Below are 144,179 nucleotides of genomic sequence, written 5' to 3' on the forward strand. Positions count from 1 at the left end.
AGCTCAATGGAGCAACCATTGAAGTTGTTAGCAAAACTTTGCTTATGATATTTGCTGCCAGCAAAATAATATGATGTGTGGACGTAGGTTTTCTATCGTATCATGACTGACAGCTGTCAATTATTCTGATGCTTAATTTTAAATCTATCATAAACATAAAAAAATTTCTACTGCAAGTGCGAAGGGATCTTAAAAAAGTCAACCGAATGAAAGATGTCAAATTCAGGGGCAACCAGATCGAAATCGAAGGAAAAGTCTTTTCTGTGGTGGATGGTGATGAAGTGGAAAAGATGCAAAGATACTTCTACAAAAAAGTACTGGGTCTGCCAAGTGTGACGCCTAACTATGTCTAGAACCTTGAATGCCAGTTAAAACCTGTCTTTGAGTACACGATGAGATGACACATGTACTATGTGGGAAGAGTTGTCAGTGCTTGCGCCAATACCAGGTTCTCAAAATTTTTAGCCAAGCTGATAATTAAAAAGAAGATTTTCTGGTTTAGGATTTGGGAAAACAGCCTCAAGAAGATGTAGAACAGTTGGATAAGATCGTGACCAACAAAACTCTGTTCAAGCTGGTTGTGGATGGCATAGTAGTTAAAATAATCGAGCGTGAGCACTTATAGTCTCTGCAAAGAGCACAACAAACAAGAACACACAGCTTATACCATTTGCTTGATTATACTGCAGGTGAAGTTCACGTCTCGGATGACTGAGATGTTTCCAAAATTCTTATTATTCATTATTCTTATTCTTACTTACTACTTACTTACTAAACCTATAAACTTAATAAATGGGAAACAAAAACAAATTTGAGCATTTTTTATAAATACTTCTATCCATATGCCTTGATGCCTTGGAAAAAAATAAAAACGACTGAAGTATTTTTTTAAGCATTCTAGTAAACACCCTATATTAAGATTCCTTTTCTAAGCTATCCACCGCTAAAGCTTGTAAATAAATTCTTGTTATTTTTATTAAACGAAAAAGTGGGTGGGAAAATGTATTTGAATGCTACTGTTTAACTATTAAATAGCAAGAGACACCTGCTTCCTTGATACAGCAACCATCAGAGCCATGTCCAACCCGTTCAACCCCTTTTTTGAGTGTCGTGTAAACTGTCAACGAATAAAAAAGAATTGAATAGGGGAGGTTGGTACAACAATAACATGCAATTTTATTTAATAACCCTGTGGTAAATACCATTTAGCTCTGTTAATCTAGCGATTTACCAAGGGAAAGAGAGATAGACGGAGTATAAGAGAAAATCCTTTAGAACTGGACAACAAAAAAGGACTATTACTATATACGCACCTACACAATACACTGGAGGACTTCAGGCTAAACTATTTGCTCTTTTAGTTGTAAATAGAAAATCGTGTAGGTAAGGTTAATGTTGGCAAGTTAAATTGTGTGAAAACTTAAGGACTTAATTAAAACCAACAACAACAATTTCTAACTATAACTTAAAGGAGTCCAAGCAACTATCACACTTAGACGAGAATAAAAAGAAATAACTTTTGAAATGAAAGAGCCAATACATATACAAGGAACAATGCTAAGTCGTGTTAAGCTGCGAAAGATTTTAAAAGACCACAAATCCGGAAACGAGAGATTAGATGAAATACTGGCAAAGAAATCAAATTTCCTGGATGTGGATAAAAAGGATCAACAACAGGAACTAATTACGATGGACTTTAGTAAAACGGATACATTTCATCGTGCTGTTGCACCAAGTTAAGTGAATTATTTGAAAAGATACAGTTTTAAGTTATTTAATTTATTTTTCTTTTCATTTTCAAATATGCAGTTCTAGTATTTGCTCAATGTTTTTCTATAATGCCAGTTATTGGTGTAAGGCATGCAAGTCCAAAATATCTCAGATTTACAACGAAAAGTCCACAATTTTTCTGGACGCTGTTGTTTATTTTTGCTGGATTAGTTTTGGCATGTGGAATGATGAGGAAAATAATTCGACTTGGAATTGATGCTAAAAATATTGGTAAGCCTAAGAAACTTTAGAGTGTATTTTTTGTGTAAGCCAAACCGTGTTGCAAATTGTTGCTAGAGGTTTGTTTGACATCACGGGCTTTGTTTTATTTTATATCTCCGTCAAATGCGTGTTTAAGTGGTGTTTACATTTGACTCTTTAGTAGTCAATCATTTTGACGTCTCATCATTGTTTCTCGTTCCCATTTGATGTTTGAAAGAGGCAAATATGTGAAACATAAGTAATAAGAAGTCAAAATGAGTTTCATTGTGTAGAATGTCAGAAATTATTGATTTCGCGATGACAGCTGTCATATAAATGGGGAACATGATCCGCCATGTTTTCAATTATGACAGATGACAGATGCTATCAGGTGTTTCATTTAATTAATTTGTTGTTTCTTATATTTAAATAATAAAAACTTAACGTAGTAATAAACGTATTTGTTGGGTTTTTTTTTTCAAACTATCACACATATCAACAATTTCAATGTTAATACCGTGATCACATCATGTGATTTGAATTGATTGACGTAAAAACGGATGAAAGTAACCCATTTAATACATTTTATTTGACCGATTATTGATCGCATTCTGTTTTTCGTTGCAGTTGGATTGGTATTTTTTCTCTGCTGTATGAGCGCGAATATACTTTTTCTTTCATTGTCAACACGTTGGTCAAAACTAGTTCAATATTGGGCTGAAGTTGAGTTGACATTTCTAAAGAAACCCTACTTCACGTCGAAGAGAAATCTTGCAAAACGTATCCGTACTGCAGCAATTCTTATTATTCTTCTATCAGCACGTGAGTTAACCAAATTAATGTCTTAATTCTAATTAAAATTAATCAACACACATAATATTGACAGTGGAACATATATTTTTCAACTTATCAAACATCTACAGCTACAATAAACAAATGAGAATTTGCAATATGACACGTCAAATATCATTTGGACATTACATTACGAATAGCTACGATTATGTGTTCATCATGGTTCCCTATAATACCGTGATAGGTGTCATTACACTGGTAAATAATTGAAAATGACACCAAAATTCCTTCTCTCTCTGAACATACCCCTACTTCAAACTTCAACTTTAACAGATAATTAATGCCGCTCTCACATTCATCTGGAACTACATGGATCTATTCATTATGATGGTCAGCCAAGGGATGGCTTATAGGTTCGAGCAAATCACTGTTCGGATAAAGAGGTTAGATGGTGAGGTGAGTTTATGTCCGTTCTGATATCGACTAATTACAAGCAATAGGAAAAGTTTTTGATTAATTTGATACTATATTTTCATTTCATCTTATCTTTTGTTGGTTTATAAACTTTTTTGTATGTGTATTGTTGCGATGCAAAGGAAGTTCCGGAATATGTTTATTCAGAAATTCGTGAGCATTATGTTAAGCTCTGTGAACTACTGGAGTATATTGATGAGAATTTGTCAGGGATAATTCTGTTGTCATGCATGAATAACTTGTATTTTGTTTGTTCACAGTTGCTGAATATTTTCAAGTGAGTATATGGTTTTTTAACTAGATTGTTTGTATTTGTTTTTAAGAACCACACTTTTAACGTCGTTTAATAAACGGTGATTTTTTAAGAGCTTGAGAACTTTTTTTTTAAAAAAAAACGCATAAAATTTGCAAAATCTCATCGATTCTTTATTTGAAACGTTAGATTGGTCCATGACATTTACTTTTTGAAGATAATTTCATTTAAATGTTGACCGCGGCTGCGTCTTAGGTGGTCCATTCGGAAAGTCCAATTTTGGGTAACTTTTTCGAGCATTTCGGCCGGAATAGCCCAAATTTCTTCGGAAATGTTGTCTTCCAAAGCTGGAATAGTTGCTGGATTATTTGTGTAGACTTTAGACTTGACGTAGCCCCACAAAAAATAGTCTAAAGGCGTCAAATCGCATGATCTTGGTGGCCAACTTACCGGTCCATTCCTTGAGATGAATTGTTCTCCGAAGTTTTCCCTCAAAATGGCCAAAGAATTGCGAGCTGTGTGGCATGTAGCGCCATCTTGTTGAAACCACATGTCAACCAAGTTCAGTTCTTCCATTTTTGGCAACAAAAAGTTTGTTAGCATTGAACGATAGCGATCGCCATTCACCATAACGTTGCGTCCAACAGCATCTTTGAAAAAATACGGTCCAATGATTCCACCAGCATACAAACCACACCAAACAGTGCATTTTTCGGGATGCATGGGCAGTTCTTGAACGGCTTCTGGTTGCTCTTCACTCCAAATGCGGCAATTTTGCTCATTTACGTAGCCATTCAACCAGAAATGAGCCTCGATTATGTAGACCATAAATCGGACGTAAAGCGCGAAAAACACATTTCGAACCGAACACTGATTTTAATAATAAAAATCAATGATTTTCAAGCGTTGCTCGTTAGTAAGTCTATTCATGATGAAATGTCAAAGCATACTGAGCATCTTTCTCTTTGACACCATGTCTGAAATCCCGCGTGATCTGTCAAATACTAATGCATGAAAATCCTAACCTCAAAAAAATCACCCTTTATAAGGCCTGAGTTCGTATTATGACCCAGGTTTGTGCACTTTAATGTAGTCCCATAGAAGAGATGTTTAATCACTCAAGGTGGCTAACTAACAGCTGTCAATAACTCGATACTTCATCCGGTATGTTACCTTTTTGTTGACGACATATGTCATCATGTGTTCTCCTTTTTTTTTAATAAGTGAGAGCGATACATTATTATAAAACGTCAAAATGAGAGTGATTAAGGCGCCAGTTATAGTTATAATTGGTTTTCATCATTGAAAACAAACATTGGAGTTTTTTTTGACAAGTCGTTTATTGCAATCATTGAAAATTTCTGTCATTGAAAAAAATGTCCTGATTGAAATCAACCAAACAAATTTTACTGACAGAAATCTGCCATTTGAACTGTGTGAAATTGGAACACAAATCAGTGGAACGATTCGTTTCACTTTCGAACATAAAAGTATCAGCTGTTCAGGAAAATGAAAAAAAATAGAAAAATACGTTTTTAGAGAAAAATAAATTCTCAATAAAAACTCTGTTCGATTTCCGATCGATCAGTATAAAATTATCATTTATAAGCAAATGGAAACACCGTCAAATATCGATTCAAATTTTTTTTCCGGAGCGATTTCAATGACAGCTATAACTGGCGCCTAAAAGAGTAAAATGGTGTTAACATTTGACGTTTTTCCTTTTCAGTTTAGAGCTGAGCACTGAGCAGTGTCTGAGCTAACAGAGTAGAGTAGAGTAGAGTAGAGTTCTGAGCAGATTATGTTCAGAGTTCTCGGATTTAATTATGAAACAACTTGAGCACTAAACTGTCATGATTTGAAATGTCGTCTGTTTGAAGGCGTTCAAAATTTTCTTTAATAAAATTAATTAAAAAAACAGTCAAAGAGTTGGTCCATTTGAAGCCTGAAATAAATTTGATTTATAAAAATGATATATGCAATTAGTTTTTTTTCTAAATTATCTTTCTTTCTGCACTAAATTGACCAGCCTCTGCCGCCATTTTTATTGTTTTGACAATGATTTTTTTTAATTTCCCGGCTTTCAAATATCAAATTGTTTGTGTTCAGCATTTTACTCCGTTTACTCAGCTATTTTATTCTGAGCTAACAGAGAGCGATCTCAACATGTTCAGAACTAAAAAAGAAACACGATTTTGAAGCTCTGAACGATCAGAGTTCAATAAGAAACACAATTATTTTTTTGACAGTTCGAGCTCTGCTCTGAACTAAAAAAGAAAAACGCCAATTGTTTGATATGGACATTTCGGTCGATGTGGTTAAGGGTAGTCTCACACTTAAATCTCAAATCTCAAATTTAAACTCTTTCATTTACCAGGAAGATAAATATTATTTTTTCATGATTTTATAATTTTATTTATTTTCACGAATTCAAGCAAATTACGATGGCCCATAAACTACATTTACTTTTGGTATTCCCTGCTTTACCTTATATGTCGAACAGCGTTTGTTTTTTTATCAGCTGCTTCAATTAACGATGAATCCAAAGCTCCAGTTGGATCTTTACGAAAAGTTTCAAGGAAAAATTGGTGCATTGAGGTCTGTTATAGTTTTATAGTTAAACATCCTATTCAATATTTAATATCAGGTTGAAAGATTGATATTTCAAATGACAACCCAAACAGTTGCTTTATCGGGCAAAAAATTCTACTACCTTACAAGAAGACTTCTCTTTGGGGTGAGTTTTTCAAATACTTATTATAAATAGAAAAAAAAAACAACCTACAATACTTTTTTAAGATGGCTGGGACAATCGTGACCTATGAATTAGTGTTATTGCAATTTGACGAACCAAATCGCTCAAAAGGTTTACCTGAATTATGCCTGTGAAAAAATTCTACATCCTGTCACAAAATTGCATGCAGAAGGACATTGAGTAGGTTACTATTTATACGAATAGAATTTTTTTCAACAACTTTAGAACAAAAAATTTAAAATTATAGAAACATGCAAATATGTGATTAAGATTAATAAACATATTTTAAATAAACATCAAGTATAATATTGTTTGCATTTTTAATTCCACAACAAAATTCCGCTACAAAAAGCTAAGCACGAAAATATTGACATATTGAAAACATAACATTTTAGTTGTGGTTGTAGTTTATTGTTAAAAATGTCAAGTTCAATTGGTGAGTTAAATTATTAAAGCAGAATCTGAATTTATTTAAGTGATTTTTTTTAAAACAAAGTCCTTAGAAAATCATCACAAAGAAAAGGAACACATTTTCATGATGTCGTTGGATACCGTAAATATAAAAATATATATCTTCATATGGACCGATTGTTTATAGATAAACTTTTCTTGCAACCTCTTCCCCTCCCCCCTTACATCACTATTCCAAAAAAAAAGTATTTAGGTTCTCTCAAATGTTCGGTGTTTTTCCTGTTTCCAACATAACCTGCCGGGATGTCTACCAAATTCACTATCGATGGCTGAGTATACCAACATTTATCGCAGCCATGTTTTGCCTCCTAAATGGTTTGGAATTTATAGCAGTCATTTATATGGTACTTAAGGTTGGTGTCAACTTTTACACTATAGGTAAGTTTGAAATAAACTCAGGACAGTATCTATGTAAAGTATGTATGTATAATTTTTTGATAAGGAAAAAGTTTTTGCCATAGGGTTACCTGCACCTCTACTCTATAAACAATAAAGTTCTTTCACCTCATTAACTTATATTTCAGGTACTTTGGCTTTCTTTTGCGTTTGTTATCTTGAACAATTGTTGCTGTGGCGCCTTGCAACCAAATGGCCACAAATCATCCAACTTTGGCATCGAACCGAAGAAATCTTCTTTTATCATCCATACCGACTTTGTGGAACATTTAACATGAATCTTACAATTAAGCTTCTAAGTGGAATTTTGCTTTTGAATACATTTCGTAAGTTCAAGAGCAATAATAATAATTAAAAACAAAAAAATTAAATTATTTTTAAACACTCATACTGCCATCATAAAAAATGGTCACCCTTTGAAGGACACAATTTCGTGTTCAAGAGGGTTGTTTGTTGGTTAACTTTTTGGGAATATGAGAAAAAAAAATTGGAGTAGAAAATATTGGAATGAAAAGCACAATTTAAACATTTTATCTTCATCGTTATATCCTTTTCCTCATCATCTTCATCCCATTTAAAACGGGTCATGGTTTGGTAGGCTATTTTCACATTGTACCTTTAAGCCTTAAGTGTTGCTCAAGAACCCTTGAACAATTTAACGAACTATGAAAGAAGTATTATGTAGTTTGGCACGAATTGACATTTAAATTATTTATAAATGAAGTTTTTTTCTTTATAAATATATTTGAATGTTTGTATAAATAAAGATGAGGGTTTAAAATTTTTAAGCTGAAACGAAATCGAAACTGATTTGTGTGTTTTTTGACCTAAATACTTTAATGACCCAAAACCCGGGGAAGTATATTTATTCATTCGATTTAGTTTTTCATTTCGGAAAAAAAATTGACAATATTTTGCTTTGGAATTAAAATTCTGAGGAAGTTTAATCAGTGATTTTTCTAATTGTCAAAAGAAAAATCCATAGCCAATAATTTAACAATTACCAGTCTTATAGTAACAATCTAGAACTGCTGAGGGACTGGATTTTTATAATTTTTATAATCATTTGTCAAACTTAACCAAAACACTATTGCGGTGTTTCAACATGTCTTCTATCCTATACCTACACTCTATGAAGGTTAAGTTCCGAGTTTATTGGGTTTGTTGATTCTTGAGTAAGACTTAAAAGAATATCCGAAAAAAAATCGAAAAATCAATGAGTATATCTAAAGAAAAAAAGTTTACTTTAAGTACTTACTTACTTACTTAAGGTGGCGCTACAGTCCGGGTGGACCTGGACTTCAACCAACATGCGTCTCCAGCCAGCTCGGTCCCTAGCTAGCTGTCTCCAGTTTCGCACGCCAAGTTGGTTGAGGTCCTCTCCCACCTGGGTGCGCCATTTGAGTCGCGGTCTTCCTCTACTGCACCGTCCCTCGGGATTGGATTCGAAGACCTTCAGGGCTGGAGCGTTGATATCCATCCGCTCTACTTGACCTAGCCATCTAAACCGTTGGACTTTAATTCTGCTAACAAGGTCATATCGCTGTACAGCCCGTACAGTTCGTCGTTATATCATCTCCTCCATTCTCCATCTATGCGTACGGGACCAAAAATTGCACGAAGAATTTTTCTCTCGAAGCATCCTAAGACGGTCTCATCTTTCTTTGACACGATCCAGGCCTCAGCGCCATAAATGAGAACCGGGATGATGAGTGTCTTATAGATGGCGATCTTAGATGCTGGAGAGAGGACTTTACTTCTCAATTGACTTCTAAGTCCAAAGAAGCAGGGATTTGCAAGAGTTATTCTTCGTTTGATTTCAGTGGTGGTGTCGTTGTCTGTGTTCATAGCGGTGCCTAGGTAGACAAAGTCCTTAACTACATCAAAGTTATAGCTGTCCATGGTGACGTTTTGTCCAAGGCGTCGTTGTTCAATGTCCTTTTTTGATGACAGCATATACTTGGTCTTGTCCTCATTAACCACCAAACCCATCTTCTTCGCTTCCGTCGCAATGCTCAAAAACGCTTCACTGACATCACGCTTTGATCTTCCAATTATGTCAATATCATCTGCGTATCCGAGTAATTGGATGAACCTATGGAAGATTGTGCCTCTAGTGTTGACGGTTAATCGAGTTTTGCACAATTCGTTCCTTTTTTTCTTTTCCCCTTGTCTTAAACCTTTTTTGGCATCAAATTCACAAACGGATGAGTTTTACAGGGATGCCAAAACTAGACAATTGCTCCGTAGACCTCTTCCATATGGATGCGGCTTTAAAATCGATAAAGAGATGGAAGGTATCGATTTGAAGCTCCTGGGTTTTTTTTCAAGATCTGCCGTAGTGTGAATATTTGGTAAATAGATGACTTTCCTGGTCTGAAGCCATACTGATAAGGACCTATCAGGTTGTTTACGAACGGCTTCAGACGTTCACATAATATGGTAGAAGGTTCTTATATGCAATGTTAAGGAGACTGATGCCTCTGTAGTTGGCGCAATTTAGAGGGTCTCCTTTTTATGTATCGGGCCAACTATGCTGAGATTCCACTCATCGGGCATGCTTCCTTCCGACCATATTTTCTCGCTCTCTACCAAGTCATTGCCTGCTGCTTTAAATAGTTTGGCAGCCGTCAGCTCCAGTTGCTTTGTTTGACTTCAGTTTAGATAAAGCTATCTTCACTTCGTCGAGATCGGGTGGCCGAAATTGTTGATCTGCGTCGTCTAAGTTGAGTGGTTCTACCTCCCTTACAGCGGAATTCGGTTCTTCATCGCCGTTATATAATTTGGAGAGGTGGCCTTTCCATATTTTCAACATGGACTGCGGTTCTACTACGATGTTTCCGTGGTCGTCTTTACAGGCTTGGGTTCGTGGGTGGTACCCTTGGGAATTTTTGTTTACCTTTTGGTAAAATTTACGATCCTTATTCCTGCTGTGACATCCTCCTATCTCCTCGATCGCGCGCTTCTCGTGATCTCTTTTTTTTTCATCTAAGAAGCCGGTGTTCCTCTCTTCTCTTCTGCTCGTAGAGCTCTCGAGCAGCTGCGGTTGTTCTGTGCAGCGCCGTTTTGTATGTCTCTTATTTCGCTGCATGCACTTGCTGGCTGTGTTACCAGAACGTCTCGCCCCGCAGCGAAATTGATCAGCCTGAGTCCGTTGTCGGAGGTGGTGTCCTGCAGGCTGTATCTCCCGATTGAGTCACTGTCTTCTCTTCCTAGCTTGGCGTTAAAATCTCCTAAGATAGTTTTAATGTCATAGCCAGGGCACTGCTCATAAGTCTTGTTCAAGAGCTCGAAGAATATGTCTTTGGTGTCTTCATCTTTCTGTTGGGTCATATTAGGCTTATGTTGGCGAATTTAGCCTTTATGCGGATTGTCGTGATGCGCTCGCTCACACTGTTGAAACTCAAGACTTTTTACCTGAGTCTAGTTCCAACAACAAATCCACACCCAAATAGACACTGTATTTGTTCTCGGTAGCAGTCGCTGTAGCATACATCGTATTCTTTTAGGCCTTAGGGCCTCAGCTAATTGTTCGGCTGCACGTGGTCTTTTAAGGGACCTAACATTCCACGTACAGATCCGAAGTTCGGTGTCCTTATTTCGTTTGCGTGGGTTGTCAAGTGAATAGGTCCGTATCCGAGGCTTGTTGGTGCTTCGCAACTAAAGGTATTTTTTACGTGGCCAGGAAGTCACTCCGATGGCACAACCCCTAACCTGGAGGGCCAGATCCTTGGTATAACTCCAAGGAAGGGGAGCCGGATAAACCACTCCTTACAGGCCTGGGCTCCGAATATGTCAAAGAAGCCCTTAAAGGTGTTCACTAAGTAGTTCAACCTTACCGGAACTGTAGACGCCACCGTTGATTTTATCTCGAGAATTCATCCGCTGCCGCCTGGATAAGGAGAGATGCCTTAGTGGAAACACCCCTCCCCCCTCTCTCGTTTGCTGTCCCCAACAACTTTCCACTGGGGTTGGAACCCAATCTTCAGTTGAGGTACTAGGCATTCCATGTTCAACGCGGAGAGGTGAGAGTAGGAGTTGATAGACAGAGGTGGGTTTTGAGAAAAACCTGTGGACGCTTGTGTCCTCTTGAATGCACATGTCTACCATTTGAACATTATTTTAAGTATTTGATTTTTTGTTCGACAACACCCGGTCTTAACTTTTAACAAGGCCTATAAAATACTGAAGTATGTATACTGGTACTTAGTTGAATCCTAACTTAAATCACATAGTACTTGATTTTTTTTTCTAGTTTTAAAATAATTCCTTTATACTTGTACTTGCAAATGATCAGTACCAGCACCGGGACGTGAATTTGTTCATTTAAATTACTCAAGTACGTCAAACTGATTTTAAATTTAATAAAAGTAATTAAGGTACAAAGGGATTTGAGAGTACTTGAAGATTAAAATGAATTTTTAACTTCTCTTTTACTTGGAAATAAATTCAATTCCTCAAGCGCTTTCAACTCCATCATGTGTAACTTATACCTTTTGATAAAAATCTATTAGGAATCAAAGTAATTAGAAACAAAATTACACAGGAATTGTATTGTTAATTAAATATTTCAAGTATCAAGGAATTTTACTGGTACTTGTTTTTAAACATTGGTAACATGTGTTTTCTTTTAACATTCAATATATTTCTTACAGTTGAACATTCAATGTTTCTGGCGAATGCATTTAACACCAGTAAAAAGCAGATAAAAATGTGTGATTTAAATATTACCTTTTGGGAAGTTATATTTCGAAATGAAACAAAACAGTTGAATTCAATTTTCAACTTACAATTGTGGATGCTGCCAATTTTAGAGGTAAATTTCTTTTATTCCATTTAATATTTTTTGATTTATTTTAAATCATAACAAATTAGCTTATTTCATTGGAGATTTATTTTAGTGGACAAACTTCTCAATGGCCTTTGTTCTAGCTTTCACTGATATTTTTATAATGAGTATAAGTATTGGAGTTGCTGTTCGACTAGACCAAATCAACAGGAGAATAAACCTGGTTTTTGAAAAGGTATAGAAATGTTAAGTGAATAAGATTTCTCTCTGAATTTTTTTCATGTTCGAAATTGAGAAAATTGAAAAATACAATTTTCAAAAAAGATTTAAATTTTAAAAGGCTAAATTAGAGCTTGGAATTTTGAAACTTTATCAATAATGGGAAAAAAATTCTGAAGAAACTTTTATTCATAATAATCACTTTTGACCGACTTAAAAAATAAATATCCAATTATTTCAGCCATTACCAGAAATATTTTGGAAAAAAGTGCGGAATGATTTTCTTGCTGTTAAAAAACTTATACGAATTCTCAATTCACGTATCGAAAATTTAATTTTAGTTTCTTGTGCCTATAGCATGTATTTTATTTGTCTACAATTATTTAACAGCTTCACGTAATGATTATATTATTTGATTTGAATATTGTAATGTTTTAATGTTATTCTCTTTTTATTGTTTTAGAAAAAGTGGCAATTTAATATCAAAGCTCTTCTTTTGGTATTCTTTATTGTTTGTTATTGGTCGAACATTATTTAAACTTTTTGCTGCAGCTGCTATCGATGATGGTTCAAAGAAAATTTTAGAAACACTTAAAAATATTCCTTCATCGTCTTGGGGAAAAGAAGTACATCATTTATGTTTTTTCTTAGATAAACAATCATTTTAAAATAATATTTTTCTATTACAAACAAAATTAATAGCTACAGCTGTTTTTTGAACAGTTGCTATTCGATATAACAGCTTTTTCTGGATGTGGATTTTTCTTTTTGACCAGGAAACTTATATTTGCTGTAAGAAGTCGTTATATGCATATTTTTTAAAACTAATCATTATTATTTTACATCTCTATTTTACTGTATGAAATCAATTAATAGTTAATGAATTTTGTGTCGTTGTTTGAAATGCTAAACTTTGATATTTATTAACTTCTAATTGATAGTTGATAGAAACAATATCTCAGATTGATTCTCTTATATCTAGATGGCTGCAACAATTGTGACATATGAACTTGTCGTGACTGATGTGATACAGGAAAGTGAAAAAAATTCAACCATAGCCTGTTTCTGACTTCGTTTGGTGTCCCTGAAATATAACAAATTTATCATTTTTAAATAAATAAATATGATCAAGAATTTCCTCTTGTTTGAATTAATTATTGGCTTCAGGTTAAAATAAAAGAAGTTTGCATGAATCTGAAAAACAACATTTGACTTAAAAATTGAACTTCTATAATATGTAAGGTTTTCCAAAGAGTGCTGAAAATTTCTTCTTTGGAGGGGACCTACAGAACTAAGCCGAATGGTTAATTTGAGAAAGCACTTTTCATGACAAGAATTAATCTTGGAGAATTTGTCAATTCCTCGCAAGAGGCAGTACCCGCGAAAAAAAACTTTTGATAGCCTAGGCAGGAATCAAACCCAAGACCTAAGGACAAGTCAGTCAATTATTTATATGGTTGGATTATTGCGTTATCTACGAGCAGAAGAGGAGAGAAGAACACCGGCTTCTTAGATGGAAACAAAGAGAGCATGAAAAGCGAGCGATCGAGGAGATAGAGGGATGTCACAACAGGAATGAGGTTCGTAAATTTTACCAAAAGGTAAAAAAAACTCCCCAATTGTAGCAGCCACGAACCGAAGCCTGTAAACATGATCAGGAGAAAATCGTAGTAGAATTGCAGTCTATGTTGAGAATATGGAAAGACCACTCTCCATATTATATAACGGCGATGACAGACAAAATTCCGCTGTAAGGGAGATAGAATAACTCAACCTAGGTGACGCAGATGAACAATTCCGACGACCCGACTTAGACGAAGTGAAGATAGCTATATCTAAACTGAAGTCAAACAAAGCTGCTGGAGCTGACGGCTGCCAAACTATTTAAAGCAGCAGGGGATGACTTGGTAGGGAGCATGCACCAACTCATCTGCAAAACATGGTTGGAAGAAAGCATGCCCGATGAGCATAGTTTGCCCGATACATAAAAAAGGAGACCTTCTAAATTGCGCCAACTACAGAGGCATCAGTCTTCTTAACATTGCATATAAGATCCCTTCTGCCGAATTATGTGAACATCTGAAGCCGTTTGTCAACAACCTGATAGATCCTTATCATTGTGGCCTCAGACCAGGAAAGTCCACTATCGACCAAATATTCACACTACGGTAGATCTTGGAAAAAAACCCGAGCAGCTTCAAGTCGATACCCACCATCTCTTTATTGCTTTATCAAGTTGCTCTATCAAGGTCGGAAAAGATCTCACCGATGCATTTTATGTCAAAAAAGGTTATAGACAAGGTGATGCACTGTCATGCGACTTCTTCAACGTCGTTCTGGAAAGAATTGTGAAAAACTAAACCGTCAACACTAGAGGCACAATCTTCCAAAGGTCTATCCAATAGCTTGGATACGCGGATCATATTGACATAGTTGAAAGATCAAAGCGTGATGTCAGTGGAGCGTTTTTGAGCATTGCGATGGAAGCGAAGAAGTTGGGTTTAGTGGTCAATGAGGGCATCAAAAAATTACATTGAACAACGATGTCTTGGACAAAACGTCACCATGGACAGCTATAAGTTTGAGGTAGTTAAGGACTTTGTCTACCTAGGCACCGCTATTAATACAGACAACGACACCAGCGCTGAAATCAAACAAAGAATAACTCTTGCAAATCGCTGCTTCTTTGGACTTAGAAGGCAATTGAAGAGTAAAGTCCTCTCTCGAGCATCTAAAATCGCCATCTATAAGACACTCATCATCTCTGTTCTCATTCATGGCGCTGAGGCTTGGACCCTGTAAAAGAAAGATGAAGGCGTCTTAGGATGCTTCGAGAGAAAAATTCTTCACGTGATTTTCTCTGTATGCATAGATGGAGAATGGATGAGAATATATAACGTACAGCGACAGAATAAAAGTCCAATTGCTTAGATGGCTAGGTCATGTAGAGCGAATGGACATCAACGCTCCAGCTCGGAAGGTCTTCGAATCCAATCCCGAGGGACGGTGAAGTAGAGAAAGACCGTGACTCAGGTCGCCATCTTAAGTCAGTAAGTGATGATTCTAAGATCTCAAGAATTTTCGGATTCTCAGAAATATAAACAAAACTTTTTGTGCGAAATTCTAATTTTCTCTGTATAAAATATGATTTAATTTTTCAAGAACACTCTATCGAAAAATTCAAAATGGATGAAAAGACATGCAAATTCATTAAAAGGTAAGAATGAATTGTGAATTGTGTTTATATTTCATTCTTCTGCTTAGACATCTATCTGAGAAAATTTTCAGAAATCATAGAAATATAAACCGTGGTGGTTTTTTTGCAATAGCATAGTTTATAAATATCTCACGAACGAATAACGCTAGAGACTTGAATTAAATTTTATATTGTATTCTGTATCTTAGTACGTAAAAAGAAGTTTCTAACTAATTCCTACTTTTTTGTCCTCATAACTGTGAAATTTTAACGGTTTTTGTGTATTGCACGTTTTTGTACGACGTGGCCCCATAAAATAAATTATACTCGTTGGAGGCACGTCGCACAAAAACGTACATAGCAGTTTCTTCGTGTTGTTCGTATTATCTCCTGTGTGTTTAGCAAGTGTTACATAAGGGATTGCGCAAGTTCGTGAAGCTATAGGTTTCTAAAAAATAAACATTTGAAATGGAAAGACAAAATTTGAATGAAAATGAGGTGCCAGAAATGGAAGAAAGTGACGACAATTTGGACTTTGATGATAATTGGCTACCAAATGATGTTCCTAACTCAGATACCGACTCGAAACATGAAGATTTTAAAGCGGTTGATGCGGAAATTCTAGAAAGCGATGAGGAATAAATGCTTGAAAAAAAAACGAGAAAACACCAACCCTGATTTATACAAGTGACAACGTACGCTGAATGGAGTTTTCTTCCCGCCAAAAAAACTTTACTTTCACTGGAAAATCCGGTTTACTCGTAATAATTGATGTTCCTTCAACTATAAGCTGTCTTGAAGCCTTTTACCTTTTTATTGATGAGGAGGTTATACAACTTATATTTGGAAACAAATAGGTATGCAGACCAGCAAATTAATCGCGTTCCAATAACTCGTGCATCAAGAAAAAAGAAATGGGTTCCCACAAACGCCACAGAAATAAGAAAATTCCTCGGGCTTTTACTATGAATGAAGGAAGACTATTGGTCGAAGAAAAATCTTTACAATTATGAAATTCCTGCTAAAACAATGTCCAGAAATCGTTTCCAACTTCTTTTGAACTTCAGGAGATAGAAATGGAAAACTAAAACCTCTTCTGGACATGCTGCAGACGAAGTTTTAAAGGGTGCTTATACCCGGAAAAAATATGGTCATTGATGAAACGGTAATTCCTTGGAGAGGCAGGCTAGTTTTCAGACAATATATACCAAACAAAGCTCATCCTTATGGTGTTAAGTTATTGAAACGATGGTCGACAGAAGGATTCACTTGGTCTTCTAAAATTTACTCCGGCAATAGTTCAACAGGTGTTCGAGAAGTTGGTTTGCCAAAAATGTTTGTGAAGCACTAAGTTCTTTATTGAAAGCAGAAGGTCGCACTCTATTTGTTGACAATTTGTATACGAGCTACGAACTGGCACGCTCCATGCTTGACCAAAAAACAAATGTAGTTGGGACACTTCGAGCGAACGAAAAATTCTGCCCAAAAGAGGTTATGAATGATATCGACAAAACATGCTTCTGTTATGGCTGCCATATCTGACCAATCGATTCCTGACCCTAATATTCCATCTACCAGTAGAGGCATTAGAATAAACCGACACCAGGATAATCGTGAAAAGCCTTTAGCTATTATTAAATATATAAAAAAGGCAATTCGGGCATTGATCTATCGGATCAAATCGGCTTCACATGCTACGACACTGAGAAGAAGTCAAAAGTGGTACAGGAAAGTTGCCATTAAATTTTTGCTGGGAATGGAAGTTGTAAATGCTTATTTAGTTTACAAAAAACCAACAAAAAGTGTAATGCAAATTCGAAAATTTAGAGAGAATGCTGCTGGAGGATTATTGGACCTTCTTTCCCCACAACCCATTGCTTCAAAGAAACATTTTATAGAAAAAAGAAAGGATGGTAAAACCATAAAACAGGCTTGCGTTTTGTGTTATTCCCAAACAAAAAAACTTCCGAAAGAAAAACGTTTTCAAAATCTGGTAAAATTTTGAGAAAACAAATTGGCAGTTTTATTTTATAAAAATAAAAACATTACTAAAAGTTGCTAAAAATTTAATTTCGACTTAAATATCTTTTCGATTGAGATTATGGCCTCCAACCTTTTTTATCTTATACAAAATATTTGTGGTTAGAATTCACATCTTTTTATCGGCATAACCAATATAATAATATAAAGGAATGGGTTTCGGAGGTTGATACTCCTAATTACGAAAAATTTATATCTACATACAGAGTGTTTTTGTTGAAAGGATTAACAAGGGTTATACTTCCTTGTATTCTGGGAAATAAGATATTTGGAAGCCTGTTGTGTGTTAGAATCATTGTACCGCATCATTTTCAAAATTATCTGCCACTCTGCTGCAATATCGCAGCTAACCAATACAAAGTATACTTATACATTCACCATACAGAAGGTCTTACCCGGGCGCCAGACAATTTATCATTATTAATTAATATCTGTTTAACATAAACCCATTTAAATGTTTATGAATGTGGAAATAAATTAACCACAACCTGATGGCATTTCCATTTTAACATACACCCACATCCTACATGCCTTATTGCCTACCCAGAGGTACTTATTATTGTTAGGCTAGGTTAGTTAATGTTTACCAAGTTGACATGAGCTTTTGAGCATGCATGCTACACGGCAATTAGAATTGTGATTATTAAAACAAACCCACACACCTGTTAGGAAAATATATAAATTGACACCAACAAAACAAAAAAAAAAGAAAATTGTGGAAATAAGTAGCATGCAATTTAGTTTGGTTTGGTGCGACGCGACGAACGACGGATGGGGCTGCAGGTTAGGATATTTTGTCATTTTGATTTTCCACTGTGATGAAAGGTCGGTTTTATATCCATCAAGGTTTCACAATATGAAGACGAAATTTCTTCAACGCCCAAAGACACCTGACGGCAAACATCATCGAGGTCCGCCATCGTATTCGGAAAGTGATTTCAAGAAGACTTTTCATCATATTATCGGGCCATGTAAGTTCTGCATATCAACTTTCTGCCTTAAGGCAATAAAAATAATTGTTTTATTATCATCGTTCTTAATATAGTTCTCCTGATTGCACAGTTTATGGGTGTACTTCCGGTGAAAGGAGTTCTTGAAAAGGATCTGACAAAGGTACACTTTAGTTGGATTCAAATTGGAGTGATTGTGGCATTTGTTTTAATCGCCTTCCTAACACTTGATTTAAGTCTATCGTTGTACATTGTTATCCTGAGAGGACTCAAAATGTACACAGTAGGTGTGGTAACAAACAAAAAAAAAAAAAAAAAAAAACAAGCATGAGTTAGGACTCTTGCAAAAATTTTCACCTATGTTTTCTTTTTTTCTTTTCTTTTTTTAATTTCAAAAAGGTCAAGTTTCATTCAGTTTGACAGCTTTGTTAGGTTTTATAGCATTTCTTCGTATAGCACAAAAATGGCCAGAGTTGATAAGGCAATACACCAATACCGAAATGGTATTTATGGACAAGTCCTATGAGACATTAGAATCGAAAATGTATGGTCTAGGTTTGAGGAGAAATGGAATTATTTTACTGCTTGGAGTATTGGGTAAGTTATTGTGTTTTGACTTTGTTTTTTTATTTTTGTATGTTTTAAATTGAAAAGGGTTACCTATGTGTTAAGGTTTTTAATTGTTTTATAAAATGTCAAAAACTTGTAAGATAGGTTACTTTTTGTTTTCCCATCGAGAAGTATAATATATTTTTTTAAAATGTTTATAGTTTAAAAAAGTTTTAACTACTTTCAGGAAAATTGATGAATACTGAAGTTTATTTTTTACAATTTGAAACGTCAAAGTTGAAACCAAGAACTATAAAAGTTTAATTTTTAAAAAGTGTGGTGGATACCTTAAGGTTTAAATTCAACAGAAATTGTTTAAAGACTTCTTTAAAGAGTGATTCTGTGACAGTTTAAGAGTTTGGCAGTTTTGAAAAAGTGACAGTACTCTGTCCTTATTCCAAAAAAGAAGGAACATTTAAAGACCATGTGTGAATTGCGATACAATTTTAAAATTATGAGATCAAATGTAAATTCTGTTGAAATAGATTATCAAAACACTGCTATGGCTTATATTCCTTGAAAATATATCGTTTTTCTTTGTTGATAATTATTAATTATTTATACATTCAAACATGTATACAATTTTTATTTTTAAATATGAATTCTAGTTATACATAGTTATCAAAAATTTGAAATAAATTATTATGTTTTTCATTTCTGCAGATTTAATAAATTATTTACAAAGACTTCAACAAAAATTCCAAAAAAAGTCTGACTGTTTTAATAAACGTCAAACCGTAGTCACTTTAAGTCTGCTCTATATTTTATTTCCCACACTAGTGTCAAATTGAAGCCACGGAAAGAAATTCAATCAACATTACAACGGAATAATTATTAACTTTGTGCAGAAATCGTGGGAAATCAAAAGCTATATTATAAAATAAAATGTGAAAACGGGTTCCTAAATATGAAGAATTAAATCGAATTTGAACGTCAAACCATAGTCACCTTAAGTCTGCTCTATATTTTATTCACCACACAAGTGTCAAAATGAAACCACGATAGGAAATTCAACCATCATTAATAACGCAATAATTTAACTTGGTCCAGAAATTATGGTAAATCAAAAGCTCGATTATAAAATGAAATGTGATAAAGGATTCCTATGGATGAAGATTACATCGGACTTGAAGTTCGCTCCAGAACCTTTTTTTTGACGTGGTATGTGTTGGTAACAATTTAAATATTTAAATATGCATTGTTCAACTGCATCAATTACGATTTGGAAAAAGTACAGCGTGTGGAATTGCTTTACAAAAAATTCAACACAAATTCCCAAAAAAAAAAGAGGCTGGGATGCGACCCACACTGATAACTTCCCATCCAGTCTGTCGATTTGTCTTGTTTAAAAGTTTGTCTATATGTACTAGTATCGATTTTACCAAATTTGCGTACTTTTTTTTTATAGATTTTATTTTTTATGAAAAAACGGCCTGTTTTTATATAAAAATCAGTGAATATTGAAAACAATATTTTCTGTAAAATAAAATAAGTTTGAACCCAATATTTTGAATTTTTGAAAAGCTATTTGAGTCGAAAGTAAATGTTTACCAAGTTTTAGTATTGTTTTTTTTACAGTTTTATTTTTTGTAAAAAAAATCGTCAATTCGATTTTCTTCAAAATTCTACCGAATGTTGAAAACAATATTTTCTATAAGATAAAATTAGTTTGAAGCCAATATTTTATAGATTTGAAAAGATATTTAAGTCGAAAATCAATTTTTACCAACTTTTGTTAAATTTTTTTTTAGGTATTTAATTTTTTGTACAAAAACTATCAATTCGATTTTTTTCAAAATTTTACTAAATGTTAACAACAATATTTTTGAAAGATAAAAGTAAAAAAAGCCAATATCTACAATTTTTGAAAAGATATTTGAGTCGAAAATCTATTTTTACCAACTTTTATTAATTTTTTTTTTAGGTTTTTATTTTTTTGTAAAAAAACTATCAATTCGATTTTTCTCAAAATTTTACTGAATGTTGAAAACAATATTTCTTATAAGATAAAATAAGTTTGATGCCTAAATTTCAAGTTTTTGAAAAGATATTTGAATCGATATTTAATTTTTACGAACTTTGAGTAATGTTGTTTTTAGATTTTTATTTTTTATAAAAAAAACTGTCAATTCGATTTTTCTCAAAATTTTATCAGATTTTTAAAACATTATTCTCCGTTGCTCAAAATTGTTTTGGAGATGAAATCTTATGTTAGTCGTTAAATTTAGGAGGTGACACATTTTTTTTTCAGTTTTTTTGATTTAGAAAAAAAACCGTTATATTGATTTTTTTCAAAAAATATATTTCTTTGAGATCACGTTACAGTCTATTATATAAAATTTAATTCAAGTCTCTAGCGTTTTTGGTTCGTAAGATATTAAGGATTAATCAAAATTTTCACCTTTTTTTTAAACTGCTATGGTAAAAAAACCACCCACGCAATTTTCTTGAGAGCCCTTTCTGCATCTTTCTGCCTTATTATCTGTATAACAAAATTTATTTGAAGTCGATATCTCTTCTGGTTCTTGAGCTATGGACGACGAAAAAAACGTCGCGAACGTACGGACGTACGGACGTACAGACGTACGGACGTACGGACGTACGGACGTACGAACGTACGTACACACGCACGCACAGACATCTTTCTAAAAATCTTTTATTTCGAATCTAGGGACCTTGAAACGTCGAGAAATGTCAAAATTTTCAATTTGACAAATCGGACCCATTACAATAACTTCCTATGGGAAGTTAATAAGTCTCATTGTTTTAATAAACGTCAAATCGCAGTAACCTTAAGTCTACTCTATATTTTATTCACCACACTAGTGTCAAAATGAAGCCACGGAAGGAAATTCAATCAAAATTACAAAGGAATAATTATTAACTTGGTCCAAAAATCGTGGGAAATCAAAAGCCCGATTATATAATTAAATGTGAGAACGGGTTCCTAAGGATGAAGATTACATCGAACTTGAAGTTCACTCCAGTACCTTTTTTTTGACGTAGTATGTGGTAGTTGCAGTTTAAATATTCATTGTCCAACTGAATCAATTACGATTTGAAAAAGAGTACGCGTGTGGAATTGCTTACAGCTGCATTGAAAAATTGCTTTCACACAAAACAAATTATTTGCTAAATATTTGATTGATGTTTTCTTTTAGTTTTCTAAAGAATCACTTTCACAAGAGGAAAAATTTCGTTTGTTTTTTAAACTAAATTAGTGAGGGAGAGAATGCTAATGCATTCTCAGAGCATTGTTATTTCAAACAAAAAGTTGCTGGAAACTTAGTTTCAACTTTTTGTTGTGCATTACAAATTTTGAAAGCTATTGTGTTTCTATAGGATTCATTGCCATTTTTTGTTGGACTTATATACATAACTGCATTTTATATTATAATAGACGATTGAGATGAAGAAGTAATTGAAAAAAGAATGTTTGTAATAATTGGTATGTGTAAGTTACCTCAAGGCTTCAATTTTAAGTTTGACAGTTCTTTGACACTTATATTCAGAGATCTGAAAATGTTCTTGAAATTGTTTCCATTGGCCTAAATTGTTTCTGCATTCTGTGTCTGAACAGATAAAAAATGGAAACATTCATAGGGATGACATTAGGTTAGGTTAAAAAAACTTAAAAAGGCTTAAAATGTTTCTTTTTTTTTCAGTTGAACAATGCATACACATATGGAGTTCCCTTTACAATAATAATTACCAAATTCATCATTGCAACTTTACTGTCAACTTTTGGGAGAATCTTTATACCCGTGAACGATTGCATCTCTTTTCCGTGATTAAATTTAATATTTGGATGATTCCAGCTTTAGAGGTAATTAAATATCAAGTGTCCTATACACATACACACTTCATCCGACATCCGTAGATATTCAGACTCATATTACCATTGTCCTTAAAATTCAATATTATGCATTCCATTTTAAGGACACATCACACAAAGATATACATTATCAATTTGTAATTAAAGATTTATTGGTTAATTTTCCATTTGTGTCCGATTTTAAGTGGCTTACAATTTGTATGCTTTTCGCATGGAATTTTATTGACATTTTCCTGATGCTTGTCACGAGTAGTCTTGCTGTACGATTCGGACAGGTCAACAAGAGAATACAACGTTTTAAGTCTTCGGTAAGGAAAATCACAATCATGATGTCAAAAGCAAAAGTACCTCTTATCCGTAGCCGCACATTGGACACTGATTTAATAATATTATTTCATTTTCTTTTTCTCTTTTTTTTTTTTGATTGCGTGCATTGCAAAACTTGTGTAATTTCGCATGATTAAATTTGAGCTCGTTTCAGCCGATGACTGATGAATTTTGGTTACGTGCTCGAATGGATTTTATATCGTTGTTGGATCTGCTTCAAGCCGTCGATGAAAAATTATCAGAATTGGTATTGTTGTCGAGTGCAAGTAATTTGTTCTACATTTGTTTTACTATTTTTCAAAGTTTTCAGTAAGTTTTAAAAAAAAACGATTACAATGCGATTGATTAAACCCCTCTAATTTTATTTCCAACAAAAACAAAAAGATCCAAAGGAAACTTAATAACTACCATTCATTTCTTTTACTCGCTGGGCTTTGTGTTGACGAGGATTTTTATAACAATGCTTTCAGAAGCATCCATAAACGATGCTTCCAATGATACGCTTTCTGCATTTTATGAAATACCAATTGAATTTTGGGGAGTTGAGGTGAGATGATGGCTGTTACTGACATTTGATTTATTGTTACAAAGTTTTTCCTTTGAATAATTTCCTTTATGATTTTTCTCTCCATATTTTTCCTTTACCTACATCAAAACAGTTGGAGAGATTTTATGAAATTGCTTCGGATTTCTGTTCGATTTCTGGCAAAGGTTTCTTCTTTATCACAAGAAAAATGATGTTGGCTGTAAGTTCTTCAAATGTTTTTTAATTAAAAATGGAATTGAAATTCAAAAGTGTTTTTTTTTGTGAATATGCAAATAAACTTTTAATTTTTACTTCTTTGCAGATGGCGGGAACAGTGTTAACATATGAACTAGTATTTTTCGATCAAGTTACAGATGTTGTGGATCGAGTGAATTTTTGCATTGTTAGGAAGGTGTGAACTTGTGGAGGATGATCTTTAGCCAATACAAATATCTTCTTCTACTATGGGATCACGTTGAAGTTGGATTAGAACAAGTTCGTATGTAATGATGGTGCCAGTGATCTATTATAAAAAGTAACGTAAAAATAATAATATTGAGTTATTTGCATTTTGATGTTTTTGAAAGAAATAAAAATAAAATTGTAAATTTGTTTTTAAACTTACACTAAGCATGAATTTTTTGGTAATGTGAAAAAATTGCATTCCACTTAAGGCAACAGTATTAGAAGATAGTTGATCCATAAAGCGCTTGGACTGTCAGAAATAAAATCAATCATTACAATTAAATAATATCACGAATCAAAAAATCATACATTATATCATATTTAAAGAGGTTTGATCTGATATAAAGATTAAATGGCTGGTTGTTTATTAATGTAACAAGAATTATTTCGAAATTTTGATATTTTTCTTATGGACTGTTAACTTTTTGCAGTTCTAAAAACCTGTCAAATGTTTCTAAATATGTAGTTAACCTTAGACTGCTTTCAACAATGATCAAAATGAACACATATGAGCACTTAAGCCACTACTTCATTTATATTATAGCTGAAAATCATCTGCCAAGAGACTACTTCAAGTTAAAGTATGTATGTAAAAGTTTCTAACAAGAAATTTGAAAAAAAAACTGAAATAATGACGAAATGTTAAACTTGCCGTCCAATTGGAATTATTTGAAAATCACAATTTTGAACTAGTTTATTAACTTCCCATAGGAAGTTATTGTAATGGGTCCGATTTGTCAAATTGAAAATTTTGACATTTCTCGACGTTTCAAGGTCCCTAGAGTCGAAATAAAAGATTTTTAGAAAGATGTCTGTGCGTGCGTGTGTACGTAAGTTTGTACGTCCGTACGTCCGTACGTCCGTATGTCCGTACGTCCGTACGTCCGTACGTCCGTACGTTCGCGACGTTTTTTTCGTCGTCCATAGCTCAAGAACCAGAAGAGATAACAACTTCAAATAAATTTTGTTATACAGATAATAAGGCAAAAAGATGCAGAAAGGGCTCTCAAGAAAATTGCGTGGGTGGTTTTTTTACCATAACAGTTTGAAAAAAAGGTGAACATTTTGGTTAACAGTAAATATACTACGAACCTAAAACGCTAGAGACTTGAATTAAGTTTTATATAATATATTGTAACGTTATATCAAAGAAGTATATTTAAAAAAAAATCCATTTAGCGGTTTTTTTATAAATCAAAAAAATTTTTACCTCCAAAATTTTACGACTAAAATATGATTTCATCTCCAAAACAATTTTGTTCAACGAAAAATAATGTTTTTGACATCTGACATCTGATAAAAATCTAAAGAAAACATTACTCAAAGTTGGTAAAAATTGAATATCGATTCAAATATCTTTTCAAAAACTTAAAATTTAGGCTTCAATCTTATTTTATCTTATAAAAAATATTGTTTTTAACATTTCAAAAAATGTTGAGAAAAATCGAATTGACAGTTTTTTTACAAAAAATAAAAAACCTAAGAAAAAATGTTTAAAAGTTGGTAAAAATTGATTTTCGACTCAAATATCTTTTCAAAACTTTGAGATATTGGCTTTAATTTACTTTTATCTTTCAAAAAATCTTGTTGTCAACATTCAGTTAAAGTTTGAAAAAAATCGAATTGACAGTTTTTTTACAACAAATTAAAAACCGAAAAAAAATTAACAAAAGTTGGTAAAAAATGATTTTCGATTCAAATATCATTTCAAAACTTGGAGATATTGGCTTGAAACTACTTTTATCTTTTAAAAAATATTTTTGTCAACATTCAGTTAAATTTTGAGAAAAATCGAACTAACAGTTTTTCTACAAAAAACTAAAAACCTAAACAAAAATTAAAAAAAGTAAGTAAAAATTGGTTTTCAACTCAAATATCTTTTCAAAACTTCGAGATTATGGCTTCCAGCTAATTTTATCTTATAAGAATTATTGTTTTCAACATTCGGACAAATTTTGAGAAAAATCGAATAGACAGTTTTTTTTTACAAAAAATAAAAACAATAAATTAATAAAAAATTAATAAAAGTTGTTAAAAATTGATTTTCAACTCAAATATCTTTTCAAAACTTTGAGATATTGGCTTTCGTTTACTTTTATCTTTCAAAAAATATTGTTGTCAACATTCAGTAAAATTTTGAAAAAAAATCGAATAGACAGGTTTTTTACGAAAAATTAAAAACCAAAAAAAATTAACAAACGTTTGTTAAAATTGATTTCCGACTCGAATATCTTTTCAAAAATTTGAGATAATAGCTTCTCACTAAATTTTACTTATAAGAAATACTGTTTTCAACGTTAGGACAAAGTTTGAAAAAAATCGAATTGACAGTTTTTTTTTAAATAAAAACCTAAAAAAAAAAATTAGCAAAAGTTGGTAAAAATTGATTTTCGACTCAAATATCTTTTCAAAAATTTAAAATAGTGGCTTCAAACTAATTTTATCTTATAAGAATTATTGTTTTCAACATTCGATAAAATTTTGAAAAAAATGGAATTGACAGTTTTTTTTACAAAAAATAAAACTCTAAGAAAAAACAATACTAAAACTTGGTAAAAATTTACTTTCGACCCAAATAGCTTTTCAAAAATTAAAAATATTGGCTTCAAACTTATTTAATTTCACAGAAAATATTGTTTTCGATATTCAGTAGTTTTTATATAAAAATCCAACAGTCCATTTTTTAATAAAAAATAAAATTTACAAAAAATAGTACGCATATTTGGTAAAGATTGATACGAGAACATAAAGACAAACTTTTAAGCAAGACAAATTGGCAGACGGGATGGGAGGTTATCAGTGTGGGTCGCATCCCAGCCTCTTTTTTTAAAATTATTTTAGCTGTGCGTGAGCCCGAAAGAGTGCATTATTTTGACAAAATAGTAATTACATTCCTATTTTTTATCCAATTTAATGCATTTGGTGCATATTTATGTATTTTTATTACTATAACTATTGTAAATACGAACGATGGCCGTCCGTGTAGCGTCACTGTGTCGGATTAACGAATACGATATATTTAATCAACAATCTATTTTAAAGTGTCTATCAAGAAGTATTATCTTGGTGCCTTTGTATATATGATTTTAAAATAATATTTTTTACGAATAAGTTTGTTTCACACATATTTTACTTCCATTCGACTATATAAAAGAAGAAATACTTACTACGGCCCAGGACGAGTATACATATTTTCTTTTCTATTCTACCTACCAATAAAATTCCTTCATTATCATTATAAACATGTCTGCATAAAGCTGAGCACACCAATCAACTATTCTTTATTCGTTTTAGACACCTACCTAACTACACAACCATTCGGCGATCCCTTTACAATTTAAACATACATGTTCTGCCTCTTTCTTATCTTCAGATAATTTACTTTCCATCCTGGTTCTTCTTATATGAAATTGAAATAAAGCTATCCAAAGGAAAAAGCTTTGAACGAACTAGTTGAATACACAAACAATTGTTTTCGTTAAGTATGCTTATAAGTGTTTTTCATTTCCAGGATGAAATGTCCTAGGATGAGTTTTTTTGACAAGTCAAATGGCATTTATATCTTTGACGCAAACTTATTGAACATGTATATTTTTAAATCTTATATAGGTACTTTAAACAGACTCTTTGCATTCAGGAGCAAGTTCGTGCGACCCAGTCGTGCATTTTATTATTTTTAAATCGATGCCACTCAAAAACTATATTATACCTGACATGACATTTCAAAATGTTCCAACTACATGTTTTGGAAAAAAATTAATCTCTGTTTTTGTAGTCTTTAATATTTTGACGTTTAGTCTTAATTGCTATTCAGTGAACCCAATAAAACTAAAAAATGTCATCTGACTGATGAGCACAATTTTCCAAGCTATTTTAATTCTCTGAAATGTCAGTTTGTTCGTGTGTTACTGTTCTTGCTGAAATAAATATGGAAATGGAAAGTTTCATGTGACGAAATGTTAAGGACCAGCTACCGTCAGATTGATTTCAATGAAAGCTATATCTGGCCCTAACCATTAACTACCATGGAATTAAAAAGTATTTGCTGTCAAAAAATGCTTCACGGATTTACGAATCTACTTAAAGGAGTGGACCTCTGTATTGATTAAGGTTGGTTCCACTTGCTGTTTGTCATTTTTTGTTGCCATGAAAAATAAAAGGCTACATACTTCAATACAACCATTTCTTACGAAAGATCAAACATTCGTTATTTTAAATAAAATGTTCAATAAATAAAATACTCACCTCCGATCGATAAACTGTGGCTGGAACTAATTGTAAAACTGCAATTGGTTTCTTCGCCTCATCATTAATTAATGCAGCTGTCATCGACACAACCACCATTCGTCCAATTAAATAAATCAAGGAATACCAAAAATATATGCTGCGTATTAACGAATGACTAGGTCTGTAAATTAACCAAACAACAATTAATTATTTTTCTTAATAATAAACAACAAAAAAAACTCAAAAATGTATTGAATAAAATTAACTTACGTAACACTGTGAAATAATTGCAAGCAAATATAAAATAAATTATTTGTATATGAAATTAATATAATCCCAGCTAAATCCTTATTAACGTAATCAATCAAATTGACAAGTTTATTGTAGTAGGTCCTTTGTTTACCCCAAAAATCATCTGGTAGACACTAAATCACAAACAAATTAGAACTTCATTAAGAGTCTTATGGCATAAATGGGACTCAATAAACTTACCATTCCCTTATACTTGTCAAATTGGATGTTAAAATGTCGAAACTGTGTTATCAGGCCCAAGCTCACAATCAAGACGAAATTATCGGTGAAGTTCCATGTGAATGTGCAAATCAAATTCAACACCTGCATGCATATTCCACTAAAGTAGTTCATGCCGAAGAATTCCGAAAACGCCGGAAAAGCGTGTCGAAAATAGATGTTCACTCGGTCTGCTGTGGTTTGGTTATTGCACGACAAAGTCGAATTGACATTGTTGGCCAGCGATAAGAAATGTTCAACCCCAGCCATCACCGAAACACCTATAGTCGCTATAAGAATCAATCTGCGGAACATTAAATGAGTTTTCTCATCCCGAATGGTGTAGTCCAACTCCACCGCCTCCCAGTACATCATCAATGCTGGCCATTTATAGCAGACATAGATGTTCTGGCCCATTGCAATTGGATTGACGACAAACCAAATTATTGAAACTGCTCACCATCACCATTATCATCAGCATCATCATCATCATCAGCACCATCACCATCGTTAACCCATTCAAAAACGAAATACGAAATACAAAACCACTTGCTTTTAGCCAAGGGAATAAATAAATTCCATTAAGGAGTTCAGTTAAGTTTTTTTTTGTTGTTGCTTTTCTTATACAGGAGACATACTCATGCAACGTAGTACTCAACTTACCGATGTTATCAAATTTCAATTCACGCAGAATCGTCCAGTAAAAGGTTGTTATTCCGACTATAATTGAGGCTGTCATTATAACGACCGTATACAACATTCGAAATGTGCAAAATGAGAACTTCAAGGATACCGCTTGTAAGCCACTAATTCCATTTATTGGCATTAAAGCAAATACTTGACCTATTGTGAGGACTTGTAGTTGGTGTTCGTATACAAATTATAAGGATTTTCGATTTTGGATTTAGGATTTTTCGTGTGCGGAATTGAAAACGGAGAAGGAGGAAATGGAGATTGGGATTGAGATGGAGAAAGGAAATTATTGTGTGTTTTAATATCGATATCGTTATCGTAAGTTAAATGGTTTTTGGTTATAAGCTGTAATATAATTGGTGAAGTGAAGAGAACTTACAGAGTTTAATGTTGCGGTGAAAGGTGCCTTCGTAACTGTGTGATGGGGCATCAAGCTGAGGTGAGACTTTCGATTTAAATTCATCTGTTTGTACATAAGCAAAGAAAAGAAACAAGATTTTATGAATTTATAAATTAGTTAAATGGAAAGAGGTTAATTTTGTTGTGGTTTAGAATTATTCTTGGTTGAGTGGATAATTGATTTCTGATGTGGCTAATTAGATTTATACAGCTAATCCTCTCTAGGTATCTTTTTCAGAAGATAAAAACTTTTTATGGGTTTTAGAATAAATTTTACTTGAGAACAGACTCGTGTCCTTAATGCTTGAGTTGAAAATTCTGCTAGCATAAGTTTTTGATATTCTTACGATTGTAGAGATGATTAATCTTTGCGATTAATTTGTTTGATTAAAAAATTATAAAGGTTGGACATTGGAAAAAAGTCTGGAAACAATTTCATTCAGGTAATGTTTCACTACTTGTTATTTATTAACTTCCCATAGGAAGTTTTTGTAATGGGTCCGATTTGTTGAATTGAAAATTTTGACATTTCTCGAAGTTTCTAGGTCCTATTTTTAGAAAGATGTTTTTTCGTCGTCCATATCTTAAGAACCAGAAGAGATATCGACTTCAAATAAATTTTGTTATACAGATAATAAGGCAGAAAGATGCAGAAAGGGCTCTCAAGAAAATTGCGTGGGTAGTTTTTTTACCATAGCAGTTTGAAAAAAAAGCTGAAAATTTTGGTTAACCCTAAATATCTTACGAACCAAAAACGCTAGAGACTTGAATTAAGTTTTATATAATATATTGTAACATGATACCAAACAGGTGTATTTTTTGAAAAAAATGAATACAACGGTTTTTTTAAAAAATCAATAAAACTGAAAAAAAAAATTTGTCACCTCCAAAATTTTACGACTGAAATATGATTTCATCTCTAAAACAATTTTGTGCAACGAAGAATAATATTTTTGGCATCTGATAAAATTTTGAGAAAAATCTAATTGACAGTTTTTTTTATAAAAAATAAAATTCTAAAAAAAACATTACTCAAAGTTCGTAAAAATTGAATATCAATTCAAATATCTTTTCAAAAACTTGAAATTTAGGCTTTAAGCTTATTTTATCTTATAAGAAATATTGTTTTCAACATTTGTTGAGAAAAATCGAATTGACAGTTTTTTTTACAAAAAATAAAAACCTAAAAACAAAATTCATAAAAGTTGGTAAAAATTGATTTTCGACTCGAATATCTTTTCAAAACTTTGAGATATTGGCTTTAATTTACTTTTATCTTTCAAAAAATCTTGTTGTCAACATACAATTAAAGTTTGAAAAAATTCGAATTGACAGTTTTTTTACGGTAAATAAAAACCTAAACAAAAATTTATAAAAGTTGGTAAAAATTGATTTTCGACTCAATATCTTTTCAAAACTTTAAGATATTGGCTTTAATTTACTTTTATCTTTCAAAAAATCTTGTTGTCAACATACAATTAAAGTTTGAAAAAAATCGAATTGACAGTTTTTTTTACAAAAAATAAAAACCTAAAAAAAATTTATAAAAGTTGGTAAAAATTGATTTTCGACTCAAATATCTTTTCAAAAGTTTTAAATATATAAAAAGTAATTTTATCTAATAAAAAATATTGTTTTCAACATTCAATACAATTTTGAGAAAAATCGAATTGACAGTTTTTTACAAAAAATAAAAACCTAAAAAAAATTTATAAAGTTGGTAAAAATTTACTTTCGACTCAAATAGCTTTTCAAAAATTTGAAATATTAGCTTGAAACTTATTTTATTTCACAGAAAATATTGTTTTCGATATTCAGTAATTTTTATATAAAAATCCAACAGTCCGTTTTTTCATAAAAAATGAAATCTACAAAAAATAGTACGCAATTTTGGTAAAAATTGATACGAGTACATATATCCAAACTTTTAAGCAAGGCAATTCGACAGACGGGATGGGAAAGTTATCAGTGTGGGTCGCATCCCAGCCTCTTTTTTTACTTAATCAATGGGTTCAAAAATGCGGACAAACGTAGAAGACTATCACAAAAGACTTGATAACTGCTGAACCCTTACTCTGTTAGTAAATTTTGTTGATAAAGAAAGTAACAGATTTTATTTCACATTTGAAAAAGAGATTGAAAGCCTTGTAGTGAATGCAAACTATTAACTGGTAATTCAAAAGCACACATTTGATAATATCGAATTATATAGACTGTTGTGAATAACCGGAGAATATATAATAAGTGGTGCATCATTTCTTATTTAATGGATTTTTGAAGATTTATAACCAATCAATGGATTTCTGATACTTGCAATAAGGTTATGACATTCTCTTTGGTTAAATTTTGGTATCGGAGCGGAACTCGAAAAAAAACTGCTTCTTCCATGAAGAAAATGCAGACCTTTTATATTTTCGGATTGTTGCCGTTAAAAAGCTTCGATGTATACAATGTATGTAGTACCGGTGGCATGATGGATTGTGCGTTGGACTTGCGAGGAATTGACAAATTCTCCAAGAGTAATTCTAGTCATGAAAAGTGATTTTTTAAATTAGCTGCTCGGCAGTAGGTCATCTCAATTCCTGACAACATTACTCGAACACAGGAATGGTTGAAAGTTGTGAGTCACTAGGCACTAGTTCTCAGGGTACTGTTGTGTTGAGCCACCCAATTATTATTATTATTAAAAATGAATAAATACAGCTTTTCCATTTTGAAAAAAAAGAGTACACACAATTTCCAAGAGTGTTTGAACATAAGAAAATACAAGTTTTTTTGATTGCAAATAAGAAAACATTATGTGCATGGAATGTGCTCGAAAGCAATTTTAACACCTTTTTCAAAATTGACATTAAAAGAAATCTGAGTTCTTGGTATTTGAAAGTTAAATCTTTTATGTTGGTTTCATGAGCTCAAAAGCCCTTTTCTTACACTGAAATCATTCTAATATTTAAAATGAATTCCAATATTTACCAGAATTTTGAAATTCATTTGAGTTTCTTTTTAAGTAAGTTGATGGTTTTTTCACCGAAGGAATCAAACTTTACAGCAATGCCTTTTTTGACAGAACTGAAACCTTTGTTTGATTTGTTTCTAATTTAAAGTTATGTTAAAATTAACTTACGAGGATACACCAACCAAATATGTCCATTTCCGTTCTTCTTTTTTGTTTGAAAAAATTTATCCACGGACATAATTTACTCAAGAAAAACAAAAAAGAAGAAAATCCCTTATTTTTCTATTAAGAAAAACCTTCACCCGAATTAAATGAACTACAACTGAGGAGACACTATTAAACTTAATCATATTTCCAAAACTGAAATTCCTTTTTAGCATGATAAATGTGGAAGGCCTCTTTTTATTCATAAAACGTGTTTCACCTTTTAACCAGATACATTCAGGAGTAGGTGTCTGCATGAACTGTTTTATTATTACCTAATTGTCATGTTATGCCCTACCCCTTATGATAACTTATAATTTTACTACACGCATAATTAAACGCTTATGCATGTTAAAAGGCTGAACAAAAACAATCTTTTGTGAAAGTGCCAAAAAAGGATAACACCCTCTTTTTATGGTTACAAGTTCGTATATAAGTTTTGTTTTCTGACATACTAAAAAAAATGATGTTGTGATTTAAGAAGTAGGTAAATCTTTATTTACATTGAAATGTGAAAACTTATGACAGGTTATTTTGTGCCTATTGTGTTCTAGTTAGGTGTATACTATTTTTATCAGGAAGATAAATTGGAGGTATAAATCTTACTGTTCAGGTGTAACATTTTTTAAGGAGTTATTTAAGTTACGGTTTGGCTTCGAAACTTCTTATCCAATTGTCATGCAGTTTTTTTTGTAATGAAAGAGGATATCACGGAGCAGGTTTTAGGCATAAATAAGTTCCAATAATGTTAGTCAATAATTTGTTATCTATACATATAAAGTCCAAATATCACTGACTCACTGATCTTACGTTTCGATATTAAATGTGAATACCAAGTGCAATTTCTGTCGTGCATTCAAATAGCCTAAAGAACCACCAGGTCTCTGCTGTTCAGGACGAAAAGTTTTATTGGCAGAAATTGCTGATCCACCGGAACCATTAAAACGTCTTTTCAATCATTCTCATCAAGATTCTAAACATCTTTTTAAAATGGTTTGTGTTTACAATTCTGCTTTCCAAATGACGTCATTCGGTGCCAATTAAATCAGACATGGAGATTTTAAGTCTACATTTAAAGTTCAGTGTCAAGTCTATCATTAAGCTGGATCTCTTTTACCAAACAACCATGACGAACCGACATTTTTACAAATATATATCATGGGTGATTCGGTGAGCGAAGTACAACGGTGAAAATCGATAGTCATAAATACTGACAGAGAATTACTATACAGAATGGAAAAACAGCTCACGCAACTTTCAAATTGCCTTTAGATTTGAAAAGCTAAGAGCGTCCATTTTGTAGTATCTCGAAACAAAGCGCACTAGCTAAAGTGCTTAAAGAAACGACGTGTATTGTGTGGGAGGGCCTGAAGCTAGGGATCGTAAACTGAGAGATTTAAGAGCTGCTGAACGTCCAATGGGAGGTGTTGTGATACTGTTCGATGGTGATTTTCGGCAAACATTGGCAGTTGTTCCAAGAGGTACAAAAAGCGATGAAATAAATGCTTGCCTAAAATCGTCGTTTCTGTGGGCTTCTGGTCAAACTTTTAAGATTGACCACAAATACGTGCGTACATTTCGGTGGTGACAATAATGCAGCACAATTTTCAAGAACTCTTTAGGAAGTATTAATAGAACCAACATTTTCAACTAGCGTCACAGGACAAGACGAATTAGTAGCCAATGTTGACCTGCAAGTCGCCCAAATTTCAGAGAAAACGGATGATTGGTTCCACGAAGGAGCGATTTTAGCACATAAGAACGATTCTGTTACAAGTATAAATAATAAAATTCTTTCAATGTTTCAGGCCCATCAACAAACTTATTTTTCTATTGATAATCTGATTGATCAAGATAATGCTATAGATATTCCAATTGAATTTTTGAATTCTTTTAATACATCAGGACATTAGGGCTCCAATAATACTTATGAGGAATTTAAATGCACTGAAATAATGCAATGGTACTAGATTACGGATAGTAAATATGCAGAGAACCGTGATTAAAGCTAAAATTCTTTCCGGCCCAGCCCAATGTCAAGTCGTTTTCATTCCCAAGATACCAATGATTACTAAGGAATATCCGTTCAAATTTAAACGAGTACAATTTCAAATAAAGCTTTGTTTTGCTATGTCTATCAATAAGGCACAGGGACAGACAATGAAGGTGGCAGGCCTTGACATCACAAATCCCTATTTTACCCACGGACAATTTTATGTTGCTTGCTCCCGTGTCAGCTCGGAAAAAAAATCTATATGTGTATGCGCCTCACCAAAGAACAAACAATATTGTTTACAAAGAAGTATAACAACCGTAATAGAAATATGTACAGAAATAATATATAAATTAACAAAAAAAAAAGAGGCTGGGATGCGATCCACACTGATAACTTCCCATCCCGTCTGTCGTTTTGTCTTGCTTAAAAGTTTGTCTATATGTATTTTTACCAAATTTGTGCGCACTATTTTTTGTAGATTTTATTTTTAATGAAAAAAAAAACGGACTGTTGGATTTTTATATAAAAATTACTGAATATTGAAAACAATCTTTTCTCTGAAATAAAATAAGTTTGAAGCCAATATTTTAAATTTTTGAAAAGCTATTTGAGCCGAAAGTAAATTTTTACCAAGTTTTAGTATTGTTTTTTTTTAGAGTTTTATTTTTTTGTAAAAAAACTATTAATTCGAATTTTTTAAAAATTTTCTTATAAGATAAAATTAGTTTGAAGCCAATATTTAAAATTTTTGAAGAGATATTTGAGTCGAAAATCAATTTTTACCAACTTTTATACATTTTTTTTTCAGGTTTTTATTTTTTTTAAGAAAACTGTCAATTCGATTTTTCTCAAAATTTGTCCTAATGTTGAAAACAATATTTCTTATAAAAAAAATTAGTTAGAACCTATTATCTCAAAGTTTTTAAAAGATATTTGAGTCGAAAATCATTTTTTACGAACTTTTGTTAATTTTTTTTTGGTTTTTAATTTTTTGTACAAAAACTGTCAATTCGATTTTTTCAAAATTTTATCAGATGTCAAAAACATTATTCTTCGTTGCACAAAATTGTTTTAGAGATGAAATCATATTTCAGTCGTAAAATTTGGGAGGTGACAATTTTTTTTTTCAGTTTTATTGATTTATAAAAAACCGTTATATTGATTTTAAAAAAAAAAATATACCTGTTTGGTATCACGTTACAATATATTATATACAATTTAATTCAAGTCTGTAGCGTTTTTGGTTCGTAAGATATTTAAGGTTAACCAAAATGTTCACCTTTTTTTGAAGCTGCTATGGTAAAAAAACCACCCACGCAATTTTGTTGAGAGCCCTTTCTGCATCTTTCTGACTTATTATCTGTATAACAAAATTTATTTGAAGTCGATATCTCTTCTGGTTCTTGATCTATGGAGAACGAAAAAAACGTCGCGAACGTACGGACGTACAAACGTACGTACACACGCACGCACAGACATCTTTCTAAAAATCTTTTATTTCGACTCTAGGGACCTTGAAACGTCGAGAAATGTCAAAATTTTCAATTTGACAAATCGGACCCATTACAATAACTTCCTATGGGAAGTTAAAAAGGTGCAATATAAGAAAATAGTAGTTTTTTCATCCTCATTCTTTGTGTATATAATAGTTGAATACCTCCCGAGTGAAGCCGGGTAAAAAAGCTAAATAAATAGAGCGGTGCAACAGTCTGTTGAGACCTAGGGCCTAGTTACTTACAACTCTCGATAATTCCTGTGTGCGAGTAATGTTGTCAGAAATGGAGGGGACCTACAGTTTATATGCCGAATCCGAACGGCTTATTTGAGAAAGCACTTTTTCATTGCAAGAGTTACTCTTGGAGAATTTGTCAATTCTTCGCTAGAGGCCGTACCCGTGAAAAGACCTTAGATGGCATAGGCAGAGATCAAACCCAAGACCTCTAGTTGGTTTATAAAGATCATTATTCTGTTATTTACAAGGATCATTTAAGTTACAAGTTCAGTATCAATTATCAAGTCTCAATTGAAAGACTGTTTAAAAAGTGGAAAGATTAAATAACCCAGGCTTCAATTAATTTCTAAAATTAAATTAAAATGCCTAAAATTTTGAGAAAAGTTTGTTTTTTTTTTCAAAAAATCCAACGCCTTTTTTTTGTTATTTCAGTTTTATACTTTTTAAGTTTTTTCATTGCGTCGAAATCTCAATATGCGAGATTACAATATTTAGGAAGTTTGATTTAAGAAACTTTATGAAAGCCTCACCTTTAGATAATTTCATTTATAATTTTATAATATTAAATACTCACTCGTATGTGACAATGTATAAACTTTTTCGAAAAAAATATATCGAATTGGTGATTTTCATTTGAATCAATAACATGGCAAAAAAGTCAATTGGTTGATTAAGTTCAAAGGTCTACTCTAGAAATAACAGCCAGTCTCTATAGAAATTGGGCAAAAATTTAGAAATCCAATTTTCTTAATAACGAAAAGATCGATTTTTATGAAATGTTCTTTCATTTTTATTTCTTAACTTGATTAAAAAAATGTTTGTATTCCTCCAGAATCTTTATTTGGTTTAAAAAACTAAGGAACTAGTTAAAATTTTTATTTTTGAAAAACGACTAATTTTATTTTTGAATTTAAACAAAAATAGTAACTTTATTTTCAAAAAAGAAATCATCTCAAAAACTCCATTTTTTTACGATATTCAAATGTCAAACCAAACACAAAAAAACTGGACACCAGCTTTCTAAAAAATTGAATTAATTATACAAAAAAAAAATGATAAAAAAAGGGGATGGGATGTGACCCACACTGATAACTTCCCATCCCGTCTGTCGATTTTTCTTACTTAAAAGTTTGTAGTGTTGGGTTATTCTCAAAAATTTAAAAATTAACAACAATATTTTTCATATAAAGAAATAGTTTAGTTTGAAAATTTAGTTTTTTTAAATAGAATTTTAGTCGAAAACAAATTTTTACCAATTTAAGTAATATTTCTTAATTTTTATAAATTAAGAACCGAATATCAATTTTTAAAAAATTTGCGTACTATTTCGTGTAGATTTTATTTTTTTATAAAAAACGGACTGTTAGACTTAATAAAAAAAAACTACAGTTTGAAGACAATATTTTAAATTTTTGAACAGCTATTTGAGTCGAAAATCAATTTTTAACAACTTTTGTTAAATTTTGTTTTAAGTAAAAAAACTGTCAATTTGATGTTTTTAAAAATTTTACCGAATGTTGAAAAGATAAAAGTAGTTTAAAGCCCAAATTTCAAAGTTTTGAAAAGATATTTGAGTCGAAAATCAATTTTTACCAACTTTTATTAATGTTTTTGTTTAGGTTATTATTTTTTGTAAAAAAAACTGTCAATTTGATTTTTCTCAAAATCTTACGAGTTGTCAAAATCGTTATTTTTCGTTTACCAAAGTTGTTTTGAAGATCAAATCATTTAGTTTTCATTTTCGAGGGGACAAATTTTTGTTTTTAGTTGTTTTGATTTATAAAAAAAAAGTTAATTGTATTTTTGTCAGAAATTATAATTATTTGGTATCACGCTACAATATATTATATAAAATTTAATTCGAGTCTCTAGCGTTTTTGGTTCATGAGATATTTAGGGTTGACCAAAATGTTCACCTTTTTTTTTAAATTGCTATGGCAAAAAAACCGACCATGGAATTTTTATTAGGAGCCCTGTATCTATTTAGTAAATTTTTTTTGAAGGCATTATAAATGGTGATTTTTTTGAGGTTAGGATTTTCATGCATTAGTATTTGACAGATCACGCGGGATTTCAGACATGGTGTCAAAGAGAAAGATGCTCAGTATGCTTTGACATTTCATCATGAATAGACTTACTAACGAGCAACGCTTGCAAATCATTGAATTTTATTACCAAAATCAGTGTTCGGTTCGAAATGTGTTTCGCGCTTTACGTCCGATTTATGGTCTACATAATCTACCAAGTGAGCAAACAATTAATGCGATTGTGACCAAGTTTCGCACTCAGTTTACTTTATTGGACATTAAACCAACCATACGAATGCGTACAGTGCGTACAGAAGAGAATATTGCGTCTGTTTCTGAGAGTGTTGCTGAAGACCGTGAAATGTCGATTCGTCGCCGTTCGCAGCAATTGGGTTTGTGTTATTTGACCACATGGAAGATTTTACGCAAAGATCTTGGTGTAAAACCGTATAAAATACAGCTCGTGCAAGAACTGAAGCCGAACGATCTGCCACAACGTCGAATTTTCAGTGAATGGGCCCTAGAAAAGTTGGCAGAAAATCCGCTTTTTTATCGACAAATTTTGTTCAGCGATGAGGCTCATTTCTGGTTGAATGGCTACGTAAATAAGCGAAATTGCCGCATTTGGAGTGAAGAGCAACCAGAAGCCGTTCAAGAACTGCCATGCATCCCGAAAAATGCACTGTTTGGTGTGGTTTGTACGCTGGTGGAATCATTGGACCGTATTTTTTCAAAGATGCTGTTGGACGCAACGTTACGGTGAATGGCGATCGCTATCGTTCAATGCTAACAAACTTTTTGTTGCCAAAAATGGAAGAACTGAACTTGGTTGACATGTGGTTTCAACAAGATGGCGCTACATGCCACACAGCTCGCGATTCTATGGCCATTTTGAGGGAAAACTTCGGAGAACAATTCATCTCAAGATATGGACCGCTAAGTTGGCCACCAAGATCATGCGATTTGACGCCTTTAGACTATTTTTTGTGGGGCTACGTCAAGTCTAAAGTCTACACAAATAAGCCAGCAACTATTCCAGCTTTGGAAGACAACATTTCCGAAGAAATTCGGGCTATTCCGGCCGAAATGCTCGAAAAAGTTACCCAAAATTGGACTTTCCGAATGGACAGCCGCGGTCAACATTTAAATGAAATTATCTTCAAAAAGTAAATGTCATGGACCAATCTAACGTTTCAAATAAAGAATCGATGAGATTTTGCAAATTTTATGCGTTTTTTTTTTTTAAAAAGTTCTCAAGCTCTTAAGAAATCACCGTTTATATGGACGACGAAAAAACGCCGCGAACGTACGGACGTACGTACACACGCACATACATCTCTCTACAAATCTTTTATTTCGACTCTAGGGACCTTGAAACATCGAGAAATGTTAAAACCAATTACAATAAATTTCTATAGGAAGTTAAAAAAAGGTTTTATTCTTTTTCGAAACAAAATATAATAACTTAAGTTTTTTATAGAAATAAAATAGCACTTGTTATTTTTCGCCCTGCCTTTTTATTTTTAACATTTTTATTTAGAACCCCAAATTATGTTACTTTTTAAAGCAAATATCTTAAAAACTGATTCACAGATTTTGTCTTAAAAAAAAAAAAACAGTTTATGCACAATACACGATTTCATAAGGCGGCTCATATAAAATCAATTATTGAATTTTAAATATTTATTACAATATTGCGTGTATTCAATACAAAAAAAAAAAAAACAATTCTTACCGTAATGTTTTGATTTATCCCTCACAAGGATCATAATCAACTGCTGGTTGTGTTTTAAGCTGTATCAATATAATTTCATACGTAACTATTGTCCCAGCCATCTGTAATTATAAATAAAACCTTAACTCCCCAAAAAATATACATTATTTTTTTTATGAAAACTCAATTACTCACACTGATCAGAAAAGCTCTTGTTAAATAAAAAAAATCCATTCCACCCAAAGCAATTGTTCCTGTTGTTAATTGAGTCATGAATCTTGAAGCCTCCATTTAAATAAACAAAAACAAATTGAATTCGTTTAATTTTATCTTGATAAATTTGTTTTATTTAATAAATTAAACATCTACGACTATCTGATGTATTGTAAAACTTTGCCACGAAAAAACACCAACATTTTTCAAAGCGATACAAAGGTAGACAAGCAAAGTAACTAAAAGTTACTTTAAATTACTTTATGTTTCGTACCTACCTCAGATCCGTATACAGAACCTGGCACAGATTCCAAAACTTTAATTGGCTTCTTTGCTTCATCGTTAATGAAAGTTGCCACAATTGAGACCATAAAAGTTTTGCCAATTAAATAAATTAATGAATACCAAAAGTAAATTCGTCGTATTACTGATTCACCATCAGGGCTGTAATTTTAATTAAACAAACACAAAAAATTTCTAAAGTTATTTTTCAAAGTAAAGGTATTCAGTAAGTTACATACGAAACACTTTCATAAAGCTGAACACAAATGTAAAATGTATTTACAGAAAAAGAGGTTAAAATTAAAACAGCCAAATCGTTGTTAACATGGTCCAGTAATTCGGTGAGTTTTGTAAACGTTAGCCTTTGTCTGCCCCAAAATTCCGGAGGAAGGTTCTAGTTACGAAAAATAAAATTGAATTGGTTCAAAAATGTTAACAATGTACAGTTTGTAACACATACTTACCATGCCTCGAAATTTCTCAAAATGCTCATTAAAATGTCGAAATTGTGTTATCAGTCCCAAACTTATTAGCACAATAAAACTATCCGACATAGACCATGTGAATGTGGAATAGAGATTCAAAACCTGGACGCAGATTCCGTTGAAATAGTTAACTTCGAAGAAATGAAAATATGCCGGAAATGCTCCCTTAAAGTATGCCGTTAATGTGTTTGTTGCTTTTTTACATTTCCTAGCGGTATTGATGTTGTTTCCGAGTGAAAATAAATGTTCAACAGCTGCAAACATTGGTATTAGAATACTGGTGGAAATTATGATGCGACGCATTTGTTTGTGAATTCTTGGATCTCGATGGCTAGTGGTCAATTCAAAGGTCTCCCAATGATGCATCAGTTTGGGCCATTTTTGAGCGATCCTTATGAATTGATACATGACAAAAGGATTAACTGTAAACCAAATTAGGGGAACTGGGGAAGGAATTTCTTCATTATTTATTCCTATGTGAATTGTGAATGAAAAAAAGGTTACATATTTTATCGAAAGTGAAGCCAGTCTTGTAGTTGAAGTAGAGTATTAGACCACCATGACAAAGAGTCAGGGTAAGTATAAACCTGGCATAGATGCTGCGTAAACTGCAGAAAGAGTAGCGTAATGATGCTGCTGTAGGTCCACTGATTCCACTTAATGGTATTAAAGCGAAAACTTGACTTATAGTGAGATCTAATTGGGAAAAAGAAATTCATGAAACTAACAAATTTAATGAATATTTCATGAAAGTTTTCTGGAATTAGAAGAAATCATTGAAGGTTTATGAACGATTTTTACGAATAGAACTTTATTTTCATGAGTTTCTCTCCTAACATCATTTGGTTCATGGATGACACTTGAATTTTTACCCAAAATTAAATTTTATTAGAAACAAACCTTTAAGGAAAAGCTTATATACTTATTTTAAGAGAAATTCACAATAGTAGACAATTTGCAAGGAAAATAAAACTTCTCTCGAGATTCCTAATAAGTTCCAATTTATAAGTTATAAATTTGTATTATGTTTTTAAATGTTTTTATTTAAACAATTGAATTTATGTTTTTCATTTCAGTGTTGTTATATTAGATGCAATTTCAACTTACATACTCTCATGTTTGTATGAAAAGTTTCATCGTACTGAAGAAATGATATGATTGGAGCTGGACCAACTTTAGGACTAAGCTCACCTGAAAATAATGTTTTATTTTTATTTTTAAAGACTGAATTATTGTGTAGATATTATTTTATGTTATTCCATACGTGGATATAATAGCCAAATATTTCCATGGCTTTTATTGAACTTCTTCACTTCTGGCTTCTTTTGATCCAACATGAAATTTTACTGAAAATAAATTATTGAATTTATGTTAATAAGCATGAAACTTGTTTGCAATCATTTTAAAAATATAGTTTCTCAACTGCAAAAAATACGTGACATCTTCAATAAAAACATTAGTCTCAATTTGAATTTTTGGATTTAATTTAATTTCGAAACACCAAAAACTTTTGTCTGTTTGCCTTAGAGTCCCACTTGTTCGCAATTTTTATCTTTAACATCACAAAATTGTAATCCTTTTCTAACTAATAAAACTAACTCATTTTTATTGAAAACGGTGTGTCAGAACAGGTCTAATTAATGACAGGCCAAACAAAAAAGAAAGCAAACAATCCTAAATCTTGCGAACGATAGATTCGAACTGATGACTCGAAGTGTCAGAAACTCAATTATAATATAAATTTGGAAAATAAAGTGACCATTTTGTACTGTTAGCTTTTCTAAGTTGAAGATATTTAAGTGCTTAAATCGCTCAAAACTGCAAACCGATCTTTTTATCGTGTGTTTTTAACTAAATCGTTGACAAATTTCGCATATTCTGTATGTAGTTAAACTTTACTAACTTACTACTAATTCAAATTCAATTAAAATTTTGTTAGTTTCCAAAGTCGTCAAAAAGAACAATAGCAAATGATGAAAGTTTTAAAAATAGATTTATGGCATAAAACAACTAGTGATAAACAACTTTTTGACAAGTAATATCAATTTATTACCTTCCAATAGGATGTTATTGTAATTGGCCAGATTTGAAAGCTAAACAAGGTTCCTAGAATCTCAATTAATAATTTTTAGAGAGATGTCTGTATATGCGGGTGTTTGTATGTTCTTACTAATAGAGATATAGACGTTAAATATATTTTATTATACCGCTAATATCACAGAAAGTGCAGAAAATATTTAAAAAAAATTCAAATAATTGTATTTAACGAAGAATAATAAGTTTGTTTTTAATATTTTGTAAAATCTTTAGTACAATCCAACAGTCTATTTTTTTGTACAAAAATAAGAATTTAAAAAAAGAGGCTGGGATGCGCCCACACTGATAACTTCCCATCCCGTCTGTCGATTTGTCTTGCTTAAAAGTTTGTCTATATGTACTCGTATCAATTTTTACCAAATTTGCGTACTATTTTTGTAGATTTGATTTTTATGAAAAAAACGGACTGTTGAATTTTTATATAAAAATTACTGAATATGGAAAACAATATTTTCTGTGAAATAAAATAAGTTTCAAGCCAATATTTTTAAGTTTTGAAAAGCTATTTGAGTCGAAAGTAAATTTTTACGAAGTTTTAGTATTGTTTTTTTTAAGAGTTTTATTTTTTGTAAGAACAACTGTCAATTCGATTTTTTAAAAATTTTACCAAATGTTGAAAACAATATTTCTTATGAGATAAAATAACTTTTTATATATTTAAAACTTTTGAAAATATATTTGAGTCGAAAATCAATTTTTACCAACTTTTATAATTTTTTTTTAGGTTTTTATTTTTTGTAAAAAAACTGGCAATTCGATTTTTTTCAAACTTTAACTGAATGTTGACAACAAGATTTTTTGAAAGATAAAAGTAAATTAAAGCCAATATCTCAAAGTTTTGAAAAGATATTCGAGTCGAAAATCAATTTTTACCAACTTTTATGAATTTTGTTTTTAGGTTTATATTTTTTGTAAAAAAAACTGTCAATTCGATTTTTCTCAACATTTTTCAAAATGTTGAAAACAATATTTCTTATAAGATAAAATAAGCTTAAAGCCTAAATTTCAAGTTTTTGAAAAGATATTTGAATTGATATTCAATTTTTACGAACTTTGAGTAATGTTTTTTTTTAGAATTTTATTTTTTATAAAAAATACTGTCAATTAGATTTTTCTCAAAATTTTATCAGATGCCAAAAACATTATTCTTCGTTGCACAAAATTGTTTTAGAGATGAAATCATATTTCAGTCGTAAAATTTTGGAGGTGACAAATTTTTTTTTTCAGTTTTATTGATTTTTAAAAAAAAACCGTTATATTGATTTTTTTCAAAAAACATACCTGTTTGGCATCATGTTACAATATATTATATAAAATTTTTTTCAAGTCTCTAGCGTTTTTGGTTCTTAAGATATTTAGGGTTAACCAAAATGTTCACCTTTTTTTCAAACTGCTATAGTAAAAAAACCACCCACGCAATATTCTTGAGAGCCCTTTCTGCATTTTTCTGCCTTTTTATCTGTATAACAAAATGTATTTGAAGTCGATATCTCTTCTGGTTCTTGAGCTATGGAGGACGAAAAAAACGTCGCGAACGACGTACAAACGTACGTACACACGCACGCACAGACATCTTTCTAAAAATCTTTTATTTCGACTCTAGGGACCTTGAAACGTCAAGAAATGTCAAAATTTTCAATTTGACAAATCGGACCCATTACAATAACTTCCTATGGGAAGTTAAAAATACTACACTAATCCAAAATAATTTAATTCTGTTCATGATTTGGTGGTAAGTGTAAGATATTGTTCTTATATCTTACGAATTGAGATATTTTTGTAAGAAATATAAACATTCAGAAAACGCTGGAAAAATTTATACAAATTTAGTTTGACTAAAAATGTCCGGAAAAAAACTTATTTTGAAATCAAACTTATTTTATCACAAAAATACTGTTGCTTACTTAAGTTTAATTGCTAGAAAATTCAATTGACAACTATTTTAACAAAATTCGAAAATTTATAATAAGAATAAAAACTAATAAGAAATTGTTTTTTTTTTCAAAATTATTATGAGAACGGACAAATATTTTATACTGTTTTCAAATTTTGTATTTCACACAAAATGTTGTTATTAATATTTTTTAAATTTTTAGAAAAATCTACGATGGACATGGATGAGTGTAGGTCGCATCCCACCCTATTTTTTCAATGCTAAAGGATGAAATTTTGACATTTTGTGATATGATGTGTTGAAATTCAGTAAACTATAATATTTTACTAATTTCGGCCAGATCATACAAAATTTGTACAAAAAACTTAATGTTATCTTTTCAACTTTCTTAAAATTCGGAATTTGTAAATACTAAAAAAAAAATTACAAAAATGTACAGAGTATCAGGGCCTATTGGCAACAACTCTCAATCATTCCTGTGTGCGAGTAATTGCAGGGATGGAGGGGACCTACAGTTTATCAGCCGAGTATAACAACTAATTAAAAATGTGGGACCCTTTTGCTTAGTAATTTATCAATAAAGGGTATGTGAACATTTTCAAAAAACAGTAAAACCTGATCTTTATAATTGTCAATTATGAAAAAAAAAATTAAATACGAAAATGAGTATTAGTTTTTGACTGATATTTTTAACTTCTCGTAGGAAGCTATTGTAATAGGTCCGATTTGTCGAATTGAAAATTTTGAAAATTCTTGAAGTTTCAAGGTCCCTAGAATCTAAATAAAACACTTTTAAAAATATGTCTGTGCGTGCATGTTTACGTACGTTCGTACACGCGACGGCGACGTTTTCGTCGTCCATAGCTCAAAAACCAAAAGAGATATCGACTTCAAATAAGTCTTGTTATGCAGATAATATTGCAGAAATATGCAGAAAGGGCTTTCAAGAAAATTGCGTCCGTGTTTTTTTTTTACGATAGCAGTTTAAAAAACATTTTGGTAAACCAAAATTAATTATTTTAATTTAATTAAATTGTATATTATATATTGTAAAGTGATAACAAACAAATATATTTATGGAAAAAAATTCAACTAACGGTTTTTTTAATAATCAAAAAAACTGAAACAAAATTGTCACCCCACAAATTTTACGAATAAAAAATCATTTTATCTCCAAAACAAATTTGTGCAACGAAAACATCTTGTGAAATTTTGAGAAAAATCGAATTGACAGTTTTTTTTACAACAAATAAAAACCTAAAAAAAGAGGTTGCGATACGACCCACACTATAATAACTTCCCATCCCGTCTGTTGATTTGTTTTGCTTTAAAGTGTGTAGGTTTTCGTGTTGGGTAAAGAAAGTTGTCAGTTGAACTATTCTTAAAATTGTTTAAACTACCAACAAATTGTTAAATAGATTTTTAGTCGTAAATAAATTTTTAAAAATGTTAGTAGCATTTCTTAAATTTTTACAAATTGGATGAATGAAATTAATTTGAGAGATATCAAGAACCGAACATCAATTTGTACCAAATTTGCGCACTATTTCTTGCAGATTTTATTTTTTTATGACAAAACGGGCTATTGGATTTTTGTAAATAAACTACTGAATATCGACAACAATATTTTCTGTGAAACAAAAAGTTTGAAGACAAACAATTTTAATTTTTGAAAAGCTACTTGATTCGAAAGTAAATTTTTAAAAAGTTTTAGTATTGTTCTTATTTTTTTGTAAAATTTTTCCGAATGTTGAAAACAATATTTCTTGTAAGTTAAAATAAGCTGGAAGCCATGATTTCAAAGTTTTGAAAAGATATTTGAGTCGAAAATCAATTTTTACCAACATTTGTTAAATGTTCTTTTAAGTTTTTTATTTTTCTTAAAAAAAATGTCTATAAGATTTTTCTTAAAATTTTACTAAATGCTGAAAACAATATTTTTTAAAAGATAAAAGTGGCTTAAAACAAAAAACAAAGTTTTGAAGGGATATTTAAGTCGAAAATCAATTTTTAAAAACTTTTATTAATTTTTTTTTGTAAAAAAACTGTCAATTCTATTTTTCTCATAATTTGTCCCATTGTTGAAAACAATACTTCTTATAAGTTAAAACTAGTTAAAAGCCTTAATCTCAAAGTTTTGAAAAGATATGGGAGTCGAAAATCAATTTTTACTAACTTTGAGTAATGTTTTTTATTTAGGTTTTTATATCTCATCCAAAAAACTCTCAATTTGATCCTCAAAATCTTATTAAATGTTAAAAACGTAATTTTTCGTTGCACAAAATTGTTTTGGGGATAAAATCATTTTGTATTCGTAAAATTTTCGAGGTGAAACATTTTTTTTTCCGTTTCTTTGATTTATAAAAACAACCGGTAATTGTTTTTTTTTCAAAAAATATATTTGTTTTGTATCACGTAACAACATATCATATAAAATTTAATTCAAGTCTCTAGCGTTTTTGGTTCGTAAGATATTAAGGGTTAACCAGAATTCTCACCGTTTTTAACTTCCCATATTGTAATGGATCCGATTTGTCAAATTAAAAATTTTGGCATTTCTCGACGTTTCAAGGTCCCTAGAGTCGAAATAAAAGATTTTTAGCAAGATGTCCGTGCGTACGTGTGTACGTACGTTTGTACGTCCGTACGTTCGCGACGTTTTTTTCGTTGTTCATAGCTCAAGAACCAGAGAGATGCAGAAAGGGCTCTCAAGAAAATTGCGTGGGTGGTTTTTTTAACATAGCAGTTTGAAAAAAAGGTGAAAATTTCGGTTAACCCTAAATATCTTACGAACCAAAAACGCTAGAGACTTGAATTCAAAAATAAAAAATAAAAACAAATTTTTTCACCTCCAAAATTTTACGACTAAAATATGATTTCATCTCCAAAACAATTTTGTGCAACGAAGAATAATGTTTTTGACATCTGATAAAATTTTGAGAAAAATCTAATTGAAAGTTTTTTTTATAAAAAATAAAAATCTAAAAAAAAAATTACTCAAAGTTGATAAAAATTGAATATCGATTCAAATATATTTTCAAAAACTTGAAATTTAGGCTTCAAAATAATTTTATCTCATAAGAAATATTGTTTTCAAGATTCTGAAAAATGTTGAGAAAAATCAAATTGACAACTTTTTTAAAAAAAATTAAAAACCGAAAAAAATTAACAAAAGTTGGTAAAAAATGATTTTCGACTCAAATATGTTTTCAAAAATTTGAGATAATAGCTTCTTAATAATTTTTACTTATAAGAAATATTTTTTTTCAACATTTGATACAATTTTAAGAAAAATCGAATTTACAATTTTTTTTACAAAAAATAAAAACCAAAAAAAATGTATAAAAGTTGGTAAAAATTGATTTTCGGCTCAAATATCTTTTCAAAAATTGTAGATATTGGCATTAAACTACTTTTATCTTTCAAAAAATATTGTTGTAACATTCAGTAAAATTTTGAAAAAAATCAAATTGACAGTTTTTGTGCAAAAAATTAAAAACCTAAGCAAAATTTAACAAAAGTTTATAAAAATTTACTTTCGACTCAAATATCTTTTCAAAAATTAAAAATATTGGCTTTAAACTTATTTTATTTTACAGAAAATATTGTTTTCGATATTCAGTAATTTTTATATAAAAATCCAACAGTCCGTTTTTTTCCTTAAAAAATAAAATCTACAAAAAATAGTACGCAAATTTGGAAAAAATTGATACGAGTACATATAGACAAACTTTGAAGCAAGACAAATCGACAGACGGGATGGAAAGTTATCAGTGTTGGTCTCATCACAGCCTCTTTATCCTAATATAAACATTAAATTTCATCTGCTTTAATCTTTTTTTGACTTGATTAATAAAAACTACTAATCTTCAAAGGTATATGTATAAGAAACTTGGATCTTCTCCGAATTCATCTTTGTTTTTTACGTATAACAAAAACATTGAAAAGTTCCCAATTTGTCCTTTCTGTGTCTTAAATATGTGGCTAAATTATCTATCGCCTACACAAACATATTAAAAAATAACTAAGTTTATTATCCTTATATCAACCCAAAAAAAGACATATTTTTTTTTGGAAATATTTTACATGAGTTATCTACCACATAACCCTTTTTTTAAACTTCTTATATTTCAAGGAAACTTAAACCACAAATTCATCAGGAAAAATCGTATATATGTTTTCGCTTTAAAATTGAATCCGAAAGAATAATTAATTTCCTTAAATTAATGAGTGTCAAGTCAAGTTAGTATGAATACCGTCATAAAAATGTACACATACCACGTATACCTATTTATTCTCCTTAAAATTCAACAACTTCCTCGAAGCTCATCAACTTGATTAATGACACAGTCAAGTCATATAGTAAAATTTTGGATCATTTTATATAATTAATATAAATTTTCATGATTATCTATTATCTAAAGAGAATAAGTACTAAACAAAAAAATGAGCAGCCATAAAGAAAATGTCCTCACAAAATCATCAAGCTATAAATTTCATAGCACTTTAAAGCTGAATTTTATTTCCTCTAATTAAGGCATTAAACTCAAAACTTTTGATGAAAAAGAAATATAAAAAAAATATGTTAAACAAAATTGAAAAAGGAGGAAATGCCATCATTTCTCTGGCGCGAGTTTCCTTATACTTTAATGTGTATTTGGTTTCTGTTTTTTCTTTTCTTCCATAAGAATGTCCTTTTTATAAATTATTCAAAAATCGTCTATTTGGTACTTCGTCACTTTTTGTCGCCATCATTGTACTCATGCCTCCCCTCTCTCCACACTTTGCACAATTATTTCCAAATTTAACGCGAAAACGAAAAAAAATAAACAATCTATAGCGTGATTTAACAGAAAAAAGGACTATCTACTTAACTCAAGTATACATTCATACACATACATAGGTACATATATCTACGGGTATACGTTAAACTAGTAAACTCAATAATCAAAACAAAATATCAACAACAACAAAAACGACGATAGAATAAAAAGGAAGAAAATTGCTGTCAAACTATACTTTGCTTTGCTTGAGGGTGTTTCTTATCCTGATGTTTGCATAAATAAAATGACACAGGGATTTCAATATTGTTTTTTTTAGAAAGCTATGTATGTAGAAAAATGAAGGTTGTAGGCGAGGCGAGTTTGAATTGAGCCAGTTCCGATTGTGACTATCATTTGCGTGTTGTGTGTCTTTCTATTCTACAAATGGTCACTTTACTTTAACATTTTTTTACATACCTACAGTGAAAAAGGATATCTTTGAGTTGAATTAAGTTTTTCATTTGTTGAAATTAAATTTAAAAGATAAGATGAAGTTTGCGAAAAATATCGATTGGCTTTCTCGGCATAGACAAACATTTTCAAAAATAAAAAAAGTTCAACAAAAAAGGATATCAAATGAGTAAGGATTATAATTTATGTGGGTCTACTGCCTACGCACATGCATACACAATTTTTGTGATTTCAAAATTCACTTTAAATTATCCTTATTTAGTTAGCTAATTTTTGTTGTTGTTAATTTAAATATACTTTTGTTTCGAAAATGACTTAAAAGGACTGGATTTATAATGAAGAAGACACATATTGTGGGGGAAAAGTCATCAGCCAAAAAAATAAAATCAGCAATAAAAGGTATGCATTGTGTAATAATGTAATCCTTTTTTATTTAATTAATAAATACCTTGTGATATGAAAAAAGGACAATCATCAATATGAACGGCCTCAACTTAAAAAAAAAACACACACACTTTTTTAAAAGAGCAAAGATGTGGTACCTATAGTGATTGTAATTATTTTCGTACTGATTCACTATTTGAAATTCAAATTAATACTGTTCATGGGAATAATTATGAAAAGCAATTTGAGTTCAATTCTGTTCTTTTGCTAGTAGTTTTGCAAAAAGGAATAACAACAGTTTTACACGAACATCAATTTTATTCTACTTGGAACTTGAGACTTTTTATTGCTTTCAATATTTGTGTTATTTAATTAATTAATTTTATTTCTTTTTTAATTATTTTTTTTCCGACAAAGTTAAAAATCAAACATTGAAACATGGAGAAAGAGAAAACTATTTGTGCAATGGAAGTTTTCAGGAGGCTATTGCACCAGGTGAGTACGAAGAAATCAGTTCCAATTACTATGTACATATGTAAGCGTATGAATATTGACATTGAAATAGGTTATTACAAAATTGAGTTAAAAGTTAAATATCAATAGTGTTGTGTATTTATTTTTATTCCGAAATAAATACAAGTGGATCGAAAAAAGTTCTATATTTCTGGAAATAAAACTAACCAATTTATTTCACTGCGTACTTCTTTTTTTTAAGAAAAAACTAAATGTAAAGTAAAACAAATTAAAGTTTTAAAAATAGATTTAAATTAATGTAAATTCGATATAAAAAACTTCTGTTTTTCACAATAAAAATGTTCAAGTTTTATGGTAGTGCTATGGTGGAAAATGAATAGAATTAGAAATCCATAAAGTAAGAAATTGCGAGTCCCTAATAACTTATTTGTATTTGCCTGGTCTTTGATTTCTTAATTTCTTAACAATTTTCTTTTTTGATCTCCTACCGAAAAAATGTGGAGAGAATGAAAATATCGAAGATGGCTGCAGTATTTCGTAGTGTCACAAAGCTCAGAAAAGTGTTTTGAGTCTTAGTTTTATCACTTTGTTTTCGGAAATTCTAATTAACTTCCCATAGGAAGTTTTTGAAATCAGTCCGATTTTTCGAATTGAAAATTTTGACAATTATTGTTGTCAAGAAGTTCAACATTCAGTAGAATGTTGAGAAAATTCAAATTTACATTTTTTTTTTTCAAACATTAAAAACCTAAAAAAAAACAATGCTATCACTTGATAGGAATTTACTTCCGACCCAAATATCTTTTCAAAAATTAAAAATATTGGTTTCAAACTAATTTTATCTCGCAGAAAATATTGTACTCAAAATTCAGCAATTTTTAACTTCCCATAGGAAGTTATTGTAATGGGTCCGATTTATCAAATTGAAAATTTTGACATTTCTCGACGTTTCAAGGTCCCTAGAGTCGAAATAAAAGATTTTTAGAAAGATGTCTGTGCGTGCGTGTGTACGTACGTTCGTACGTCCGTACGTTCGCGACGTTTTTTTCGTCCTCCATACCTCAAGAACCAGAAGAGATATCAACTTCAAATAAATTTTGTTAGACAGATAATAAGGCAGAAAGATGCAGAAAGGGCTCTCAAGAAAATTGCGTGGGTGGTTTTTTTACCATAGCAGTTTAAAAAAAGGTGAACATTTTGGTTAACCCTAAACATCTTACGAACCAAAAACGCTAGAGACTTGAATTAAATTTAATATTATATATTATAACGTGATACAAAACAGGTATATTTTTTGAAAAAAATCGATATAACGGTTTTTTTATAAATCAAAAAACTAAAAAAAAAGTTTGTAACCTCCAAAATTTTACGACTGAAATAAAAAAAGTATAAAAGTTGGTAAAAATTGATTTTCGACTAAAATATCTTTTCAAAAATTTGAAATATTGGCTTCAAACTAATTTTATCTTATAAGAAATATTGTTTTCAACATTTGGTTAAATTTTTAAAAAATTCGAATTGACAGATTTTTTACAAAAAAAAACTGTAAGAAAACAATACTAAAACTTGGTAAGAATTTACTTTCGGCACAAATAGCTTTTCAAAAATTAAAAATATTGGCTTCAAACTTATTTTATTTCACAGAAAATATTGTTTTCAATATTCAGTAATTTTTATATAAAAATCCAATAGTCAATTTTTCTACCAAAAATAGTACCAAATTCTACTGACTTTGGTAAAAATTGGTTTCCGACTGAATATCTCGTCAATAAAAATGGATTTTGAAATCACAATATATTCAAAATGCTGTTCTGTTTAATTTTTTACAATAAGTCAGCTTACTACTTACTTACTGAAGGTGGCGCTACAGTCCGGGGTCGAAGGTGGGCCTCAACCAACATGCGTCTCCAGCCAGCTCGGTCCTTAGCTATCGGTCTCCAGTTCCGCGCGCCAAGTTGGTTGAGGTCCTCTCCCACCTGCGTGCGCCACCTGAGTCGCGGTCTTCTTATCGGCACCGTCCCTCGGGATTGGATTCGAAGACCTTCCGGGCTGGGGCGTTGATGTACATTCTCTCTACATGACCTAGCCATCTAAACCGTTGGAATTTTATTCTTAGAACTAGGTCAGTGCCACTGTACGTTAAATCTTCTCCTCCATTCTTCATCTATGCGTACGGGACCGTAAATCATCCGAAACATTTTTCTCTCGAAGCATCCTAAGACGTTCACATCTTTCTTTGACAGGATCCAGGCCTCAGCGCCATAAATGAGAACCTGAATGATGAGTGTCTTATAGATGGTGATTTTAGATGCTTCAGAGAGGACTTTACTTCTCAATTGCCTTCTAAGTCCAAAGAAGCAGCGATTTGCAAGAGTTATTCTTCGTTTGATTTCAGCGCTGGTGTCGTTGTCTGTATTTATAAAGGTGCCTAGGTAGACAGAGTCCTTAACTATCTCGAAGTTATAGCTGTCAATGGTGACCTTTTGTCCAAGACGTAGTTGTTCAACGTCCTTTTTTTAATGACAGTATATACTTGGTCTTGCAATCATTGACCACTAAACCCATCTTCTTCGCTTCCTTCGCAATGCTCAAAAACGCTCCACTGACATCACGCTTTGATCTTCTAATTATGTCAATATCATCTGCGTATTCGAGTAGTTGGATAGACCTTTGGAAGATTGTGCCTCTAGTGTTGAGGGTTGAGTTTTGAACATTTCTTTCCAGAATGATGTTGAAGAAGTCGAGTGACAGTGCATCGCCTTGTCTTAGACCTTTTTTGGCATCAAATGCATCGGTGAGATCTTTACCGACCTTGATAGAGCAGCGTGCATTCTCCATCGTCATTCTGCACGAACGGATAAGTTTGACAGGGATGCCAAAACTAGACGTTGCTCGGCAGAGCTCTTCCTTATGGATGCTGTCACACGTGGCTTTAAAATCGATAAAGAGATGGTAGGTATCGATTTAAAGCTCCTAGGTTTTTTCCAAGATCTGCCGTAGTGTGAATATTTGGTTGATAGTGGACTTTCCTGGTCTGAAGCCATACTGATAAGGACCTAACAGGATGTTGACGAACGGCTTCTGACGTTCACATAATATGGCAGAATGGAGCTTATATGCAATGTTATGATGCCTCTGATGACTGATGCCTCTGTAGTTGTCGCAATTTAGAGGGTCTCCTTTTTTATGTATCCGGTAAACTATGCTGAGATTCCACTCATCGGGCATGCTTTCTTCTGACCATATTTTGCAGATGAGTTGGTGCATGTTCTCTACCAAGTCATCGCTTTCTGCTTTAATATATAATAATAATAATTCAGCTGACAACTTTTTTATAAAAACACGAAAACCTACAAATCTTTTAAACAGACGTCTGCAGACGGGATGGGAAGTTATCAGTGTGGGTTGCATCCCAGCCTCTCTTTAGTTATAGGATGATGTTATGAGACTTCATTTGATATTTTTAAATTCAAGAACTTGATGTGATGGCTTTGTTTCAAAGATGTTATAAAGAAAACATAAGTAGTTGAGGTTTTTTTTAAAGGGTCATGTCGAACAGGGAAAAACTTACTGCTATCGAGGTTTTTTCGAAAAAGCCTGTGCAACAATGAGAATATTTAAACTACAAATCAAAGGCACATAAATACAAAAACTTAACATCAAAAAGCCTTTAATACTTTTTTTAAGTTCGATTTCTTAAAGGCGTGTAGTGATAGAGTACTTTAAAACTTGAATTTCACTCTTCTAAGACCTTTTCGACCAGTTTCATCAAAATTTAAACTAAGGTGTAGAAACATATCGTATATTTTGTCGTGAGAATGGTTATACTCTTTATATACTTTATCCAATCGAAATTCGGGACTAATACTTAAAAAATTGCGGTGTAAGGGAAAAATTCAATTTAAAGAAATCATGGTCATGATGTTTTGAAGATTTTCAAGGTCTTAACAGATTTAAGATGTACATTTTCTACTACTTATCTCAATCCACTGTAGAAAATTGACCAAATCGTAAGAATTGTGATGGACCCGAGAAATTCCTCGATTTTTATTGCCTTTTTTAAGTAACCTTTTATGACCAGTTCTTTTTTTCACTACCACCAGTTTTTTTTATTTTGATGAAAGCTTTTGATAGATTTTTTAAAAAATAATAATGATAACGTTTTTGACCACCCCCGGAAGTATTTTTTTTTAATTTCGAAAAAGTACCAACCCTTAAAATTCCTGCAATTCTAATTTCCTTAATTAAATTGCAGAAGATAGCCATTAACAAATATGTGTAATTTGGCTTGTAGTTGTAGGGCCTAAAGAGAGGTTCTCTAGTTTGAGTTTACATTTTTGTAAGCATATCATCGAATAACAGAACAAAACAATTAAATATTCTAAAAAGAAACATCATATTTCGTTTTGAGAAGATGGTGCCTCCCAAATTGTTTTCCTTCGCATTTAAATCATTACAAAATTTTTAAAGATAGTTAAATTTTAAAAAAGTTTTAAAATAATACGATTCTAGTTTTCATTAAAAAAATAATTTCCTCAAACGTTTTATTTCAGTAATGGTGCTTGCTCAAGTTTTTGGTTTACTGCCGGTTCGAGGTGTAACTTCAAAATCAGCTGCTGATCTGTCATTTTCTTTTAAAAACTTTCGAACCATGAACAGTGTTTTTGTTGTAATGTGCTATACAACTTGTATGGGACTCACATACTCTTGGGCTTTGAAACAACAATTTAAATTTGATACAATTGGTAAAGTATAATATTTTTTTTTGTTATTAAAAACAATTTAAATTTATTTTATTGAATTTGTTTTCTTACTTAACAGAAACTATCATATTTTACACATCAATATTTTCAATATCAGTTGCTTTTTTCAATTTGGCTCGTAAATGGCCTTCAGTTATGAAACAATGGGAACTTGTAGAGAGTAAATTACCTCCATTACAGTCACAGATGGAAAAGCGAAAACTTAGTCACCAAATTAAAATGATAACAACTGTTACTTGTGTGCTTTCATTAAGTAGGTACAGTAAACTATATTTATTAAATTTTTTCCTTTTCGATTTAAGTTTTTTTTTCTCATTTTAAAAATTGACTAATATTTCAGTTGAACACATATTGAGTATGTTATCATCGATTTATTATGCAAATGCGTGTCCAGCTCGTCCTGATCCTATTGAAAGTTATCTCCAAGGGAATTTTATTCAATTATTTTCATTTGTTGATTATAATAATTGGCTTGGAATGTTTGGAAAATATTTAAATGTACTTTCGACGTTTGCATGGAATTTTACGGATATTTTCATAATGACTGTTAGTGTTGGTTTATCATCGGGATTTCGACAATTGAATGCGGATTTATTAAAAATGGCCAGAAAAGTGAGTAAAGTTTAGTTCCTCATTGTATATGTCAAGTTATTTTAAGCGCTCAAGGCATATAATGAAAAAATCATATTTTGTATAACCTTTATTTAATTATTGATTTTAGATTCACTCTTGCTCTTTATAGCCTGGTAGAAGTTGTTCTACCTTTAAATGCAGGTGACAGACGTGATACTGTGATTTTAATATTTAAGGCATTTTAATCGTAAATAGGATAAACGTAAATTGCATTTTTAGTAAAAATAAATAAAAAAATGCTTATACACCCCAGTGCACCATTATTAAGAAATACTGAAATAACTGCAAATCTCTTGAAGTGAAAAAGATTTTTCCACTTAAATCCTTACTATGTTCAATGTACAACACCAAAGTTCCAACAACTACATAACGGTTAATATTTTCAAGAACTCAATAATGAATTTAAATATTTTTGATGTTCTTTTAAAACTTTTCATGGTCGTTTGAGATTTCGATAAAACCAGCATATCTAACTATTTATTTAGGCATGGAAGATCTTAAGAGAATAAGATTCATTTGAAATATTCCACAAAAGTACAACAGTAAAATACATTTTTAAAAGCTCTTCCAATTTTTAAAAGTTCTTCTTCCAAGTTTTATTTACCCACCATTTAAGGCAAATAAAAACCTTCTTCATTTAGACAAATATGTATACCTTCTTTTTTTTTGCTTTACTCTCTTAGCCAACAACGGAAGCTTATTGGATCAACAGTCGTGTAAACTATCGAAATCTTTGTAAACTTTGTGACAAAGTTGACGATGCTGTTTCTTCGATAACTCTTCTTGGCTTTTCAAATAATTTATATTTTATTTGTGGTAAAATTATGAAAAGTATTCAGTAAGTTTATGACAAAAAACAAACACAAATAAAATTCATAACTCGTCTTTAAAAAATTCCAGAAAGAAACCATCTTTTACTCACACTTTATATTTTTGGTTTTCCTTATTCTATTTACTTGGACGTACTTTGGCGTTGTCTTTATATTCAGCAGATATTCACGATGAATCTCGACGTCCAATGTTGGTTTTTCGTGCTGTTCCACGGGAATATTGGTGCAAGGAGGTAAATATTTTTAACTTTTCAACCGTAAAACTTAAACTTAAATTCATACTGTTTTTTTTTTTGTTTTTTTGAAGATAAAAAGATTTGCTCAGGAAGTTTCAACGGATCTTGTTGCATTGTCAGGAATGAAATTTTTTCACTTGACTCGAAGTTTGGTATTGTCTGTAAGTTAGTTCGTGTTTTGAAATGTTTGTGTTAAATGTTTTGGGTGTTTTGTATTCGAACAATTTGCAGGTGGCTGGGACAATTGTGACATATGAATTGGTGCTCTTGCAGTTTAACAAAGAAGAAGTTATAGGTGATTGCTTTCAATAAAGTTTAAAAAATGTTTTTTTTTTTTTTTTAAATATAAATATATAATGTTAATCCACACAAAAACTTCTTATTCTTGAAATATATGTGCAAATATATCAATTCCAAATTTACCAATTTGAATTGGTTTAAAATGTATCTACACAATGTGTATTAAAAACACAGTTTTGACTCAGTTTTTTAAAATTTCAAAAGCTTAATCATAAAAAAGAATTATTTTTGAGCTTTGTGTTGTTGGTAAGTATGTGTGGAATTAATCACTGATCAATTCCAATCAAAAAAGATGTATAAATACTATTATTATTATTTTTTTCGTGAATCAAATTAACTTAAAATTATTATTAACGAATCTTGATTATTTAAAAGATATTAAGAGCATTTTTTACAGTTAATATTGATATTTTAAAGTTTCAAAAACAAAGGTTTCTATCATACAACAATTCATTAACAACAAATAACTGAGAGGATATTGATATAAAAGTTATTTGTTCTTGTGCAGCTAAGTCTCCCATTTTGAAGAAATATGTTTTTTTTTGTATTTTCTAATAAACGCAATCTCAAGGGGCTAATAGTACCTTTATTATGTAGACACATTGTGAGCACTAGGAAAGGGAGAGAGGGGTTGAAAGGAGGTGTCGGTGCACATTGGTTTTGAATTTCTGAATATTGCAATGGCTGGGAAATATATAGAGTGTGGCAAGGCATTTCACATTGGCGTAGTATGGCTAAAAAACAATTCTCTGTACTTGACAGTACTTCAGAAGTTTGGCTTGAAGGTGTATTGATTAGCATTCCTAGAAACGCGATTATTACTGTTAAACTATTAAAGGGGACGAATTCAACTAGCTAGTTCTCTAGAGCATAAACCGTTAAAATAACGGTAAAAGAGGGTGAGACAAGAAACATTTCGACGATGTTCAAGCGACGTAAATGATCTTATGATGCTAATATCAACAATCAACCTAAATGCTCTACATTCAGCCCAGATAAATAAAGAGTTTTTGGACGTATAAAAAGGGGAGAAAAACTTCTTGCATCACCTTAGAAAACCCAAACATCTTGCGGCATTTTTGGAGGCATCACGTATGTGATCGTTCCACAAAAGGTGTTTGGTTAAAAAGAGCCGCTAATATACCGGGTTATCCATTTTGCGGTTTCAACAGTATAGGAGGCGAATACGACATCTGTTAAACTAAGTTGTTAAACCAATTTTTTTTTAGTCGCACAACGCATACAAATTTTACGGGCAATTTGACTCCGCTGCCTTTTTTTGTGGAACTACGCAAAAGACTTTGTTAATGCAGATAACTTTTAACTCTTGAGGACTTGAAAACCAACATTCGTCAAGTTATGAGTGAGATACCGCCCAATTTGTGTGAAAAAGTTGTCGAAAATTTCCTCAAAAGAATCGATGCTTACAAAAATTCGGTGTGGTGGTTATTTAAATGATGAAGTGCTTCACACATAATGTCAACGTTCAAACTTAATAATAAAAATAAATATCATAAACACAAACATTTTATATGTGTTTTTTTTTTTAAGTTTACTTTTAAAAATGCAAAATGGATATCCCTGTATATTCATTTACCTAAAAATAAAATTTTAAAGATTTAGGATATAATTTGAATTTAAATCAAATTTAATCTAAATTTGTGTGAATTAAAAAAATATACTTGAATACTTGAACTTTTAAATGTTTGTTGTACTCACTAAGGTCAATTTTTTAAAAATGTTACAGAACAATGAAATACGCTATTTTATTACAAAATAGCTTTTAAAGTTTTCAACAAAATCTTTATTTTTTTCAGTAAAGTTCAAAAACTTGATTGCATTTTTCTGTTAATGCTTCAGTGTTTTCTTGAGGATATGTGAATTTTTTTTCAAAAGTGAATAAGATACTGACAATTTTAGACGGGAATATGGAAAAAGGTGATTATAGATTTAGAAAACAATGAAGAATTTTATTCAAAAAAACTGCGACCTGATTTTAAATGGCTTCAAAAGGGGTTTGTTTATATCTATTTTACTGGAAATTTAAAATGTTGAACTGTCAAACTTGAACTTATTCATTTAAAAACATTGAGGTAAGTTTGATTCGATTGTATAACATACAATCCCTGTTAGAAATGAAAAAGAGGCTGGGATGCGACCCACACTGATAACATCCCATACCGTCTGTTGATTTGTCTCGCTTAAAAGTTTTTAGCTTTTCGTGTTGGGTTAAAAAAGTTGTCAATTATTATTCTAAGATTTATTTAAAGAAATTTTAAAATTAATAACAATATGTTGCATATGATGAAATAGTTTGATTTCAAAATCTATTTTTGTTAATAAGCATTTTTGGTCACTAACCAATTTCTACCAATTTTTGTAGCATTTCATAAATTTTAACAAATTGGATGAATGAAAGTTATTTTCGAGATATCGAGAACCGAACATTAATTTTTACCAAATTTGCGTTCTATTTCTTGTAGATTTTGTTTTTTTTTATGAAAAAACGGAATGTTGGATTTTTATGAGAAAAACTACTGAATATCGAAAACAATATTTTCTGTGAAATAAAAAGGATTCGAAGACAATAGTTTTAATTTTTAAAAGCTATGTGAGTCGTAAGGAAATTTTTACCAAGTTTTAGTATTGTTTTTTTTTTAGGTTTTTAATTTTTGTCAGAAAAATGTTAATTAGATTTTTCTCAAAATTTGACTGAATGTTGACAACAATATTTTTTAGAAGATGAAAGTAGTTTAAAGCCAATATCTCAAAGTTTTGAAAAGATATTTATATAAAAAATCATTTTTTACCAACTTTTGTTAAATTTTCTTTTAAGTTTTTATTTTTTGTAAAAAAAAAACTGTAAATTTGATTTTTCTCAAAATTTTAATGAATGTTGAAAACAATATTTCTTATAAGATTGAATAAGTTTGAAGCCACAATCTTAAGTTTTTGAAAAGATATTTGAGTCGAGAATCAATCTTTACCAACTTTTGTTACAGTTTCTTTTAAGTTTTTATTTTTGGTAAAAAAAACTGCCCATTCGATTTTTTTTAATTTTTCCAGATTTTAAAAACGTTATTTTTCGTTGCGCAAAATTGCTGTGAAGATCAAATCATTTTTTATTGTTTTTTTTTCTTGTTTTTTTGATTTATAAAAAAATCGTTACTTGGACTTTTTTTTTAAATACACATGTTTGGTATCACGTTACAATGTATTATATAAAATTTAATTTAAGTCTCTAGCGTTTTTCGGTTCGTAAGATATTTAGCTTTAAATACAATTTTCACCTTTTTTTAAAACTGCTATTGTAAAAAAAACACCATCAAAAAAACACCAAATCATGAGTGACTGAGAAAGTTAAAAAATAAATAACGTTTTTGAAAAAAACCCAAATTTTGACAAACAAAATTGTATTAGGACTACTGTTATTTCTTATCTTAAAAATATGAAAAACAACTGTTCAATACTTTAACTTCCAAGTTTGAACTCAATTGAACCAATGGTTAAGGTTAAGGCTGCAGTGGCGACGACGACGACGACACTTTTGATGTTTTGAAAGGCCTTAAAAGAAAATGACAGATCTGCAGGTGATTTTAAAGTTATCCCTTGAACCAGCATTAAAAAATCAATAGAATGCAATATAAAAATGTCCTATAATTCAAATTTTGATACAAAGTTCAAATTTGTTTGCGTCTAAGGCAAACATTTGTATTCATTAACAAATTAAAAAAGAATTTCTATTTAAAAAAATTAGAGATTTTGTACATTGCTGTTTTAAATAAAAAAAAACACTTTCGCAATTTACTTCTCGTTATTTATTAAATCTTTTCAGATATAGATTTTATTTTTTGTTAAAGCTCGCGACTAAAAACCGAAAATTATACCTTTTAAACTCTAAGTTTAAGATCACATTTTGATTGATATTTGAAGAATATTTTTAAAAGCAAAACAGTACATTTTTTTATATTTCTCGGCATCAATTAAAAATAAAACAACAAAAAATAAAACACAACTGATTTCGCAGTTCTTACCTTAAATAATGTGATATGCATATGTTACCATAAATTTATATTTAATAAAAAACACAATTAAGTTACGGAAGTTACTAACACCAACCTTTTTAAATTCAAAGTCTAACAGTGACTATGCGATAGAATTAAAAATCCTGAACTTTTATTTTAAACTAACACAAAATCTGATATCCACTATAATATTAAAAATAAAATTTATTCAAAATATTATCATTCCTGAATGTGAGTTGATTTAACAAAAAAAAAAACAATACAGTTTAAAAGGGTTATGTGCTCATAATTCCTCAGAGGATAGTTTACGTGTATAAATGAGTTGTTGAATGATTATTTTTTACTTGAATTTAAATATAGTTGAGGTTGCATGGTGCAACAAAATTAGCAATTTATATCATAAAATTTTTATTTTCATTCATATCTATAAATATGTAAACGACTTTTTAAAAAGGTTTTTAGAAGATAAGTACGAGTATATAAATTAATATAATTATTTCTAGTGAAATATTTTTTTATCGTTTTATGACAATTTAAGTAGACAGTGTTTATTAATTTTTCTAATTGAGCTCTTAACTTTGCAACAAATTTATTAAGTTCATGATAAAATCATTGAAAAATGTAGCAGGCGTATTATTGGATAGGTAGTTTACTTATCACCTTTTGTCGGACGATACGATACGATACAATAGAATTTTATTTATTTCTACGCAAAAAATAATATATTGTGATATATTTTACAATTTTAAACATACAGGGTCCGGCAAAAAGATCTCCCATATTTAAAAAGGAAATGAAAATAAATAAACCATTTTAACAGAAAAATTGTATTGAATTTTTTAAATACTATGCCATTTTCCGTTAAATAAAATAATTACTTAGTTTTTAACATTATATCCGTTAATTATTGTCCTATCTTATTAATACATTTTCCCGGAAGTTTTCCATTGCTCCTCAAGTCATTTTTGGTGTAATGGCTGCCACTTCCTGAGTGATTGCCTCCTTAAGTGCTTCCAAAGATGTTGGGCGATGAGTGTAGACTTGGGGCTTTAAATGTCCCCCCAAAAAAAAAACACAAGGTGATAAACCGGGGACCAGGTAATGTCTTCTAGTAAAGAAAGAAGATGCACTGGAAACATCTCTCTCGAAATAGTTACTGAAGTGTGTTTTGTGGCTCCATCTTGTTGGAACCAGACTTCTTTGTGGTTCTTAGTAAATTGATTTAAGTTTGGTTGGAGGAAGGACAGTAAATATCCGCATTAACTGTAACTTTTTGCCCATTTTCTTTGAAAAAATACGGGCCTAATACACCAAATACAGCAACAGCACACCAAACTGTCACATAAGGGCTGTCAAGTAGTCGTTGATGAATTACTTGAGGGTTTTCTGTTGCCAGTAACGGAAATTTTGTTTATTTACAGTATCCTATAAATGGAAATGGGCCTCGTTAGACGAAATTAAAATAGCACCAACGAGATTGTTTGGAAGAATGTCTTCACAAACAGCTCTGCAAGTTTCAAAATCTTACTTAATCACTTAATTCTTGTACGATCATCATTTTGTAGGGATGCATATGAAGATCTGGTGTTGCTGCTGTGGGTGAAAAAGCTCCTAATAATGTTATCTGACGTTCATGAGACAAATGTTGCTGGTGGCACTGCTGCGCTTGTTGATAAGGATCGTGTTGCTACTGGGGAGAATGCTTTTGTCAATGAAAGTGTTGCCAATTTTGCGGATAAAACTAAGTCTAATAAATGTGCTGTTGGTAATGCTTCTAATCAAGTTAAAAATTCTTAACCTCAACGATCAAAAAAGATAGTGTTTGGGACCGCTGCTATTGTTAACGGTGAAATTAAACTTTAGTCTGTACCTCGTCTACAATTTCTACATCTATCGTGTTTGGATAGTAATGTAATGGAGGAAAATGTAATAGAATATGCCGCAATGAAGTTGAATATTGAAAAGAATACCATGTTCTTAACTTATAAAAAAAGGAGTAGATTTAACTTTGATCTGGTTTGTGAATTTCAAGCTAGGGATTCCCGTAAGTCACTTCGATGCTGCTTTGGACGCTTCAATCTGACCTAAACATGTCCAATCAAAGAAATTTGTAAATTTTCCGAAAGTCGATAGCAACTTTAAGATGAAATAGCTGATCCAAAGGATAAAGCGAATTTATCTGAAATTCGCGTATATTTTCAAAATACTGGTGGTTTACGTACGAAAACTAACGAGCTTTTTTTTTATCATCATCTCTTCATGAGTTCGATATCATTATCATTATTGAAACATGACTGAATTCAAATTTTACATCGTGTGAGCTCTTTGATTCTTCGTACAATGTTTATCATAAAGATCGTTCAACTAAGACAGGATGGGATCGAGGAGGTGGTGTTTTAATTGCCGCCCAAACAACTTTCAACAGTACTCAACACAAATTAAAGAATAAGGCAGATGATATTGAACAGCTTTGTGTTTGTGTAAGTTCTGAAGATTCTGCTGAAATTAAAGATTTATTTTTTATTGTAAGTTATATCCGCTCAATGGAGCGGAGTTAAATTATATACCGAACATATTTCTAATGCTCCCTCTCCCCTGAAATTGTTAAAGGCAAAGATAAAATTCTCCCAACAATTACCAAACAACAAAAAACACAAATTTTCAGATTACAAAATTCAAATTCAATAAAGATTCTTTGTCTAACCACTAGAGGAACTGTAGTTTTTTAAGACCTGTTAAGCTTTTCAACAGATAGATTTTAGTGAGAGATGACAGCTTTGTATGTAAATTCTAGCCTGTTGTGGTTGAACGAAGCCATATAAAAGAACTTTCAAACTGCGTAAATGTGTTCAATATTTACAACATATGCAAATATATATAAGATACATTTTACAAACAATAGCTGTCATCTGTCATTAAAAATCATCTGTAGTTTTATAACTTTTACTCTATCAAAGAAATGTCAAATCTACATGGAGTCAATTATGTCAATTTGGGGTGAGATACAAACAGTAAATTAAGGCCTTTGGGTTCTTCCGTTTCCGATTATAATTTCAAATTCAGAAGCAAATTGTCAATTTGACGTTTTTCTGTTTCCGATTCTTGTTTAAAATTTAGTTACAAACTTCTCTTAATTTTTGAGAAGCAGAGGTTAGGTTCGGTTAGGTTATAGTGGCTGTCCAAGATGGAAAAGGACACACTTAGACCAGTTTAATGGCCCATTGTGATACCACATGAATCTTGAGGCTTCCTCCTAAGCTCAATGGAACCAGCTAGAGTTCCTTACGAAACGTGAGAGGCTGATTATACTGATATGATTTAGATCGTTTAGATCGTTAAAGAAGAATTCTTCTAGGTAATTCTTGCGTTTTCGAGCTAGAGCAGGGCATGTGCAGAGAAGGTGAAGAACCGTTTCTTCCTCTTCCTCGTCCATACAGCTCCTGCAAAAGTCATTTGAGAATACGCCTAGTCTCGTCACGTGCTTTCCTATTAAACAGTGTCCGGTTATGACACCTATTATAGAGCTTATATGCGATCGGCTTAGAGAGAGCAAGCACCTTGAACGTTTTAAATCCAGTGTTGGCCAGATGTTTTTTGTGGCTTGACACGTGGTGATGTTGGTCCACCTGGTGCCTGCCCTCCTCGCAGCGTCTTGCATTAGTAGCAGTTTACAAGTAGCGATTGGTATGCCAGTACTTGCCAAACGTGGTAGGATGGGCTGTACTGTACCGTTCCTTTCGAGTTCATCTGCCTTACAGTTACCTGGAATGTCTCTATGGCCCGGCACTCAGCAGAGGTAAATATTAAACTGCTGCGCCATTTCCATTAGAGATGCTCGACAGTTATGGACTATAGAGTTTGTAGAGACAGAGTCCAGAGATTTGATAGCGGCCTGGCTGTCGGAGAAAATACGGATATCAGATTTTGATATCACGTTTTCTTTGAGCCAAGACAAGACTTCCTTAATCGCCAAAAGTTCCGCCTGGAACACGCTACAATGATTGGGAAGGCGGAATGAGAGACTTAATTTCAGTCGTTCAGAGTACACACCACCACCAACCCCTTCTTTGGTTTTTGAGCCATCTGTGTAAAAGTGGATTGACTCATCCTCCAAGAATGTCCTATCCTCCCAAAAAGATCTGGTAGGTATAGAAATCTGGAAATTCCTTTCAAATTGTAGTTGGGGGAGCTTGCAGCTATTTGTTTGCTAAATATGTCAGAGCCCATTGTAGCTTTTCCTTTGTGATTAGACCTTGTGGATATGTTGAGTTCGAACTTGAACGTATAAAACTGTTGCAAGTTTCGGTAAGAGAACTACCAGGAAAATGAGAAGCAGAACTGTCACTCATTTTAAAATTGAAATTACAAATATAACTCACAAAATAACATTTATAATTCTGGATAGAGAACAAACAAAAATGAAAATTCAATTTCATTCTAAAAAAATGCGCTCGTACAAATGTGTACATTTTGTAATCTAATCCTATTTCGGAGGGTCAAAAACGTCATTTCTATCGTTATAAATAAATTCAATGCTTTGATATTTAAAATGAGCATTTGTTTTAAGATCTTGTATGAATTGTCAATGTTTTCGATGTGTTCAGTGTGAATAAAATTAAAGTGTGTCACAAACACATATTATTAAACTTAACATATTTTTATAGACTCTTTTTTAAACCTTTGCCACATGATAGCTCTGCTTTCAAAGTTTCGTATGATTGATCTCAAATGTCAAAGATAATTTCCTTAATACAAAACTGTAGAGTACATGTATTTAAGTGCTCTATTAACAACTTTGCAAATTCTCTTCTTGCATGTACACATGTTTGTCCTTGAATTTTTTCGAGTTCAAAGTGCTCATAATAAGCAAATCACAATTGCCACAATCTGATATGACACATCTAAATATGTATGAACGAGTAAAGTGTCGACAAAAAGAACGCATGCCCCAGAGTTTCTTTATTTTATCCTTCATCTATTTAGGAAAAAAAAACACCTGAACTATAATGCAAGGCAATTCTATTGCTAGACAGGGGCTACAATCCTTATAGGCCTTTGCACGGTAGTCTTTCCCTTATTACAAAAATCAGCTTTCAAGCAACAATAAAAAAAAGACCATAAGCGTTAAATTTTTAAATATTTAATTTTTCGCATAAATCTTTTACTGTCACGCCAAATGATTATATCCGATAGCTGAAATTATTAACTGCCTCTTGGTGGTTGGCATTGCGCGTGGTGTCAAAGAAAAAATTATTGCTAAAACCAACATTGCCTAAGGAAGGTTTGCTGTGTTGGCATTTTGTTTATTGTAGTCCGAAAGTCCTACGGCCGGCAGCGAGTGACGTTCGGCGGCGGCGGGTTTAAGGATGAAGTTCATAAAAAAAGTTGAACTCAAATATCGTAAGCTGAATACCTTAGGACGACTTCAGAGCTGCCTACATATTCGCAGACAAAAAATCCAGAAGTATATAAAAGCATTGTGTTAGAACATAACATAAAAAAGGATACTCACAAGAAAAATAGAAGTTTCATGCTTCATGGAATTGCGTGTCCTTTTAACTGACGCGTGTTGTACATAAACTCATAGACATTTAACAATACTTCCTTTTATTTGTATTTTCTTCAATAAAACAGGATTGGCACGGGTGAAGCAAGTTGTGATGTTTTACTTACCAAAACAAAGAATGGCAAATTTAAGGATAAACCTGTCATTGGTTGCAAGGATTTGGAAAATCTTAAAAAATTCGTACCACCAAGTAAGTAACGATGAAAGTGTGTTAACTTGTAAAGGGATTTTTTTTATAAAAGTTCAAAGGATATTTTCCCGAGAAGATGGAAAATGATACAAAATAAAATATTATAATGCTGTATGCAGTACACATCTTCTTTGTTGCAATGAAATAAAATTGTTGGTTTGTTTTTGCAGGATACTTGGGAAAGAGCACCAAGGAGTCATTTATTTATGATGGAAGTTTTTATCAAGCCATAGGTTCAGGTGAGTACCTTGCGTAGTTACACTGAAGTGAATATTTTGCACTCTTTAAAGTGTGTAGAATTTTTTTGTTGAATTTTCAAACGATTTCTTAGAAGTAATTTTAAGAGCTCACATAAATCCTTATGATCTGAAATTTGATGGTTTTTATTCTTCTAATATTTTACTGTGACAATCAAAATACTCGCTCTTAAAGTCATGATAAAAGTTTTTTTCGGGGACTATTTTTAAATGAAATGACAAATTTGTCATTTGGTAGTTAGGTTGACAGAAGATGTAGCTTCTCTTTGTCATCAGTGAATTACATTTTATCTATCTTTTATACTTAAATGGTTTAAAAAAAAAAAAACTTTCAATGCAAACGGAAGTTATTTTAATCGGTCCAATTTGTCGAATTGAAAAGTTTCACATTTATCAACCTGGAAGGTCACTAGAATCTAAATAAAATAATTTTTTTGGAACACAGAATTTTACAAACAGAATAACGAAGAAAAGGAACAAAGATTCTTAAGTCTGGTAAAATGTTGAGAAAAATCGAAATCACTAAAAATAAAACCTAAACAAAAAACACTACTAAAAGTTGGTAACAATTTGTTTGATTTTTGACTAAAATTTCGTGGTAAAATTACACACATTGCCTTAAAACTAATTTGATTTTATAAGAAATATAGTTTTTAACATTTGTTTAAATTTGTAGAAAATTTCAAAAGTCATTTTTTTAAATAAGAATCTACAAAAAAATACTCAAAATTGTTAAAAACTGGTGTTGATAAAAATGTTGGTTTGCGACTGAAAATATCGGGAACAGAAACAGATATTAAAATAAACTAATTTTATCGTATCCAAAATATTGTTAGAAGTTTTTAAGTAAAGTTTTAGGAAAATATAATTGCTTTCTTTTTTTACCAAATATAAAAACCTACAAAAACAACAAATAATTGATAACAAATGGTTTTTGTATTAAGAAATCAATGGAAGGCATTGCCTTCAATTTTTTTAATTTCACACAAAATATTGTTATTAACATTTAGTTAAAGTTTTAGAAAAAATCCATGGACAGCCACGGATGGAAAGTTATTAGTGTTGGTCACATCCTAGACTGATTTTTTTAAATTGTTTCGAGCTTTAAGTGTTGCAAATTTTTATTTATATGTCAACCATTATTTTTAACTATTTTCATTTAATTATGAAAAGTTTTTTTTTTATTCGTAACCCGTTTGGTTTTCACGGTTGAACTTGTTTTGAAGAAACTCAATAATATGGTCATTACTCAAAAAACATCGCAATGATTTTTTGTAATAAGAAATCTTATAATATCAACATCCCCTTTTGATTTATTTAAAAACCGATGCTGGGATGCGACCCACACTGACAGTCGATTTGTCTTTCTTAAAAGGTTTGTAGGTTTTGTGTTTTGTAAAAAAATTGTCAGCTGAATTATTCTTAAAAATTTTGAAATTACTAATAATATTTTGCATATGATGTAGTACCCGAGTCATGATGGTTAGTGCGTTGGACTGTCATGCCAGAGGTCTTGGGTTCGATCGCTGCCTATGCCATCTAAAGTTTTTTCACGGGTCCTGCCTCTTGCAAATGCTCCGAGAGTAATTCTTGTCATGAAAAGTGCTTTCTCAAATTAGCCGTTCGCGGCAACTTTATTCGTTGGAGGAAGAACAACTCATTAATTTTTTCAACTGCCACAAAATATTAAAAACAACCCAAACGCGATGTGCAAAATAAAAAAAGAGGCTGGGATGCGACCCACACTGATAACTTCCCATCCAGTCTGTCGATTTGTCTTGCTTAAAAGTTTGTCTATTCGTACTCGTATCAATTTTTATCAAATTTGCGTACTACTTTTTGTAGATTTTATTTTTTATGAAAAAACGGACTGTTGGATTTTTATATAAAAACTACTGAATATCGAAAACAATATTTTCTGTGAAATAAAATAAGTTTGAAGCCAATATTTTTAATTTTTGAAAAGCTGTTTGAGTCGAAAGTAGATTTTTACCAAGTTTTAGTATTGTTTTTTTTTAGAGTTTTATTTTTTGCTAAGAAAATGTCAATTCGATTTTTTTCAAAATTTGATCCAATGTTGAAAACAATATTTCTTATAAGATAAAATTAATTTAAAGCCAATATTTCAAAGTTTTGAAAAGATATTTGAGTCGAAAATCAATTTTTACCAACTTCGTTACATTTTTTTTTTAGGTTTTTAATATTTTTTACAAAAACTGTCAATTCGATTTTTTTCAAAATTTTACTGAATGTTAACAACAATATTTTTTGAACGATAAAAGTGGTTTAAAGCCAATATCTACAATTTATGAAAAGATATTTGAGTCGAAAATTAATTTTTACCAACTTTTACCATTTTTTGTAGGTTTTTATTTTTTGTTTAAAAATTCCCCATTCGATTTTTCTCAAAATTTGTCCTAATGTTGAAAACAATATTTCTTATAAGTAAAAATTAGTTAGAAGCTATTATCTCAAATTATTGAAAAGATATTTCAGTCGAAAATTAATTTTTACCAACTTTTTTTTATGTTTTTATTTTTGTAAAAAAACTGTCAATTTAAATTTTTTTTAAATATTTTCAGAATGTTGAAAACAATATTTCTTATAAAATAAAATAAGTTTGAAGCCTTAATTTCAAGTTTTTGAAAAGATATTTGAATCGATATTCAATTTTTACCAACTTTGAGTAATGTTTTTTTAGATTTTTATTTTTTATAAAAAAAACTGTCAATAGATTTTTCTCAAAATTTTATCAGATGTCAAAAACATTATGGATTTAAATGGATTTTTTCAAAAAATATACGTCTTTGAGATCACGTTAAAGTTTATTATATAAAATTTAATTCAAGTCTCTAACGTTTTTGGTTCGTAAGATATTTAGGGTTAACCAGAATTTTCACCTTTTTTTTAAACTTCTAAGTTAAAAAAACCGCCCATGCAATTTTCTTGAGAGCCCTTTCTGCATCTTTCTGCATTATTATCTCTATAGTAATTTTTTTTGAAGTTATTATAAATGGATGACGAAAAAAACGCAGCGAACGTACGTACACACGCACACACATCTTTCTAAAAAAAATGTATTTCAACTCTAGGGCCCTTGAAACGTCGAGAAATGTTAAAATTTTCAATTTGACAAATCGGACCCATTACAATAACTTCCTATGGGAAGTTTCAAATAATCATCCATGACCACAGTGCTGAATGAGTGGGATAAATTCAATATGGCACAAAAACATTAGCTTGAGGCTTTGAAGAGGACATTGAAAGATATAAAAAAGAATGACAGACTATATAATATTTTCTTATCGTTTACAGTGCTCTATATCTCTGCCACTTATATACGACATCCTTGCACACTTACAATAAGTTATTTATTTCTACCAAAATATTCTCTAGAAATTATTTATATGACAATACAACGTTTGTCGGGTCAGCTAGTTTTTTATAAAAAAAAATCAATTCAATTCGATTTTTCTCAAAATTTTGCAAGATGTCAAAAACGTTATTTCGTATTGCATACAATTATTTTGAAGATAAAATCATTTTTTGTTCGTAAAATATTCGTGGTGACAATAGTTGGATTTCTTTCCAAAAATATATTAGTTTTGTATCACGTCATAATATATAATATTAAATTTAATTCAACTCGATAGCGTTATTGGTTCGTTAGATATTTTGGTTAAACAAAATGTTCACCTTTTTTTTAAATTGCTATGCTAAAAACCACCCATACAATATTTTGGGGCCTTGAAACGTCGAGAAATGTCAAAATATTCAATTCGACAAAAAGAACCGATTGCAATTACTTCCTATGTTCATTTAAAAAGGATTTTTCTTATTCAATAATAAATAGCACACTTCACTTTTTGTAACTTATAGGTAGTTCATATTTCGCTTTTCACACTTCGAAAAATAAAACGTTGTTAGGAAGTGGAAACTGATTTCGCTAAATTTTATGCAAAATTAATTTATCTCCTAAATTAAACGTAATACATAACTGACTTTTTGCATTATTTTTCTGCTTGCTTTTTATTTTTTCGTAGCATGTAAAATATAATTTCAAAATTCACAACACAATTCAATACTTGAAATGTCGTTTATCATAATCAAAAATCCTCTCACACAAATTTTGTATATGCACAAGGTTTGATTTTTTTCGTACTCATTTAATATTTCATTATAAGAATTCATAAATATTTTGTTTCTCAAATATTTGTATGCCTCGCATTATAAATAGATTTACAATTTATAAGGAGTTTCCTTGTTTTTTCCCGAGTAAATGGTGTGGAATTCCCTACAAAAATGTAGGAAAAGATAGCTTAAAATTCACACTTGTATATTTTTGTATATTTACGTATATATGTATGTATGAACGTAGAATAAAATTCAATGATTGATTGTTTTAAAAAACAATGGAAATACATTTTGAATTCAAAAATGGGTTTCTTTTGATTTTTCTTTATTTTATGGTTGTTGCAAAATTTGATTTTCTATTCTCCTTGTTGTTTATGATTTGAAAAACACGTTTACTTGTACGTTTGTATATACCTGTAGGTAACGTAATAATACCTTTACAGAATAATCAACCTTGTTTTTTCACGCGGTATGAATATCAATATTTAAATTCAACAAAAAGAAAATGTGGAAAAAAGAAACATCTAGGGATTTATTTTCCCACTTAATTTCTCTTAAGGGTAGTTAATGTGTTTGTAAAAAAAAATAGAAAATTGTAACACACCATAATTTAACTCACTGGATGCTTTTTGGTGAATTTTAGTTTTGACATCTCTAACGTCAAAATAAATTAAGCTTAATAATTTATGTCAAATTTCATAACATGACGGGTATTATTTAAGAACAAAAAAGAATCCATTGATTTAAAAAGAAAAGAAGAATCATTAAAATTATTGTTATGCTAAAAACAAATATGGCGGCTATCATTTTTTGCTACATATATCTGTCAAATTGAGACTTAATTGACATATTCACTTAAATAACATTTACTTTTGAAATTTACTATAAATAATAATGTACACCTATTTCATATGCCTAAGGTAATTGTTTTATGTTTTTTTTTGAACTCAAATATAAAATTACTAACGAGACAGGTAATTGCAACTCAATCGTACCTTTTAAATGGAGCATAATGGGGTTAAATGTGTTGTCAGGCAGACTGGATGTCAAAAATATAGGAAATGGGTGACGTAAAGTTAAACAAATTTTAGGGTTAAAATATGTTTGTATAATATTTAGGCATTAATTTATTATGATGTATTTTTTCACTTGGAAACTTTTATGGGCAAAATTATTTTGATATTTAACAAAAAAAAAAGAGGGAAGAAAGGGAAACAAGTAATTCCTCCTAAAAAGGAGTGATAGATCGATTTACAAGAAAAATTTAATTTAATGGAAGTATTTTCCCTTTTTTCTTTTTGTTCGAAACATCTGTTGTCTATGTTTGATGATGATGTTTGATGTAAGTCTGATAGTAAAAATTATAAAAAAATGTAAATTTGTATAGGTTTTATAAAAATGTGTTGCTTCTCAACAATTATATTCTGTTAAGTACGGATGTTAATTAAATTCATTGAATTTCACTGATAGGGTTGGGAATAAAAATAGATACTTAAAATGACAAAACAAAAAATTCCAAACAAATTGCAAACGGAGTCAGAAAAGATTATTCTTTGCTGTGAATAGCCAGGGCTGTCTTCTCAGAATTTTTTAGTTTTATGTCGGACTTATGACTCGAGATACTTTACTTTACTTAGTTGGCGCTACAGCGCATTGTGCTCTTGAGCCTCAAGTAATAACTTTTGCCAACTTACTTGATCTCTAGCTTGCTGCCTCCAGGTTCGAATACCAAGTTGACGTGCGTCGGCTTCAACTTGATCACTCCACCGAAGATGAGACCTACCTCTGCTTCTTGTGCCCTCAGGCTTGGCATCGAATACCTTACGGGCTGGAGCTTCGATGTTCATTCGCTCGACATGCCCTAACCACCTTAAGCATTGTACACGCAGTTTTTTGTCAAGCGGCAAGTTCTGTGCAGCTCGTATAACTCCTGATTAAATCTTCTCCGCCAGATGTTACTTTGCCAGTCGACACAAACCGGACCATAGATCGTACGCAGAACCTTCCTCTCGAAGATACTAAGAGATCCTTCATCCTCCTGGGAGAGGGTCCATGCTTCTGCACCATACAGCAAGACTGGGATTATTAAAGTTTTGTACAGTGTCTATTTGGTACTTCGCGATACCTTATTCCTCAACTGCTTACTTAGGCCAATGAAACAGCGATTAGCAAGGGTAATTATACGTTTGATCGCTTCGCTTATGTCATTTGCAGAATTAACAGCAGTGCCCAGATAAACAAATTCCTTTACCACCTCAAAGTTGTACCTGTCAATTGTCACGTTTTGACGAAGTCTACGGTGTAAATCGATTCTATTTGATGACAGTAAATATTTCGTTTTGTCCTCGTTAATGTCAAGACCCATTTTCTTCGCCTCAGACTCGACATTAGAGAAAGCACCCGTCACTTCTCGTTTGGTTCTTCCCATAATGTCGATGTCATCTGCATATCCAAGATATTGTGTGGATTTTTGAAAGAAAGATGGTGTCACTTGGACAATATTGAAGCAGCTACATAACAGCGCTACGCCTTGTCAAAGTCCTCTGGTAGTTTGAAAGGTTTCAGTCGAGTCTCTTCCAATTTTGAGGCAGCAACGATCATTTTCCAGCGTCATCCTGATAAGTCGTATCAGTTTGGTAGGGATACTAAAACTCAACACGGCACGGTAAAGTTCGTTCCTTTCTACACTGTCATAAGCAGCTTTAGGATCGATGAAAAGATGGTACGTTTCGATGTTATGTTCTTGGGTCTTTTTCAGGATTTGGCGTAGAGTGAAAATTTGGTCGATGGTAGATTTTCCAGGCCTGAAGCCACACTGGTAAGGGCCAATTAGTTCGTCAGTAAATGGCTTCAGGGGTTCACATAATACGCTGGACAAGATCTTGTACGCGATGTTAAAAAGGCTAATGCCTCTGTAGTTGGCGCAGAGAAGAAGGTCACCTTTTTTATGGATCGGGCAGATGGTGCTTAAGTTCGACTCGTCGGGCATGCTTTCTTCCAACCAAATTTTAGTAACTAGCTGCTCCAGCGTACTTTAAAAGCTCCGCTACAGACCGTCATCACCGGCCGCTTTGTTCGACTTCAGCCTGGTGATGGCTAGTTTGATATCACTCTGGTCGGGTGGGTGGAACTCTAGATCGTCAACCATATGGATTTGACGTGGCTGCTCGCTGGCGGAATCGTTGACTTCATCACCATTAAGCAGCTGGTTGAAATGATCTCTCCAGATTTTTATCATTGACTGCGTCTCCTCGACTTCACTCTGCTAATGAGCTTTTTTCTTTCTTCTGAGCAAGCGGTTCTCATCCTTGTCTTGTCAACGTAGAGCTGGCGGGAAGATCGTTTCGTCCTTTGCTGCCACACTCTGTATGATTCAAGATGCGTTGTCTTAAAGCCGACGGAAAACTATATTTCCACTAATCATAATAATTATACAAATTGGTCAATAAATTAACTCAGTTAGTAAAAGTTTTTAACGCTGTGCATTTTGGAAATGCTGTACATTTGACCGCACCCTTTATTTATAATTGTATAAATTAAAATACGTCCTTAACATGTTATTATTTTATTGTATTCTTTTTTAGTGTTGTTGATGGCAGAATTTTTTGCCATAATGCCCGTTCGAGGAGTAAAAGGAAGAAGTCCAAACGATTTATCATTTTCATGGTCAAGTATTCGGACGATTTATTGTATAGTTGTCATTGTAGGAGTTCTAGTTGATACAGCACTAACGGCATATGTGGTTTTGAATGGATCCATTTCATTTCACAGTATTGGTAAGAATTAGCAATATTTGTATACCTATCTAATTGAATTTTTAATTATAAAAAATGTATATTTTCTGGGAATTAAAACACCCTTTAATTTAAATTACAAAAAATATAAATAAATTGGATTTTATTAATATAAATGAAACATTAAAGGTTTAAAAATCAGAGATAACCCGTGTTTTTTTGTCATTCTAAAAATAGTATAGTAGAAAATTCCCAAGAAAACACATCGCCTGTAGCCAAATTTTTGTATCTAAAAACAGGTGCAACTGAAAGAAGATCTGTCAGAATAATAAAAACACAAGACACAAATAGAAGTTTTGTGAAAATTAAAAGTTAAAATTAACTTAGCAAACAAAAACTAACTAAAACGAATAAAATGGACAATTTTTAAGAAGAAATGTTAAGAAAACATCTGGAAATTGAGATTCTATAAAAAAAAGTTCATTTAACTATTGCTTCAACGAGGGGGTTTGTTCGTAGACTACTGCATTAACATAATATGGTGTTGAAGCGAGCTTTAATCTCTCAAATTTGTATATACCTGAATTGAGTTAAAATGAGTTTGATTAGACTTGATTCCGGTCAGGGATCGGAGTCAAGTCCAAATGTGTAAAGAAAAACCTGTATGGAGGAGTTGGTTTTACACGCGTTATAGTCTGTTTATTTGCATGTTTGTGTACAAAAAAAATATAGTTTTGTTTTAATCAAATAAAAAAACTTAACATGGAGTAGGTAGCATATTCTAAATGGTGCTGAACTATTCAGTTCTACATTGTTTAGCGCGAATCAAACTATCTCACTTGTACTACATACTTCTTTTAGGAATGCCCATCAGTTTACCCTTAAACCAAATTTCGGTCTTACTGTAAAGTACAGAGATTCCTTTTTTAGTCGCACTACACGAATGTGAAATACTTTACCACAATTAATATTTCCGACTCATTACAATGCGCTGACATTCAAAACCAATGTGCATCGGTATCTCCTTTCAGATCCTTTCCTTCCTTCCTAATTACTGGCACTGTGTATAATCATTATAAGGGTATTCATATCCCCTTGAGTGCGCATTAAATATATACAAAAAAACATCGAAACACCATTTTGTATTTTAGAAAGTGCTGTCAAACTTAATCATTTTTAAATCTTCTTGTGTGGTCGAAACACCATGAAGATAGATTTATTTAATCTAAACTAAGATAAACCTTTAGTGGAATAATAGAAAAACTTAATTATCTTTCCTATTGTTTTCCCTAAATAATATTAACAATTAGAGATTGGTTTTTTTCCCCAGCGGAAAACACATGATTCCAAATGCACAATTACTCAACGAACATAGCCATCGAGATGCAAATGCAATATCAATCGTACCAACATTTAAGAACAAAATCACATAAGATCCATTCGAGACTCGTATAAATGTCAAAAACCCATCCGTAGAAAGATTCTACTTCAACATTTATCGGTAGTATTCATATTACGGATATTGTTTTTGTTATTCGTATAAAATTCTACTATACTATTGATAGATTTTCCAACAAAACACGGATAGTATCCCAAATTAACATTAGTTTTGAATTGGCGGTAATTGGTGAAGTGAATAGAACGTGGAAAGTTAACGCAATAACAAAAATTCAAGTTCAAATTTTAAAGTTCGAAAACTAATTCATTCTTATCTACTTAATTTTCAAATGTAAAATGAAAATTAAGACGGTTTTTCATTGGTGTTCTTTGAGGCTTGATTTTGACAGCTCATGGTTTTGAGATAAAGGGACAAGTAGGACAGAAATAAGATAATGAGATGTCAAAATGAGTCATCTAAAAATAATCGAATGTGAACAGATTCAAATTTTGTGTTAATTTAGGAATACTTTTTTTGAAATAGATACAAAAGAAATTTTCAATTTGAAACTTATTAAAAGAAGAAATGTCGTATTTGATATTCTCATTTCAGAACCATTAATTTTTCGAGTGTCAAATGTAATAGCTTGCATAAGTTTTCTTCATCTCGCCAAGAACTGGCCCGAAGTTATGCGCAATTGGAGGGCAGTAGAAAAACAATTGCCAGGATTTGTGACGCAATTAGAAAAAAGACAAATGGCAGCTAAAATTCATATTGTTGTTTTTGTATCGATGATGCTTTCTTTAGGTAATTTTTTAATATCTCAAACTTGTTAAGATTATTTACATAAATTGTTTTATATTGTTTGTTTTACAGTTGAACATATTTTGAATATCATCTCCTTGATACATCATGCTAATTTTTGTCCAATAACTGATGATCCCATTGAGGATTTCTTCCTTCGATCAAATAATCAAATATTTTATGTTTTTTCTTATTCGGTTTGGTTGGCTTGGTATGGAAAGATTTTGCATGTTTTGATGACATTCACTTGGAATTATATGGATTGTTTTGTAATGATTGTTAGTATTGGTTTGACAAATCTGTTTAAGCAGATAAATGAGAATATGATGAGACACAAGGGAATGGTAAGTTTGGTAAATGCAATTCATGCAATCAAAAAGTGAAGTTTTGATTCTTATGTGTCAAATATGACAGTTTAACATTAAATATGTTTTTATGACATATGGATTTTCCCTCCCGGCGGTATCAGAAAGAATTGAAAATTGTGTGAAGTTGTGTGTCTACTAAGAAGGTTTAATAACATTCTTGTATCTTTCAGAAAATGTCCTCATCGTATTGGAGTGAACGTCGAATTCAATATCGCAACCTCTGCGTTCTCTGTGAAAATGTTGACAATGCAATCTCAGTCATAACTATGGTGTCGTTCTCTAATAATTTATATTTCATTTGTATTCAACTTTTGAGAAGCATGAAGTTAGTTTCGTCTTTTTATTTTTAAATACAATTTTATATTTTTTTGCTTTTTTTTTGCTTCTAAACAGCAAAATGCCATCCTTTGCCCATGCACTCTATTTTTACTTTTCATTGATATATTTACTTGGACGAACGTTGGCAGTGTCACTTTATTCAGCAGATATTCATGATGAATCAAAGAAGCCTCAATGTTTTATAAGATGTGTACCTTCGGAGTCATGGTGTCAAGATGTTAAAAGATTCTCAGATGAAGTTAGTACTGATCTTGTAGCATTGAGTGGAATGAAATTTTTCCATTTGACTAGAAAATTAGTTTTGAGTGTGAGTTTTATTTAAAATTTTTTGAATTTAAGTTTAACTTTTTAAAGAGGATTTTTGTTTAATAGGTTGCTGGAACAATAGTGACTTATGAACTTGTTTTGATACAATTTCGAGAGGATAACAAAATTTGGGATTGCGAAAGGAAGGATTTATTGCAATAATATGTATATTTTAATTTATTTGTAAACAAAAATAAATACAAATGATGAGGCTTCATAAAAACCAAAAGTGTCTTAAAAAGTCTATATAGTCTAAAAATTCTGTTAAACAAAAACAAGATAAATTTAATAAAAACAATTCTTCGGTAAAATGTTCGCTTTTGAAGAAGAATGAGTTGTAGACTGTATGGAGTAAAGTTTCGGTCTAAATGTCTGTTTAAAGTAAGTATAGTAGAAACGACATAGGTTTATACAAAAAATGGCTACAGTCTCATATGAAAATTAACTTTTGGCCTAAAATGCTGAGCAATAACAATCAAATATATAGACCTATAAATCTATAAAGCAGTCTATATACGCCTACTTTTTTTTACACTAAAGAGCATTATTGTTAAAATTATTATGCCAAGACACAGAGTGAGCATTAGGAAAGATAAAGAAAATGTCTATAAACGATAGAGTCCTTGGAGTTATACTAAGGATCTGGCCCTCCAGGTTGGAGGTTGTGCCGTCGGGATGACTTAATGGCCACGTAAGGAATACCTTTAGTTGCGAAGCACCAACAAGCCTCGGATACGGAAGAATTCACTGTTGACAACCCACGCAAACGAATACGTGGAATATTAGGTCCCTTAACAGACCACGTGCAGCTTAACAAGTAGCAGAAGCCCTAAGCTGCTGCAAGGCCGATATTAACGCCATCCAAGAAGTGCGATGGGATGGACCGGGAAAACGCAAACTAAAAGACTGCGATGTATGCTACGGCGACTGCTATCGAGAACAAAGACAGTGTCTATTTGGGTGTGGATTTTTTGTTCGAACTAGACTCAATCAAAAAGTCTTGAGTTTCAACAGTGTGAGCGAGCGCATCACGACAAACCGCATAAAGGCTAAATTCGCCAACATAAGCCTCATATGCGCGCATGCCTCAAGATGAAGACACCAAAGACATATTCTTCGAGCTCTTGGACAAGACATAATGAGCTATGACATTAGCTATGACATGAGCTATGACATGAGCTATGACTTGAGCTATGACATTAAAATTGGAGATTGGAGAAATTAGGAGATTTTAACGCCAAGCTAGGAAGAGAAGACATCTTTGGTGGCATAATCGGGAGATACAACCTGCACGACACCACCTCCAATAACGGATTCAGGCTGATCGATTTCGCTGCGGGGCGAGACGTTCTGGTAGCTAGTACGCAGTTCACACATCTCAATATCCACAAGGGAACATGGAAATCTCCTGATCAATCAACTGTGAACCAGATTGACCACATTGCGATCAACGCACGATACTTCTTCAGTATACAGGATATACGAACTTTCCGAGGGGCCAACACTGACTCGGACCACTACCTCGTTGTAGTTAAGGTACGGCTACGGATATCCCGGTCCAAGCCAAAACAATTATGTACTGTGAGAAGATTCGACGTTAGACGACTACAATCGCAAGAGACTGCCATGTACTTTTCCGATGGAGTCTCTAATAACCTCTTAAATAGTCCTATGCTGCCTGCATTAAGCATTGAAAACCAGTGGCAACATTGGCTTGCGCCATCAGAGATGCCGCCTCTGAAGTGATAGGTTTCACATCACGGCCACCACAGCGAAACAGCAGGCATACAAAACGGCGGGCGCTGCACAAAAGGACCAGAGCTGCTCACGAGCTCTAAGAGCAGAAGAAGAGAGAGGAACACCGGCTTCTTAGATGGAAAAAAAGAGCATGAGAAGCCCACGATCGAGGAGATAGAGGGATGTCACAACAGGAATGAGGTTCGTACATTTTACCAAAAGCAAAAGGTAAACAAAAACTCCCAAGGGTAGCAGCCACAAACCGAAGCCTGTAAAGACTATCAGGTGAACATCGTAGTAGAACCGCAGTCGATGCTGAGAATATAGGAAGACCATTTCTCCAAATAATATAACGAATTCCGCTGTAAGGAAGATAGAACCACTCAACCTAGGCGACGCAGATCAACTATTTCGCCTACCCGACCTAGACGAAGTGAAGATAGCTATATCTAAACTTAAGTCAAACAGAGCTGCTTAAGCTGACGGCAAAGCTGCGGAACTATTTAAAGCAGCAGGAGATAACTTGGTAGGGAGCATGCACCAACTTATCTGCAAAATATGGTCGGAAGAAAGCATTCCCGATGAGTGGAATCTCAGCGTAGTTTGCCCGATTCATAAAAAAGGAGACCCTCTAAACTGTGCCAACTACAGATGCATCAGTCTCTTTAACATTGCGTATAAGATCTTCTCTGCAGTATTATGTGAACGTCTGAAGCCATTCGTCAACAACCTGATTGGTCCTTATCAGTGTGGCTTTAGACCAGGAAAGTCCACTATCGACCAAATATTCAAACTACGGCAGATCCTGGAAAACTTCAAATCGATACCTACCATCTCTTTATCGATTTTAAAGCCGCGTATGACAGCATCCATAGGAAAGAGCTCTACAGAGCAAAGTCTAGTTTTGGCATCCCTGTCAAACTTATCCGTATGTGCAGAATGACAATGCAGAATGCACGCTACTTTATCAAGGTCGGAAAAAATCTCACCAATGCATTTGATGTCAAAAAAGGTTTTAGACAAGGCGATGCACTGTCATGCGATTTCTTCAACATCGCTCTGGAAAGAATTGTGCAAAACTAAACCGTCAACACTAGAGGCACAATCTTCCAAAGGTCCATCCAATTACTCGGATATGCAGATGATATTGATATAATTGGAAGATCAAAGCGTGATATCAGTGGAGCGTTTTTGAGCATTGCGACGCAAGCGAAGAAGATGATTCAAGTGGTCAATGAGGGCAAGACCTAGTATATGCTGTCATCAAAAAAGGACATTGAACAAGGTCGTCTTGGACAAAACGTCACCATGGACAGCTATAACTTCGAGGTAGTTAAGGACTTTGTCTACCTAGGCACTGCTATAAACACAGACAACGATACCAGCGCTGAAATTAAACGAAGAATAACTCTTCCAAATCGCTGCTTCTTTGGACTTAGAAGGCAATTGAGAAGTAAAGTCTTCTCTCGAGCATCTAAGATCACCATCTATAAGACACTCATCATCCCGGTTCTCATTAATGGCGCTGAGGCCTGGAACCTGTCAAAGAATGATGAGGGCGTCTTAGGATGTTCTATAAACAAATTCTTCGTGTGATTTTTGGTCTCGTATGCATAGATGGAGAATGGAGGAGAAGATATAACGACGAATTATACGGGCTGTACAGCGACACTGACCTAGTTAGCAGAATTAAAGTCCAACGGCTTAGATGGCTGGGTCATGTAGAGCGGATGGACATCAACGCTCCAGCCCGGAACTACTAAGGTGGCGCACCCAGGTGGGAGAGGACCTCAAACAACTTGGCGTGCGAAACTGGAGACAGCTAGCTAGGGACCGAGCTGGCTGGAGACGCATGTTGGCTGAGGCCCAGTACCGCCCCTGACTTTAAAGCCACCTTAAGTTAGTAAGTAAATGTAGTGAAATATGATTTTTGAGTGTCAATATATTCATTTTGCTCATTTAATGAAATTCCAAGCAAAAAGTAGCAATTAACTTATTTTGAATCCAAGGTACAAAACTGGATTCATTTTTCGTGATTTGTAGCTCATTTTTCTCGATCTGAACTAAGAATAGTTTCCGTGAAGCTTTTATACTTTAAGATTATGGGTTTATAAAAAAAGGCCTATTGCTATAACTTATTTTTATCCCTTAAATAAGTAAATCAAACTCCAACATTTAAAAAGAAGGAAACACGATTGACTGACCTAAATTATTTTATATATGGGCGATTTTTTTTTTAGAGAAACAAGTTCAAACAACTCGTTGGAGGATTTTTTGTTTACCATTTCTGCCCCTTGATTTTATGTCATTACATTAGCATGTTAATTAATGATTCAATAAACCTTCCTCACCATTAACCATTTTTTAGTCTCTTCTACAAAAAAAAGGCGCCAAGAAGCACGGAGTCATTAATAAAAAAGAAAAAAAAAAACAATTATTTACCAAGTCTTTGAGATTTATTCGAAAATCTTTATTTTCTACAAAAATATATATACATAGTCCTTAGTCCTTTCGTATTAAAGCGAGCTTGCATTTAAGATATGGTAATTTTTATGAACTTATAACAACCTTTTAAATTTGTGATGACGATGATTAAAAAACATATTAATTTCTATAACGACTTTTTTGTTTTTTTGTGCGCACATATTTTTGAAAAAAATGATAATAAAAAATGCCTATTCCAACACAAAAACCCACAATAACAAAATATGTATGAATAAAAATAGGTATATAAATAACTAGTACCTTCTCGTTAAAAAAAAGTTTATGGCACTAATATTTTAAAACTCTTCATGAAAATAAGGGCAGCAGAACTGAGTCATTTACTCTCGGACTCTAGTCAGGAAGCAATTAAATCCTTCGACGCGCTAACTTTGTATTTTTGCTTCCATTTTTTAATTTCTTAATATATATATTTTTTTTAAATTACTCACTTTATATATATAAAGGTATAGAGAGAAAGAACTCGAAACTGAAAGGGTAGAAATACTAGAACTTCAATAATTAAGCACCCACTTTAGACTGTAAAAACTGAATGACTGGATAGAAAACCAAATCTCTCGCCATAAATCTTTCCGAATATGGTTGTTAATATTCTTTTTTATGGTCAGTCATCAGCTATAAGCCTTCGGCCTATATACTCAGAGGCACTTCATTGCAATTAAAGTTCAACCCGATAGGGAAATATATAAATCTTTCCCTAGGGATCATGTAATTTTGAAGCCTATCCTAACGAAGTTTGATGCATCGAAGTAGGTGAGTGGCGTAGGAGGTGACACGAAGGAGTCGGGGACACGTGTCCAGTAGGTTTGTTGGTTTAATTAAATTTCCATTAGAATGGCGGGTGATTTCTTCAAGATTCTTCACGACTCTTGATTCATATGCAAACAAAACACTTAATGACAATCTCACCGATATTTTGAACAAATAAAATTTCCGATTAATCAACTTTGCTGCTGCATGTCAGTCAACATCATAGTCAGGGGGTTGGCCTGTCCCGATTTCATGGTTGTTGGCGTATTGTGTTCTTGTGTTGACACAAGGGGACGCAAGAGAGAGACCCTCATATCGCTAGACTAGATCTAAGCGTAAACAATTAGTTTTATAAGGCTTTGAGTCTTATAGGTCACGCTTTTGGCACATTTGCCGTTTGCAGTTGAAATATGTACATATATATAGGTCTATCGTTTGCACTTTGAAGTGTTAACAACTTTTGAGTGCCTCAAAACCCAGAAATGGAAATAGGAAAATTAAAATTTAGTCTGTCACTCGAGTCATCATCGTTAAGGTGCGAAGCATACCTGATGGGAAGAAATTACGGATTCGTATCCAAAGTGCGAAAGCTTTCAAAATTCAGCTTCACTCCGGCAGGATATCTTCAAAAGTAAGGCTAATTCATATACTCGTATACTCTTTAAAATTAAATTTCGTTCGGATGTAAATTTCATCATCATTATATCCTCTTTCGGAAGGTCTAAGTACCGCATAGATGCAGGGATAATTGAGTCGTCTCTGCGGGATTTGGAGAGTAGTGAAGTCCTGCTGAAAATTTCTCATGGTACGTATCTACATATTTTATTAAAGCAACGCTTTATATACTTTTCTTGAATCACAGGCAATTTAAGACGTTTCAAGGTGAGCACAAGGAATAACTTCACCTATAATGGAAGTTTTCACGAAGCCATTGGCCCAGGTAATTTCTTGTATCCTATACTTATACTAAACTATTTCAAAGGACTCTTTTCTGAAGGATATGATTTTCTGTATAATATCCGTATATATGTTTGTAGCTCAGAAGGTTTGCACTGAAGAGCGTGTGAACTGTGGACGTTAATTTGTCCAACGCAAAAAAAGAAGGGAAATTAAATAGTTTTTCGTGTTGTTGGTAAAAATTGCACGTGTTAGAGAACTTACTACGAAAAAAAATGTAAGCAAAATAAATTGCGAGAGTTATTCAAAGAAAATAGTTTCCAAAGGTTGATCATTTTTTGTTGTTGTAATTTTTGTATGTGTTTGATTCTTCAAAAGGGAAAAATAATAATCAAGGAAAAGTTTTCGAAACACTTGCAATTTAGTTACACGTAAAGAGAATGAAAGGATTATTATTATGTAGGTATTTGGATAGAAAAGTGAAGTTTGTTTGTTATTCTCTTTGAATCCTGATGAAAATGCCTGTAATTATGTACACAGAGAGAGATCCTTTAAGAAGGTTGACAGCACATAGATAAAGTCTTTGTGATTTTTTCTCCTCTTTGGAAATTAGATTGAATCGTTGAAATTGATTAGAAGTATCTGTATCTATACATTGTTTCCATTTCAGTGTTTGAATAAATTTTGAATTTTTTTGTTCTCTTTTGGTGATTCTTTCTGAAAATGTGAATTCTTGTGAAACTATCTAAATGATAAGCTTAACTAAACTGTCGTCTTGAGTTTAAAACAAATGTCTGTGTAGGTGGATCTAGAAAAACTACAAGTCAATCAGATTACTCCCCAAATGATTCTAAGTTAATGTGATTTGATTAAGTTAAGACTTTACTAAAGTTTTTTTTAACGTTCAATAACAAGGATTTGGATTTATTTTGTTTGTTAAGTTAATGCAATTTGAAGTTCAAGTCAAGTCCTTTGAAAGAAATTCAATGAAATAACTACAATAATTAGAAGAAAACCCGAAATGCGTTATGATTTTTTTGGCGGTCGGTAGGGCCATCTGCTTATTGGAATAGAAGAACAATTATAAAGTTCCAGAGGGACCACTTTTAATAAAAAATATAAGAATGCTTTTAAATCTGTTTAAAAATGGTAACTATATTTTAAGAATTGGAAATATACCTCCAAAATTAGTTAAATAACCTGAATTGAATAAATTTCTTTTACAAAAATAGTTATAGTTTTTTTTTTAAATAAACTGACATTTTTAATCATCAATAATTATTTACAAAAGTATTTTAAATCAATTCAATAATTCTTGATAAAATTTAAAAACTAAAACAACAGAATGGGATGCGGCCCATACTGATAACTTCCAATCCCATCTGTCGATTTGTCTAAAACTATAAAAAAAGAGGCTGGGATGCGGCCCATACTGATAACTTCCTATTTCGTCTGTCGATTTGTCTTGCTTAAAAGTTTGTCTTTATGTACTCGTATCAATTTTTACCAAATTTGCTTACTATTTTTTGTAGACTTTATTTTTTATAAAAAAACGGACTTTTGGATTTTTATATAAAAATTACTGAATATCGAAAACAATATTTTCTGTGAAATAAAATAAGTTTGAAGCCAATATTTTTAATTTTTGAAAAGCTGTTTGAGTCGAAAGTAAATTTTTACCAAGTTTTAGTATTGTTTTTTTAGAGTTTTATTTTTTGTAAAAAAAACTCTCAATTCCATTTTTTTCAAAGTTTTATTGAATGTTAAAAACAATATTTCTTAGTTAGAAGCTATTATCTCAAATTTTTTAAACGATATTTGAGTCGAAAATCATTTTTTATCAACTTTTGTTAATTTTTTCGGTTTGTAATTTTTTGTAAAAAAAACTGTCAATTCGATTTTTTTAAAAATATATCTGAATGTTGACAATAATATTTTTTGAAAGATAAAAGTAAATTAAAGCCAATTTCTACAAGTTTTGAAAAGATATTTGAGTTGAAAATCAATTTTTACCAAATTTTATACATTTTTTTAGGTTTTAATTTTTTGTAAAAAAAAACTGTCAATTCGATTTTTCTCAACATTTTTCAGAATTTTGAAAACAATTTTTTTTATAAGATATAATAAGTTTGAAGCCTAAATTTCAAGTTTTTGAAAAGATATTCTATTTTTTCAACTTTGAGTAATGTTTTTTTTAGTTTTTTTATTGGTTATAAGAAAAAGCTGTCAATTCATTTTTCTCAAAATTTTATCAAATGTCAAGAACATTATTCTTCGTTGCACAAAATTATTTTGGAGATGAAATCATATTTTAGTCGTAAAATTTTTGTAGTGACAAATTTTTTGTTTCAGTTTTTTTGATTTATAAAAAAAAACCGTTTATTGGATTTATTTCCAAAAATATACTTCTTTGATATCACGTTACAATATAGTATATAAAATTTAATTCAAGTCTCTAGCGTTTTTGGTTCGTAAGATATTAAGGGTTAACCAAAATGTTCATTTTTTTCTCAAACTGCTATGGTAAAAAAACCACCCACGCAATTTTCTTGAGAGCCCTTTCTGCATCTTTCTGCCTTATTATCTGTATAACAAAGTTTATTTGAAATCGATACCCCTACTGGTTCTTGAGCTATGAAAGAAAAATACGTCGCGAACGTACGGACGTACGGACGTACGAACGTACGTACACACGCACGCACAGACATCCTTCTAAAAATCTTTTATATCGATTCTAGGGACCTTGAAACGTCGAGATATGTCAAAATGTTCAATTTGACAAACCGGGCCCATTAAAATAACTTCCTATGCGAAGTTAATATACATTTTGAGCTAAAAGTTCAATTTAAACAAATTTGTTTAATTTTATAAAAATCTGTTATTTAAGCTGACAGCTTCCCTTTAATAAGTCACACGTTATTCATACAAAAAATGCCGCTTAATAGTTGAGGTCACTGAATGAAAATAATTGTAATAGATTTGCCTTTTGAAAATTGGCCAGTTTATGTTTCTGAGATTTATGACATTTCCATTCTCTAATTTTAAGTAATATAAACGAAATTTCTTATATGAATTCATTGTTTTTTCTGTGAACTCTGAGAATTAAATTTTCTCAATTATTCTTTGCTGCACATTTCAAATATTAAGAAATGAAATCCAAAGCTAATTCAACTTCCGGGTATAGAAGTCTGTGTATATTTTGTTTTCCTACGCTCTGAAACTTACTGAGAAACATAAACTGCCCACATGTCATGTATATAAAACAATGTGAAATTGACAGGTTTGTTTATTGGTTTAAGGGTGCGTTCATATTGAAATTTCAAAGTTGTCAAATATTATCAAACACTGAAATGACATATTATAATTGTCATCATTTTCAAATATTTGGAATCTAAGCTACAAATATTATTTGTAACGTACTAACTTGTCTATATGTCACATGTCATTTATTAACAAAAATTCATATACCTTAAAACCTACTAAAGGTCAATACAATGTAAAGACTTTAGACATGAAATAATATTCAATTTCCAATAATCTTACTGCTTGTCAGCTGTCCGAAAACTGCCTATAGTAATATTTAATTAGAATCCATAAAGTATGTATGTTTTCAAATCTCTCAAATTCTGACAGTTATTTATTTTTTTGAGAAAATAAAACAAGGTTTCTTATGTTTTTTTATGAAACAATGGTTAAAAAATGTTTAGGAATGTGTGATATGGAAGACATAATCCATCACTTTGAATTTCTTTGGTTTTTAGCCAAAAGTTCTCTCAAATTGATATTTTACTTCCCATAGGAAGTTATTGTAATGGGTCCGATTTGTCAAATTGAAAATTTTGACATTTCTCGACGTTTCAAGGTCCCTAGAGTCGAAATAAAAGATTTTTAGAAAGATGTCTGTTCGTGCGTGTGTACGTACGTTCGTACGTTCGTACGTTCGCGACGTTTTTTTCGTCGTCCATTGCTGAAGAAACAGTAGATATATTTACTTCAAATAAATTTTGTTATACAGATAATTATGAAGAAAGATGCAGAGACGACTCTCAAGAGAATTGCGTGGATGTTTTTTTTACCACACTAATTTAAAAAAAGGTGAACATTTTTGTTAACCCTAAATATCTCACAAACCAATAACGCTAGCAAGTTGAATTAAATTTTATATTATATATGGTAACGTGATACAGCAAAGTGTCAATTTTGACATCTGTCACTTTTGCCATCTGTCACGTTTGACATTTGTAACATTTGAGCTACTGAGCACAGTGTGAGTGACAGTGGTTTGGTAATTTATTTGTTTGATTTCAGATCTATAAACTGAAATCAAACAAATAAATTACCAAACCACCAAATAAATAAATAAATAAATAATTAAATAAATATATAGATAAATAAATAAACAAATAAATAAACAAATAAATAAATAAATAAATAAATAAATAAATAAATAAATAAAATAAATAAATTATTGAACTTTAAAAAGAAAATACTCTCATATTTTAAAATAAATTATTTGAATTTTAGAATTTCCAAAAGCTCATATAATATTTTAAAATAAGATCATATTCCCCTTTATCTATTGCCATTTCTTCTCTCTCACTTTCTGTTTTTTTCTTTAAGCTAATTTTGCTCACATTTCTTAAAAAGTTTCTTACAAGGTAAGAAATCATTTTTTTTTAAATTTCAAATTTAATGTTGTCACTCCCGAAAATTTTCGTCAATGACATTTTTGAGGATCGAGGTTATATTTATAGAAAAATATGAACTTCAAGGCTTACTTTAATTTTCATTTTTAAAATTTTCAGCAAAGTGTTTTTAAAACTTTAAGCATATGCTACTTTGCAAATCTGTCGCTTTTGACATTTGTCACTTTTTACATTTGTCACTTTCGATATCTGTCACTTTTGACATCTGTCACTTTAGACATCTGTCACTTTTGACATCTGTAACTTTTTATATCTGTCACTTTGGACATCTGTAACTTTTGACACCTGTCACTTTTGACATTTGTCACCTTTGCCATCTTGTTTTATGGGCCAAATTAAATTGTTATTAATAAATTAAGATACTTTAAATGGTGTACTTAGTATTAAAAAGGTTGGTGCTAAATTATTTTATATCTACAGGGTCAATCAAAAGTTACTTCGTGATTTAAGCAAAGTGATGGATTTGCAATGAGCACCAAGCTTCATGCTAATTTGGTCGTGTTCAGAAATTAAATCAGGGCTTTGGTTTTCATCTCGCAAAGTTTATCAAGATCTTTAATGAATGCACTTCCGAAGCTTAACAATAACATTCTAGAACAGACCAGGGGAGGACGTTTACAGAGAAAGTGAATCACAGTTTTGCTTTCATGTTGAACTCCGGCATTGTGTTTGTTACCTTACTGTATCCTCTCCTATCGGCCAGAGTCCGAATTGACGGAAATATTGAGAACTTTCGACTCAAATACCTTTTTAAAATTTAAAAATATTGGCTTCAAACTATTTTTATCTCACAGAAAATATTGGTTTTGACATTCAGTAATCTATAAAAATCCAACAGTCAGTTTTTTTCACACAAAATTCAAATCTACAAAAAACATTACGCAAAATTGGTAAAAATTGGTTTTCGACTAAACATCTCGTTAACTAAAATAAATTTTGAAATTTCATCATATGTAAACATTTTAAAGTTGTTTAGAAGAATTCAACCGACAACTTTTTTAACAAAACACAAAAACCTACAAACTTTTTAATCGAATCGACAGACGGGATTGGAAGTTATCAGTGTGAGTCTTCCCCAGCCCCATTTTTTTACGCACTTGACGGGACTTTAGACTAAATACAACAGAAATTCTATCAAGTTTAGAAAACAAATTCCCCGTACATACATACATACATATGTACATACACAAATTATTGTGACGTCAATCAAACTAATATCTACAAAAATTAAAATATTGGACAGTGTTGACAAGGGTCTCTTTTAAGGAAACTCACTTTGACATCTCATAATTGTAGCTTCTTTCCTCTCTCAATGGTCAAAAACAGATTGGAAATTGATCCAAAAATGAGACATTTTTTTTTGTAAATTCGTGTGAGTGATATGAAATAATTAAATGTCAAAATAAATCGACTGTTTTAAATTTGCTTTGTAAATAATAATATTTGAAATGATGATCAGAAGAGGAACTAATTCAAAGATATAAAGCGTACAACACTAAAGTTTTGTAATTAGAAAACAGTATAAGAAATTGAAAAACAAAAATAACCGTGATATTTAAAGTTCAATTATCTTCAAGCAATCCAAATTGTTTTTTGTGACATTTTAGATTTGAGTTAAAAGTCAAAACCATAAAGTTTATTAGAAACATTATTTAATTACAAAATAAAGCTCACGATGGCACAACTAATTAAAGTTAGATGGAAAAGTTCTTTCAAAATACATAAATTTACTTTATTTGACATTATATCTACTACTAAAACCTACATAGTCATTCCTTGTATCGTATTTTAAATGTCAACACATAACGAACATAATTATTATGTTTACAATAAAAGCAAAGTAAAGACTAACAACCTCAGGAGTATTCCCACAGGAGCAAATCAATTTTTGAAAAACATTGTTTTCAATTTAAACCCAAAACCCAATTGAATTCTAATTAAGTTCAATCGTTATAAGCCATATGCCAATCCCACATCACTTTTGTCAACATCCACACACATAAATATCGACACACAAGCTTTTATACGTACATATAATAAAATGCTTAACACTTTGATGACCTTTCAACAGTTCTAACTATGGCACAGTGTTTTTGCCTTATGCCCGTACGAGGTGTCAAAGCCAAGAACATCAAAAAGCTGTCATTCACATGGTTCAGTTTTCGAACAGCCTACTGCATATTATTCATGCTGGTGACTATTTTCGATACAGGCCTTACCGTAAAAATGGTTTTCGATGGTGATGTTGACATCCGAAATTTGGGTAAGTATAATGCTATAAAAAAGAATAGAAATGCCAAAACACTCGCCACATTCAAAAATTAACTCCTAACCAAATATCCAAATTGTCGTTGTTGTTTTTCAGAGCCAATTATTTTCCATTTGTCGATTTTGCTTGCCACGATTTTGTTCCTCCGGCTAGCCCGACATTGGCCTCGTTTAATGCAGCACTGGCAGCGGGTGGAACGAGACTTGCCTCCCCATAGAAACCAAAGGGAAATGACAGAACTCGGCAACCGTATCAAGATGATTACTTTTGTGGCAATGATGCTCTCTCTGAGTGCGAATTCTCGAAAAGCATTTTAATTCGCACAGAAATGTCCCTAATTAACACGTTTTCCTTTTTTTCGTCCTTTTTTTTTGATTGCAGTGGAGCACTTGCTAAGCACCATATCGGCCATACACTTTGCGAACTTCTGTCCCAGCAGGGACGATCCTATTGAGTCGTACTTCGTGTCGATTGTATATCAGATGTTTTACCTTGGAGATTACTCGCCGTGGCTGGCGTGGGCGGGCAAGATAGAAAACGTCCTGTTGACATTCGGTTGGAGCTACATGGATATATTTGTGATGATTATGGGAGTGGGCTTGTCATCCCTTTTTCAGCAGGTGCAAAGGACTTTGAATGAAGTTAAAGGAAAGGTATAGGTTGTTGGATCACAATTTCGTATATCAAAACGATTTCTTTTGAAATTAACAGCGAGTTTTTGTTTTCTCGTTGTTCAGGAGACTTCATCGGAATTTTGGGCCGAAAGACGAATGCAATATCGTAAAATTTGTATTTTGATTGAAGACGTTGATGATTGTATTTCAATGATTACCTTGCTGTCATTTGCAAACAATTTATATTTTGTTTGTATTCAGTTATTGAAGAGCATCAAGTGAGTTTTATAGAGAAAGTAAAATCATAAAATGTGGCTCTCTAATCCTTTTTCCTTTGGTTTGATTTGAATTTTTATAGCAAAATGCCATCAATAGCACATATGGTTTACTTTTACTTCTCATTGTGTTTTCTATTGGGAAGGACTTTGGCAGTTTGCTTGTATTCGGCGGAGATAAATGACAGATCAAAGGAACCACTAGACATTCTAAAATGTGTACCAAGGGAATCTTGGTGTCCGGAAATAGAAAGGTTTTCGGATGAAATTTCAAAAGATGTAATTGCTTTGACTGGAATGAAGTTTTTCAATATAACAAGAAAATTAGTACTAACGGTAAGTTGTTGTTCTTGTTCTTGTTGGAATTTGGAAATATGTTTGATTTCTTTTGTAAATTTTTGATCCTAGTTTTGTTTTTTTTTGTGCATATAGATTGCAGGTACAATTGTAACATATGAATTGGTCTTGATTCAGTTTCATGAAGATCAAAAGAAGTGGAATTGTGGTGAATAATTAACTTGTTCTTTCTTTAGTATATTTACTATGTGGTTGTTATGAATCCGAATAAAATTTAACAAAAACAGAACCCGTCTTTTAAAGCATCAAGAATCGAAATGATGTGCATTGATTTTAACGCTCATAAAGTACTAAGAAATATTGTCCAATAATTTTCGCAACATTTGAAGAACTAATAAAAAAGAGGGTTGAGGGTAAGTAAACACGAAGGACATAAATAGAGATAACAATATTTCCATCAATTAATTAAACGTGTAACAAAATTTCGAAAATACGAGAAATGATTAAAATATTGTATTTTCGGGCTATAGGCATTGGTCTTAGACAGTTTTAGACCAATTTTAAATATAATGAAATTATGTTCAACATCACAAAAATCTGAAAAAAATCGTTTATGACCTCAAAAATTAAGGTTTAACGAGTTAGTTTTTCGAATTATATTTTCTGAATGGATGTTTTTTATTTAAATAATTTTATTTTTAAATAAATAATTGACATTGAACACGTCAATCTTCTCTATTATTATATTCTTTTTCTTAAAGAGTGAAATTTAGCTATTATTTTTGGCATAAGACAAGCAGGAAAAAAAATTCCTTATTGAGAGATGTAACCAAGAATTAAGGAAGGTCAAAACCGCAATTTTAATGCTTGATAAAAATCACTGGTACGTACTACGTATAAACAGATCCTTTTTTCGTAGCAACTCTAAGATTTCCAGAATTTTTGGAAAAATATTTTTAACTTTCCACGGGAAGTTATTGTAATCGGTTCGATTTGTTGAATTAAAAATGTTGACATTTCTCGACATTTCAAGGTCCCTAGAGTCCAAATAAAAGATTTTTAGAGGAATGTTTTTTTATTATTATTATACCAAAATCTTAAAACTGTCTTAAAGCTAGACAAAAATTCTTAAAAAAACTAGCGTACATTTTAAAAACTTAAAAAATATCTTACTGGCCCTATGCGGGTGCTCTAAGTTTATCCATTATCTTATAACTACTGCCTTTGGCCTAAGAACAAGTTCAATCAATCAGAAAACTTATTAAAAAAAATCTTGGTATCTTTATCACTGTTTTTTCATTTTATATAAAACTTAAAACTAAATAAAAAAAATAAAACGGAACCCATTATACTTAAATTATAATTCTTAATCTACTTAAAACAAACCAAAACCAATAATACTACTTAAAATTACTAAAAACTTTTTTGTTTTTTTTTTTGTTTTTTTTTTTTGGTGCCACCCTGATCCTTAAACCTATGTAAGCCGGCCAAGACCAAACGCTAGAGACAACTTTAAATGACATTCTGAATTTAAAGCCACCAAAACTGGTTCTCCTGCCTCACCCTATCTCTGCGGTCTCTATCGGAAACAGTCCTACTGAACCGAAGGCACTCGTGTCCGTCCAGTGCGAGGACGTCTTGACAATAAAGGAGTAGCCTATCTACAGTTTTAGGCTGACGTGGTAGATTAGCGGAACCGCCTCCCTATCCTGTATCAGCCCTCGATTGTCTAAATATAGAAAAGCTTCGGGCAGAATGTTGCCACTTAAACGTGCACTTTCATAGTACTCATTGTTGAGGTATTAGGCCCCAAAGATTAAGCTGTTAGTCGACGACATCGCTCTCGCAATGTGACCCCTACCAAGCTTCAGCAAGATATTATTTAATCTGTTTATGTTGGCTCTGTTGTATAGAATCTGGTTGGAATAGTAATGTTTGGACTCCGACTCTGGTGTTCTGTGCAGTCCAAGGCAACGTCACAGTCATTGTCTCTCAAACACCCGAATCTTTTCCGTTTGAGATGGTTGAACCATACCGGGCACGTATAGGCAATCATCGGCCGGATAAGGGCCATGTAGCAAATCACCTTCAATCTGCTGTCAAGACGGCTGCTAAAAAACAACTGTTTAGTCAGGGCAAAGGAATCCCCAGCTCTGGCCAGAGCAGCACTCATATGTCTGTCGAAATACAAGTACTGTTCCAACCAGATGCCAAGGTACTTTACTACACCTTTATTTGCCAGTGGTTGTCGATTTGAACCAACGATCACTAGAATTTTTCAGTTCTTTCTCGTATCCCTTGAGGCTCCATACAGCGGAGTCCTGAACAGAATAGTTTCGAATTTCTGAAAGTTGATTTTCAACTTCCATTCATCGCAATATTGCTGAATCTTGTCGAAGTCACCCTGCAAAAGTGTCTTGATAACCTTAATTTTTGGGGCTGTTCTGTACGCAATTAGGTCGTCATCGTACGCTATTGCCTGAGTCAGGCTCGCTTTCAGATCACTGGTGTAAATTCCGAATAAGATCGGCGAGTTAACAGCTCCCTGTGGAAGACCATTTTTAATATCAAAGATTTTGGTAGATGTTACATTACCAATTTTGACAATAAACCGTCTGCCATAAAACATGTCATAAAGCATATACAACAGTGGATTACTTATGACGAGTCTGTTTGACTTTAGATTCGACACTCTAATCATATGGTGAAAAAAGCCTTCTCCAAGTCAACAAGACAAGCACCCGTGCATTGCCTTTTATATTTGTTCCACTGGATATCAGAAACAAGCTTAGACGCAGAATGAATAGTGTCATGTCCCGCCTTAAAGCCGAACTGATTATCCGGAATTGTTCTCAGAAAACTTGGACATAGCTCTATTAATAACAATCTCGAATACTTTACTGATACTTGGCAGAAGACTTATTGACCGGAGATTTGCCGGATTGGAGTTGTCCTGTCCCTTTTTCGGGACGGGATGCACCACAGCTGTTTTCCAACGGACCCGATAATATGTTTTTTTTAGAGGGATGTCTGTGCATACGTTCGCGACGTTTTTTCGTCGTCCATAGCTCAAGAACCAGTAGAGATATCGACTTCAAATTAATTTTGTTATACAGATAATAAGACAGAAAGATGCAGAAAATACTCTCAAGAAAAAGGTGAAAATGTTGGTTAACCCTTAATAGCTCACGAACCAATAACGCTAGAGATTTTAATTTAATTTTATATTATATTTTGTTAAGTGATACCAAACAGTTATATTTTTGGCAAGAAATCCAATTGACGTTTTTTTTTTTTAAATCAACAAAAACGGCAACACAAATTTTTTACCTCGATAATTTTACGAATAAAAAATGATTTTATCTCTGTTTTTAATGTTTTAAACATCTGATAGAATTTTGAGAAAAATCGAATTGAATTTCTTTTTTATAAAAAATAACAACCTAAAAACAACATTACTCAGAGTTAATAAAAATTGAATTTCGACTCAAATAACTTTTCAAAACTTTGAGATATTTGCTTCAAACTAATTTATTTTCAAAAAAATAATTAAGCAAGACAAATCGACAGACAAGATGGGAAATTATCAGTGTGGTACGCATCCCAGCCTATTTAAAAAAAATAAGCTATGATGCGACCCTCACTGATAACTTCCCATCCCGTCTGTCGATTTGTCTTGCTTAAAAGTTTGTCTATATGTACTCGTATCAACTTTTACCAAATTTGCGTACTATTTTTTGTAGATTTTATTTTTTATGAAAAAACGGAAACCAATAATTTCTGTAAAATAAAATAAGTTTGAAGCCAATATTTTTAATTTTTGAAAAGCTATTTGAGCCGAAAGCAAATTTTTACCAAGTTTTATTATTGTTTTTTTTTTAGAGTTTTATTTTTTGTAAAAAAAACTGTCAATTCAAATTTTTAAAAAATTTTACCAAATATTGAAAACAATATTTCCTATAAGATAAAATTACTTTGAAGCCAATATTTAAAATTTTTAAAGAGATATTTGAGTTGAAAATCAATTTTTACCAACTTTTATACATTTTTTTTTAGGTTTTTATTTTTTTGTAAAAAAACTGTCAATTAGATTTTTCTCAAAATTTTATCAGATTTCAAAAACATTATTCTTCGCTGCACAAAATTGTTTTAGAGATGAAATCATATTTCAGTCGTAAAATTTTGGAGGTGAAAAATTTTTTTTTTCAGTTTTATTGATTTATAAAAAACCGTTATATTGATTTTTTCAAAAAATATACCTGTTTGGTATCACGTTACAATATATTATATAAAATTTAATAAACGTCTCTAGCGTTTTTGGTTCGTAAGATATTTAGGGTTAACCAACATTTTCACCTTTTTATCAAACTGCTATGGTAAAAAAACCACCCACGCAATTTTCTTGAGAGCCCTTTCTGCATCATTCTGCCTTATTATCTGTATAACAAAATTTATTTGAAGTCGATATCTCTTTTGGTTCTTGAGCTATGGAGGACGAAAAAACGTCGTGAACGTACGGACGTACAAACGTACGTACACACGCACGCACAGACATCTTTCTAAAAATCTTTTATTTCGACTCTGGGGACCTTGAAACGTCGAGAGATGTCAAAAATTTCAATTTGACAAATCAGGCCCATTACAATAACTTCCTATGGGAAGTATAAAATTAAAATGATATTTCATGAGCTTAAAACTATTATCCCAAAAAATTATGAAAGGAAACCTTTAAACTCGAGATTTCAAAAATATTATTTTTATAAGTACACAAATATTTGTTTCATACTTCATATGTAATTCTTTTATTATTAGCACATTTTTCACTTTTCACTCAGGGAGTGTGAAATTTTTCCTAAAGTAAGTATATCACAAAAAGCTTATGTTTAATCAAAATCATTCGTTGAGTCATTTTAAGAACAAATAAAGCGAATATAATTTAATATTATTTCCAAGACTTTAGCTGGGTTATAAAAATAAAAGTTTGACATTATGTTTTAAAAATAATTTCGAGCAAAAGGACGCTTGAGTTAATTGGTTCCCTTGAGTTAATTCCAGCCGAAATAACCATTTTTGCCGTATGGGCAACAACGTTCTGAATATTCTCGTTTGGGGCCGATCTGTCAAAAAAGCGACATTACGTAACCCTATACATAAAATAGTCTAGGAGTGTTAAATCAGAAGATCTAGGAGTCACTTAGTAAATTGATGGCGTCACTCTAACCAAAACATTATTTGGTTTTAAACTTGCACAAATGTATTCATTATGAAATCATTATGAAAACCAAACTTAGCATAAATCACCTGAAATCTGTCAAAAATGCTTACAAAGTATTGCCAGGTTGAAAACCACAGGTTAAAGAAAATCATTTTTATAATAATTTCTCGATTCTGTAAAATTTTTATTTACTTTGTAGTATCTCTGAAAAGAATCATAAAAAAGTCAATTGTCAATTGGCATATAGGGTGGTCTAACCCCTTAAGTGTAATTTGAAAACAATTTTGTAGTTACCTCTCTCACTTCTATGGGTAAATTTAAAAAATCTCTGCGAATTCTGATTACGGACTTAGTAACCCGTTCTACTAGTATTACAGGAAATTAGCTATACATAGCTATTATTAAATTTGAAAAACTTATAAAAGTGACTGTTACCTACACAATATGTTAAAGAAAAAAAAACTTTTCCTTAAAATAAATAACAAAAATAATTTGACAGTTCAGAGAGAGGCGCACCTTCATTTTATTAAAAATATCTTAGAATTTGTTCAAAAGTAATCCATTTAAGTACAGGGAATGGACTTATATAATAATAGCTTATAACTATGTTTAGGTAAAATTATGTCCAACCCTATGCTAGAATAATTCTTATTTTTCTCTTTTGACATGAAATAAATTCTCAAAATTCAAAACTCACAAAAGAATTATGCATTTAAATTCCACTTTTAAGCTTCAATTATTTCAAGTCTATGCATTTTCAAGTGAATTTCTTATAATTTCCCACTTAGTCCCTTCATTCTCAGAACACAATTTTTTAAAATGCAATCGTCTTTCTTTACGAAAGGACGCACTTAAGAAATTAGGTATAGTTCAGAAAAAAATAATTAAGTCTTTTTTTTCAAACATCTTCATTCCAGTAATTAAGAACTAACTGTAGTGAAAAATAAGAAGAAATATTTACTCCCACAGCAAGTTTTTTTTTGTTAAATAATTATTTTGCAGGTTCCTTTTAACAAATTCATGTAATGTTTAAAAACCAGTTTAAGAAAATTTATTTTTATTTTTACAACAACGTTGAACTTCCATTCACCATTTATATATGCACATATATTTTTCTCCAGCACTTCATTACGACGACGACGACGCTAGACGACGACGTCTTATAGCGGATTAGTGGCAAGCTCTTAAATAAAAAAAATGTCTTCAACATATCTTGCAAGTTTTTCCTTTTATTTTTTTGTGTGAGACATGCGTGTCACACTTTGTGAAACGTGTACAAGTTCCAATTTAGAGCAAGTCCACAACCACCGACCAAACAGAGGTGATAACTTAATGTGCAAATAATCACTTTTACCCACCTGGCAATTCCAAAAACGAGCTACTGTATACTGAAGTGTCGCGAAAAACGTCAACCGATGAAACCAAAATCCACCATCCCATTCGTGGGATATTCGAATGCAAAATCAAATCATCTTGAAATTCCAATGGAGTTGGTTATGAGTTGGTTTCATTCTTTCACTTAGAATTCTAAAATATTGTATGACATGTATACGAGTATAAGTGGGATGTTGGGAAAATAACGTAAATCTATGTTAACAATTAATTTTTAGTCATATAAACAAAACTTCAATAAACTGTTAAGTAAAATTAATCTCCTTATTTATAGATTTGAGGTTAACAGAGTGTTAAAATTGATGGGATATTCGGTAGCGTATCGGAATACTGCTTTTTAAAATCCCGTTTTAAAAAAATCCCAAACAAATTGCTTTCAATACTATTTTGACGTCCTTGATATACCCTGAGTTATGGAGAGCTATTTCGGTATTGCCATTTTTGTCGAAAGTTTTTGAAAGGATCCTTCAAAAACAATTTAACGTCTTTCTATCTACAAACTCACTGCTCAGCTCTGTATCAATCTGGTTTTCGGAAGAAACACAGCTGTGTTACAGCACTTTTAAACGTTACTGATGACATAAGAAAAGCATTGGAAGACTTTTGATTCCGTTAATCATGTCAATCTATGTAGAAAGCTTACGCAAAATTTTAATTTTTCATCAAGCGCAACTTAATCATTTTTTTCTTATCTAACGAATGATAGAAAGCAAACAGTGCAAGTTGTTGATAACCTGTCAAATTTATTGCCGAATGCCACTGGTGTACCACAAGGTTCCATACTGGGTCCTCTCTTGTTTTCTGCTTATGTAAATGAACTTCCATCATCATTAGGTTATTCTAGCTCTCACTTGTATGCTGATGACGTTCAGCTTTACTTCAGCTGTCCACTTGGCCTTATCGAACATGAAGTCTTGGTCTTTGTCAAACGGACTTATGTTGAACCCGAAAAGATCTAAATGTCTTAAAATTTTCCAACGATTGTTCTGGTTTATGTGGTTACAGCAAAGAATCTTGGTGTGACTTTTAATCGTCCTTTGACTTGGGATGATCATATAAATGTACTCGTTGGTAAGGTTTATGAAGTACTTCGTACGTTATGGGTTACACAATCTTTCACGACATTAAAAACGCGTTTGCTTCTCTCTTAAACCTTGGTTATTCCTATTCTAGTTTATGGTTGTTAAATCTATTGTAACTGCAGTTTCACGAGCAGGCGAAAACTTAATGTAGCTTTCAACTCAATCGCTCGTTATGTTTCTGGATAACGTAGATATTATAGGATATCTGATTTCGCCTCGCGCTTACTACTTACTTACATTAGAGTGCCTTTCGGAAAATATGTAGAACTTCGTAGTTTCATTTTGCTTTTCGACAAACTTTTCGCACACCAACCACAATATTGTTTTGACAGAGTAAGAAGGCCAACCTCAAACAGATTTCATCAGCTAATTATCCCTCCTTACTCATATATAACATAGGAACGTCAATTTGTTGTAAATTCGGTTAAGCTTTGGAATACTTTTACTCGTAGTATAAAACAAAATCTGAACGCAACAAGCATAAAAGGAGTGCTTAGATCTCACTTTTCAATATAAACTTTTTTATAATCATTGAATTTTTGTATCTTATCATAGTTTTAAACATTAAAGTAATTTTGTAAAACGTTATTGTAAAAAACGGGATTGCAAAAAGCGGGATTATAAGAAATCGGGATTACAAAAAGCAGGATTATAAAAATCGGGATTTTAAAACCGGAATTTTAAGAAACTGGAATATAAAAAACGTTATATCGAACCCAACCCAGGAAATTCGCTTCAAAAAACCGTCATCAAATATCCCATGTGTAAGATATTCAACAAAAAATATATAAATAATTTAAGACACATTTTTTGGTCTGATATTAATCTTAGAAATGTGTGCATAAGTAGAATGTTTGGAAAACAACAAAGTAATTCTCTCTAAAAGTTCTGTTCTTGGTCATTAATTAAAATCGACAAACTTCAATACATTGTTTAACCCAACCCAAGATTAATTTTTTAATATACAAGAGTGGGGTATTCTAAAATGTGGATGAAAAGGATTTTATTTTTGGGATATTCAAGAATTTTAATTTTATCAGAAAATTTTTACCAGTTTTATTAATTAATTTTGTCAAAACTAAGACTTATAAATTAATAATATTTTATGATTTTTAATTTATTTTTCAATATCCCAAGCATAAAGTTCTTACAATCTTGGCAAAATTATTCATTTAACTGTAACTGTCTATTTATAAATAACTAACTTAATTTAAAACTAGATTTTTTGAATATCCCACATATGGGATTTCAACATTTTAGAGTTAAAATCTGAAATTTTTAAAACAATTATCGCTTCACTGGAACATTTACTAACAAAATTTAATACACGCATGTTATAAAAGTGTAAAATAAAGGTGGTTTGCTTGCATTACACTTGAGTGTACTTTCTTTTGGTACACGAAAAACATGCTCCCATTAAGAAAACAAAACAGCTGCGACAACTTTGGACTTGAGGTAGGTATGTTCATGAAATTAATCCGCTAATGATTTCATAAATGTAAACAGTTATCTCAGATACAAGATAAGTATAAAGGCCTTACGTCATAATGAGCTGGCGATAGCTACCGCCATCATTATAGCAGTACTACGAGTATAGCCGATGATCAAAAATGAAAGGATAACTGTTTAGAGTTTACCGAAATGTAGTTCCGATGTATATCAAATCTATAATGGATGCTAAATGCATTTTAACATTCGTATAGCGTAGCAAAAGAAATTGAAAAAAATAATTAACTAAGCTTCCTGTTAACTGTTTTGTTGTGTTTCGGATTTGTATCTATTGTAATTGGCAGCGTGTTTTAGTGTGGGTAGATGTGTGATGTTTAATTCGATCCAAATCAATTCCATTGGGAATGATTAAAATTGACAAAATAAAGTCGACACCGACACCGGTACTTCTGTAGTCAGTGTTTCCTCCATTATTCGATTTGAATAACTTGGTTTCCTTTTTTAGTTCCAGACCATCAGGCCAGACCGATGCGATAGCCGACAGACGCAGATGTTTTTTATTTATGAGGTTTTTTATCGGACTTCAATCACCATACGCATTAATGAAAGCTGCGATCGAATTTATTCACTCCTGTCTGAGGCCTGATATTTACAGGGATGGGGATTTTTGTTGAAGGAGGGTGGTATTCATCAAAGTCCCCGTATCTTTCAATAATGGAATCGACACCACTTATAATTAAAGCTTTTTTCCTACACCAACGTTTTCACATGTGGTTCACTTTGGTAACGAAAAACAAAAACAAAAAACTTGAGCAATGTTACACCTAATTATAGTAGAGTCAAGTTATGGAGTAGGTACAGTCAAATGTACATAATTGGGATGAATTTCATTTAGGGGAAGATTAACATAACTGGAATGGTTGTTCAAATATGGGAAATTAGTTTTCCTCAACTAAGCTACTATTTGTAAAATGCCAATGCTAAGCTATAGGTGATTGTTAATGTTAATGTTGTATTTGCTTTTGATTATGCTTTTGGCCTTATTTATATTTATTATGTTTTTGGTTATGTGGAATGTATGGTATTTGTAAAATGAGGGAAGTCGAATATTATTGATTCCTTTTTACGCCACAATAAAGTTGATTTACTTTTTGGTTATGAGAGTGGAATTTCTACGATATTTGGTAGGGGTGGGTATATTTTTATATTTGATCTTCTTTTTGTAGATAGATTTGTTTTGATTATGACTATGATGGTGGGTTCAGAGACATCAGGTGTCTTTGTTGAATTAGGATTTGAGACCTTTTTCATCACTTGAATACTTGTTTTCCTAAAACTAGGAACTTAAATATTTAAGTTGAACTTAAATGTCTAGGTACGTGCCTCTTTTTACTTCATAACAGACATGCCTGCATCCTGAAGTCCAAAACTAAAAGAATACAATTAAATTCAAGTTATTTGATGTTAGTTAAGTAATAAAACGAATTATATAGACTAAAGTAAAGTTAACATTGAAGAATTTAGCACCATTTTGATTATATTTAAAAACTTCCTTATACTTGATTGACGTTTTAATGGTTATACCTTTCTTATATGAATGTATTATTATTTGGCACCAAGAAATGTTTTATATTTATGTGTGACGGAACTTATCATCTGAAATTGTTTGGCTTTTAAGAAAACTCTTATGAAAAATACTTCAAACATAAAACCGGGCAAGTGTGCAAAAGTTAAAAAAAAAAAAATAGTTTATAGGATATTCACGAGTCAGAGCTCATTTTGAAGCAGATAATCTTGATATCTATATACAGGAAAATATAAAAAAAGTACAAGTCTTCAAAACCGGATTACAATGAAAAACAAATATTAAATCCCTTAAAGCCATTTTTTTCGTATATTGTGTGTGCACTCAAGGGGATATGAATACCCTTATAATGATTATACACAGTGCGAGCAATAAGAAAGGGAGGATAGGATTGGAAAGCAGATACCTATGCAAATTGGGTTAGAAATATTGAGTCTGGTAAAGCATTCCACATTCGTGTAGTGCGACTAAAAAAAGAATATCTGTACTTAACTGTACGTCCGAAGTTGGGCTCAAGGGTAAACTGATGGGCATTCCTAAAAGAACAGGCATTATGGTTAAATTGTTTGAGGGGAGGAATGCAACTGGCTACTTCAACAGAATATTATTTATGAAATAGCGATAAAATAATGACAGAAATGAAACCTTACGGCGGTGCCCAAGAGATACAAAAGTTTCAGTTAAACAACGGTCACCTATCAATTTTAGAGCTCTTTTTTGCATCCTGTCCAAGAGACTCAAGTGTGTTATTGCCCAGATATGGGAATTGTACTAGAGTTTCTGGCGAATATAATTTAGGTTGTAGCCACATGAGAAGGGGTCAAAAACTTCTTCGAAGAAAATCTAAACACTTGGCAGCATTGTTGGCGATGTCAAATATGTGATCACTCCACAACAGGTGGTTTGTAATCACAAACCTAGGACTGAAAGCTCATCGATGATAGTACCACTCATGGATAGTGGCATTGGGGGAGGGTTACGCTTTTGTGACAGTAGAGATCCTTAAATTTTCGAAGCATTAGGTTAGGTTAGGTTGGAGTGGCTGTCCAGACACACGTAGACCTCAAGGGTCCATTGTGATACCACTAATGAGGATACTCATGGGAGAGTAATGAATTTAAACAAACCATTTTGTACTTTTAATAAACTTAGAGAGACGTTTTGTCTCAATCGTTGCCAGTTTCCTCTTCCTCCTCGTCCATGCAGCTTCTACAGAAGTCATTTGTGTAGACCCCTAGCCTCAGAGCATGTCCTCCTATGAGGCAATGTCCCGTTATTACTCCAATTGTGTTATCAAGCTTTTTGACCGTTTTAAGTCAATACTTGGCCATATTTCCTTGGTTGCTAGGCAAGTGGTACTTTGTTACCATGTAGCATTTGTTGTTTCTAGAGCATAATGCTTGAGAAGATATTTGCATTTAGCAAGTGGTGTTCCTATGTTATGTTTTTGTCTAACATAAGGCAGAAGTGTTCCATCGGCTTTGCAATTTCCCGGAATGTCTCTGTGGCCCGGCACCCAAATGAGGTGAATGTTAAACTGTTTCGTCATCTCATTCAGAGATGATTGACAATCGTAGACTGTTTGAAAGTTTGTGGAGACAGACGCGAAAAATTTAAGAGCGGCTTGGCTGTCTGGGAAGATTCGTACATCCTTACAAGATATAACGTTTTCTTTGAGCCAGGATAGTGCTTCTTTAATCGCCATTACTTCTGCCTGGAATACACTACATTGATTGGGAAGTCTATAGGTGAATGAATGTTCAAATACTTTAAAGTTCTGTTTGCATTTACGCGAATTATTTACATTCGCACATTCTCCCCGCCATTGTTTTGATAGTTTGGTATAACCCTTTTGCGCTGCACTATCGACATCTTTTGGTTTTCGCTGATTTTAACCCAACTCCATTGAACATGTAACGAGAGAGAATATTTTTAGAAAAGGAATTATAAAAAAACAACAAGTACAGTAAGTAAACGAAACCAAAAGCAACAAATATTCTATCATAACACAAACGTAGTATGTGTAGTGAAAGTACCGCTGATTGTTGATTTTGTTTTTTTTTGTCTCATTCAATTGAATGGGATTTTATTTCTTTAATATATTTAATATCGTGTTTCGTGTGCCGGTCGGGTTGCTTTCCGTTTGTTTTTAATTTGATATAGTTTAAATTTTGTTATTTATTGTTATGAATGTGATTAATTTATTTAGTTTAATTAATTTAAGAAAACGGTGGTTTCATTTTTGATGCGTTACATCAATTTTAGCAATATAATTCAAATGCGGTTGAATTAAATAATAGGTACATAGGTACCTATATGATTATGTTGTTGTTGTGTTAAAACAATGGGTGAGTTCCTTTTATTATGTGTATTCATTATAATTTTATTTAAAATTTAATAATGCAGTTTTGTGCTTCCATATACATATGTACATATGTAATTACCTACATATAAGTTCGTAAGTCTTTCGATTTTATTTTAACCGTTTTTATTTGCAAAAGCCGGTATGTATGTACATATGTATATAATTGAGAATTGTGCGCATAATTGTTTGTTTTGATTTTGGCTTGAGAAATTATGTGCATAATTTTGAACGAGTGGGGTCGTGCATCGGTCGTATGTTCTCGCGTATTGTTATGATTAGAATTATTATTATTTTTATTTTGTAATTTGTTTTAAGCAGACATATTTTGATCGGGCGGTGCCGTGTATCGGTTGTATGGTTTTACTCGTTATAATTTTGTTGAATTTTTATCTTGAGTTGAGTGTTTATGTTGCAAATTTTAAATTCGTAGAAATTGTGTTTTATTTAAATAAATTTTATTTGGTGGTGACTGTGAAGTGCTTTTAACATTTAGTAAATGCGATTATTTGATTTCATAAATTATTGAAATATATTTTGTTTTGTTGGAAATATTTATTGATGTTTTAATCGAAATGTTGCATTAAGTATTTTAATATTATATCGGTGTTTTGAAACGTTGAATTAAGTGAATTAATATTTAATTTCGGTGAAATGAATAATTGTAGGTATGTGTTCTTAATTATGAGTTGTGATTTTATTTGGTTTGTTTTGAATCTAGTGAATTAGATGTGACGTTTGACGTGCTGAAGCTGAATTGTGGACTTAAGTTTGATGTTTTGGCTGCGGACATTACCATATTAGCGATGAATTTAGATTAAGAATTTGATATAAGCCATCTTGTTTTAAGTCAAATTGAAATATTTTGAATCAAATTGTTTTAATTTTGTTAAATTATATTGTTTATTTGTTGCAGCCTTATTTATAGTTTATAATTTTAAGATCAAGTTACTGATATTATAGTTTTGAATAAATTAAAATTTTCAGAATTGAATTGGTGTTTTATTTGATCTGGTTTGTTTACGATCTCTTTTTTTGTTTTTGTTTTTAACTTCATGTTTTGATGTGATGATTTTATATGATTCTTTTAAATATTATTTATATTAGACTCGTTTGTTCCGTGGTTTTGTTTGAAGGTAAAAGGCAAATTTTAGTAATCGGTCGTTTAAACTGTCCAGACTTGGTGCGGAGCGTGACAACGCGTACCAAACCGTCTGACCCGCTGTGGGTTTGTTCTATTCGCGCCATATTCCAATGTGTTGGTGGAAGTCGTTCATCCTTCAAGAGAACCAAATCTCCTATCTTCGGCTTTTCTTGTATTTTTGTCCATTTTGGGCGTTGTTGAAGCCGAGATAAGTATTCAGAATTCCATCGTCTCCAAAATACTTCAGATAATGCCTGAACTCGTTTCCAGCGATCTTTATGTGTAATGTTTGTTTCTGTTTCACCTTGTGGTACTGCATGCAAAGATTCTCCGACTAAGAAATGTGCTGGAGTTAGTGCGTTCAAATCATCGATGCTATCGGTTAGTGGGCATAGAGGTCTCGAATTCAGACAAGCTTCTACTTGTGCTAGAAGCGTCGCGAGCTCCTCGAAGGTAAGCCTCTCAATTCCAATGACTCGTTTGAGATGGTACTTGACAGACTTCACACCCGCTTCCCATAGGCCACCGAAATGGGGAGAAGCTGGGGAAATGAAATCTGTACCGCGATTTGCCAATAGTTCTGCTACCTGCTTCCAGTCGTGTTGTGCTTCTTTCATCATTTTTGCCAGTTCATTATTGGCACCGATGAAATTAGTTCCGCAGTCGCTATAGATCTGCTTACAAATTCCTCTTCTGGCAGTGAACCGTTTGAATGCTGCTAAAAATGCTTGTGTGGTTAAGTCTGATACTGCTTCGAGATGAATGGCTTTGGTTGCCAAACAGATAAATACTGCGAAATAGCCTTTTAGTATTTTTGCTCCACGGGCTTTCCAGGCTTTTATCTCGATTGGTCCCGCATAGTCAACGCCGGTGTGACTAAATGGTCGCGATATGCGTACTCGCGCAGCAGGTAAGTTTCCCATCAGTTGTTGCATTTCAGATGCCTTTTGCCGGTAGCAAGAAGGGCATTTATGCAACTGGTGCTTGACGCTTCGCCGAATCTGTCCTATCCAATATCGTTGTCGGATGTAATTAATCATTTGCTGGATTCCGCCGTGTAGAGTTTGCTTGTGAGCATCTCTTACAACCAGACTCGTAAAATGGTGGTTGCTCTGCAACAGTATCGGATGTTGGGCATCGTAGGAAAGGAGGGAGTTTGCTAAACGTCCCCCGACTCGTAAGATTCCGTCAGAATCAAGAAATGCGTTTAACGAAAGTAAATTCTTTGGAATTTTGGCATTTCCAAGAATTTGTTGAATCTCATCTCCAAACATCTCCTTCTGTGCTGCCTTGACCACTATTTGATGTGCTGCATCTAATTCTTTAGGATTGATTGGACCAGTGATAGGACCAAGCTTAGGTCGACATTTTATTGTGAAACGACGACAGGTGGCGACGACTCTAAGTAATTTGAGCAACCTGGAAGAGTCGTGAATAGCCTGCAAGATTTTATCGCCATGAGTGATATTGATACTTAAAACATTCACTTTACTTTTATCCTTCTTTTCTTCTTCAGTGTCGTTGTCGATGAGTTGATGCGGAGCATCGAATTCCCATTGTCGCGTTAAAAATTCAGGTCCATTCCACCACATATCCAATGACTCCAGTTCAGCCGGAAATACACCTCGAGACGCTAGATCGGCTGGGTTATGCAATGTTGCAACATGACCCCAGCTGTCGATCTGTATAAGCCGCTGAATTTCGGATACACGATTGGATACGAATGTGGTCCATTTTGCTGGTGACGCTTGTATCCATGCCAACGCTATCATCGAATCAGTCCACGCGTAGATATCGACATCGGGGATGGCCAAGATATCCTTGGTGTAACTAAGTAGCTGCGACAGAAGAACAGCTCCACAGAGTTCCAGGCGAGGCAGCGTGATGGTTCGCTGACTTGGTGCTACTTTTGTTTTTGAGAGAAGCAGGCTGGTAAGGATTCGATCGTCCGTGTCTAAGACCCGAATGTAGACTACTGCACCGAAAGCTTTCATGGAGGCGTCACAGAATCCGTGAAGTTGGACAGCCTTATTAGATGGGCTTTTCGCGATCCATCTCGGAATTCGCAATCGTTCGATGAGAGGAAGTTCGCGTTGAAAAGCTTCCCATTCCGTCTTTAAGGGAGTAGGAATTGGATCGTCCCAATCACAACCATGCTCCCAGAGGCGTTGCATCATTAGTTTCGCCGTGATGATGCAGGGTGATATCCACCCGAGTGGGTCGAACAGCTTAGCGATGGTGGACAACATTGACCGTTTTGTGATGTCTTCTGGTGAAACTTGCAGATTTTGAAAAGAAAAGTAGTCGTCAAGTGGAAACCACTTGATGCCGAGTGTCTTGACATGATTTGAGGTGTTAAACGGGAGTTCAAAATCGAGTTCTCGATCCTCAGCAGCGATGTCTTCCAGGAGAGCCTTGGAGTTACTCGTCCATTTCCTCAGGTTGAATCCCGCAGACGCTAAGAGCTGCTTGGCTTCATGTTGTTTCCTCTTGGCTTCTTCGATGGAATCTGCTCCACTGATCAGATCATCAACGTACATGTCCTCACGGACAACCTTCGCCCCTTCGGGAAAATTCTGACTTTCATCGTCAGCTAGTTTCTTCAAAACCTTAATCGCAAGATATGGTGCGCTCGCTGTACCAAACGTGACAGTGTTCATTTTGAAGACTTTAATCGGCGAAGATTTCTGTTCCCTCCACAAAATTAGCTGAAAGTATCGGTCTGGGAAACTAACCATAATTTGACGGTACATCTTTTCAATGTCTGCCGTAAAAGTAACTCGATGAGTACGCCATCTGAGAACAAGATCAATGATATTGGTCTGCAATTTTGGACCTACAAGAAGATGTTCGTTGAGGGATTTCCCATCCGAAGCTTTAGAAGCTGCGTCAAACACCACTCTCAGCTTTGTTGTGGAACTCGCTTCCTTAAAAACTGCATGGTGCGGAAGAAAATAATGGTAAGGGGTCGCCAAAACCGTGTCATCTTCATCTATTTCTTCCATGTGTTTGAGCTTGATGTACTCATTTATGCACTTTGAATAGTCCTCACAAAGTTTAGGATCTGCAGCAAGTCTTTTCTCGAGATGGAGAAATCGTCGAGTAGCTCCTTGACGGCTGGATCCCATCGCTGGAAGGCCTTCTTTGAACGGTAAGCTGACTTGGTAACGCCCGTCTGGTAAACGTGTCGTATTCCTCTCAAAATGTTCTTCACAAACAATGTTGTCTAGGGTTTCATGTGTCTGGAACGGCGTTTCTTCCATCTCCCAAAACTTCTGTAGCTGAATTCCGAGGTCGGTAACCTGCACGAAACTTCGAATTTGCCGGGGAAGTTCCTCTGGAACTTTCCCTAACACGATCCACCCTAAATGCGTATTTTGCGCTATCGGTGCGTTGTTATCCGGAGACCTTCTTATTTCCGGTAGCATTATTTGGGCGCAAACATCACTTCCAAACAATAAATCGATAGGAGCGGGTTCGTAGAGATGGGGATCTGCTAACGTAAGACCCTTGAGGTGATTCCAACTGTTGGGTACCACTCGTTGGGCCGGGAGATGCCCAGTCAGCGACTTAAAAACCAATGCCTGTGTGGCAGTTTCAAACGTCGAATGGCGAGAAGCAAAATGCACTTCGACGGTATGCTGTGTTGTGCCGCTGCTGACCAACCCCAACCCCGATACCTCAACAATGGCACGTCGCCTTTCCAACTTCAGCAGACGAGCAGCAGCTTCTGTTATGAAAGACGTTTCTGACCCTGTATCAACCAGGGCACGTAGTAAACGAATTCTTCCATCTGTGGCTCGCGCTTTGACAACTGCTGTAGCTAAGAGCACCTGGTGTGTTTGGGCACGATCACCGTGCGACGCGTGGTAGTTTTGAGTTTGTTGACGAACAGCTGGTTGGAACTCAGGCGCATTCGGGTTCACTGAGGCCTGAAATGTGTTAGAACTAGAACCGGTAACTCTCGGTTGAGACGGCATACCTTGGCTTGATGTTCCGACTTGGGTCTGATGTTCAGAACCTGGTTGTTGAGGTTGAAAAGAGTTATTATGGTGCTGCAAATGCAGGAGTGAGTGATGTTTCTGTTGACAGAAATAGCACCGACTCAAACTCTGGCATTCCTGGAGAGAATGCCCATATGTCAGACAATTTTCACAAACATGGATTCCCCGGACTACTTCTCGGCGTTTGACACTGTCCATTGCCAAAAATTGCTGGCATTTTCTAAGGGAGTGCTTGTTGTGGTTGCACAATTTGCAAAGAACTTGGCTAGTTTGAAAGTGCTTTGGAATTTTCTGAGGTTGATGCTTTACAACATGCTTTGTATGTAAAACCTTTGAAGTCGATGGTTGAAAGCGTGGCCTTGAATTAACAGATGACTCTTCTTTGCGCCTGGTGGGCGTAGCTAGCTCTTGTTGGCCCATAACTTCAAGCGTACGGAATCGTGTCTCTAAAAATTCGGAAAACGCATCAAATTTCGGTAAGTCCTTGCTATTCCCTAATTTTTCCTCCCATAATTTTTGACTTGTACTAGGAAGCTTTTGTACAAGGAACCATATCAAGACCGTATCCCACGAAGAAATCGGAACCTCCAAATTTTCAAGAGCGAGAAGACATTCCCTTGTTGTATACAAGAGCTCCTTGAGACCAGATGCCGTTTCTCGCGTCAATGAGGGTTGACTAAAAAGCGATTGCATTTGGATGTGCACCAGAATGCGTTTATGATTGTAGCGCTCTTCCAAAAGTTCCCATGCCTTTTCATAACTTGCAGACTCAACAGCAATGTTTTGCATAAAACGATGTGCATCACCTATTAAACACGTTTGTAGGAAATGCAATTTGTCGATGTCCTCCAGGGTCGCGTTTTTATGGACGAGAGCTTGAAATCTGTCGTGAAAAGCACGCCAGTTTGTGTAAGATCCGTCGAATTTGGGTAGATCAATCCTCGGGAGACGAATCGCCGAATGTGAGGACGATGCAGAAGAATGAGGGGGCGGAGCACCCATTAGGACATCACCTGCGATAAGTGTTTTCGATTTTTCCATCGCCTCTACCAATTCTGCCCTATATTCGAGGTAAATATCATACATTTGATCATAGACCACTAATAATTCATCCTTTTTTAAATATTCTTCCAGCATACCACCACCAATGATTGCCTCGTGATAGGCTTTCGACGTAGCTAGATCTTCTTCTAGCTTTGAAAGACGTCCCGATGCATATGCTGGTGTTCTCCGCTCCTTCGGAGCCTTTTTGAAATTAGTAAGGTCTTTGATGACTTTTGTAAGTAACCCCTTTTGCAATTCCCCATACTTATATGATTTTTCCATTTCTTTAAATTATTTTTAAATTACAGAGTAATATTAAAAAAAACGAAATCGGGACAGGTTTTACTAACAAGAAAAGCAACGACTTACTGCTTGTATGCTGCGGCTACGGCTGTTGACTTTGTCGGTGAATTGCTGCTGACGTCGTCGTCGTCGTTAAAGATGCTGCTGGCGTCGTCGTTGATGTTGCTGCAGGGGCTCCGAGTGAATGATGGATCGTTTAAATTATATATTTTGTGTACTTTTCCTTTCTTTTTTATTTTAACTAGATTTATTGTTTTTTTTTTTTTTTAAAACTGCACACACGGCACTATATATTAAGTTTTTTTTTGTGTAAATGTAATTTACTTAAATGTTTTAACTTTAAATTTGCTTGCACTGATTGTTATTTAAATTAAGAAAAACAAAACCTCAAATACTGTTTGTATGTTAAATAAAAACTCGAAGGACCAAATGTTCTCGACTAGAAACTTTAGCAAAGTTTTAGAAATTATGCCGGTTAAAAATGTTCCAAAGAAAAGACGTTATCTTGTTCAAACTTGAAATTAGAATAATCTTTAATTTTATCATATGACCTAGTGTACAATACAAAATATATACAATCCATTAATTTCTTTATATAATCTTGACTGAAATTCAGTTGTTCTAAAAAAATGATACCACTTCCAACTCCGTGATCAGTCTTTGAACCGTCAGTATAGAAGTGTACCGCATCGTCTTCCAGGGGTCCCTCTTCTTCTCCCAGGAGGATCTTGAAGGGATGGACACATGGAATCTTTTACCAAATACCATTTTTGGGGTGGTATAGTCTAAGCGATCTGGGATAGATCTGAAATTGTCTAGAATAGTAGTATGTCCAGTATTGTTACTGGTCCATTGAGAGGTAGCTCTAAGACTTACACATGAGTTGGCAGCCACCTTTTTAGAGAAGATGTCAAGTGGTGTTAGGTTTAAAAGCACTTCTGTGCTGCTGTTGGTGTTGTGCGAAGTGCTACTGTGATGCACATACCTGCTGACCGCTGGACTTTGATGAGCTTATTTAGATTTACCATCTTGTCCAGTGCGGTCCACCATACGACGGCTCCATAAATGAGTATTGGCCTGATTATCGAAGTGTATAGCCAGTTATTTTTGGGGAGAAGCCCCATTTTGATCCTATGGCCTTTTTACAAGTAAAAAGCGCTACAGTAGCCTTTTTGACTCTTTCATCGATATTTGCCTTCCAATTTAGTTTTTTGTCTAAAATGAGGCCCAAATATTTAGCTTGATCGGAAAAGCTTAATGGTATTCCTCTAATCTTGTGGGCTCGAAGCATTAAATTCTAAACAGTTTTTGATTCCAGATTGGACAATGCTGTCAAGATCAGAATTTAATGAGCTTATTATACGCTGCCGTTAGTAGTCCACATCCGAAGCACAAGGATGTGAATCTTAAAACGAATATGAGAAGCTGAGGGTACTGTAATCGGCGAAACAATTAAGTGGGTGAGATGTTTCAGACAAAAGATCATTTATAAAAATAAGGAAAATTGTCTAAGACAAAACGGAGCCCTGGGCACACCGGGCGGCGTTTATTTTGTGAATATCAGATTTGAACCCGTCCAATACTACTTGAATTGAACGGTTTGTAACCCAAGGATTGTTGACTTTTACTTGCGAAATATAAAAAATTTATACCAAGTATTGTTTTCGTAAAATGTTTCGAGCTCGATATAAAAACGGTACCTTCTTAGAAGATTTTGTACTGTCTTAACAATATTTGATGATCAGAAAGTGTTATTTTTTTAATACTATTTTTTTTTTTCAAAATTTTAACCAGACCGTAAGATTTCAAAACTAAAATTTATAAAAAATTTATTTTCAAAATTTGAATTATCTTTTTATAAAAACTGATAAAAAAACCCTCTTGCGATTTTCTATAAAAAAATGGAGATAAACTTATTTTGAAGGTTTATTATTCAATCTTAAAATATAATAACTATGTATTTTTTAACTGGCTCTTTGAAATCAGAAGAAAGTTCTAGGACAGGTTTTGTATATTAATTTTCAAGTGTTGCAATACCGGAGGTGTTTTAAAAACTTCATCTTTATTGAAAAGAAAAACTTTTTTTGGTACGTGTTTGTTAACAATTGTCATGCTCGAAAACGATTATTACTACCCTTAGCATTTTTTAAGTGCAATAGTTATTAACTTCCCATATGAAGTTATTGTAATGGGTCCGATTTGTCAAATTGAAAATTTTGACATTTCTCTACGTTTCAAGGTCCCTAGAGTCGAAATAAAAGATTTCTAGACAGATGTCTGTGCATGCGTGAGTACGTACGTTCGCGACGTGTTTTCGATATTCAGTAATTTTTATATAAAAATCAAACAGTCCGTTTTTTCAGAAAAAATTAAATCTACAAAAAATAGTACTCAAATTTGGTAAAAATTGATACGAGTACATATAGGCAAACTTTTAAGCAAGACAAATCGACAGAAGTGATGTGAAGTTATCAGTGTGGGTCGCATCCCAGCATCTTTTTTTTTCTTGAAAATAGACCAATAGAAGTTAAGTGATGTTTCCACAACTTGGGGGCAATGGTGATTGTGGGACCATGGGCCTGGGCCCAGTGGTAAAGAGGGGTCTGATCACGTCTGTCGATTTGTCTTGCTTAAAAGTTTTAAGGTTATTGAGTTTTGTTAAAAAATCATCAGTTGAATTGTTCTAAGAAAATTTTAAATAACCAACAATATTTTTCATATGATAAAAGAGTTTAATTTCAAAATCTATTTTGGTTAGAGAAATTTTTATTTGAAAACCAATTTTTACCAATTTTAATAGCATTTCCTAATCATTTTTATTTCTTCTATTTGAATGAAATTAATTTCAAGTCAATGTCTTCTATTATTTACGAGATATCGATAACCGTACTATTTTTGATTACTCGCTAGCGTTATTGATTCGTGAGATATTTTGGGTCAACCAAAATTTACACCTTTAAATTAAAAAAAGGAAAATATATGTACTTCATCTCGAATATTTTCCGAATTTTGATTCACGTTAGGCATTTTTAAAATTTTTGTCAAAGATCAAAAATAACAGTAACTCCAACATAGTTTTCTTTGGTTAAAAATCAAATTTTCTCAAAAACGGGCTGATAAATTTTTATGAAATTTTCTTTATAATTTTAAACTGCGACTTATAGAAACTACAGGGTTGGGCATAAAAACCTGACACATTTTAAGACCCCTGACTCCGCCCTACTGAGAAGTGAGATATTCTTGGTTGTGGGAACGGAAAGTAGACGGTTAAAGATTTATTTTTTTTTAGTTGTTCAGTGTCACCATGGAGAAGTGGACTGCTCCGTAGAGTGCGTTCGTTTGCGAGAGATTTTTCATTACAAATTCTTACATTGCTGTTATTCGTGAATTTCGTAAAAAATACGAATTAAATCCTAGTGATCCGGTTGCGTCGCGGAATACGGTTGACCCATATGGGTTCAAAACTTTCGGAAAACAGCCCGGGCCCTAGTGGGGGATAGTTAGCCCCTACTTCTTCACTGAAACTGGGAATACAGAGCGCTATGTCGAGATGCTACGGTCGTTTTTGGTACCATATTTGAAGCGGAGACATAAACTGCCAGATTTATACGTCTGTAACTACTTTTTGTGGGGTTATCTGAAGCAACGTTTCTACATCAATAAACCACGCACCTTGAACCAACTTAGGACGAATATTGAGACCGAAATCGGTGCAAAAAGTTTTCAAAAATTTCGAAAAACGGCTTGAAAATTGTATTGAACGAAATGGTCAGCATTTGAACGATGTGATTTTAAAAAAATAAAGATTAAAAACCTTCAACTGTTTACTTTTATTTTTCTCCAAACCCGACCTCCTTAAAATGTGTCAGGTTTTTATGCCCAACCCTTTACATGTATGGCAAGTATTGATTTTGTACAAAATATTGAACTCGAGATTTTAATCAAACATGACATTACGATTGTAGAGGAGTAGGAAAATGGGTCCCCCGATTCCGTCCGAAAGTTTGTCTGTCTATCGTTACCCCTACAGACCAAACTATTGAGTCGATAGAGCTCCAACTTGGAAGTTTATGTTATAAGCACATTGTAAAGAGTTTGTTCTAAATTTTATAAATCTAGAAACAGTAGCCTCCACATACAAATATTTTGGTCAAAAATTGAAAATTCGAATTCTCGCAAACAAGAACTGATAGATTTGTATTAAATTTTACACAATTTTGTTTTCCAAAATAGTTTTGTGTTTAGATTTTTTAAATAAATAGTAGTTTTTTCTTTAAAATTCGATGTTTCAAAAACCGGTCCGTATTTTATTTTACAAAAGTCAGATCTAAGATTAAAACTGTGGGTCCCCTCATCCCTGACAACGTTACTTGACTCAACTGAGAACTACGATTTTCAAGTTCAACATCAAAATCGTAGTGAAAACTGGACCTTAGATTGTCTTTAAGAGGTTATTTTCATAATTTATCACTTTGTTTCAATATCATCACAAAATCAATTATTTTGTCTACGACGACGACGCACGTTCATGGTTTCAAAACTCCAAATGACTTACTTACAACAGCATGTAGGAAATATGGTAATTTAGAAAGGAAATGATTTAGCATAAAATAAAATAAGAAAGTAAAAGAATAAATATTTTCGTTTTGACTTTCACCGTATTTTTATTTTCTTTAGTCATATAATCATATTCGTATTCTTAAAAACAGATTCAAGGACTATTCACACATTCTTAAAAGCTACTAAAACTTATATTTCTTTTCTAGAGTGTTTCTCATTAAAGTATAAAATAAACTCAAAAAATAGTCTTAAAGCACAGTACCTACGTATGGTATGTTTTTTGTTTTCAGTTACAGAAAAATATAAAAGTAAAAATATTTTATATTATAATCTTTTGGCACAGTAAGATTTTTGTCTTGTAAACTAAATTGTATTCTTAAATTATATGTTTATCCGTATATGTACTTGTATATGTACAAGTTCACTGGTTAGCCAATATAATGCCTTAGAATAGATGCTCCATCAGCATAGCCTTTAGGTGATACATCATATGAACCTGTTGGAATTGTGTTGTAGTATCGTGCTTGCGCAAATGGTGGATGTGATCTGAAATAAAGGAAGATGAAAATTTAAAATATAAGCTTATATAAAGCAGAGTAAATGTGATTTTTACTTGTATATAGGAACTGGATATGGTTTGGGAACTGGTACAACTACAGGACGATCAACTGCAACAGGGAACGGCCTGGGAACTGGCACTGGAACTCGAACTGGGAATGGTTTTGGTACTGCAACTGGTACGCGTTGCCTAAAGAATACACTCTTGTGAATGTAGGGAGGAAGGTAACCGAAGGATGGCTTCTTTGGTGGCTCTGGTTCGGGCTCTGGCTCAGGTTCTGGTTCAGGCTCTGGTTCTGGCTCTGGTTCGGGTTCTTCTTCCTCCTCCTCTTCTTCTTCTTCTTCCTCTTCTTCTTCTTCCTCTTCTTCCTCCTCCTCAGGTTCATCTTCTGGTTCGGGCTCTGGAGCTGGTGGAGGAGCAGCTGGTGCTGGAGCAGTGTACATTGCCGTCAATTGAATTGGCACAAAAGCTGGAAGTGAGACAGTCAGTGGAACTCCAGGTGGTGGTGTTGCTGGTGGCTCAGGTTCTGGTTCGGGCTCTGGTTCAGGCTCGGGTTCAGGTTCAGGCTCTGGTTCCGGCTCGGGTTCAGGTTCTGGCTCAGGTTCTGGTTCAGGCTCTGGTTCCGGTTCTGGCTCTGGTTCTTCTTCCTCCTTCAGTTGTTCGAGAAGGGCAAGAAGTTCCTTCTTCGATATTGGGCTAACTCCAAGTCCACCATGAAGACCACCAAAACCAAGTCCACCATAACCTCCATAACCGCCATAACCGAGTCCTCCAAGTCCGTATATTCCACGATTTACCCGAATCAATTGCATTCCAAGGGAGTATCCTGCCAGCCCGAGGAACAGTACGACCCAACGCTAAAAAATCGGTGAACAATTCATTAAGATAAGTTTTATCCACCAACGGTTTTCACTCTTTTCAAATCAAAAACCAGTAACAAATACTTACAGTAGATATCAGCATTTTGTACGTAAATCCTTTGAGCACACTGAAATCTCTGTACTTCTTAGCTATCAACCAGATCAAATGGGTTTGATGTCAACTGCTAGCCCTCATCCACTTTTTATACCACTGATTAGAAACTAATCGTGAGCTTTGATTCAAAATTCAACAAGATTATTGCTTTAGTGGGAATCAAGCTAAGCTGAGTTTGGCTTCCTCATCCATCCAAACAGCCCCAAGACCAAGACCAAGAGAAGAGATGGACTTGTGTATAAGGAAACACCAATCGAACGTCAAACCCTGCAAACATCAACTCTATACACCACCATAGCTATCTCTGCTGCTCCAAATCCGAAAATGTTTTCATTTAACTTGGTTGCGTTGTTGGCCTGGCTTGTTGGCTGATGGAGGTGCGTTTGCTTCTGCGGAGTTATGGACACAAAGGCTGTATTGTATGTCGAACGACTGCAAACTAGCTCCATCTGGATTAACGACAACAGTGATCAACTTATTTGGGTTAACTGTTTGAGACGGAAGTACGTCGACCGCTCGACTTATATGGATGCTCTTCATTTCCAGTGTTAACGTGTGCAGCATCAGCATCAGGTATTAAAATGGAAATGGAAATGGGCAGACATTTTTTAAACGATCTGGTTGGTCATATGATGGCTTTTAAACTCTTCGAGTGTGTTATACAAGTTTTGTTTGTTTGTTTTATCTCCGTTAATTGAAACTATCATCAGGAGGTGAACAAGACTTGTTGACATTAATATAATTAAATTATCGATTGTTGTTACAAGATTAGAAGAATCCTGTCAGGAGGTGTAAGTATGTAATATCTAGTTAGTGTGTGAATGAAAATTAGAGTTAAGATCATTATTGCGGTTAATTTTGATTAAAACCATTTGAGTTTACTATGCCATTGTTTTCAAGTTTTTTATCAGTTATTTCAGATAAAATTGTTGTAATTTTTGAAATTGGCAAAAGTTATTGTGTTTATTTAATTAATCTTGATTAATCGAAAAATCGGAAATAGCCGGATGTAAAAGTTAAGTTTTGCCTTAGGGGTGACGTTTTACTTATGTGGCCAAGAGAATGTTTTCTTTTTGAAACTTAATGCAGTAGCTAATTACAACTCAAGTGCTTGTTTCAATGGTACAAAGAAAAGAATATTTAAAGTATTTTTTTTTGATTAGAAAAACTTCAGAGTTTTTGAACAATTGTCTCTGTTATTAACAATAATTAACATTAATAGTTTTATGATAAAATTTATCTTAGATTTAAGTTGGACAACAATGAAATTGTTTATCTTAAAACAAGCCCTTCGTTTATCAAATAAAATGAAATCTGATAATTCTATTACAAAAGTCCAAAACCCTCACTTAATTTTCTTTTGTTGTTGTTGGAAGCAGAAATTGCGTTTTCATAGCATACATCTAAACATTTGATCATATTGCGCTGTATTACGATGCATACACGAAATTAAACAAACTTTGAAGCCAAAACGTTTACTTATTTTAAAGCAATAGCAATTAGGACAAATTTTGGAACGAATATTTTGTAGAAAATTGAATTAGCACTCAATTTCATGAATACACGATTGATGTGAAAATTAAAAACAAAAAATGGAATTCTGCAATGCTTAAAATAAACTTAAGATTCTCGCAGTTTTTTTGATTATTTTCCATGTTGCATTCAGACTTCGAATTCAAAAACTTGTATTATATATGAGACCAATGCTATAAGCCCCTAGAACAAACTTGGATCTACTGGATTTAAGAAAATGGGTCTTTCCATCTGGGTCCATAGTATTTAAAAAATGTTCTTTATTTTTTTCTTCGTCTTAAAATTTTGTTTGTAAAACTTTTATGTTTGCTTCAACAGTTTTGAAGCCAATGGAACGTTTTGAGAAGCACTCATTTTCCGACAATTTGTTCAGTTCAAAGTGCAAAAACTTGGCAAAGGAAAACTTATTTCATTTTTCTAAATATTATAAAACATTTGGCATTCAAAACGTTGGTTCAAATATTTTATTCGTTATTGATAATGAGAGTCGCAAGCTCTATTTATTTTTAAAAATAGTTGTTTTCGTTTACAATCATTTTTCTTCAAAGATTAAAAAGACAATATTTTTTTTTCTTCAAAAAATAAAATAAGAAAACTCTAGCTTCATTTCAGATATATTTTTGAGAAAAATGGTAGGCTTATCTATCTTATCTATTAAAACAAACAAAGTTTGCTTTAAACTTCCATTTTCTTTGGGATTTATAAAAATCTGAGGTAGTGGAAATCGAGCGTCAAAAACGTCAACTTTGATTGATTAAAATCAAAATCACGAATTGAATATAAAAATATAAATCCTCAAGTTAAGTTCAACTTTGACTAAACAAAATCGGCCGTAATTGTTACCAATTTTCTCAAAAATTGAAATATGTCTTTTTTAAATTTAATCAATACAAAAAAGAGCCTGGGATGCTACCAACACTGATAACTCCCCATCCCGTCTGTCGATTTGTTTTGCTTAAAAGTTTGTCTATTTGCATCAATTTTTAATAAATCTGCGTACTAATTTTTGTAGAACTTATTTTATTGAGTTTCGAAAATAATACTTTATGTGAAATAAAATAAGTTTGAAGATAATATTTTTAATTTTTTGAAAACTTTTTTAGTGGAAAATAAAATTATTAGGTTTTTATTTCTTGTAAAAAAACTATCAATTGGATTTTTCTCAAAATTGCATCGAATGTTGAAAACAATATTTCTAATAAGATAAAATTAGTTTTAATCCAATGTCTCAAAGTTTTGAAAAGATATTCAAGTCGAAAACAATTTTTACTAATTTTTAATTCAATTTCGATTTTTCTAAAAATGTGTCCTAAAGTTGAAAACAATATTCCCTATAAGTTAAAATTAGTTGGAAGCGATAATCTCATGTTTTTGAAAAGATATTTGAGTCAAAAATCAATTTTTACCAATTTTTTTTAGTTTGTTTTTTTTTTGTTTGTAAAAATGTAAAAATGAATTCTGAAAACAATATTTTTAAAAGATAAAAGTAGTTTAAAGTCAATGTCTTAAAATTTTGAAAAGATATTTGAGCCGAAAAACAATTTTTACCAGTTTTTATTAATTTTTTTTGTAAAAAAAACTATGAATTCGATTTTTCTCAAAATTTTTCAAAATGTTGAAAACAATATTTCCTAAAAGAGAAAATTAGTTTTGAAGCCATAATTTTAAATTTTTAAAAAGATATTTGAGTCGAAAATCATTTTTTACCAACTTTTGTTAAATTTTCTTTTAAGTTTGTATTTTTTGTGAGAAAACTGTCCATTTGATTTTTCTCAAAATTTTACCGAATGTTGACAACAGTATTTTTAAAAGATAAATAAGTAAAAAGCCAATATCTCAAAGTTTTGAAAAGATATTTGAGTCGAAAATCAACTTTTACCATCTTTTATTACTATTTTTAGGATTTTATTTTTTTGTAAAAAAACTGTCAATTCGATTTTTCTCAAAATGTTGAAAACAATATTTCTTATAAGATTAAATAAGTTTGAAGCCTTAATTTCAAGGTTTTGAAAAGATATTTGAATCGATATTCAATTTTTACCAACTTTGAGTAACGTAAAATCTTATAGGTGTTAAATTTTTTTTTCAGTTTTTTTGATTTTTAAAAATAACCGTCAATCGTTTTTTTTTTTCAAAAAATATATTTTTGTTTGGTATCACGTTACAATATACTGTGTACAATTTCGCAGGTCACAGTTTTTTCGACTTCTCTACCACAGTAATATCATTTTTGATTGAAATCTCCATTTCTAAATTTCTTACGAATTCAAAACTTGCCATGCTAGCCACATTAACCCTGCAGTCGTCACGCACCAAAATGTTACACCAGTCGTCGCGTGGATTACATATGTAATCCGTTTTAAAATTAGAATAAAACCAAAATGCTTTAATTTTTTCAAATTTATTTTGGCTTTAAAATGTAATTACATGTTATATTAAGTAAAGTTAACTAACTGTTCTAACTATTTAACTGTAAGCACTAAAAGAGACGAAAAATTCCCACCACTAGTTTCTTAGGATTACTCCATTTTGTATGAGTGGATTACAATAGTAATCCGCGCGACGACTGCAGGGTTAATGACGCCTCGTTTGTGCCTTTAAAAATTTGCAAATTACATATTTGATATTGATAGTTTCTATACAAAAAATTAAAAACCTAAAAGAAAAAAATTACAATAGTTTTTTTTGACATCTTTTAAAAATTTCAGATTATGACTTCTAAATAATTTTAACTTGTAAGAAATACTGTTCGTAACATTCGCTAAAATTTTGAGAAAAATTGAATTGACAGTTTTTTACAAAAATAAAAACCTTAACAAAAACAAAATCAATACTTAAACTTGGTTCAAATTTACTTTGGACTTAAATAGCTCTTGAAAAATTAAAAATATTGTCTTCAAACTTTTTATTTCACAGAAAATATTGTTTTTCATATTCAGTAGTTTTTTTCATAAAAATCTAATAGGCCGACTTTTCATAAAATCTACAAAAATAGTACGGTCAAAATTGATGTTCAGTTCTTGATGTCTCTCAAATTAATTTCATTCATCCAATTTGTATTTGTTTATATAGGATTGTTTTCGACTAAAAATCTATTTATCAAAACCAGATTTTCAAACTAAACTATTTCCTTATATGACAAATAATGTTGGTAATTTTGAAATTTTTAAGAATACTTCAACTGACAACTTTTATAACCCAACATTAAAACTTACAAAGTCTTAAGCAAGACAAATCGACAGACGGTATGGGAAGTTATCAGTGTGGTTTGCATCCAAACCTCTTTTTTTGTTTATACTCAAACAGACTTTCGAGAGGCAATTGGTTTGAGATAGATGGTAATATAATTAAATTCTCTTTTTGTTGCATCTGATCATAAGAGATTGCTTTGACTATTACCAAGTTCCAATTTAAGTAGATAATTCTAAATAAAATTTATATCCTTTGAAGTCCCACAAAACCAATTTGGTTAAATCACTATTGGATTTAATTTATTTATAGATCGATGATAAGAAAATAAGTACTTTTCCTAATCCTTCCATTAAGCTTGCTCATGTATTTGTTTTTTTTTTTTACAAAAACCACAATTTAGAATATTTTTAATAATGATGATTTTGTAAAGCCTTTACCTTAAGTTTCAAATAATTTTCTTCTTAGATTCTGTATAATTTGAATTTCTATTTAAAAACCAAATAAACTTAAATTGAAAGACATTTAAACCGAATTTAGATGTCAATCGAATAGAAATAATGATGATGACTGTATTTCTAAGTTTATAATCTAATCCCTTCGATTATTGTTGAAAATAAACATAATAGTGGACTTAAAAAAGGTTCCCAAAACTATTCAACTGTGAGAAGCAATTTCAAGAAATGATTCGACTTGAACTGCTTGATACGAAAGGAATGTAGAGAAAAAGAAAAGGGCGTAGGAGTGCTTTAGGTCAGAGAAAATAGTATTCGAAGAAAATATAATTAGAATTCCAATACACCTACCTACACAATGTCCTACCATCTCCAAGGAGAGCTTCACTCGGTTCATCTTTTACAAACGTAAGAGACTTATTCAACTTATCACCAAATCCGTCAGTCAATCAAATATTCGCTTTCTTAGCCAGAAGATAATTACCAGCATTATAGTCCGTCACAGATTTTAAATATATTTCAAAAATATTTATATTGCTTTGAATGAACAGCGACCTTATTAAACGTCTGGCTGAACTTGAATGCTTCATATTTACATTAAGTTTGATTGACTATAAAATATTTCAGTCTTACCAAAACCCTTAGCATTTAATTGGGTCGGCTTGCCAAAAACCTTAAATTTTGACTAATATGTTTTTCAATGTCTTCAGGGACTCTATTATATGTATATAAATGTGCTTTAGCAAACGATTTAACCAAACTTTAAATGCGGCAGACAACTTCTTCCTCCTCAAAAATAAAAAAATAGAAAAATAACTTCCTTTTCCAATCTTAGCAGCGTCTTTTTGCACATTTTTTTCTAGTTAATTCTCAAGAATGTAGGCATGTAAATGGAAATTTTATGTCCCGGAAAATTGAGCCTTTTGGTTATGATATCGAAGAAAAAAAAGAACATGTCTACACGCACATAAATAACCCACTTAAGGTTGTTATTGGCGTTGGAAGGAATTTGTTACATTCATGTTAACAACTCGAAAAGTTTGAATTGAAAGGGTGATGGGAGGTTTTCTCGAACTTGCATTTTTTATACATATGCCATGCTGTGAAAGTGTTATGGAAAGTTGGATGTATGTCCTTGAAAAAAGGTACCCACTATAAGATACTTAAAGGTCTCCTAAATCCTGAATTTATTAAATTTATTGGTTTTAATGTGAATTTTAAAGGCTTTAAACGTTAATTTATAAAGGTTTTATAGTTCTTAAGTTGATGATGTATCGATGAGTTGATTTAATAGCAGGTATTTCATAAAGAATTATGGGGTGATTTGCTTAAAACGCTCTAGCTTAGATTTATTTTACATAGAAGAGTATTGGAGGTGGCTTTTTAAATTTTAACACATAAGCCTTACAATTTTAATGTTTTCATACTTTGAAATTTGAAAACCATGTTAGATGTAGCGACCATTCAACACGTTCAACAAATCTGTCCGCGAACCCTTCAATATATAGGCATTTCCACAGAATCTTTCATTTTCAACAATTGAAATTTTTTTATTTTTATTTTGAGGCACATATATAAACAAAGATTTTCTTGACTGTTTTTCATCTAAATAATAAGAAAATACTTGCGTGATTCATTTTGAAACATCGTTAAAAAATATCCTCCGTTCTGTGCAGTGCAGTGGAGATGTGTGCATTGAATAAAAAACCCTAGTTTCATACAAAAATTTGATTTTGTACTGTCGTACAAACTTTGAAATTTAAAAATTTCGATCAACGGCTTTTTTTTACCATTGATTATTCGTAAAATTATCATTCACAATCATTTATTTTTCTGTAAGATCTTATCGATATGTGTGCCGCTAAAAAAATCGCATATTCTATACCAATCACGTTTTCAATTTTAAACTTTAAAATGCCATTATTTATTTTTAAATAGAGGCACACGATCCAATTAATTTTTAATTGATTTATTGATTGATAGAGAATAATTTAAGCTTATATAATACTTCCAGAATCGATCGTTGAGAAAGTTATGTAGAGAAAAAGGTCAGGTTTTAATATTTGTAAAAACGGAGGTACTCTAGTTTAATTGCTTTGTACTATTTTTTAAATGGTAGCACACCTTTCTTTCGAAGTTTTTCTAACAGTGTATATTATAAATAATTATAAATCAATGATGTTAAGTTGTTTCAAAGGTCGTTGAAATGTTTTTTGTTTATAAAACTTAATAAATTTGCATCTGGTACGCTTGAAATTTGCAATATTTAAGCCTATTTTTTATTAATTTTAATTAAAAATTTTAATCCAATCAAGTTAAAAGTAGCTTATATAATTGAAATAAGTCATGATACGAAAATCTATCCACTTAAAAAGTGCCAATTTCATTTCTAAGGCTTAATATACTGTGGTAACATAAAAGTTAAAAATACTGTGGAAATGCCCATATATTTAGATACAGGGTTTTTCTTTAAAAAGATTTAATTACATCATAAAAAAAAATATATATTTTTTAAGACAAATTAATGGTATAAAACTAACATTAAAAAGCAATGCTAGCAAAATATCCACAACTTCTATTTAACAGCTGTGTGCCTTCGACAACAAATTCCATCTTTAAAAATTTGAATAGATTGTGGATAGGCCTTATATATCATGTGGTCAGTAGGTGAAAAATCAAAAGTTATCGGTGGACAATTGTGATCACCTCTTCGAATAATAATACAGTCTTGAAGCTTTTCTTACAAAATTGCGAATTGTTGATGAAATATGTTCACGATTTTTGTAGTAAATTATAACAATTGCAAAGCGTTGCAAAGCTTATTACATATCAAAAAAAAAAGAGGCTAGGATGCGACCTACACTGATAAATTTCTGTAGATTTGTTTTGCTTAAAAGTTTGTAGGTTTTCTTATTTTATTAAAAAAATTGTCAATTGAATTTTTATAAAAAAATAACTGAAAATTACCAAAATCGTGTTGCATGAGTTCCTGGGACTTGTCATAAATTATTTTTGTAACAAGGATTCATTTTACAAAAATTAATTTGTCCCCAAGTTTTTTTCCGCAACCGCTTTTAAATCATTTTAAGATTTATTCACTTTTCCAACAATTCAGCAGTTGGAAACAATCGTCTGGGTTAAGTCAGCGGCCTCCTGAATATATTGGAAACAATTTTTCTACATTCTCGAACACCTCATGAAGTACTAGCCGTGAATGAATCGATGATACCCTGATGCGGGAGGCTTCAGTTCCACCAATATAATTCTGGTAAGTCTCACAAATACGGGGTCAAAATCTATAAATTATATGAACTCACTGGTTACAGTTTTATAAGTTCCGTATATGCTGGAAAAATAACAGTTTCAATCCAATAGGTGTAGCATCGGAATCAACATCGCGTAGTACCCTAGTAGTTGTAGATTTAGCGGAGTGCTATCTGGACAAGGGCAGAACTATAGTGACTGACAATTTATATACTTCTGTCGCCTTATCAAGAATTCCCCTTGCCCGTAAGACGCATTTGATTGGAACCCTGCGTAAATATCGAAAATTGAATCTAATGGACGTAACAATGGCGAAGCTGAAGAAATGAGATATTAGTGGACTAGGAAATACATCTGTAGTAGTAGCTAAATGGAGAGATATGTTAGAAGTTCTGAAGGCAAGCACAAAGCATGATCTTGAGGTGATAGCTACCGCAAAAGGGAACCGAAATAATGAAGCCATAAAAAAACTAAAAGTATTAGTTGAATATAACCACTCCAAACAAGGAAGAGACATATCTGACCTAATAGCATGCTATTTCTCTCCGCTGAGAAAAACAATAAGATGGTACCACAAAATTGTGTTTGAATATTTGTTGTCAACATCTGCAGTCAATGCCTTGGTAACTTACAAGGAAAAAACGAAAAATAACATACAAATCATCGAATTTCGGAAATCAATTTGTGAAGCATTGTGTGACCGAAGATGCACCAACGTACGCGTGGAACAACAACGTTCTTCTTCTCATGCTCTCGAAGAATTCAAAATAAGAGATCTAAGCAACCGCAAACTCAAAAAACGTTGTTGCAACGAAGAATAATGTTTTTTACATCTGATAAAATTTTGAGAAAAATCGAATTGACAGTTTTTCTTTTATAAAAATTAAAAATCTAAAAAAAACATTACTCAAAGTTGGTAAACATTGAATATCGATTCAAATATCCTTTCAAAAACTTGAAATTTAGTCTTCAAACTTATTTTATCTTATAAGAAATATTGTTTTCAACATTCTGAAAAATGTTGGGAATCATCGAATCGACAGTTTTTTTACAAAAAATAAAAACCTAAAAAAAAATAACAAAACTTGGTAAAAATTTACATTCGGACTCAAATAGCTTTTCAAAAATTAAAAATATTGGCTTCAAACTTATTTTATTTCACATAAAATATTGTTTTTGATATTCAGTAATTTTTATATAAAAATCCAACAGTCCATTTTTTCATAAAAAATAAAATCTAGACAAACTTTTAAACAAGACAAATGGACAGACGTGGTGGGAAGTTATCAGTGTGTGTCGCATCCCAGCCTCTTTTTTTCTTATTGTAAAGTAACTGACTTTTAACTAGGGGCCTAGAAAGAAAAAATAATGTTTTACTTTTGCCCCGCTGAAATAATGGTGGAACAAAAACATATAGAACATGACCCACCGGTGGTACATGTAGCCTCATGGGAATAATTGTCATGACCCACCGGTGGGTAATGTGGCATTCAACGTGTATTTTTATATTTTGTAAAAAACACTGTCAATTTGATCTTCATCCAAATTTTACTGAATATTAGAAACTGTATTTTTTTATAAAATGAAATAAGTTTGAAGCCAATATACTTAATTTTTGAAAAGATATTTACATAAGTCGAAAATCAATTTTTGTATTATGTTTTCTTAGGATTTTGTTTTTTGTGCAAAAACTGTCAATTCGATTTTTCTCAAAATTTTACAAGATGTCGAAAACGCGATTATATTGATTTAAAAAAGAAACCGTTAGTTTATTTTTTTTTTCAAAAATATATAAGGTTGGTATCACGTCACAATATATAATATTAAATTTTATTCAAGTCCCTCCCGTTATTGGTTCGTGAGATATTTTATGGGTTTAATAAAATGTTCAAAAAAACATCCTGTCAATTTTGTTTTGCATAACAAAATTTATTTGAAATAACTCCACTGATTCTTGAGATATGTAGGAAGCTTTAAAAACGAACGGCGAGATACCCACGGACATGCATCTCTCTAAAAATCTTTTATTTAGACTCTAAAGACATTCAAACGTCGAGAAATGTCAAAATGTTCAATTAAAAAAATCGGACCGATTATACAATAAAAAAGAGGCTGGGATGCGACCCACACTGATATCTTCCCATCCCGTCTGTCGGTTTGTCTTGCTTAAAAGTTTGTCTATATGTACTCGTATCAATTTTTACCAAATTTGCGTACTATTTTTTGTAGATTTTATTTTTATGAAAAAACGGACTGTTGGACTTTTAAATAAAAATTACTGCATATCGAAATCAATGTTTTCTGTGGAATAAAATAAGTTTGAAGCCAATGTCTCTAATTTTTGAAAAAATATTTGAGTCGAAAATCATTTTTTAACAACTTTTGTTAATTTTTTTTCGGTTTTTAATTTTTTGTAAAAAAAACTGTCGATTCGATTTTTTTCAAAATTTTACTGAATGTTGACAACAATATTTTTTGAAAGATTAAAGTAAATTAAAGTCAATATATAAGTTTCGAAAATATATTTCAGTCGAAAATCAATTTTTACCAACTTTGAGTAATGTTTTTTTTAGATTTTTATTTTTTATAAAAAAAACTGTCAATTCGATTTTTCTCAAAATTTTATCAGATGTCAAAAACATTATTCTCAGTTGCACAAAATGGTTTTAAAGATGAAATCATATTTTAGTCGTAAAATTTTGGAGGTTACAAATTTTTTTTTCAGTTTTTTTATTTATAAAAAAATACCGTTAGATGGATTTTTTTTCAAAAAATACACTTCTTTAATATCACGTTACAATGTATTGCACAAAATTGCACGTTTTTGGTTCGTAAGATATTTAGGGTTAGCAAAAATTTTCACCTTTTTTTCAAACTGCTATGGTAAAAAACCAAAAACCCAATTTTCTTGAAAGCACTTTCTGCATCTTTCTGACTTATTATCTGTAAAATAAAATTTATTTGAAATCGATATCTCTTCTGGTTCTTGAGCTATGGATGACGAAAAAAACGTTGCGAACGTACGGACGTATGGAAAAAAATCTTTTATTTCGACTCTAGGGACTTTGAAACGTCGAGAAATGTCAAAATTTTCAATTTGACAAATCGGACCCATTACAAATAACTTCCTATGGGACGTTAAAAATTGACAACTTCATTAACATCATGCTATTGAAAATAAAATCTCCTGTTGGAAAACTCGTAACTTATTATTTTTTCATTATCGAAATTATAATGCATACAACCTTAATTTGCAAAACTGCGGTATTTAAGCATCTTGGCTATGAACTACGAACTGTGGATGTTCGCATATTTTGACTTTTCTTTGATATGAGTTTTATTTCTATTCGCAGACAGCGACGAATTGAATCACCCTTTTTATTTTCCTCAGCCATGATCTTTCACGTAAAAACAAAACAAGAGTGGTATAACTTTGAGGTTAAGTTGCGCGCGAACAATTTATTGGTTGCAGTGTGGATGGTATGTTTAACGCGAATAGAGTTTGACAGTGACTAGCAACCACACTGCAATTCGTTGCTACCAAATTGTTTTTATAACTTTTGTTTTGTTTTATAGAACAAAATGCAAATTTAATTATCCTAACATTAGTATCAATCGGTTTCTTATAATTTAAATGTGTTTTTGTTTGAAATTGACTTTTTGAAATGTGTAAAATTACGTTTGTTCGTCCATTCGTTCATTCTTTGTTTGCTTAATGTGCAAGGCCCTTTAGAGTGATGATATTTTTTAAGTGGATGTTGAGAGACTGTTACATCCACTAAAACTGACTGTTTGGTGTGCTCTATGGGTTAGTCGTTAGTGGAATAATTCGTCCATACAAAACTATGCTGGCCAGATCGTTACAGTCAAGTGTTACTGCTGATGAGCCAAAAGTTTCAAAAAGATGGCGTAACTATATGTCACACAGCTCGTGTCAAAATCCAAGATCATGCAATTTAACACCACTTAACTGTGGGAATATAAAAAATTGCTACTCTACGCCGATAAGCCTGAAACGATTGACTAAATCTAAATGGAGGACAACATTCACCTCCATAATGCTGATATGCAGCATTAAATGTTGGAAAAAGTCCTCGAAAATTTAACCTTCAAATTAAACTACGTCAAAGTAACCCGTGGCGGTCATACTTCAAAATTCCAATTATATACAATTATAAAGTCAGAAAATTATCTTTGGAATAAAGTTAATCTTACGTCAAGTAAAAAGAAAACGTCTTTGTTATATTTCAAACTTATACATATATGTACGTACCTCTAAAAAATTAAACCTTTATAAAAAAAAAACAATTTTGAATTAATTTGTTATTATTAAAAAACCTTATGTAACTTTTGCTCTCTCTAAGAAGCAGCTGTGAATTTATTGTCTTTCAATAAGAAACATTTTAACTTATTCCAAATTTACATATTCCGCTGATGATAAATCATCACATAGACAAAGACTCTATTTAGAAAAAATAAAGTCCACAAAAACCAAAACAAAAATTAAGCAAATGTAAGAAATTATAACAATTTATCAGTCGTCCTGATCTGCCATCAGACATTACAATAACAAATAGCATTATACGCTCAATATAAATACTATGTACCATGCTTGACTGAATAAAAAAGATAATGTTCTCGTTGGAGAAGAATTCATGGATGATTGTGATATCTAATATCTAATATAATGCCATCGCCAGCTAAAAATATTCCTACCAAGTTATGTCACCAAGGCGTCAATGTCATTATCTCGAATCATCATCATCTGCGAACACAAATAAAATGATTTGAAAAAAAAACTACAACAATCACAATTTAAGGTCAAACATCCTTTGCACGTGTTATGCCCATTGAGACCATTAGAGAAATACAAAAACAAAATGTAAATAAGATTTCTTCGTTCAATCTAAACAAAAGAAAATGAACTTGTTGTTTCAGACAATTTCCCTAACTTTCAATTACATTTTTCTATCAAAAATGTGACATGATTTTCTTCACTCAAGAAAAAGAAAAAACTAACTGAAGGAAAAATAAATCCATAAGGATAACAGCCTGCACCAGGATTTCAAAGAATCTTATAGTAGATATCCCTCAAGGGTACACTTGAGGCTTAAGGACGACCCCCACATTAATTGGATGAAAAGTGAACTGTGTCACCTTATTTAGTATAAAACATTACTAACAGAATGTTGTACATCAAAAAATCAAGTCAAACATGGAATTGATTTTTGAGTGCGTGTTTAACTTTCCAAAATTTCCATTTATTTATTTCAATCATTTTTTTTTTTCTCAAAAATAAATATTTGTCCAAGGGACTTTCAATCAATTTATCAAACGATTGAGTCTTTTCGTGTTGTGAATAAACGAGTATTGCTACTTTCATTAAGGGTTTCATTTACAATTTGCCTTATCGGCGACCCAGACTATTTATCCTTCCCTCAAGAACTTAAGGAGATCAAATTCTATTTTTGGACTTTTATTTACAAGAAAAAACAACTTGTGGTAGTGGTTGTTTTTTTCTTGTGTTTCTTTATTTATTTTTTTTATTAAAATAAATTCCATCATCTTTTGAATTTTTTAAATAAATTTTCAGGAAGCTTCTTACCTACTTTTGTATTTAGGTATTATGTACAGTACATAGGTATGTGAGGTGAGGGGGGTATTTTACTTTTTTGTTTAGGGTTTTTGGTATTACAATCACGTTCAACATCATTTTGATAATATTTCAGCAGATTTCATTACCAAGACCGACTACTGTGTGTATGTGATGTGATGGTTAAAGAGAAGATTTATTTTAGCTAAAAAATTTCGTCGGACGGGTTGGAGTTGTTCAATGTTCAAAAGTTCACGAGGTGGAGTTAGTGTGGCAGGAAATTTGTGTAGTCGGTTTTTTTTCTTCTTCTTGAATAATAGATGTTAATGGTTCAGTGGAGGTTGTGTGCTTGACTGTTAGCTTAGAACCATTTTTTTGGCATTATTCTTCTTCTTAAAAAGATGTAGGTTAGGTACATATATATGTGTAAGCCTCACCACAAATGGATACCACCCGTGGGACTTTTTTGAGATAGAAATCCAATTATTCTCAATTCAGTGTGCCAACAAAAATTTCGTTTCCGTATAAATCTTACTCCTTTATCGGTGGCGAAGGTTGCACTTAAGAAAAACGAAAAACAGGTTGCATAGACGTGGTTTAAATTATAAGCTTTTAGCTTTAATGTTTGGAAATTTCGTATGAATCTCATGGGGTTATAGCCTTACACTATTTAGAATAAGATAAATTGACACGTTATTATGTACATTATGTTGTAGGTGAAATTTGGGAAAAGTATTTGAAAATACAAGAGATTTTCTAGGGGGAAAATACGAACATCCTAATTACTACTTATACCCATTAACCATTATCATTGATTTTATATGTGAATCCATTTCCGGTAGATATAACTAAATTTTAAAAATAATATCCCAAGAAACATCTGTGACGTGCATAATAAAACGATTTTGTTTGTATAGATTTTGGCGCCATTTTGTTTTGTGACAAATCCTTTGTTTATTATTCAGTCGTTAATGCCAAATCATCATGGCAAGTTACTCGATTAAACAGCACGTTCAAATGATAAAAGTTTATTATCAAAATGAGTGTTCGTTAGGGAAAATGTTCCACTAACGATGTAACATGGACGTAATGCCATTTTACGGTAGTTTCATCGTCAGTGACGAGACGCATCTTTGGATGAATGGATGTGTTAACAAGCAAAACTGTCGGGACGACACCAACCCACGCGAGGTTCACTAGGTGATAATGCATCCACAAAATAAGAGTTTGGTGTGGATTTTGGGCCGGCGGCTGCGTAATTGGTCCGTACTTTTTTTAAAACTACGTTAGTGACTTAAAAACCCCTATAAACATATATTTTTGTTTCTTGTTCTGTAGCTCAAAATGAGTTTAACGTTTACAAATCTTGATATGCCTAAGGTTATTTTTGAAAATCGAATGTAATATACAAATTTCAAAGGCAACTTTGATATCCATTCGCAGCGACGCTGATGTACGGTGAAATGCTCAAGTATTACACTTGGAATCAATCAACAAAGAATTTCCAACCTCGCAAACAAGGAACCCCAGTCCAAGATTGGCCACAGGTGTTTTCTACTGATGTGCTAGGTCGCATGTACACTGTTCATGATGAAGGTTTTATTTGTGACTGCTGTTGGTAAATGTACAAGGACCAAAATCATTTGCTCATTTGAAAACTGTGAATGGCCACCAATGCCAAACATATCGAGAAGCATGTCGAACGATTCTTATTGCGATTTAACACTTGTGGATTCAGTTGTTTCATCAAATGTGTTCCAAACACGAACGCTGTTAGCAATTATAATCATCACATGTTTCTCTTTACAACCAATTCAGTTATGGAACAAATACAAAGATGACATATGTGAAGATATCTTACATCGCTTGCGCATTCGAATGAATAATCCCGACATCCAAATAACCAATGAAATTTACAATCAAGGAATGATTCTGATTGAGGATCAATGCTTGCAAACAAGCTACTGATTGAAGTAAGAATGATTGCACCAAATCGATCGATGCACGATGTATTGAACGAAAAAATAAATCGAGAGCTGCAACACAATGTTGATACATTGCAGGAATTCGTTCGAAATAATGTGCCGTTGCTGAATGAACAACAAAAACAATTATACGAAAGATTAATGCACGTGATGGACAGTAATATTGGTGGTCTATTCTTCCTGGAAGCACCTGGAGGAACAGGGAAAACATTTGTCAGTTCATTGGTTATGGCAACTATCCGGTCAAGATGTGACAAAGCTTTGGGGTTAGCATCATGTGGAATTGCGGCAACTTTTCTAGATGGCGGTCTTACGGCACATTTTGCACTTAAGCTGCCACTCAATTTAAACGCAATTGATACTCCGACATGCAATATTTCCCGATCCAGTGCAATTGGAAAATTGTTGATGCAATGCAAGCTCATTGTTTGGGAAGAAATCACTTGAAGCACTTAACTTCACACTGAAGGATCTTCGACGAAGTAACAATATCTTTGGCGGCTTGATGATACGATTTCAGGCAGACGTTGCCAATGATTCTCCGTGGATCGCCTGCAGATGAATTGAATGCTTGACTGAAGGCATCACTTCTGTGGAATATCGTAAAAACATTATCGCTAACTACTAATATGAGAGTTCAACTTCAAAATGATCAAAGTGCCGCACAATTATGCAAACAATTGTTAGCTGTTGGAAATGGAAAAGTGCCAGCTGATGCGACAACTGGATTTATTACTTTTACAAACGACTTTTGCCGATTTGTAGACTCTCAATTAGGTTAGGTTAGGTTAACGTGGCTGCGGTTTAAAAAAAAATCCACACACTTAGGCCAAGAGAAAGGCCCATTGTGATACCACATGAATCGAGAGAATTACTTCTTACTAGTCGAAGCATTTTGAGCTTTTTATAAAGCGAAGTAGATATTTGATATACTTTTTAGCTAGTTCACTGGGATTATCAAAAGAGTAGTCCCCCAGATGAAGTTTGCGTCTGAGTGAAAGAGCAGGGCAAGTGCATAGGAGATTAGAGATTGTTTCCTCTTCTTCTTCGTCCATACAGCTCCTACAGAAGTCATTTGAGGCTACACCAAGTCGTATTGCGTGTCTGTCTATAAGACAGTGTCCCTAAAGGACACCTATTAGGGAGCTTATATGAAGTCTGCTTTAAGATAACAAGTCTTTAGAGCGCTTTAGGTCCAGTTAAGGCCATATGAGTTTTGTGGCTGCGCATGTTGGTAAATTGTGCCACCTAGAATTTGCTATCGCAAAAGCTGTTTCTTTTAGCATAAGTTTACATGTAGCTATCGGTATACCTATCTTCTCCCTTTCAGGTGAAATAGGTATGACGGTTTCATTTATAGCGAGATCAACAGCTCTACAATTACCTGTGATGTCTCTGTGGCCCGGCACCGAACAGAGGTAAATGTTAAATTGCTGCGCCATCTCCATAAGAGACGATCGACAATCGAGGGCCGTTAAAGATTTGGTTGAGACACCGTCAAGAGATTTGATAGCAGCCTGACTGTCAGAGAAGATGCGGATATCAGAAGTTGATATCACGTTTTCTCTTTCCACTTGGAAGACGCTAAAACTCTCAATTAGCACTTGTTGAAAATGTTTTCCCAAAAATTATTGAGAATTATCAGAATTATGCTTGGTTAAGTCAACTAGCAATTCTCACCTCGAAGAATAATGATGTCCACGCACTGATTTTCAACATTCAATCAAAAATCGCTGGCAATTTGGTAACATACAAATCCGTTGGTTCCATAATAAATTCCGATAGTGTAGTTAATTATCCAACGGAGTTTTTTAACTCTGGAGTTACCAGGATTTCCACCACATAACTTGCAACTCAAAGTTGGTTCAGTTGTAATGATATTGCGTAATTTGAATCCACCGCGACTTTGCAACTGTACTCGACTTGCGGTGGAAAGACTTTTGCCGATTCCTCGAATACCGATGATTCCGACTGATCTTCCGTTTAACTTCAAACGATTGAAATTTCCGATTCGCCTTCGCAAAGACAATTAACAATTCGCAAGGCCAATCGCTTAGTGTTTGCGGAATAAATTTAGAAAATCATTGTTTTTCACATCTATACGTTGTGTGTTCACATGTTAAGAAAAAGTCCGCTTTGTTAACTTCCCATAGGAAGTTATGGTAATGGGTCCGATTTGTCAAATTGAAAATTTTGACATTACTCGACGTTTCAAGGTCCCTAGAGTAGAAATAAAAGATTTTTAGAAAGATGTCTGTGCCTGCGTGTGTACGTACATTCGTACGTCCGTACGTCAGTACGTTCGCACCGCTTTTTTCGTCTTTCATAGCTCAATTACCAGAAGAGGTATCGATTTGAAATAAATTTTGTTGTACAGATAATAAGGCAGAAAGATGCAGAAAGGGCTCTTAAGAAAATTTCGTGGGTGGTTTTTTTACAATAGCAGTTTAAAAAAAAGGTGAAAATTTTGGTTAACCCTAAATAGCTTAAGAACCACAAACGCTAGAGACTTGAATTAAATATTATATAATAAAGTGTAACGTGATATCAAACAAGTATATTTTTTGGAAAATTTTAATACTTAAATAGGATTTCATATCCAAATTAATTTTGTGCAACGAAGAATAATGTTTTCGATATCTGATAAAATTTTGAGAAAAATCGAATTGACGGTTTTTTTTATAAAAAATAAAAATCCAAAAAAAAGATTACTCAAAAATGGTAAAAATTGAATTCAAATATCTTTTCAAAACTTTGAGATATTGACTTTAATTTACTTCTATCTTTCAAAAAATATTGTTGTTAACATTCAGTAATATTTTAAAAAAAAAATCGAATTGACAGTTTTTTTTTTACAAAAAATTAAAAACCGGAAAAAAATTAACAAAAGTTAGTAAAAAATGATTTTCGACTCAAATATATTTTCCAAAATTTGAGATAATAGCTTCTTACTAATTTTTACTTATAAGAAATATTGTTTTCAACATTAGCACAAATTTTGAGAAAAATCGAATTGACAGTTTTTTTTACAAAAAATATAAACCTAAAAATAATATATAAAAGTTGGTAAAAATTGATTTTCGATTCAAATAGCTTTTCAAAAATTTGAAATATTGGCTTCAAACTTATTTTACTTCACAGCAAATATTGTTTTTAATATTCAGTAATTTTTATATAAAAATCCAGCAGTCCGTTTTTTCATAAAATATAAAATCTACAAAAAATAGTACGCAAATTTGGTTGATACGAGTACATATAGACAACCTTTTAAGCAAGACAAATCGACAGACGGGATGGAAAGTTATCAGTGTGGGTCGCATCCTAGCCTCTTTTTATTTATAGAATTTTTCCACATTCTAATGTCTTTGTGACCTTGTATTCTTAAGCAAAATTCAGAATTATTTTTTCAAATCTCTTGGGATCGAATAAGCACTCATCTAAAAATGTACCACTTTTTTTCTCCCAACATTTTCAAATTAATCAAAAACTTTTCGGATGTTGAAAAGTCTATAACTGAGGATAACTGACATTTTCTATTTCTGTGTTTAATTTTTTCAAGTCTTTAGAAAATATTTTAATCTGTCCACTTTTTAGAACTCGCGGAAACCAAAACGTCTTCGACACTCTGTCGATTTTCGATGCATTATTCCTTTGGTTACACATCATTATAAAAAAGTTATCAGGCACACTCTTTTGTAATCAAGGGGATTTTTTGACGTATCACTCACTTCAAATTGGAAAAGGGACCATTTTCGAGACCACGGCTGAAAAAAAACTTGCCAGAACGGTTGAATTTGATATAATGGTGCGAATATCTACATTCACATTCAGGAATGTTGGTTATCACTCTACACCCAAAAATTGCTGCCGGCTCTTAGACTATACATGTATAATTTTTTCAATGTAATTTTTGCAATATCTCTTTATGTTTTGTGTAAGAAAAATATGTAGGGACAATTCCCCGAAGCAAAACTTTTGATGTTCAATAATTTTTGTTATAGAACGAGTATATTACAAAAGTGTATACAATTTAAAACACGAACATACACTTTGTTGAGGTAGCAACTAAACGTGTTTAGGAAATAGTAAGCATTACTTGAAGTGTATTACTTTCATGCGGTACGTGTCCTGCACACAGAATTGAAAATTTACTGAATTAAAACCAGGCACGTATTAAAGTGGCGTCTGTTGCTCCACTAGTTTCTAAAACTTTTAAAATTGCTACTTTACTTTAAACGTTGCAAGCAAATTGCTTGGTTTTAAAAATTAATTTATTTTATTTGTGCATCCAGTATTGAATCTCAGAATAAACTAAAAGAAGACCGCACAATCTCAAATATTTTTAGAAAAAAAGGGAATAAAATATATTTTGTTGTATTTTATCTGAAAATCCTTAATTATAACCAATCATAGGATTCAAAATCCTTATGGCAACTTATCTCAGTTTATTTTATTTATACACAAATTTAAGACTCACCCCCTTCAACACCAGAAACGAATTAAAGATACGCCCGTGTTTATCAGACATCGAATTAAGTTTGTTCACGAACAATAATTGGAAAATTCATAAGTTTTCACTGTAGAAATTTGAAATTATATATTTGAGTCAAAAGTATCTAAGTTAAGTTTAAAATAAAATTGCAAGAAGTCGTCTATAACACGTATATACTTTTGAAAAGTTGTGTTAAAGCTAAAATTGGAAACAACTTATGACCACCACCGACGTAATGTTAACAAAAGAATTAAATTTAAATTGAAGAAAATTACATCATATTTTGGTTGAGTATTATAACCCAAAAAAAAATTCGATTCAAACCACAAAAGTAGCAAAGTTCAAGATATTTTTCTCATGGTAGTTGTTTATACTTTTTTGTGTTGTTTTCATAATAATGAATTATAACGTTTTTTTTTGGAAAATGTGAGCAACATGTCTCAAGGATAAACTGTGAATCAGACCTCAGACCTTTACCGAAACCAATTGAATATTGTTTCACTACCCATCCACTAACTTTGTAATTTTTGAGTTACATAGAATAAAGAAGTTTTGATCTCAAAATAAATTGAACAAATGAATAAGGGTGACTGTTATGAAATGTGTACAATGTAAGGATGAAAAATATGTCCATGTTTTCAAAAATATACGTTTATACTAATTTATTATGCGTAATTATTTATTATCATGAAATCATCTCCAGTAATTTTCAAATCTCAAATCTTCCATAATGTTGGAGATTTATTTTTTAGGTTAATGAAGTGTTAAAAATTAACATAGCTCAATGATTCTTTTGTTTATTTTTTTGTATTTTAATGAATTTGTCGATAATGATGACTTGAAATCTTGGGTCAAACTTAGTTGAATGACAAATTTAATATCACCCTCACTCAGCATTTTTGCTTTAAAATAATTGTGTATAAAATGTTAAAAATAAAAAACTGCGTCATATATTTACATTCACCCTAATTTTTCGCTTTTCTTTTCCGGTGGGAAACATAAGGATGTGTAAGAAGTTGATGTTTTTTAAGTCATGGTTATATTTTAATTTTGTTTGTGCTTTCAAAATCATCGTCAATCGTAAGTGTTCAAATAAAAGAGAAATATTATTGTGTTCTAGTTGTTATGGGTCACAATCAAAACAATTATGTATTCATTTTAAATTTAAATATTAAAACAATTATAGGCAAAGACAGAATGGATATTGTGGCATGATATTTTGAAAGTAAGATTAAACTTCTTCTGATGACTTGACGTCAATTTTTATTTTAATTTATTAAAAGTTACAAAAAGGCTAATGCCTTACTCTGAATTGTTTTTTAAATTATTAACTTATCTTATATTTTACATGTTTTTAATTTTATATATAAAAATATATATTTATTGTCCTCATGATTTATTTTTAAAGTGTTGATTCTTTTGCACTATCGAAATTTATTCTTTATAAACTTTATTTGTGGAACATAAAAATAGCTCTTTATTTAAATGAATTATTATTCTGTTGTTGTTGTTAAATGTTATACAGTAAAATAAATCAAAATAAAATGTATGCAGGATGCCGATTTTTTGGTTAGCTTTTTTTACGTTTGGTATTGCGGGCGCAAGTTACAGTGGACTAATTTGCTCATGTTGGAGTTGAAAAAATAATTCATTTGGATAATTATAACAGTTGCAACTAAAACATTAAGTCAAAAAAAATATTTAAAGTTTTCTTTTCTTCTTACTGTTTTTTACCAAATTTTAAAACTAATTAAAAAAAGGCTCGGATGCGATCCACACTGATAACTTCCCATCTAGTCTGTCGATTTGTCTTGCTTAAAAGGTTTGTATGTTTTCGGGTTTTGTTAAAAAAGTTGTTAGTTGAATTTTTCTTACAAATTTTAAAATTACCAACAATATTGTTCATATAAAATTTTTTTGGTCGAAAAATTTTGTTTACAAATTGGATGAATGAAATTAATTTGCAATGTATCAATAACGGAACATCAATTTTTACCAAATTTAAGTACTATTTCTTGTAGATTTTACATTTTTTATGAAAAAACGGACAGTTGGATTTTTATAAAAAACACTAGTGAATATCGAAAACAATATTTTCTGTGAAATAAAAAGAGCTTGAAGACAATATTTTAATTTTTGAAAGCTTTTTGAGTCGTAAGTCAATTTTTACCAACTTTTGTTTATTATTTTTTCGGTTTTTAGTTTTTTTGTAAAAAAAATGTCTATGCGATTTTTCTCAAAATGTTACTGAATGTTGACAACAATATTTTTTAAATAAAAAGGAAATTCGATGCCAATATCTCAAAGTTATGAAAATATATTTGAGTCGAAAATCAATTTTTACCAATTTTTATTAATTTTTTTGTTAAGTTTTTATTTTTTGTTATAAATTAGATTTTCCTCAAAATTTTACTGAGTGTTGAATACAATATTTTTTTAAGAAAAAAGAAGTTTAAAGGCGATATCTAAAAGTTTGGAAAGATATTTGAGTCTAAAATAAATTTTGATAAACTTTTATTAATTTTTTTGTTAAGGATAAAAGTAGTTGGAAGCCATTATCTCAAAGTTTTGGAAATATATTTGTGTCGAAAATCAAATTTTACCAACTTTGAGTAAGTTTTTATTTGTTTTTTAAACTGTCTATTTAATTTTTAACAACATTTTACAGAATGTTGAAAGAAAGTACTCGTTTGTTTTGTACTCGTAGATGAAATGAGTTGACACATTTTGCTTTGTTTCAGTTTTTTTGATTTATAAAAAAACTTGTAATTGGATTTTCCCCAAAAATATCCTGCTTTGGCATCACGTTACAATATAAACTACTCAAAACAAAATAGGGCCCACTAGGTTTTTTGTGCCTAATCTGAAAAATATTAGTGTTTATATTTTTTTTTTTTTTGTAATTATGTTTGAGCGTCGTATTAAATAATACTGTACACATTTTTAACACTGAAAAAAATTCTTTATTCAAATTACACAGAAAAAACACTTTATTGGTAAACTTACAAAAAAATAAAGAAACAGAAAAATTTACATTTCATTATTTGTTGTTATGATTTCGCGTTGATTTCTTTTGCTTAGTAGCGAGTAGGGCCTCCTCTACTCCGTATGCACTGTATAAGCCTATCTGGTACGCTCTCGATAAGATGCTTCACGTTTTGTTCGGGTATACGCTCCCAACAGGCTTTTAACGCGTTTATGAGCTCCTGTTTAGTGTTGACGCTGCTGTGGTTTTCTTTGACGCTTCTTTTTAACTGGTCCCATAAATGCTCAATGGGATTGAGATCTGGGCTTTTTGCTGGCCACGGCAAAAGTGAAATATTGGCGTCAGAAAGAGCTGCTTGAGTGATACGGGCCGTATGTGGGCGAGCATTGCCTTGCATAAGAACAAACCCGTCGCCAACTCTTTGTGAAAATGGGATCACAACATATCGTATTACCATTTCAATGTAACTGGCGGCGGTAACGGTGCCCTCATCCAAAATTATCAGCTCTGTTCTGCCTAGCAAACTTATTCCAGCCCATACCATAACACTGGGCCCCCCAAATCGGTCACTTCCGTGAATACACGGTTCGCTAAAACGTTCACCTGGCCTTCTCCATACGCGTACTCGTTTATCATCACTAAAAAACTTGATCTTGCATTCGTCTGTAAAGAGTACAGACCTCCAGTTGTCCATGGTCCAATTTGAATGCTCACGGGCGTACCTTAATCGCGCTGCCCGATGGGCCGTTGTAAGTTTCGGCCGAATAGCACGCACTCTGGAACGTTGATTATCTTCATGGAGTCGATTTCGAATGGTTTGATCACTGACTTGAGTACCAGTTGACTGCCGCAGTTGAGTTTGTAAGGTCCGGGGGGTTACAGTACGCTCTCGCCGTGCAGTTATTCGAATGTACCGGTCTTCTTGATGAGTTGTGGCTCGAATTCTTCCTGATCCAGGTCTCCTTGCTACACTCCCAGTTTCCTGGAAGCGTTCCCACACATTTCGGATAGCACGCCGCGAGACACCGATACGACTTGCAACAGCCCTTTGGGACACTCCTTGCTCCAGCATATTTACCGCTCTAATTGCGTTTTCAGTATCCAAATGACGTCTAGAACCGGGCATGATAATCACGTTTAATCACAAAAAATAAGGAACAATAATTAAACAAAGCAACACTTTCCAACAGCGCTAGAATCGGACTGAGAAAAGAAATGCAATAAATTTTTGCATTGATTGTTTTTCGAGCGTTGGGCTTTTTTTGCCTATTCACTTGGAGGTAACGGTAAAATTACTGTTCAAAGCATTGATATGGACTCATACACATGCAAACTCTACAAAAAAAATGCTTCGCTTCGATAATGTTTACCAAATAAGTATTTTTTAGGCAAAATACAAGATGAATCTCGGGTGGGCCCTATTTTGTTTTGAGTAGTTTATAATATTTCTCACTCAATTTTCTTAAGAACCCTTTCTACATTATTATCTGTATAACAACATTTATTTGA

The 144,179-nt window shown here is 32.2% G+C and overlaps 6 protein-coding genes across 7 annotated transcripts; 3 read left to right on the forward strand and 3 right to left on the reverse strand.

Annotated features, from left to right (window-relative positions):
* Positions 1–1,373: 1,373 nt before the first annotated feature.
* On the forward strand, positions 1,374–24,227 carry LOC129945239 (uncharacterized). Its single transcript, XM_056054900.1, has 29 exons — positions 1,374–1,735; positions 1,810–2,001; positions 2,599–2,793; positions 2,858–3,021; positions 3,097–3,219; positions 3,360–3,514; positions 5,926–6,088; positions 6,138–6,227; positions 6,290–6,375; positions 6,635–6,681; positions 6,742–6,798; positions 6,903–7,094; positions 7,241–7,438; positions 11,768–11,928; positions 12,014–12,136; positions 12,362–12,516; positions 12,584–12,746; positions 12,823–12,912; positions 13,103–13,157; positions 16,968–17,038; positions 18,066–18,327; positions 18,402–18,593; positions 18,706–18,903; positions 22,581–22,741; positions 22,936–23,058; positions 23,232–23,386; positions 23,462–23,624; positions 23,737–23,823; positions 23,926–24,227. Exons 1-29 carry the CDS (start codon positions 1,525–1,527, stop codon positions 24,019–24,021), a joined length of 4,128 nt encoding a protein of 1,375 aa, XP_055910875.1. The 5' UTR covers positions 1,374–1,524; the 3' UTR covers positions 24,022–24,227.
* Positions 23,986–62,485, reverse strand: LOC129944290 (uncharacterized). The gene is given in 17 exon segments (XM_056053636.1): positions 23,986–24,126; positions 24,229–24,318; positions 28,314–28,476; positions 28,566–28,720; positions 28,788–29,257; positions 29,469–29,648; positions 29,878–29,961; positions 40,548–40,582; positions 40,584–40,648; positions 40,722–40,811; positions 41,018–41,183; positions 41,261–41,415; positions 41,486–41,949; positions 42,011–42,202; positions 42,614–42,697; positions 42,771–42,852; positions 62,386–62,485. Coding segments are annotated over 16 exon segments (2,553 nt in total). The 5' UTR covers positions 42,844–42,852; positions 62,386–62,485; the 3' UTR covers positions 23,986–24,039.
* On the forward strand, positions 29,642–58,423 carry LOC129944288 (gustatory receptor for sugar taste 64e-like). 2 transcript variants are annotated; one of them, XM_056053633.1, is made up of 10 exons: positions 50,620–50,900; positions 51,054–51,130; positions 51,533–51,610; positions 56,143–56,334; positions 56,411–56,605; positions 56,693–56,964; positions 57,669–57,823; positions 57,886–58,048; positions 58,123–58,212; positions 58,283–58,423. In XM_056053633.1, exons 1-10 carry the CDS (start codon positions 50,809–50,811, stop codon positions 58,361–58,363), a joined length of 1,395 nt encoding a protein of 464 aa, XP_055909608.1. In that variant the 5' UTR covers positions 50,620–50,808; the 3' UTR covers positions 58,364–58,423. The 2 variants fall into 2 exon arrangements, with proteins under 2 accessions (XP_055909609.1, XP_055909608.1); XM_056053634.1 differs by lacking the exons at positions 50,620–50,900; positions 51,054–51,130; positions 51,533–51,610 and adding an exon at positions 29,642–29,937.
* A 5,138-nt stretch (positions 62,486–67,623) lies between the features above and the next one.
* Positions 67,624–79,681, forward strand: LOC129944286 (gustatory receptor for sugar taste 64f-like). Its single transcript, XM_056053632.1, has 9 exons — positions 67,624–67,840; positions 68,011–68,132; positions 68,303–68,371; positions 76,108–76,299; positions 78,248–78,442; positions 78,512–78,783; positions 78,978–79,132; positions 79,201–79,453; positions 79,519–79,681. The coding sequence occupies exons 1-9, from the start codon at positions 67,743–67,745 to the stop codon at positions 79,612–79,614; spliced, it is 1,452 nt and encodes a 483-aa protein (XP_055909607.1). The 5' UTR covers positions 67,624–67,742; the 3' UTR covers positions 79,615–79,681.
* A 28,001-nt stretch (positions 79,682–107,682) lies between these two features.
* On the reverse strand, positions 107,683–113,058 carry LOC129945240 (uncharacterized). The gene has a single exon (XM_056054901.1). It carries the CDS (start codon positions 113,056–113,058, stop codon positions 107,683–107,685), a length of 5,376 nt encoding a protein of 1,791 aa, XP_055910876.1.
* Positions 113,059–118,067: 5,009 nt separating this feature from the next.
* On the reverse strand, positions 118,068–119,161 carry LOC129945241 (protein TsetseEP-like). Its single transcript, XM_056054902.1, has 3 exons — positions 119,147–119,161; positions 118,253–119,055; positions 118,068–118,185 (listed from the first exon to the last, which is right to left on the reverse strand). The coding sequence occupies exons 1-3, from the start codon at positions 119,159–119,161 to the stop codon at positions 118,068–118,070; spliced, it is 936 nt and encodes a 311-aa protein (XP_055910877.1).
* Between the last annotated feature and the right edge of the window lie 25,018 nt (positions 119,162–144,179).

The sequence above is a fragment of the Eupeodes corollae genome, chromosome 2 (genome assembly GCF_945859685.1).
Source record: "Eupeodes corollae chromosome 2, idEupCoro1.1, whole genome shotgun sequence".
NCBI classification, from domain to species: Eukaryota; Metazoa; Arthropoda; class Insecta; order Diptera; family Syrphidae; genus Eupeodes; species Eupeodes corollae.

Coding starts and splice junctions, on each gene's coding strand:
- LOC129945239 (XM_056054900.1), top strand. CDS start 1,525: ATGAAAGAGCCAATACATATACAAGGAACAATGCTAAGTCGTGTTAAG. Junction 7,439..11,767: donor TTTGCTTTTGAATACATTTC/GTAAGTTCAAGA, acceptor TATTTCTTACAG/TTGAACATTCAATGTTTCTG. Junction 23,824..23,925: donor CAAGAAAAATGATGTTGGCT/GTAAGTTCTTCA, acceptor ACTTCTTTGCAG/ATGGCGGGAACAGTGTTAAC.
- LOC129944288 (XM_056053633.1), top strand. CDS start 50,809: ATGAAGTTTGCGAAAAATATCGATTGGCTTTCTCGGCATAGACAAACA. Junction 56,606..56,692: donor TACTTGTGTGCTTTCATTAA/GTAGGTACAGTA, acceptor CTAATATTTCAG/TTGAACACATATTGAGTATG. Junction 58,213..58,282: donor CTCGAAGTTTGGTATTGTCT/GTAAGTTAGTTC, acceptor AACAATTTGCAG/GTGGCTGGGACAATTGTGAC.
- LOC129944286 (XM_056053632.1), top strand. CDS start 67,743: ATGAAGTTCATAAAAAAAGTTGAACTCAAATATCGTAAGCTGAATACC. Junction 76,300..78,247: donor CATTTCATTTCACAGTATTG/GTAAGAATTAGC, acceptor TTCTCATTTCAG/AACCATTAATTTTTCGAGTG. Junction 78,784..78,977: donor TGATGAGACACAAGGGAATG/GTAAGTTTGGTA, acceptor TGTATCTTTCAG/AAAATGTCCTCATCGTATTG.
- LOC129945240 (XM_056054901.1), bottom strand. CDS start 113,058: ATGGAAAAATCATATAAGTATGGGGAATTGCAAAAGGGGTTACTTACA.
- LOC129945241 (XM_056054902.1), bottom strand. Junction 118,186..118,252: donor TATCCAGTTCCTATATACAA/GTAAAAATCACA, acceptor CCTTTATTTCAG/ATCACATCCACCATTTGCGC.